General features: G+C 34.2%; 3 protein-coding genes, 1 long non-coding RNA gene, 1 other non-coding gene and 1 pseudogene across 7 annotated transcripts; 2 read left to right on the top strand and 4 right to left on the bottom strand.

The window, feature by feature from the left end:
• Nucleotides 1–60,203: 60,203 nt before the first annotated feature.
• Nucleotides 60,204–63,047, bottom strand: LOC107920129 (cytochrome P450 77A3-like; annotated as a pseudogene).
• A 2,225-nt stretch (nucleotides 63,048–65,272) lies between these two features.
• Nucleotides 65,273–69,445, top strand: LOC107938907 (GDSL esterase/lipase At5g03610). The gene is made up of 5 exons (XM_016872158.2): nucleotides 65,273–65,433; nucleotides 65,548–65,742; nucleotides 67,075–67,352; nucleotides 68,667–68,976; nucleotides 69,058–69,445. Exons 1-5 carry the CDS (start codon nucleotides 65,382–65,384, stop codon nucleotides 69,264–69,266), a joined length of 1,044 nt encoding a protein of 347 aa, XP_016727647.2. The 5' UTR covers nucleotides 65,273–65,381; the 3' UTR covers nucleotides 69,267–69,445.
• A 2,176-nt stretch (nucleotides 69,446–71,621) lies between these two features.
• Nucleotides 71,622–79,904, bottom strand: LOC107925831 (uncharacterized). Of its 3 annotated transcripts, none has more exons than XR_001692074.2 (7): nucleotides 79,633–79,904; nucleotides 79,165–79,304; nucleotides 76,458–76,518; nucleotides 76,296–76,377; nucleotides 75,846–75,941; nucleotides 74,545–74,624; nucleotides 71,622–71,867 (listed from the first exon to the last, which is right to left on the bottom strand). It is a non-coding gene; the product is annotated as an uncharacterized lncRNA (long non-coding RNA). The 3 variants fall into 3 exon arrangements; XR_001692071.2 differs by having other exon boundaries at nucleotides 75,821–75,941; XR_001692073.2 differs by having other exon boundaries at nucleotides 75,821–75,941; nucleotides 79,504–79,821.
• A 1,009-nt stretch (nucleotides 79,905–80,913) lies between these two features.
• LOC107920138 (mannosyl-oligosaccharide 1,2-alpha-mannosidase MNS1) lies at nucleotides 80,914–84,309 on the bottom strand. The gene is made up of 8 exons (XM_041084149.1): nucleotides 84,221–84,309; nucleotides 83,995–84,060; nucleotides 83,667–83,838; nucleotides 83,102–83,191; nucleotides 82,717–82,838; nucleotides 82,549–82,614; nucleotides 81,396–81,449; nucleotides 80,914–81,123 (listed from the first exon to the last, which is right to left on the bottom strand). Exons 1-8 carry the CDS (start codon nucleotides 84,307–84,309, stop codon nucleotides 81,114–81,116), a joined length of 669 nt encoding a protein of 222 aa, XP_040940083.1. The 3' UTR covers nucleotides 80,914–81,113.
• Nucleotides 84,310–89,296: 4,987 nt separating this feature from the next.
• Nucleotides 89,297–89,403, bottom strand: LOC121211926 (small nucleolar RNA R71). The gene has a single exon (XR_005907142.1). It is a non-coding gene; the product is annotated as a small nucleolar RNA R71 (small nucleolar RNA).
• Nucleotides 89,404–135,509: 46,106 nt separating this feature from the next.
• Nucleotides 135,510–136,369, top strand: LOC107934047 (uncharacterized). The gene is made up of 2 exons (XM_016866383.1): nucleotides 135,510–136,036; nucleotides 136,171–136,369. The coding sequence occupies exons 1-2, from the start codon at nucleotides 135,510–135,512 to the stop codon at nucleotides 136,367–136,369; spliced, it is 726 nt and encodes a 241-aa protein (XP_016721872.1).
• The last annotated feature ends 7,810 nt before the right edge of the window (nucleotides 136,370–144,179 follow it).

Here is a 144,179-nt window from a genome sequence, read left to right on the forward strand (position 1 = left end):
TAGTAGGTCCTCACACATTGACCTATCACATTTTAGAATTTTCTCACATAAGTCCTATTGACTAAATTCACATGAAATCAACCAAATTGAAGCTTGAAATTTTCACACATTCATAATTACATATTCTACACAATAAGTATCGCATTCAAACATTTCGGTGACTCGGTTTAGCGGTCCCGAAGCCACTTCCCGACTAGGGTCAACTTTGGGCTGTCACAACAACAATAATATGGTAAGATGATGAATGATGAATAGAAATGTGATACATGTTTTGGTGATATTATGCTAATGTTGGTTGGTATAATTGCTTTGTTAAGTTATTTGTTATTTGCATGTGGACTTACTAAGCATCTATGCTTACTCCCTCCTTTTCATTCTTTGTAGTTTTGACAAGTCAGTTTGGAGATCGAGACGGTCAGAGGCACGCTCACACTATCACTGGACAATCGCGGTATAATGACTTGAAATTTTTGGAAATATGGCATGTATAGCATTCCAATCATTTTGTGTGTATAATCTTACGATATGGCCCATGGATGGAATGGAAATGTTTGAGAATGATTAGCTATTGGAATGACTAATCAAGTTTATATATGATAACATGTATGCTTTATGTCTTAACTAAACCATGAAAATCCTTGGAAAGGTAAAATTGGCCACAAAACAAAATCAGACAGCAGCAGTGATGTGAATTTGAAAAATCACTAAAAATATTATAAATGGAATTAAATGATGAATAAGTTATGAAATTTAATCTTGATGAGTCTATTTTCATATGGAAGAAACGAAACAGGTAAATGAGTTATATTTTATGAGATATTTAAGTTTTGGTGAAATAGGGTCAGAGCAATCTTTGAATCCCCTGTTCTGAATTTATAAATTCACCATAAATTGTACCAAAACAATTAGGAGTTTTACCTTACATGTATGAAATCCTTATTGAGTCTGGTTTTATTAGAAACAAATGAAATAGTCATTGAAACTCTATACAGGGAGATATCTGATTCATAATACACAGGGGTCAGAGTAGCCGAACCCTGAAACAGGGGAAACTTTAACTAATAAACTGTACTAATTGGCCCAACCAAAATTTCTAGAAAAAATTTAGTCAGTAGGTATATGAGTCTAGTTTTAGGGAAAATTTTCGGAATTGGATTTTGAGTTTCATAACTCGAGATATGGATTTTTTAGCTACTGTGATGCAGTTAGCCAGCTTGTCTGGAAATTCTAAAATAAATTGTTTAAGCTGTTTAATTAATGAATTAAGTCCGTTAATACCTCGTGCTCGACTCCGGTGATGGTATTGGGTACGAGGGCGTTACAAGTGTCAATGTCATGTCCTAGAAAGGTCTTACACTGACACACAACAAGCTGACGCAATGTCCCAGACAGGTCTTACAGTAGCTTGTATATCGCGAGGCCGATGCATGTCCTAGACATGTCTTACACTAGCTCTCGTCTCAATGCCAATGCATGTCCCAGACATGTCTTACACTATCACACATATCACCCATACAAATATCCAAGTCTATTCCAAATATTCAACGAAAGTCTTTGCTACGTAAATTTCTTAACATGTATTCTCGCATTCAAAATCAAGACAAATTAGGCTATATCAATTCAATTACACATCATAAAGATATAGTTGTATTATTAACATACAACTTACCTTGGTATTCAAAATATGACGACTATTTCGGCTTATTTCGCTAGCTTTGCTTTTCCCCTGTCTTGGCCCGAATTTTGTAGTTCTTGATCTAAAATGATAAAAATTTACAAGTTTAAGTCACTTTATCGATCTAGGTACTCAACAATTTATAATTAGACAAAATGACCAATTTGCCCCTAGACTTTCACAAAATGACCATTTTACCCTAGACCCAAAAACCAATTTTTATTGAATTTCCTTATTAGTCAAGCCTAACCGACCATTTATCTCTTATGATAACCCTAAATTCCCAATATTTCACAACATTACTATCTATTTTACAAACTTTACAAAATGGTCCTATTAGGGTTTTCATAAGAGGTCCTAGCACAAAAATTGTTTATTTCACAACCATGTTTCATTTTCTTCCATAAAATTTCAGAAAGCAACATGAACACTCTCATGGTGAAACCCTAGACTTTCAACCATTTTGCAAAATAATCCCCTCATTTGAAAGCTCATGCTATAAGGGTTCTAAAAATACAAAAATCATCAAGAAAGACCATCAAAACCACTTACTTGAGAGGGTTACAAGATGCTGAAATTTTCAAGCTTTCAAACCCCTACAATGACTGAATTTTTGATGGAGAAGAAATGGTGAAAAGGGATGATATCATCTTTCTTTTATTTTATTTCTTTTTAGTCAAATAAGCCACCAAATTTTTACCTAACATTTGACTACCTTAATTCTTTGTCTCATGGCCGGCCAAGCTATAATCTAAGGGTCTATCTGCCCTTGAAAGACCCCCAATTTATGATACATGACAATTTAACCCCCTTAGCCATCAAATTAAGACTTTTGAACTTTATGTGATTTAGTCCTTTTTCGCTATTAAGCTCACAAACGCTAAAATTAATTCACCAAAATTTTCATGCATCATTATAAACATGCATCACACATAAAATAATATTAAAAATAATTTCCCCGACCTCAGGTTAGTGGTTCCAAAACCACTGTTCCAGCTAGGCCCAAAATCTAGTTGTTACATTACCTTAGCAGGATCTTTCGATCTTTTACTAACATAACGAGTCAAGAGGGACTACTTATCTTCCAACCTCACAGTCTGGATTGGCTTGGGGTAAAGGTGTTCACGAATGGACAATACCAATTTTGGGTTAATTCCCACCTTGATCACTTTCCGGGTTGTCAAGCCTAAGTTTTGTTTCATGTTCTTCCTTTCCCAAACAATTGATCCATTGAGTAACCCTACAAAATAGTTAAGAGATCATGCTTCCACTAGCTAATCCCCCATAGAAGGATCAATTCCTTATAGTTTTCATAAACAATATGGAATAGATGGAATAATTAATCATAAAGAATGGGTTGAAATAAATAGTTTAAGAAAAGCCTAATTCATATTGATAATAAGCACAAATCCACAATAGTTGATATCCTTTATAAATCAAAACTCTTGAAAGAAACAAAGAACTAATAAACTAAAACTATGAAAAACCTAAAGAAAACAAAAAACCAAAACTTAAACCTAAAGTAAAATCTAAGCTGATTGAATGGTGTTCATAATGTATGCCAAAGGAGCCTATTTATAGATTTCACATAGTTGTCGTCCTTAACCCTAAGTTAGCTGACGTTCCTAAGCTTTAGGTTTGATTGTGCAGACCAAAACACCCCTGCTTCGTGTTTTATTACTGTCACAGAGTCAATGTCGCGACACACTAGGACCTGTGTCATGACATAGCAGCTAATTTACTTATTTTCAATTGTCTTCAGGGGTATGTCGTGACACCCTCAGCCTATGTCGCAACATTAAAGGCAATTTCTCACTTTCTCTATTTTGCTCTTTGTGTTGCGACATTGGATCTCCTATATTGCAACATGACATCCAGTATTGAACTGAAATGCCTTCTAATGGTCTCTTGCACATTCACAAAGTATGTTAGCTCTCCCTTAGGCCCTTAAGGTTAATAAAAGACTCAATGTGCAAATTTTATTGAATGCAAATAAAACTAAAGAAAATTAAAACATAATGAAAATGCTTGTATTCAAGCTCCTTAAATGTGAAAACTAGTTTAATCTGCTGCACCGAATTACGGAAGACCACCGAGTCAATGTTAGTCATATAATAAAACAAACAACACATTTCATCAATACACAAAAAATTTCACATTCAATTGCTGATATATGCAACTTTTGCATTTTATTCAATTTAGCCGCTAAAATTGGGATTAACATAACTTCCACATTTAACCTTAAATTTTTATACCAATTTCTCTCTAAGCCAAATTTATCTCCCTATTTCTCATTTCTACTGTTAAATTCCAATTTTTTTTCAAGTTATTTCCTATTGCACAAAATCAACAATTAATTTTACAATTTAGTCCTTTTTCACTTCTAATTTTAAAATCTATCAAATTAGTCCTAAGACTTTAACTATTCAATAATGGTAACATGTTCAATCTTTAAAAGTGCCAAAAAAATAAGACATGGGTCAGATAGCTCAAATTCTGAAAACATAAAAATTACGAGAAAAATGACTAAATTGAACTAACCAAATTGAAGCTTAAAAAATTGAAGCCCTAGCTATGAGTTATTTTTATTCCCCCTTTAATGTTTAGGTCAAAAGAAAGAAAGATGGAAAATGCTTTTGATTTTCCACTAACTTGAGTTTAGAAATGTTTTATTACATTTCATTTTATAATTTAATTACTTATATTTTATAAAATGAGAACATACATATATATACTATAGCCGGCCACCTTTTAATATTAAGGTATATTTTCTTTTAAAGCCCTTAATCTAATTCTACATTTTAATTTAATATCAATTCATACTTTTATCACTTATGCAATTTAGTCCCTATACCTAAATTCAACACTAATTCAATGAAATTACCTGACTGAAATTCAATTCACTTCTAATATAGCTTCGTAAATATTTAAACATATACGAGTCTGATTTATGAAAATTGGGTCCTGAAACCACACTTTCTGACACCATTGACTTTTAGGTTGTTACAATGGTTTTATAGGTTCCCACAAAAAAACAACTTTTTAAGTCTCTTATAAGCATTCAAAAGGCTATAGAGAGATTAGATTCAAACCAATTAGGCCAACTTGAGATGGATGTGAGGGATGACTTAGAAAATGTTTTCAATTATGGATAGATGATGTGGAAGCAAAAATCTAGATGTGAGTGGCTAAATTTGGGAGACTGTTATGCAAAATTTGTTCATAGCCGTGCACGTCAAAGAAGAAAATTTAATCGTATTAATGATTTACCTTTGGATAACGGTGAGTGGAGTTCTTATCAAAATGTTCTTTGATTTGAGACCGTGAGTTTCTTCCAAAAGTTATATAGAGAGTGACCAATAAGCATGTTGGACCTACCACTTAGTGATTTTCCTAGGCTAAAATCATCAAATGTTGACTTCTTAGGGAAACCGATTTCGAATGAGGAAATTAATAAGGCTTTATTTGATATGTCCCCTCTAAAGGCCTTATAGTTCTGTTGTTTGTGAATGCGTCCATGAAGTTTTTGTAGGGAGGGACATTGAACCAGAATTGAACAATACATTGATCGTCCTTATTCCCAAAGTAGAGAACCTAAAGAGTTTCGCACAATTTCGATTAGTCTATGCTCTGTCTTGTACAAAATGGTAATGAAAGTTATAGCTAATCACTTCAAATTAGTTTTCCCTAACTTTATTTCACAGGAACAAGTTTGTTTCATTGTTAGGCGCATTATTTCAGATAATATAATTATAGTGTAGGAAGTAATCCATTTGATGAGAAGGAAATGAGTCGGTAAAGACTGGATGGAAATTAAAATTGACTTGGAAAAAGCCTACGATAGAGTAGGATGTGGTTATATTGATGCGTCTCTCTTGGTTGTTGGCATGTCAAAATTTCTTCGATGAGTGACTATGTCTGGCATCTCCTTTTCTACTATGTAGATTCTTTGGAATGGAATTCCTACTTAGAAGTTTAAGCCTACTAGACGGATTAGACAAGGGTGTCCTCTATCACCGTATCTTTTTGTTTTATGCATGCAGTGGCTTGGTTACTCTATTCGCATGACAATCAATTCGAGTAAATGGCATCCTATTCAACTGTCAAGGTTGGGGGTTGATTTATCACACCTTTTTTTTATGAACGACTTGGTCATTTTTAGTAAAGCATCCTTGGAAAAAGAAGGAGTTATGAAATATGTTTTACATCAATCCTGCAAGAATTCGAGACATCAAATTAGTGTTCGGAAAAGTAATATCTTTTCTCTAAGGGTACTGAAGAGAAACTTAACTTACAGATTAGCCAATTGCTTGGATTTTAGGAAGTTCAGAACTTATGGACTTATCTAGAAGTGCAACTTTTCCATAATAGGGTCCCTAATAGCACTGTAAATTTTGTGGTGAATAAGGTGCGATGTAAGTTACAAAGCTGGGAAGCAAGGAAGATGTCAATCACTGGTAGAGTCACTTTAGCACAATTCGTTCTTCTCTCGATTCCTAATTATTTCATGCAATCCATGTTAATACCTAAGGGTGTCTGTGTAGAAATTGAGTGAATAGTGCGTAAATTCATTTGGAGGAACCTCTGAAGGACATTTAAAGATGGCTTTAGTTGGATGGGATTCCGTATGTCGGCCCCAATCTCGTGGGGGACTTGGACTTCGTCACTTGAAAGACCAGAACATTTCATTTCTTATGAAGATATGATTCAATTTAGACTCTAGGGATTGTGTTTTATGGGTTAGAGTCATCCAAGTAAAGTATTTTATGAGAGAACAACTACCTAAATCCATTAATCAAATTCAATTCTTTCATCTATAGAAGTCCTTCTCAAAGGTTTGGCCCTTTATTCGTGAAAATCTTGCTTGGTCAGTAGGTAATGGCTCCTAAACCTGGGCTAGGCGTTATGGCTAGATTGAGAAGGCTACATTAGCCACTGAAATGGCTAAGCTAACTTATGTTACTTTTGAAAACCTTAAATAAACTCATTTTAGAGAAAACCATAGTTGCACTTTAAGTCAGCTTAAAAGCATTCATTCATTAGGTCGTGTATCCTTAGGATTCATTTTATTGTTGATAGTGTTGTTTTAGAAACATCTTTTTTTTTGTTACTCTTCTTCTAAAAAACACGATGTTAAACAAATGCAGCAAAAACAAAACCATTTTTCATGTCATTTGGAAACTTAGTTGCCTTACCGATTTGTTTTTCAAAAATGGTTCCTTTGCTGCAGCGAAAACTAGGGAACAGTATCAAATTTTACTTAAGTCCGATGTCATTCTTTATCCGATTATTATGCTTGAGTAATTCATGCATGAAAAAATCCCCAAATGAAAAGTTACCAAGCCATAGACCAAAAATAATTAAAAAAGAAACTAATAGAATTTTATTAATACTTATTAAAAATAGTCTGAGGTCCAAGGTGATTCTCTGAATGCTGAGTCTAGTCCTAATTTTGAGGTTTACTTGAAAAGTAAAACACTGTCGGGGGGTGAGCTTATGAAAAGCTCAGTCTGAGTCAAACAATTATTTGAACAGACAAAAATATCAAATACAGTGAAACATATTAGCATTAAAAGAAGAATATAGAACCATCACCGGAACTTCATATCATTACATAGCCATTATCAATATCGATGTCAAACGGTGTATGAGCATGGGTCATCATTCATTTGAGTAACAATCATTAATTCTGACACCATTCAATACAACAAAATACAATAGTAACATAAATTAATAATATTCAAAAATGTCATGCACATGATGCAATGCAAAAAGGTTCCTACCCATACCATTCACTACACACCACGAGTTCCCCAAAACCCATCATCTGAACTCCAAAATATTATGGGCTTAAGTCCGTTGTGGTTAAAACTATTGATAACAATATACAAAAAATTCTGCCAGTAAAAATGCAGACAACTTGCTAGTAAAAATGCGATAAATCGCCATTCCCCTCAGTACTACAGGTGCAGTGCACTGACTACAAATAATGCAGACTTAATATGCCACCGGTACTCCATAGAACTCCTCTGTCAACCACAAAATTCCAATCCAATGCATATGCAATATGTCACACAATCTCATACATGGGTTTAAAAGATTCATAAAATAGTTATAATCCCAATGGCTGGTTTGAACTCTTTTATGATCTTACCTATTTTATGATCTTACCTAAGCTAGTTGAGAGAAACAACAATGACACTTTATTGGCAATGTTCGGGATCGATATTGGAGTTCCAGAGTTTAGATTTAGGGATGATTTTACCGAGGAAAAATGATAACAATATGGTGGAGAATATGTTAACAAATCATGTGGCAAAAAGGAAAAGGAAAAGAAAAAGAAAAGAAAGAGATGGTAAAACTAGGTTTAGGTGACGACAACAATAGAGGAAAGGAAAAAAATTAAAATCAGAGAGAACGAGAGGAACGGCTAGGGCAATGAGGAGAAGGATTAAAGACTGATTATTAGTGAAAAATTAATATTTATACCTAGGTTAACTAGGCTTGGATGGCCCATGCATTAAAACAAGGGATTTTTGTAAAAAAATTAAATTATTTGCATGGGAAGGGAATTGAAGTTAGGACCTCAAGGATAAATTCACTAATGTGTAACCATCAAACCAATAACTCATTCTTAATATAATTTGAAATATTTATTTAAAAAGACAAGGCATGTCACATACTATGGTTTAAGGCAAAATTTGTAAACTAATAAAAATGATGCGAGAGAAAGGATTTGAACTTGGGTTTCAAGAAACATTACACTAACACTTAACCAACAAACCAGTAACTCATTTATTTCCTAAAAATGCATTGATAATTTAAAAAATTAAGGCATGAATGCTCTCTCTTGATTCACAAACCCGATTCTACTAACCCCTAATTTTTGGGATGTTACAAATGTTTGGATCCCAACAGTAGGTATTCTAATTTCTCTTATTCCTGCACATGCTAACCTTGATTTAAATTACTTTATCAAAGAACTAGTTGCACCTAATGGAGGATTGAACATTGATATTTTCAGCATCTGGTTGTCTGATGATGTCATCCAACAATTAATTAGAAGTCCACCTTCACACCCTTCTCTGGACCCAGATAAGTTTATTTGGAAGCACACCTCATCAAGATCCTTTTCATTTCGCAGTGCTTATTGGTCTTGGAAAGAAAATTCGTGGAATTATAGAGATCCATTCTGAAAGAGGAGTTGGAAGTATAAGGGTCCTCAAAGAGTTAGAATTTTCCTTTTGTTAGCATCTAAGCAGAAGTTGCTAACTAATGCAAAGTGTGTTCGACGGGGAATTGGTCAGAATAGCTCCTACTCTATTTGTGGCAAAGAAACAGAGAATAGTCTTCATGTCCTTAGAGATAACTTGATAGCAAAGGAAGTTTGGAGGCATATTATTCCAGATAATCAACATTCTAGGTTTTCTTCTAAAACTCTAGATGATTGGTTTAATATGAATCTTGATTGTCATGTGAGTCTATCTACAAGATGAGTAATCTGGTCCTGGATGTTCGGTCTTATTGTTTGAAGGATCTGGAAAAATAGGAATTTGTATATTTTCCAAGGAATAAATTTGTTGGCACTGGAGATCATCAAGGTTTCATGCAGTTGGGCTTAACAATGAGAATTAAGCCACTATGGCTATTAGCTTGCTTCTCACTGTTCTAACTCCTGTAACACCCCTAACTCATCTCCGTTGCCGAATTAGGGTTACGGAGCATTATAATACAATTCAAAACATTTAGCTTCAAATAGAAACTATTAATTAAATAAAACTAGTTTGGGAACATTCCAGGACCATTATGAAACAAAACAAAATATTTATAAAAATTTGGAAAATTTTGAAAACAAGGGTCACACGTTCGTGTGGTCAACTGTGTACAATTCGAAGTATGGGACACATGGCCGTGTCCCAACCCGTGTGTCAGCCTGTGTGGGTATTCGAAGTTGGGTAACACGGTCGTGTTACAGACCTGTGTGTATTTGATGTTAGGTCACACGACCGTGTTGCCAAGCTATGTAACTATCTTAGACTGTGTGTACTACCCTGCACCTAAAATTCAATGAGACATACCGTGTGACAGCCCATGTCCGAAGCCTGTGCAGCTAAAAGACTTCCTTTTCAAGCCAAAACAACTATTCTTCCTTGGACACCAAGCCATCCTATTTCCAACCAAAATGACCTATGCTAAAACAAATTTAACATACCTAAAACATACCAAATCCATACAATTTAAGTGCCAAACCAATGTGTCCTCATTGACACCACAATTTTTATACATATACCATTATCATAACACTTAAAGTTTACCATCATACATGTCCAGCATCGTAAAATACCTACCTAGTTGGCCATACCACATTTCTTACATCATTAAAGAGACCAAATCAAAGCAATGCCTAAAAAAAAGGTACAAGCATTCCATACTAAAATAGTATCAACAAAAAATAGTTTACCAATTCATAACCATATACGCTTAATTACAATTCAACTAATATGTTAACCTCAACCACATCAAACCCTATATACATGCCACAACCAAAATGACCCAAAGACAAAAGCTACTAAAAAGAGTCTAGATAGTGTGAGTGTTGAAGTTGATCCATTCGACCCGTTCTGCAAAATATTAACTACATAAAACAAAACAAAACAGGTAAGGTTATGAAGCTTAGTAAGTCTATAGTTAAAATCCAATTTAACTTACCTTAATTTATAACTGATCACTAATAAAACTTAAATCATTATAACCCTGACAATCACTTCCAAAGTCACATATCATTAGTACCAAAACATTCAATCATATAATTCAATATGCACAATGGCTCCAACATATCATTATACTTAGATCCAACTCAAAGAGTAATTTAACATTTAAACATAACATTTAATAGCCCATTGAACTATAGAAAATTGACTCAGATACTCAGGTTTTTCCAAAACGCACCAGAGAGCATCGAAATGCTAACAGAGGCACCAAAGTGCAAATAGAGGCACCAAAGTGCAATCCCGTACAAACGCACGTACTAACCCTATTGGCATGCCAACTGTATCCTAATTGTTTACTACGTTCAACTAAGAATTATACTTAAATTCAAGAAATTAACAATGAGAGGCACTTTACAATATCCGTACAAATTTTATAAAGACATAAAACTCATTTCAGTTGTAACAGCCTGTTTTTCAGTGGTGTTGGAAACAGTAGTTTTGGGGCCACCAAATTTGACGAGTAAGTTAGTAAATAGTATTATTTAATATTTACGGTTCAAATGTGATTTTAAAAAAGGTTTTTGATTCGATAATTAATGCTATTCAAGTGATTAATTAAGCTCAAGTGGTAAGACCCTAAGGTCAAGTGGTTTTAGAAAATGAAATATCGGGACCTCATTTCTATAAACCGAGTCGTAAATATTTTTATAAATATTTATAGGTTGCCATTAAGGTGGTATTAAAGTTTCGTTGAAAAATTTTAACATTTCGATAGTTAATTAATTAAAAGGGACTAAATCGTAAAAAATGTAAAATTTGATCACTACTTGATTTGAGTGATTAAATGGTTTATTGAATAAAGGAAAAGAGATTAAAATGGTAATTATACCATTTAAGAATTTAGTGGATGGTTTTGGGCAACTAAAAGCAGGAAATTTGGATGATTATTAAATGGATAAAATGGTAATTTCATAATTCAATTAAAATAAAAACAAAACAATTAAGCTATCATCTTTTTTATTGGTGTTTGTTGAATTTGGAGGAAGATGGAAGCATATAATGATAACTTAAGCATTCGGTCAAAGTCCCCTTTTGCATGTAAGTCTGATTTAGCCCCGTTTTTAATAATTTTTATGCTATTGAGATTGTTGCAATTAGGTTCAACTAGCCTATACCTTCAGTTTTGAAACTATTAAAGATTGTTAATGTTGCCATTGATGAATATAGTTATTTTTTATGTTAAATGATGAATTTGAAGTTTTAGTTAGTATTTAAAAGTATTTTGTTAAGTGTTTTTGATGAATTTACTAGTTAGAGACTAAATTGTTGAAATAATAAAAGTACAAGGATTTGATACGAAATTGTTGCAAAAATGGGCTGAAATGGAGGTATGAATATTCATATAGTGTGAAATTTCAATTAAAATGGTTAATTTGCATGTTTTAAGCTCAAGGACTAAATTGAATAAAAGTAAAACTTTAAGCGCAATTTTGTAAAAATTTCAAAATTACTAAATTGCATAAAATACATTATTTTACTATCTAAATTAATAGATTGAATGAAATTATTAATTTAGATCAAGATCGAGTAGATTCTGCAATTTTGCCAGGTAAGTTCGTATGAACTGAATTCTATATAATGTTGATTAAATTGAATGATATTGTGTGATTTTATTGTGATTGAATCAATATATATGTTATTGTGCAATCTATCATGTCATGAGGCGATGGAAATTCAACGACGTACGTCGACTATCAATGTAACGCCCTGATTTTTAGGCCTGGAAGTAATGGGCCTTAAGTCTGGGTTAGGGTAGAAGAAGGCCCGAATAAATTGGATGTTATTGTTATTATTATTATTATTTCGTAAGTTTAATGTAGCAATTAAATAAATTTTGAAGGGTTATGGTGTGGGAAAAAGGTTCAGGGCTCGGCCCATAGCTTTAGCAAAATTCTTAAATTTTGCTTCTTAAGGGAATCTGGGCAGTAGGCTTTATTAATAAATTGGGATGAGTTTTAGCACAAGCAGGCATCTGGCCCAGTGGCTAAGGACGCTAGGAGGGCATGAGAGGTGCCTGGGTTCAAGGCACGGCGTGCGCAAATAGTTGTTTTTTTTTACAACCAAGGATTGTCGCAAGGAGGCCTTATAAATATCTAGGGAGGAAAGGTGACACAAAAAAGGCATGTGGTCAAGTGGCAAGGAGGTGTTAAGAGTGTGCATGTGGTTAAGGGTTCGAGTTTGGTAAGTAGCAATATTTTGTTTTATTTTTACACGAACCAGGACTGCTGCAGATAAGTCCTAAAGTTAATTGTGAGTAGATTATATTATGAGAATAGCTTTAGTGTAGTAGCAGCAGCGTGCTAGGCCTGCCGGAAGGTTATCAGTTCGATTCCAGGGGAAGGCGAATTTTGTTTTACTTTTAAACGGGCTAGAACTGAAGCGGGTTAAAGGTTAAAATTAATTATGACCATATATTAGTAAAGGAAGAAGCGTGGTTTAGTGTCCAGCAGCTCGGGCGAAGGCGCATGGGCGCAATGCAGACAGAGGTCTGGGGTTCGAGACTCATCTCGCGCACGTAAGATTGGGATTTTTTACTGCACGCATAGGGAAAGAGTTGGGGTCTGATCAGGACTCTTGGCAGCAAGCTGAAGCGGTACAAGCGGTGGGCTGATCGGTTAAGAGTTTGAATGAAATTCAAACATTAAAGTTAGCCAAAAATCAAGGAGCAATTTGGGGAATTAGAATTTAGGAAGAATTCCTATGCCGATATACACTCATTCGGCCATAGCTAATAAGTGCCATATATCTTTGGCCTTTAGGATTTATTTTTTTCTTTTTTCTTTTTGGATAGGGGGCGTCGTTTCTGACAATTCTTTTCTCTTATTCTTTTCTCCTCTTTTCATCTATTTTCTCTTCTTCTTCTTTTCCTCTATAGCCGAATCTTTCTATCATTCTACTCAACTCCTCTTCCTTACCATTTGTTTCTAAGCCTTATAGCCGATTTCCATAAAAGCCGAAATCCCGAAAGCCTGTTTTTCTTCTGTGCCGATTTCTCCTAGCCAAACTCTTTGATTCTTCTTCATCTTTTTGGCCGATTCTCTCATCCTTTGAACCCCAAAGTCCTGTCGACAAAACCACTGCAAAATGCTAACATTTGAGGGGTTAGATCTACATCAGAATCAAATAGAAACTAAAGTGGAATCGTTCACTGAAGGAACCGGTGGTAAGTTTTCGAATCTATTCTTTATTTCGGGTTTTAAAAAAGCCGAAACCCATAAAGGCTTAGGGAGGCTGTCGATTGGGCCCTATGGCTCTTAGGGTTGTGACAATTGTTTTATGGTGATGATAGTGTGATCTAGAGGCTTGGACAAGTGGAACGACTGGATCTAAACCTAGTCGCTAGATTCGGGAAAAGGTAGGATCTCTAGTGCCTAAACTGTTGATGGCCGACTTTTGGGTAAGGATTTTTGTATACAAGTTGTTATGGATTCATAGTTAACGTATTGGTAGCTGACTGTAGGCAACTGGTGTGTGTGGAACTCTTCAGCGTTTCGTCACAAACAAATGTGTAAACGACACTCACTCATAGACTAGATTGGCAAAAGCCGAAAAGCCAAAATGTCGAAAAGCCGATATTTTGGGACTTGCGAGCGTGCGAGCGCTCGTGAGATGGTTTGAATTGCTATTCCTGGTAATCTTAAGTGATAGGATTGCAGAGTGTGCAATTTCCAACACTTCGGTATATTTGGGCTTAACGGGTCAAAAACGGGATAATGGGCCAACGGGCCCAATTCGGTAAGAACGCTCGATAAGTGTTTCTGTTGATGCGATAATGGCTGTAGTATGTATGTAAACCCTAAAATAGGTAAATTTACTAAAATACCCTAAGTATGAAAATTACCATTATACCCCTAGGTGCAAAATGACCATAATACCCTTAGGGTTGATTTTGACTGAAATGCATGATATTCTGATTCTGTTTGTTGTATGCCATGACATGTATATCTGTTGCATGGGATATGGGTTATAATGATGGAGGAAGCATTCTGGTGGCTTTGCCACAAATATCTGTTTCTGGTGGCCCTGCCACAATTATCTGTATCTGGTGACTCTATCACAATATTCGTTCTGGCAGCCATGCTACATACTTGTGACGTGTAGACGGATGGGTGGGTCAAGTGGTCTCCCCACATGGTGTAAGGTTGGCACGGGGGTGTATACGGATGGATATGGGTTGGGTTTTCTGCATACATGATATATGTTTTGTTTCTGTTATGGGCTTATGGGCTTCATTCTGAATTCTGTATAGGGCTAAGGCCCAACTTAATCTGTTTCTGTGGTTTGAACTGATCTGGACTATGGTTGGGTTAATTTACACACTGAGTTACCCAAACTCATCCCTTAATTTTATCCATGCAGGTAACCCCCAACCATAGTGGACTTGGAGCTGTGAGGGATTCGGAGTGGCCAAACGTACTGCAAAACTTGATTTTCTTCTTATAATTTAATTAGTTTTCATTTACTTTCATGATTTGGGTTTTAAGTTGTAATAAGGCCGCTTTAATGATTTTAAATGGTTTTAATATGTTTTACTAGAATAGGTATGACATTATCTTAATCACTGAAACTAATTAGTTTTAGGGCGCATTTTCAAAAACAGTAATTGATTTTAAAATATCACGACAACAAAGCAAAACTTCCGCAACGAAAATGTTTTCCAAAATTAATCATTTTTCCTTAAACTGGACTTAATTGAATTGGTTTCCTAAGAACATACACTAAGTTAAGGTGTGGCAATGGTGGTGTGCATGTCTAGGATTGGATTCAAAAGGAGCTTGGTACTTAAGCAGTCCGATGGACTCACCTCCTCTTTTTCAATATCCTACCTGGTGCACAGCTTCCATTCACTTTAACTTAAAATGAAAATACTCTTAACGCTAAGAAAGATTTTAGATAAAACATGAGTTTTTCAGTAACGCTTCAACGTGACACACTAGATTCGGCCATAACGTCTGGGTCGAGTTTGGGGTGTTACAATCAAGCCCCGTTTGAACCTTAGGAATTTGTAGGATACAAATGACTTGTCATTAGGGTTTACATGTTTCCGGTGTTGGTCTTGAATCTCCTACCAATGGCTGAGTTCCTGCATGTGTTGCGGATACTCCACAGCTCATGTGAGCAGTATCGTATAACTACGTTCTGACCCACAGCTCGTGTGAGCAAGCCAATTTCACAGCTCGTGTGAGCATATATGTACAGGAAAGGACAGACTACTGTCATATGTTTAGCACACTTTGTGTGAGCTATCCCGCGTATCCAACGATATTCTATTTGGTTCAACGAGCATGAAATTTACAAGGATATGGTAAGTGTTCTATATGAACCAAGACATGTATGTATGAAAGACTTTGAAATGGTGATCTATGTGGAAAATATGTTATGTTGAGATGGATGATAAATCCAATTGAATTATGCTCAAGTATAATGGTTATCCATGTTAAATTCATATGAATCATGTTTAAATGAACTAACATGTGTTGTTGATGTGCTTAGTTTTATGCCAAGCTTGTAGATATGACTGATGTTTATGATTATGCTTGTACTATGCATATGAAACGGGTAAGAAAAAGGAATGAAATGGTAAATACGTAATTAGGATGTAATATGATGTTATAAAAGGTTTAATGTGATAAACGATGTATTTATATGTGAGCAAATCGATTATGCTAAGAATGAATCTATCTGTGTCATGGATAAATACACTGAATTGAAAAGTAATAATGTTGCGTAGGCTTATGATAAGCATTTGGGAACGAAATGGAAAGTAAGTAAATAGAAAGATATATAATCATATAAAAAGGTTGATAATTATATATTATATCCCATGAAATCCTATCATGTTATGAATGATCAATATATATGCGACATTAATGGACTTACCCATTTGTGAATTGATGATTATGGTTTGATAAATCTTGAGACATTGGTATAGGTTTATATTTAACCTATAAATTTAATTATTGAAATGTAATATTATGCTTATGGTTTTTACGAGCTTACTAAGCATTCATTTCTTATGTGATTATCTTTCTCTTACTTTACAAATTATCAAAAGCTCGACCGGGTTGGAAGCTAGTTGGAGATCCATCACACTATCTATCAATTTTATCGGTATATTTTGATGCTTTGGTTGTAGTTATAATGCCATGTATAGGTGAACTTATGTCTAATTTTTAGTTGATGATATTGGCATGAAATGTTGCTTTGAATTTGTGAAACTTATGTTATCTTGATGCCTTGATGGTTGGTGTGCTTTTGGCACTTTGATGCTTAGTGGTTAGTGTTTATAAGATTAAATTGATGTATGGTTTCTGGCAAAAGTGGTAAGAGTTGGCATGGTTGCAAAATGATCATTTATGGCATGTTTTGATGTAGAATTTAATCAAATATGTTTGGTTGAATAATGACCATTTGGACATTAATTTAGTATGTATATATGTTGGTTGTTCAAACCATTTGGAGATGGCTAGATTGGTAACATTTATATGGTTTTGATGCATGTGAGAAGTGGTCCAATTCATAGCCATATACTCTTAATTACAATTCAACTAATATGTTAACCTTAACCACATCAAGCCCTATATACATGCCACAATCAAAATGACCCAAAGACAAAAGCTATGAAAAAGAGTTTGGATAGTGTGAGCGTTGAAGTTGATCTGTCTGACCCATTTTGCAAAATGTTAAGTACAGAAAACAAAACAAAATAGGTAAGCTTATGAAGCTTAGTAAGTCTATAGTTAAAATCCAATTCAACTTACCTTAATTTATAACTGATCACTAATAAAACTTAAATCATTATAACCCTGAAAACTATTTCCAAAGTCACCTATCATTAGGACCGAAACATTCAATAATATAATTCAATATACACAATGGATCAAACTAAAGCAATCCAGACTTCCATAAATATACATATATACGCTTACGTATCATTATACTTAGATCCAACTCAAAGAGTAATTTAACATTTAAACACAACATTTCATGGCCCATTGAACTATAAAAAATTGACTAAGATACTTGGGTTTCCCCAAAACACACCAGAGAACATCGGAATGCTAACAGAGGCACAGAAGTGCAATCCCGTACAAACGTGTGTACTAACCTTATTGGTATACCAATCGTATCCTATTTGTTTACTACATTCAACCGGGTATTATACTTAAATTAAAGACATTAACAATCAGAGGCACTTCACAATATTCATACACATTTTATAGATTCATAAAACTCATTTAAGTAACATATTATCATAATTTTCACCAATTATCGAATATTTTTCTCACTTGTACCAAATCACAGTATCTAAAGATTTTAACTTAATAACAAATTTTCATATTGATACAAATTAAATCAACACACATTAACACAATATATAAGTAATAACACATATATTTTATACTACGAACTTACCTATATTATGTTTTTGGTTGAGTCGTAGGGATTAATCTGCAATTTTCTCTTTTCCCAAGTTATTCTTCGTACGATTCAATTCTTGATCTATATAATGATTAAATTCAATATATCAATTTCAAATATACTATCAAACTTATTTTTATGCATATACCCTTAATTTTCATTATTTACACATTTTTCCTAAAGTTTTACATTTTTTCAATTTAGTCTCTAAATCCAAAATTCAAAATTTATCAAAATTTCACAATTTCCCATGCTAGCCGAATTTCTTCCAATTCTAGTACAGCCATATTCATTCAAAATTCACAATTATTTCACATCAATTTTAATATTTTATGAAATTAGTCCTTTAACTAAAAAATAACAAAAATCACTTCACAAACTAGTCTAAGTCAACAACCAAGACTACAAATTCATCATTTAACATCAAGAATAACTAAGGTTCATTAATGGTAAAATCCAAAATCTTTACCAGTTTCAAATACGAGTTAGCTGGACCTAGATACAACAATTTCAAAAATATAAAAATTACAAGAAACGTACCCAAAACATACTTACACGCAATAGCCAACAATGGTCGAACCTCCAAGCTTCAACAATGGAGTTCTTTCTCTTCCATGGTGGTTTAGCAATTAGGAAGATGACAATATTTCATTTTATTTTTACTTAATTTTTATTTCACTAATTAGGACTTTACCCTTTTGATTTAGCATGTATTTTTAACTAATTCAAGGTCCAAAACTATCCATCTAACCTTACTATGGTTTAATTATCAAATAATTCCTTGCTCATTTAATAAATAAGTCATCTAATCATTATTATTTAGTAAGATTAGATTTTGTGTCTTTTATAAATTAGTCGTTTTTTATTTAATTAACTAATTAAACAATAAAATTTTCGAACCGAACCTTCACATACCTAAATAATAACTCCGTAAATATTTAATAATAATATTTATTATCTTAGTTTGCAGAAACGAAGTCCCAATACCTCTTTTTCGAAACAACTCAACTTTCGGGACAACCACTTTTTCTATCCATTTAAACAATTAACTAAAACTCGTCAAATCAAAATATATTATAAATTATAATTGTCTCATATAAATTAAATATTAATTATTACAAATTTACTCGTCGGATTTATGGTATCGAAACCACTGTTTCTTACACTATTAAAAATGGGTTGTTATAACTCTTGTATAACTTTAGGGGACACGTGGATGCATCTATTCATGGATAGGGCAGTGGCGAATGACAATGGCATGCCTCTGCTGGTGGCATGTTGTGTGATCATCCATGGAATTGGATCTTTGGGTTTACTCGCTATCTAGGACAAAATACTATATTTGAGGTTGAATTATGGGCAATTTTAGATGGTCTTTGAATCCTACTTAGGAAAGGAATTAGAAGAGTAACAATCCAATCCGATAATATGGAGGTGGTGAGAGTCTTGAGGGATGAGGTTATAATGGATTCAGGAATCACATTACTTAGAAGGATTCAATAGATTATGAGAACTAAAAGGCAATGCTAGATTAGATACATTCTTAGAGAGAACAATTTAGTAGTTGATTACTTGGCTAAGCTCAGTTTAGCATGAAGGTCAAGTTTACAAATTTTTGATGATGCGCCAAATGAAGTTTTGAAGACTTTGCAACAAGACAAAGCCAGTGCAGCTTTTGCTCAATTTAATCTAATGTAATTGTTTTATCTTGTTTTTTTTTCACCAAAAAAAAAGAATAATAAAGAATTCTCTTAAATTATCTAAATTCATTTCTCTTTAAATCATATGCAAATTTGAATACTAATATTTGAATAATGTGTGGATACTAGACAATTTTAGATTTGACTTATGATGTTTAAAAGTTATAAATATCACATCGGTTATTAACTTATCATCTCTTTTTAAAATTATTTAATTAGTTGTTGTTTGATAAAATGAAATTTTAAGTTATAAATTTAAAATAAATTTAAGTTATAAAAAATAACATTTGTAAAAAATTGAAGTTATAAATTTTTTTTTGGTATATTATTTAAAATATTTGATAAATGTAAATTTTAAAATTTTAAAAATAAAGTATTAAAGGATGATATATTATTTAAAATATAAAATAATTATTTTTTTCACATTAAGTGATAAGTAGATCTTGATTTATTATTATTTGGATTATTTTGAGACAAAATCATTTCAGCTAAGGAAATAGAATAAACTAATTATGTATTAATTCTTTGTAGTTTTGCTAATACTAACCAATTAGGATGGCAATTGTAACAACTTTACTCAACCTGATCGTCGAGTCCAGTATGGAGTGTCACAACTGATTTGGGTTCGTGTACAAGATTAGAACTCTTTTTTTTTTAAATCAAACCGTATTACCTATTTATTTAAAATCAGACTCTAAGGGAACTATATAGTTACAATATATTTGACCCTAAGGTGAAGCCTCTAAAAGTAACCTCTTACTATGTGCATGACACTTTACTAATGGTGCTTATTCATCTAACACAGTTTAGCGTGGTCCCTCCTCGAGTTCCTTATCCCACTAATCTTGCAACCACAAGTCAAGACCTTTTGTAAGCTCGAATGAACATAGTGAGTTTCTTTACTATATTACACAAAAATAGACCCAACATTATAGGGAATTTCAAATAGAATGAACCAAACAAACTACTCCATGTTTCTTTTTAACGATCTCAATTTATCTGGGGTGTCAAACTCCTATTCAATGTTTGTCTATCTTTAATGGTGGAGTGATCGCTGATCGATCTTTACTTGGTTGGCTTATAACCTTTTGACTACCTAAGGTGGGTTCTAGTTGATTTATCTTCCTTGTGGATTCCCACCCTCTTTTTCACAGTTTGCCTATTGTATTTGTTTTCCTCTCAATTCCTTTCATGCATATCCTTTCGGAATTCATCCTGACCCATGAACACACCACAACTTTAGTGCATACACTAATATTCTGTCCATGGACCTCTTTACTCATAAGGCCTACTAAAAAAGACCACGCACATTGGTTTTCTTATTTGGGTTCATCCTTTCTGTTTCCACCCCTCTCTCAGGTTGCAATGTTGTTCAGATTGCTCCCTTGTATTCCACCCTAATTGTGATATCTTGCTTTTAAGGTAAAACATGCTCATCTACTGTTGACTGCTTTGGCCTACAGTACTCAGTACTCTGTCATCTGAATGACCATCCGAGTTCATGATTTTTCTTGCATACCGATTCCCTATGGAACTAGTCATTTGGCTGGTACTTTTACACTAGTTTCCCCTTAAAGAGGAATAGTCTTGACAAACATATCTGTCATTCAAAATTTTCCATTTTTGGCAAATCTCTCTATCATTGGGTTCTAACTAACCCCCTACTTTTCCTTATGGACTATCTAACATATTTTCAATCAATCATTAGCATACAAGGTTCCCTGAGCACTCTCTAGAGATTCTTAATGGTGGATCCTTATCTACGATACTCGAATAACATTCTTTCATTCGCCAGTACATAGGTACCACTAGCGTGTTCTCTTCGTGATTGTTTCTTGCTGGGTTACCACCTATATGACCTACTGGCTTTCATGACTACTATTTTAACCTCCTTTTGCGACTTCTATTACATTTTCCATTCATCAACGGATTCCTCCAACTTGCTAGCTAACTATTGCATGTCCATACTTTCATTTTCCTTCTAACCCTTTTATTCTTGTTTGTAGGATTTCCCACGATTAATGTCTAGCAAACTATTTCCCCTTTTCCACTACTTTAAACTGGTTTGGTAGATCCCTTAAATCCTCTTGCCAAGACTTGCATTGTTCTTTTAACTCTTTTCCCATATATGTGGTTTACCATTATTACCATCTAGGCAGTCTACCCCGTGTTTAATGCCTGGTAGACTTTGTTGATTCCATAGCTGAGCTATAGTCTTAAACCCTTTCACCCCATGTTTAATGTCCTGATGGATATCCCTGTGTTTATTATCTCTGTGGACTACCTTGTATTTACTTTTCTGGTGGATACCCCGTATTTACCATCCTGACAAACTACCTCATGTTTATTGTCCCGATGGATTATGCTGGTTGCCACAACTAAGCTATGGTTTTACATGTTAGACCTCTTTTGAGGTGTCGCCCCATAGAACCTTATCGCCATCACGGTGTCGTCCCATAGAGCTTGCTAACCACCATCGTGGTGTTCCTCTATGAAACCTAAGATCTATAGATATTGACCTATCTCATATCCACCTTAATGCTCGAACACCGAAGTGTTCCCCTCGTAAGGCTCGGAGCTTTGCACATCACGATTTACACTCAATAACACCGTATGGAGGTATCTAAAAGGAATTCCATTTTCCCTATTCCTCTATCCATTCCTCCATCTCGCCATTCCTAAACTTGATGCTCAAACACTGCAGTGTCCCTTCCCCAAGGTCCAAAGCTTCACATATCATGGTTTCCACTTAGCAATACCATATGGCGGTATCTAGCAGAATCACCATTTTTCCCATCCTAACTTCCTCTAGCCCTTATATAATTCCCTTCTGTATTCCACAATAAATGAACATACATTACATGAAATTTATAAACATCTTTTCATAACGACACATTGATGAATACTCATAAACCTACTCAACCTTATACAAACAAGTATTCTCAAGCAACAAAGATAATGCATTATCATGGAACTCATAAACTCATTATGGAATTAACACATGTTCGTACCAAACACATAGCATCCCAAAGACAGAGTATAGAAATTCACCTGATGCTTCTTTGCCTTATCAACTTAGCTTTTCCAAATGCCAAAGCTTCCATCCTCCTAGCAGCTAAACATAACAACCAAAATCATGAATTAAAATCAATATTCTCAGCTTAAAACTCAGTTTTCTAGAAACATGTAGAACCCCAAAAGTGGTTTCTGGAAATCCTTATATTCATTTTCTTAACCTTATGTATATAGAAGGACTAATAACCTTACTAGCTTATTGGATTCTCTACATTTCCAACTCAAACCTCATGATCACTACTCCATGTAGAGCTTCCCATAACTATCTCTTCTTTGAAGCAACCAAGGAAAAAGATGAAGAAGAGAGAAAAATGAAACAAAAGTGAGAAGAATTCTTATCGAGAAGTCCTTTCCCAACTATATATAGTCATTCTCGCTCGATTACCAACCCTATAGAAACCATTTGATGGTAATCATTGTGTCTCCCACTAAGGAACCAATTAGTTCCAATCTGACTGAGTCAGAATTGGATTTCAACCATGCTCAATTCAGTCACTAAGTTTTCTTATTTTTTTAGTAGAGGCTGCCAACCTACAGCTTCTTTTAATTTAACCTCCCAAATTGTTCATAATTTTCGTGTTTAAAGGAAACTAAGTGTGACATCAATAGAGTGGAGCGAGGTGGAGAAAATATTGCTAAATTCACCAACGTTTCACAGTTGATATGTTGTGCTTCATCACCCGCTCTGTTCCACTATGGATGTATAAATTTGGAAAAAACTACCACCTTTATGGATGTTGGATGTATCTATTCTCACTCCACTCCATTTCAATTTAATTTTTCCTACTTTTCTTTAATATTTTCAATATTTTTAATGTTAAATAAATATTCAAACATAAAATATATGAATTTTTTCTATATTACATAATTACAGTTCGGGTAAACTACATTATAGGTCACTCTAAAATAGCGTCGTTCCTATCTTGGTCACTCTAAATTTTTTTTTATCAATTTAGTCACTCTAATTAAGATAATTGCTCAAATTGATCACCACCGTTAAAAATTTAATTAATCCATTAACAAATTGCTAATGTGACATTTATTGACTTTTGACCAAAGCTAAGGACCTTTTTATAATAAGCCAAAAGCATTGTTTTTGGTTTATTTGCAACATAAGAACTACCAATCCTCATCGCTGCCAACACCACAATTAGAATCATCAATCCTCATCATTGTTCATCCTTTACTCCCCTATTTCTATCTCTCCTCACTCCACCACCCCCGTACCATAAGAACCACATTACACGACTGTTTCTCCAACATGGGTGATGTAGTTATCCAATGAATTTAAGAAATAAATGTCGGTATCGTTGTCATAATCTTTCCTTCAATTTTTCTTGGAATCCAAGTGTTTGTATACACTAGTTATTTATTTTTGTTAAATTCAACATATATGCGTCTACAACCATATGAAATTACTTTCTTTTGGAAGGCTCGTCTCTTCTTGATTTGGATTCTATAGCTTTCTTCTTTGCTTCTGGTGCCACCTAGATAAATGGTTTAAGATTATATGAGGGGAATAGTATATATGTCCTTTCATTATATCAAACATTCAAGTATTATATCAAGTATAGATTCCAACCATGAAAGTTGCAAAACAACGACTAAGTACAAAGAAAAAACCATGGGAATTGTATCACTTAAAGGCCACAACAAAAAGTCAAAGGAAGAAATAGCCTATCAATTCCATTTTTGTCAAAGGAAAGTAACCCATCTAAAATGAAAAAGTGACCCAAAACAAACCATTAAATAGAATAAAAGGTTCACCTCAAGGAGATCACTAATTGGTAATGTGATGTCCCTTGTTTCTCTAGCTTCCTCCAGATTTTTCATTTCCTTCTGCAAAATTACATGATAGAGACAAATATAGATAACTAATGTATATAGACATTTGGATTCCAAGAAAAATTGAAGAAGAGATACAACCAATGATACCTACATCCATTTCTTAAATTCATCGGATAACTGCATCACCCATGTTGGAAAAGCAGTCATATAAGGTGGTTCTTATGGTACAAGGGTGGTGGAGGGAGGAGCAATACTGACGGGTGTGCAGGAGATGGGCAACAATGAGGATTTGTGGTTCTTTAGGTGGGTGTAGGGTAGTAAAGAAGATTGGTAGTTCTTATGTTGCAAATAAACTAAAAAAAATGTTTTGACTAATTATAAAGAGATCCCTAACTTTAGTCAAAAGTAAAAGAAAATAAAAAATACCACATCAATAATCCATTGATGGATTAATGGAACTTTTAACGACAATGACCAATTTGAGCAATTATCTTAATTAGAATTACTAAATTGACAAAAATAATTTAACGTGACCAAAATAGGAACGACACTATTTTAGAGTGACCTAAGCTGTAGTTTAACCTTACATTTTTACCCTTTTAATAGTTTATATATACAATGATAAAATGGTAATTTCATATAGTGGAGTAGGACAGTATGGGGTTTAACGACCCAAAATTTATTGGTGTCGAAAAATGCGATTTTAGAGTATCATTTCTGTAAATCGAGTCCATAATTATAAAATAAAAATATTCATGGAGTTATTATAAAAATAGATTGAAATTCAGTTAAGTAATTTAGTCGAAAAATGGTTAATTAAGGCCCAATAACTAAATTTAGAAAAAGGCTTGGGGACATAAATAACAATTAAGTAAAGGACCAAAATAGTAAATAAACCAATTTGCAATATGAGATAGTGGATCTTGATGATGATTCCCATTAAAGATTAATTTATTATTAAACTAAGATTAATTAAAGTAAAAACATAATTAATGATGCTAATTAACATTTAATCTTTGTATATATAATAAAAATTAGTGGAAGATGACATCTAACGCCCTCAACCTAACCTTATTCACTGGTCCAAATCTCAAATATTACCATGTAAACCACTTAATCAAAATTTACAAAACATTAAATAATTACTCCTTTCGTAAAACATTTTTCTTACTATTTTACTTAAAGACTCCATATTAAAACAAAAGGAAAGTAATTCAATTTTAATATATTGTATAGGACTTGTTACAATTTATTACAACACATGGGTTTACTAAAGACAGACTCCCGAGATGTAGTCTAAGTAAACTATATGCATAATATCCACTTTGCTACAACTTTAGTGCATTCCTGGCGTAGTCCTTCCTGGTGAACTCAACAATCAATATAACCTGAAACATAAACATAACATTTATAAGTTACTCTAACTTAGTGAGCTTGAAATATACTTTACCCTTAATCAATTATATGTTGAACTCTTTATTCGGACTATCTAGATTTTCTCAAATCTACCTTTGACCAATACCATTATATTGTAGGGCAAGCTTATAGATATGCAAATCTATCACTTACAATACTTATCAAATCAACCATTTCTTAACTCAATGGCTTCCTTCAAATCAGACTAGACGATTCTACCTCTTCTTTTCTATTCAATTATCTTATAATGATTATCCCAGAACAATTGTTCCAAAAATACTATTCACAAGAGAATACCTTCTTTTCTTCTTCAGCCAATCCATGTACGAGAAATGAAACAGGTTGAAATTAGGTTGAAGATATACCTTCTTAACTGAAAAACGATAAAAGATGCTAGTGATTCGATGTTGATTCTAAGCCACAACGAAAACGTCCCGGCCTCTATGTGATCCACCCAGTCAAAGAATGAACATCAAAATTCTCTTAAACTTTTCAGAGAGAATTTTCAAGAACAATAGCTAGACCCTTTTCTTGTGCTTTCTTGGTAACCCTAACACACTAAGGGATTCATTTCCTTTTTATTTTCTTTGATATCATATCTCAGAAAATAAAAATGAGATTATTCCCTTATTATTAGAGAAACAAACGAAAAGTCAGGAAAAATATTATATCCTTTCCAAAAGAATATCACATTCCATGTCCTTTTATATTTTGACCGAAATTATTATAACTATTTATATTAATAATTTCAGTAAAATATTATAATTAATATTTTGTATGAATAAAATTCATATATTAATTTTATCTATGTTCTCTATTTATATGCAACAAGTTTGTACATATAATGTGTTTAATATTAAACTATCAAATTAAATTAATTCAACAATTAATTTAATTCATGTGATAGCTAAATACAATACCAACCTTACAGCAAAATAGGTTTTTAGCGGTGTTTTTTTGGCCCTATAGCAGCACTTATAAGCGTTGATAAAATAGTTTGCGGCCTTAGATAAGCATCATAAAAAATACCGCTTTAGATAGAGCCGCTAAAATTTACGGCGTTTATGTGGTAAAACGCCGCAAGAGAGTCGAGATGTTGTGGTGTTTGTAGCTAGAAGCGCTGCAAAAGATCATGTTCTTCAGTGGCATTTGTAGTAGAAGCGTCGCTAAAGCTCATGTTCTATAGCGGCGTTTGTGGAAAAACTCCACTAACATTAACAAATTTTACCAACCCATTTTATTTCATATAGAACCTAAATTTTCAACATATTTTCCTGTAACTTCAAATCCAACAACAAACTTCAAATCTAAATGATACTATCACGAAAGAAATATGCATATGATCTAAATTAATAATTGAAATAACAAAATATATTCAAAATTTATATTGTTAAGATATTCTCACAATAAGAAAACAAAAGTCTAAGATGGCGGATTCTGCGATTGATTCTGTTGAAACATCTTCATCATATTTTGAGGTTGTAGCTGGAGTTCATCATATTTTCTTTTAGCCTCTACTTCTCTTGATGTTGCCTTCTCTTTAAGTTGAGCAATGTGCTCAACTGTGCTCACTTGCGCCTGAGCCATCTGGTCCCTTAACCTCTGAACATCAGCTTGAGCCTGATTCACTGAAGGCATGTACTGCTGCGAGCTGGATCCAAAATATTGGGTTTGGTTAACGAAAGATCCTTGAAATTGAACCCAATCATACCTTTCTGGACCCAAAACTTCAGTAATAACTCAGTTATCAATGTCATCAAGATTAACAGAACTATTACTCGAAGCATCGCTTCATACTCTGCCCTTTTATCCTATAGCTTCTCCTAATGAATAAATTAAGGAGTTAGAAACGAAATATATAATCAAGAAAATGCAATATAACTTGGTATTATTTGCATTACAAATGAAGAATTAAAACATTATAATTAAACATGATAAATATTTAAAATAATTCAAAATTTATTAAGTAAATAGACCATAATATTTGCAGCTTTAGTAGTCATAGGAGATCCATCTTTCTTTCTATGTGTAATGTCAAAAAGTTGAAGGCGTCCAACTTTTTAACCAGATGACAGTTCCTACAATATAGGAGGAAAAATATTATTTAGTAGAAAGTAATTAATATTTGACACAATTAATAAATTTAAAATACCTCGTCATCAACTACATAAGATAAACTTTTCGACCCAGCTGTGTGCGTGAATTTTTGTTTTTACCTACTTGTAGTTCCAACTTGCTTACGATCCTACATTATGAAATTATTATTATGTATATAGTAAATACTATAAATCAAAATAATTATAAGAGTTTGGAAGTACGTAATACCTTTTATTTCTTTAAATTCCAAAATCTAACTGCATCTTCCCGTTGATACTTCAGCATTCCCGGTAGGACATTTCACAATTTCTCTTCGAGGTTTATATTTTTCTTAAAATATTATTTTTTTAAAGTACATTTATGGTCTCTCTATTTCTTTGCTAATGGTTTCTTCACATAATTATCTGAGACCTCTAAAGCAAATCTCTCTTGCAAATAACACAAGTTTAGAAAGTAAATATAAATGAAAAATCAAACCAAAGTATTATAAATTATGTGAAAAATAAAATAAAGAACACACAGATTTTAAATGGAAACCCTTTCGGGGAAAAACCACGAGCAAAAGAGAAGAAAATATGTGTGAAAAAAATAAAATAAAATAAAATAAAGAACACAGATTTTACGTGGAAACCCTTTAAGGAAAAAACCACGGGCAGAGGAGAAGAAAATTCACTATGTCGAATTCGAATAATTACAAGAGGAATAGACTATGTCTATTTATAGGCTTGTAAAGCCATATTCTAGTAAGACTGAAACACCTTATTCTAATCAATATCAAATAGATGGAATTTAATAAGGTTTAAAAAACCTTATTCTCAAATAAAATAAAAGAAGTGCAATTCTATATGGATTCTTCTTTTATTTTATTTTACCACTGTATTTTATTTAAATAAGGATCCAGGTCACTTAATTCTAACAATCTCTACCTTGACACGAATTCTCAATGAACAAGTTCTTGATTGCAAACTCTCAACGAACAAGTTCTCCACCTCTTCCATAAAACCCCTTAAGGGTTTAACTTCAACAATGAACACCAACCAAGTCTAAGCAATGCTCAAACTTGGTTATAAGAAGTGACTTAGTCATCATATCTGCAGGATTTTCATGAGTACTAATTTTGCTCACAACAATATCACCACAAGCAATAATATCACGAACAAAATGATACCAAACATTAATGTGTTTTGTTCTCTCATGAAACATTTGATCTTTAGTAAGAAAGACGGCACTCTGACTGTCACAAAATACTGTGCTGATTTGAAGGTCTTCATTGAGCTCACTAAAGAGTCCCTTCAACCAAATAGCTTCTTTACAAGCCTTAGTAATCGCCATGTACTCAGCTTCAGTGGTAGATAAAGTGACTATAGTTTACAAAGTGGCTTTCCAACTGATTGCACAACCTCCGATTATAAAGACATAACCTGTGAAAGATCTTCTTCTATCAAGGTCTCCAGCAAAATCTGCATCAACATACCCAATAACTCCATTCTTCCAAACTGTAAGAAAACATCAGTAGTACCTCGTAAGTATCTTAAAATCTACTGAACTACTTTCCAATGTTCTTTACCAGGATTCGCCATATATTTTCTAACTGCACTAACTGCATATGATAAATCTGGACGTGAACAAACCATAGCATACCTGAGAGATCCCGCTGCACTAGAGTATGGAACATGTGACATGTACTCAATCTCATCATCTGATTGTGGATACAAAGCCGATGAAAGTCTGAAATGGGCTGCTAAAGGAGTACTAACAGGCTTAGCACTCTGCATATTGAACCTGTAAAGAACTGTCTCAATGTACCCCTTCTGACTTAGGTACAATTTACTTGCTTTTCTATTTCTGAGAACCTCCATACCAAGTATCTTCTTTGCTGGTCCCAAATCTTTCATCTCAAATTCTTTATTTAGTTGGGCTTTGACCTTTCTTATCTCTCCTTTATCTTTTGCTGCTATCAATATGTCATCAACTTAAAGAAGTAGATACACAAAAGAACCATCACTGTTTTTCTTAAAGTAAACACAACTGTCAAAACTAATTCTTTTGAAATCATGAGAAGTCATAAAGGAATCAAACCTTTTGTACCACTACCTTGGTGACTGTTTCAAACCATAAAGAGACTTTTTCAGCAAGCAAACATAGTCCTCTTTTTCTAAGATTGTAAAACCCTCTGGTTGTTGCATGTAAATATCCTCTCAAGTTCCCATGCAAAAATGCAGTTTTTACATCTAACTGTTCAAGCTCCAAATCATGCATGGCCACAATACCAGACAAAGCTCGAATCGAATTGTGCTTCACAACTGGGGTGAACACATCTGTAAAGTCCACTCCTGGAATTTGACTGTAACCCTTTGCAACAAGCCTTGCTTTATATCTGGGTTTTTCAACTTCTGGAGTTCCTTCTTTCTTTTTAAACACCCATTTACAACAAACAGCCTTTTTACCTTTAGGAAGTTTCATAAGATCCCATGTTCTATTTTTGTGGAGTGATTCCATCTCCTCTTGCATAGCAAAATCCACTTTTCTGAGTCTTCACAGCTAATCGCCTTAGAATAATTAGATGGCTCTTGATTCGCATCTATATCTTCAACCACATTTAAAGCATAAGCAACTAGATCAGCGTCGACATACTTTTTTGGAGGTTTAATTTCTCTTCTAGTTCTATTGTTGGCGATAGAGTATTACGGTGAAGAAGCAACTCTATTCTCAATTTTTGTACTAGCTTGAAGAGTCGACTCTGTATTAATGTGATGCTCCACCTGCTTTTGGTTTTCTTTATTGGAAGAGTCTTTAACAGATAAGTTAGGTAGCATAGCAGTTTCATCAAAAACAGCATCCCTGCTAATCACAACTTTTCTATTTTCAGGACACCATAACTTATACCCTTTTACACCAGCTTTATAACCAAGAAAAACATATTTAATGGATCTCGGTTCCAATTTTCCATTATCAACATGAGCATACGCGGGATACCCAAAGATCTTTAAATCAGAATAATTAGTAGGATTACCAGACCATTCCTCTTGTAGAGTCTTTTTCTCAATGGAAATAGATGGGGATCGGTTGATCAAAAAAATGTAGTAAAAGCCGCTTCGACCTAAAACGAATTTGGTAAATTAGTATTTGACAACATACATCGAACTTTCTCCATGATCATTTTGTTCATTCATTCTGCAATGCCATTTTGCTGTGGAGTATGGAGAACTGTCAAGTGTCTCACAATCCCTTCTGACTTGCACAATCTATTAAACTCATCAGAAAAGAACTCTAAGCCATTGTCTGTACGGAGGTATTTTATTTTTTTCCCGTCCATTTTTCAATCATAATTTTCCAAGACTTAAATGCGAAAAACACATCCTCCAAATTTTTCTGGAAAAATCATCAATAAATGTTAGCATATAATTAACTCCACCTCTCGAAGGCACTCTAGATGGCCCCCACAGATCAGAATGAAAATACTCCAATGTTCCCTTCGTGTTTTAGATTCCTCTAGTGAGTCGAACTCTCTTTTGCTTCCCAAAAACACAGTGCTCATAGAAATTCAGTTTTCAAATTCATTGCCCATTAAGAAGACCTCTTTTGCTCAATTCTTTCATGCCATTCTCACTTATATGCCCTAGGCGCATATGCCAAAGTTTAGTAATGTCATCATCTGACAAGAAAGAGAAAGCGACAGCTGTATCACCAGTAATAGTTGAACCCTGCAAAGCATATAACTTGGCAGTCTTTCACTACCCTTTCATCACAACAAAGGAACCTTTGGAAATCTTTAAAACCCCACTTTCAGTTGTGTATCTATACCCTTTTGAATCAAGAGTACTCAATGAAATTAAATTTCTCTTTAATTCTAAAACATGTCGTATGTCACTAAGTGTTCTGACAACTCCATCAAACATCTTAACTTTAATTGTTCCAATACCTGTGATTTTACACGAAGCATTATTTACCATCAAAACAACACCTTCAGACATTGTTTCATAAGTTGTAAACCAATCCTGATTGGGACTCATGTAGAAGGTGTAGCCTGAATCAAGTATCCACTCCTCGCTCACTTTAGAATTGTTGACAGAAGCGACTAGAAGTTCACCATCGCTGTAGTCTTCTACAACATCAGCTTCACTAGAATTTTGCTAGTTGTTTTCCCTTTTGATTCGCAAACTCCCTTTTAATCTTGTTCTGTAGCTTATAGCACTCAGATTTAATATGTCCTATTCTGTAGCTTATAGCATTCAGATTTAATATGCCCTTTCTTCTTACAGAAGTTACAAGTTTTACCTTTGTTTGAAGACTTCGATCTACCCTTAGATTTACAGCGAGGATTTCATTCCTGTGTCCTTCCACGATCATCATCAGCATTCCGATCTTGTCTCCCATGAACAATGAGACTCTCTCTCTGAGAGTCGGGTTTAACCACAAGATGCTTCATCTTATCATACGAAGTCAAAGAATCATAAACCTCATCAAATTTTAGAAACTCACGGCTATATAAAATCGTGTCTCTAAAGGTTGAATAAAACGGGGGCAACGAACAAAGTAGAATCAACCCTAGATCTTCCTTATCATACTGAACCTCCTTGGCCTCCAAGTTTGAGAGAATTTCTTTAAACACTGCTAAGTGTTCGTGTATAGACGCACCTTCCTCCAAAGGATGAGCATAAAGATGCTGCTTCATATGCAACTTTCTTGTTAGAGTTTTCGACCTACATATTTGTTCCAACCTCTTCCATAATCAAGTGGCGGTCTTCTCCTTCATCACATCCTGTAAAAATTCGTTAAACAAATGCAGATGTAATGTGTTAACGCCTTTCGATCCTTACGTTTCTTCTCTTCATCCGTTAATGATGAATGCATCTTATCTATCACTAGAAGGGCTTCCTCTAGATCCATTTGCGCAAGAACTGCTTGCATCTTAATCTACCACAACATAAATCTAGTGTTACGATTCAACAGTGGAATTTCATACTTCAAAGACGCTATTACAATGATCGAGATGAACAACCCGGAAGCTCAGATACCAATATGTGAAGAAATAAAATAAAATAAAATAAAGAATACACAGATTTTATGTGGAAACCCTTTCAGGAAAAAACCACGAGCAAAAGAGAAGAAAATATGTGTGAAAAAATGAAATAAAATAAAATAAAGAACACACAGATTTTACGTGAAAACCCTTTCGGGAAAAAAACCACGGGCAGAGGAGAAGAAAATTCAATATGTCAAATTCGAATAATTACAAGAGGAATAGACTATGTCTATATATAGGCTTGTAAAGCCATATTCTAGTAAGACTGAAACACCTTATTCTAATCAATTTCAAATAGATGGAATTTAATAAGGTTTAAAAACCTTATTCTAAAATAAAATAAAAGAAGTGTAATTCTATATGGATTCATCTTTTATTTTATTTTACCACTGTATTTTATTTAAATAAGGATTCGAGTCACCTAATTCTAACAAATTACATTCACGTTATTACCTTAATATTATCCAGAGCATGAATTTTGTTACTATCAGACATTTGATGCAATGACTCATAGTTGATTGGCAACAGATAGGCATTTCGTGGTATAATGCCTGAGTATCCTACTAAAACTCGAGCTTCTGATCCAATAGGCTGACCATGATTGTTTCTAAATACTTTGACATACTCCACAAAATTTAGATTGTATAAATCCTTTAATAGCGTATGTCCTTTAGTTTTGTGTCTCGCACCATTTTCAGCTAAAAGAATTGAATATGATAATATAAGAATTTGAAACAAAAATCAATAATAAAAGTAAACATGCATATAAGCTAAAGTTAACATTACTTTGAATTTCTACAGGTTCGTCAACTGTATTCAGAACATTCGAAGATCCAATAACAGTCCGTTGATCACTATTTGTTTCTTCCGAATTTGGAAGAATTTGAATAATATTTAGATTTCACAATCTTTTTCCAGGCATATTATCTGCAATACACATAAAATAGTTGAAATATTAGTAACTAATTACAACAATAATAGTAATGGATTTATTTAACAACATCAAGATTTAAATTATAATATTACATATAATTAAAAAACGTAAAATCTTACTACATCATGATTCGTAAATATCTTCATCCACATCCTGGCAAACCTATTGAAATTGTGTACTAGTACTAGTACTAATTAGATAGAAGAGGAGATCTAATAACCAGGTTTCAATTTCTAAACCTCCATATGAGGTCAATACACGAGCTAAAATTATTAAAATTGTAACAGCCTGATTTAAAACTCTAGTCGGAACGGTAGTTTCGAGACCACGAATCTAAGTTAGAAAAATATTTAAATATTATTTTTTGTGTTTATTATATATGAATTTTCATGTGTGAAAGTTTCGTATGAAAATTTGATTGTTTGTGTGCTTAATTTAATAAAAGAACTTAATCGCGTAAATTGAAAACTTGATAGTTTAAAGCATAAGGGCTGAATTGTTAGTGGCTTTTTAATATGAGGTATTTATGTGGCAAATATACCATGGCTAATAATAATGGACGGCATTAACCTTGTTTTATAATGAATCCAAATTATTATATAAAGGTTATTTTGATAATTTAACAAAATAATATAAGTTATAATATAATAAAACATTAAAGAAACCATGCATGTGTTCATCTTTATTTGACCAAAACTAGTAAAGAAAAGAAAAAGAGAAAGCAAATGACATTCGGCCATTGTTGATTCAAATTCAAGGTTAGTTTGGTTTTAATTTTGATGATTTTTATGTTTTTGAGATCGTTGCTTCGAATACTATCCGACCCATGCTAGGATTTCTGATTTTGATGAATATTCTGAATTATGCCATTGATGACTATTTGTGTTTTATGATGTTTGGTGATGAATTATGAAATATAAGTTTTGGATTAATATGTTTTGTATTGGAATTTTTGATGAATTTGAGTAATTAGGGCTAAATTGCAAAAATAATAAATTGAAGAACTAAAATGCAAAATAAATGAAATGTGTGTATTTGTATGTACTAGAGGAACATTCGGCCTAAGCATTTTGCATGGTGATTTTGTATATTTTGTGTTTTATGCAACTAGGACTAATTTGTAAAAGTATGAAATATTAGGGGTAAAATGGTAATTTTCCCATTTATGTGTTGTTGGATTAAATTGAATGAAATTGTGTTTAAATGAGATTAATTTGAAATTGTATAGATCAAGAACAAAAGAAATCGGACTTGGATCGGGGAAAAGCAAAAAATAGTCGAATAGTCGATTTGCATTGTTCGTCGATACTTAAGGTAAGTCTATAAGCAATAAACGTCGTTAAATTTGAATGTATATGATCTTTATATGCTAAATTTAATTGTGTGAATTTCTATTAGTTATGGCTGAATGTATAAATGTTTATGAGATTTGGGAACAAGTTCGATTCAATTGAGATATGATGTTTTAAAAGCTTCGTATGAACCTTAAGGAATAATTAGGGTTTTCAAAATATGAACTATGTGTAAGATCGACTTTGTATCAGTGACATTCAGGCTTTATGTCGATGAATTATATCAGGCTTATTGCCTAGCAGGCTTATTGCCGATGTATTATTTCAAGCTTATTGCCTAGCAGGCTTTATGCCGGTGTATTATTTCAGGCCTATTGCATAGTAGGCTCTGTGCCGGTGTATTATACTAGGCTTTATGCCTAGTAAATTTTATGTGAGCAATGGAAAAAGTAATCAAATGTGTTAAATGAGCTTAAGTGATCAGGTATGTGAATGTGATTTACTTATTTGAAATGAAGATAAATTGACTGAAAGATATGTGATGAAAATGTTATATGATGCTATTGAAAATGTATATAATTATGGTAGTGTATTCGGTCTTATGATAAGTATAAGTATGTAATTCAAAAGCTCAATTTATGAGTATGTATATATGAATGCGTATGTATAATCAATTATATATAAAATTATGACTTTGAAATTGGAGACTATATTGATAATTGATATATGTGAACATTAGGCCATGGTATATTTTGAGTATAAATATATGTTTTATATGGTTTATTTATTTTTAGATTGGAAATGTCTATATATATATATATGAAATTGATAGTCTGATTCGGCTTTATTTTATTGATCTATCAAGATCATTAATTTGAGTAAATTGCTTATAATTTACTAAGCTAAGTTAGCTTACTTTGTGTGTATATATTTGTCTTTATTTTATAGATTTTGGAGATTGTTATATGCTCAGGGATCGTTAGTAAAGTCGATCGCACTATCGTTTATTCTCAATACTTTTGAAAGTTTTAAATTCAAACTTATGGCATGTATAGGCTATATTATCCTTTGGACATATTTGATTTTGATATGTATATATGTTAAAAAGCCATGCGAAAATGGCTTGTTTATTTTGTCAAGTATGTTTATATGGTTGAGTAAATGATGTGGTTGATATATATATTGGTTGTGGTTGACATATTCGGCTAGGAAGCATATTTGTCGGTGAATATGGTTTGAAGTGGTTGATTGCAAAGTGAATGATTTATAAATAGCTCATTTAGTAAGCTTCATATATATATTGATTTGCAAGTGTGATGAGTTGTGTTAATTCGGCACATGAATATTTGTTATATTAGCTATTTATTTTTGGTTAATTTATCCATGTAAAAATTGTCATAAAATGAAGTTGTATATTTAGTATATGAGGTTTGTGTATTCGGATGAAGTTGTATATTTAGTATATGAGGTTTGTGTATTCGGATTGGTAATGAAATATTAAGGACATTCGGATATGACTTTTAAATTATTTTTATTGTGTTTGTAATTTTGATTTGGTGTGTAAGTGAAATTGGGATATATGCTTAAATTTGCACTTAGCCGATTATATGGTTATTGAATTGGTTTGGTAAATTAAAGTGTTAGTTAAAATGGTTACTTTTTACATAGCAAGCTTATATGTGGATAAATGCTAAAAATTATGGTGTTATATAGTTTAAATTTTTAGTGGCATGCCATATCTTATTTCGATGCTATTATATTATTTAAGAAAAATTTTGGATAAGTTGTGATTATATATTTATATTTATATGTTTAACATTATTTACTTATAACCTTATATTGGACATATCTTAATTAAATGGTTATGATATAATTTATAAAGATGTTAAGTTGATTATTTATGTTACAATTGCTTGGTATTGAGTTTTATGCTTGAGTATAATTGTAATTGCCAGAAAGTTGTGTCTCGTTTGGTAATACCTCGTAACCCATTCTGGCTACGGATACGGGTTAAGGGTGTTACTAGAACTAAATAATGATAAGAACCAACTTATATGAAATTAATATATATGGATTGAATCCCAAAATTAACAAATTCATCTCAAGACTATAGATTTCCTAATCAATTTATTCTTAACCACTCTACTCTAAAACTATAAATCTCAATTTAATAATAAAACGAATCATTAACAGAAATTTTGATTTAAAAAACAGCAACGACTAAGGTATAATGATGGTACAACTTCCTCAAATCAGGATGACCACCATCTTTTGCTTTCTCCCAATCAGATAAAAAACAAGCAATGAGAAACAAGGGAACTCAATTATTTGTAAAATAATACCTAAAATTTTACAACCATATATAGAAGTCTGATATTTTAGTTTTGGTTTGTAGGCATGTTCCTAAATGTATGCATCTATGAAAAATGCCATTAAAAGAAGAAACTGGGCAATCCATAATAATCCACGGTAGAGCAGGCTTCAATCACGACTGGTCCACACAAAGATTAACTTTGTAATTTCGTCATCTTTTAGAGTAAAATGATTAGAGCAATTCCTTCCACGATAAACTTGATCTATTAAAGCTTAGAAAATGACTAGTTGGAATTTTCTGGACCATCTTAATTAACAACTTTGACTAATGGGATTCTAAGTTAACCATATCTTGTTATTATCACTACCCTATTAAGTTATATTAACATTAATTGCATGCATTTTTTTCAAAGTTGAATTTGCGTTTTATTTATTAATATCATGTATTTGGCATGCAAATGTAAATTCTGTAAGACATATGGGGGATGCATAAAATGATAAACATAACAATAGAGAGGAATATGATAATGCATGAACTAGCCTACACTAATTAGTGGCAATAATGAAAATGAAGAAAAAGTTTAGGCCAATTTTTAAAGCCATAAACATAAGAAATAGTTGCAATATTTAATTGATTTTTTAAAAATTTAAAACTATATAAAACAGACAACAAGTTTCTAACTTCAAAAGAAATTATTATCAATATATTTGTTGATGGAAGTTGAAATAGTGTTGTTATGATAAAATAATAGTTTGTGCAAGAATTTACGGAGTAATAATAGTTTAGGTTAATATGTTTATTGGAAAGTATGCCTTTTTCTACTATTAACTACAATTTGGTTCCATCTCCAAAGCAGATTAAAAAATTCATTAAATGAATAAAAGGAAAAATAAGAATAAAAGAAAGGCTACTAAATCTCTTACCAACCTCCCAAAGCCAAAAGGTCAAAAGCTTCCCTTAACTATTCTTCCATTAAGTAATACAATTAGCGTCACTTTTAATTCACTCTTTTGCTTTATATAATATATACTGACCTGATTTGTTGAAACCTGAACGGATTGAGCAGCGATGGACGTAGTAGAGGATTGTCAAGCTTTGAAACAAGACTCAGACAAGCAGAGGATTGTCGAGCAGTGATGGACAGAGCAGCATTGATGAAGGAGATGGAGATCGATGGCAAATGCACTGTTGACGGCAATGTAATAGACGAATGATCGGACAGATGACCAGCAAACGGATGGGAAAGAAAAAAAAATAAGTTAGGGATTTGGGGAAAAAACTAAGTTAGGGATTTGGGGAAAACGATTTGAAAGAATAAGGGTTGGGGGTGAGCTATCAAAATGATGTCAATTCAATAAAAATAAAAAAATATCCACGGCATTTATGGGAAAAACGCCGCTATTTCTTTACTTTTCGCCGCTTTTATGGGAAAAACACCATTAAAGCTTCTCCCATTCAGTGTACCTTTGTGGCACGTAGCATAAAATATCGCTAAATATGTACTATTTGTGGCGATATATCCACAAACAACACTATATATTACTTATTGCGGCATTTTCCAGTTAACGCCACTAATGGTATATATTTGTGGCATTTTTCAACACAAATACCGTTAAAAGTTCAACCTTTGCGGCATTTTCAATCCAAATCCCATTAAGAACGCCACTAAAAGCTTAATTTGCTGTAGTGCAAATGTGTTTCAATTTTGTTCATTTTAACCATAGGGTATGACCCTATAGGTCTTGTAACGTTAGTAGTAATACTAGCACATTTCTAATAATACAAGTAATGAGTGGCATATAGCAATGCATCATTGCTACCCAACTTACAAGAAGTCGTAATCCAACATAACATTTCTGTGATAATCTTTTCATGTGTTATATCATTTTATCCTTAATATCTAGATTGGACACAATTCATGAAATAGTCACACTTGCATAGTCCAATCTTATATTTCTTGATTTTCTAAGTAGACTAAAATAAACAAATAAGTGTTATATCTCATATCAACTTATTCGAGCATGGCCATGCATTTCTAGTCTCACTCCATCAAGAGGCCTAAGATATTGCTCCCATTATGTAGGAGGGATAAATCCTATCTTGATCAACCATATCCCACTACATGGATTGTGGTATATCCAACATCAGTTTTTATAGTACAACCTGTTATGGTAGACGTTTGACTATATCGAAATATATGACTCATGATATTGGGACAACGATGATCTCAAGTTTGAGGATCATATAATAGTTATCACTATGAGTAATATTGTGACTATTACATAATAATCCAAGAAACATACTCATGGCAGGTCAGTCCAGTATGTTGTTCTCTAACACATACTCATGTATTGATTTTGACATCCCTATGTCAATAACAACACTTTGTCATCAATCAACTACACATTAGTCTCAATGCATTATCATTGCCCATGGCCACAATAATACTCGACTAAGGACCTTTTCAAGAATAATCATATTATTCTTAGGACTTTATTATTAACCAGTTTATTTATACACATAGAAAAAGAAACTGAAATAATAATGGAAATGCCTTATATTAAGAAATAAGGTAAAATGAGTATGTGATTACAATCATCTCATGATTGGTCTTTGGGCATGCTCTAACAGTTATAGCAAAATCCAATGTTTGTTGCGGATCACCGGACATTGTTATAGGTTTAGCACGAATGAGTAACCTGATATGATGTGGTATAAGTTTAGCCCGGGCAAATAACCTAATGTAATTTAAGCTTAGACGAGAAACTTGGTGAAGTGTAGTTTACCCGCGTATTGGACTAGGGTTCTATCAGGTGAAATGTTATTAATGAAATTGGAAACTTGAAAATGTAACCAAAATAGATTGATGATAGAATATGGTAATGAAATGAATTATGTGAAATTGTTATGAGTTTATGAATTGATAAATGCATATGGAACTATATTTGTGATGTTATGTGATTCATGTTAAAGAGAGTAAACAAAAGAAATTATAAAAATGGTTGGAAATGAGCCCTGGGGACCGAAATGAGTATGAATATGTCAGTAGACTCTAGAAAGGGATTGAATGGTAAGTTAAAAGGTAAAGATATGGATTAATCATGAGATTTGGATGACTTAATGTCAATAGAAGGTGTGTATAGATGTTTAATTCATGTTTCAATATGAAAGCTAAGTGGTTAAATGATGTCTATGTTGGAAAATCGGGTTTGGAAAATGCAACGAAAAATAAATTTAGGGAAAAACCAGAGTTTTAATTTTTTTTCCAAAATAAGAACTTGGTTGTGGTATCTAAAGTAATAAACACTTAATCAAAATTGTACCTTTTCGATTCTTTTAGGATAGTGCTTCGACCGAGTAGTCTTCTCTTCTATCCTCAAGCTCACGTCTATCGAGTGTGGGCTCGCTTCGAATCAGAAAATTTTTCACAAAATACCAGCGGGGTAATTTAACAATTTCTCTAAACTTTTGGGCTAAGTTGTAAATAAGAAAAATATCTCTAGAAATTTCCTGAAATAATTTCTTCACAGAATTTTCTCTTTACAACTTTCTCTTGAATTCAAATTTGTATAAATAATGACCCAAGACTATTTTTATATAGGAGAGTTTAGAAAGTTCAACTATTATAAAACTTAATCACTTTATTATTAAATTAATATAATATTTATCAAGATAAATATTAGATTAAATTTAATACAAAATCTTATTAAATTAATAAAATATTTATCTACAAGAGAAGCATTAAATTAAATTTAATATTAAGATAATCACTTTAATATTAAATTAATAAATTACTATTAAGGTAAGTATTAATTAAATTTAACATTAAATCTATTAAAATAATATTATTTTTTGAATAGTTAATCTAAAATCAAATTCTCTAGTAGAGTCTCAGTATGAGTGTAATTCTTTCACTACTCAACCACTGAAGACCCACCGCCATCGACTATTTTCCAACCACTGGAATGTCGTCGTCGCAACCATCGACACTCTGAGCTGGTTTGGTTTTTATCGCTTTAGTTTGGGCTAGCGACTGCTCGATTGGTCCAGTCCAGCCACCGGTTGGACCAGTTTTTGGTTCTTGGTCTCAGTTTTGGGCTCTCGGCCCAATTTACAATCTCAGGTCCAATTTTCAAGTTTAATTACCCATTGGGCTAATTGTCTAATTTAAAAATTAATTTCTAAAAATATCATATTAATTTTAATTAATTTGATTAATTAATTTTACTTGATCAAAATTAATTTTTCCAAAAATCATTTAGATTTTTCAAATTAAATTTTCAAGAACATTATTTAATCAAATTCTCTAGTTGAAAATTTTAATTTCACATCGAATAAATCCACTCAATTAAATTGTTTTCAAAGACATAGAATTTTCTTCTAATTCGAATGCAGTCCAATCGAGCTTTTGTTGAGCTAGCGAAGGGACCAATCAAACATATACAGTCAGGCTCTAGTTATTGCAATTATGTCTAGAAACCCGTGGCCACTGTGTCTCATTGTTAATTAGGCTCTAGTGATTCCTTTGAGTTAAATCTGTTTACTCAGTACAATCCTATTTTATCTCATTGTCACCATTGTGTCTTCTTAATGATTAATATGACCACTGTCAACAAATGACTATGATAAATTTCTCATTCAAGAACAAGAAATTCGTGGCCACATTCCATATTTCTCAATCGACACAATGCCAATAAGAAAATATCATTAACTCTTTAATTGAGTTTTGAATTCCATTATTTCTAGTAAAGTCATGTCATACACAAGTCATGTACCCAACATATCGACTATCGACTCGATCATCTTTAGAGCATAAGCCTCCATTTATTTCAAAGCACATGAGCTACATGCGCATGGTCAGTGACTAACTTAGGATTTAGGTAAATCACACCATGAATGTCACAAGTAAATTAATTCACAAACGAACTCAGAATTAATTCATTTTGGGTCTAGTCTAATGTATCATTATGCCTATGAATACATCTATGTCTTTACCTGTGGAGTCAACTAATTTGATAGGCAAGACTAGTCATCTCCTCAATTGGAATTGTAGAGAACATAATAATACTTCTCAGTATTTGAATCAAATGCTCACTTTGATTCTTTTATGGGATTACGGACTCGTTTAGATTATCTATTGAAATAAGTTGTTTTTCTTACAATGTAAATATTCTTACAATGCCACTTATCATCAGTTTGAACTTAGACAATCAATGAGCTAATTTTTACCAGTCACAATTTCACTATGCATGCAAAATATGAAAGACAGAAATACAAAAGATATAACAGTGAAATGTGAAATTTATTTATTCATCGTTCAAATACATAGAAAACAATTACATGTTTACTACAATATGGGCACATTTCCCAATAGTTTATTGATCATAGAATTAGATGACTTATGTTAAAGGTATATATGATGGTTCATAAATGGTATGAAATGTTTAAATGATATAAAGTTTGGCATTTGACAACTATAATGAATTTGTAAATTCTATTGCAATGATGAATGGATTCATTTGCTAATTGCCTTATGTATACTCCTATATGTAATTGATCATGGCATTACTTGGCATGATAGGGATATAAATTGGGTAGATATTGTGTTTGTACTTATTATGATAAATTTCTTATGTTAACGTCATGTTTTCTTGAATCATGAAAGTACCATTGAGCATTATCGCTCAACGCATGGTTTGTTTATTTTGTGCGCAGATACAGGTATATTTCAAGGTTACGAGAAGTGATTCCATCATCTAGACAGTAATCCTCGACTCAGCAATATTTGTATATCTCGTTTTGTTAAATATATGACATGTACCTAGGTTGAATCAATTTTTGCATAATGCAATCATGTTGAATTTTAGCTAATAATGGTCAGCTAAATATGGCATAATGGTATTGTTCATGTTAAGTTTTGAGATTCTTGATATTTAAATGAAGTTGATATGCATAAATGATTTTAGGTGGATTAATTGAATTGGTATTATATAGCTAATAGTTGGTATGTGGAATATGTCATTAGTAATAAATAAAAGTGGTGTTTGATGTACTGTAGAAGTATAAGTGGTGTAAAATGCTTAGAAATGAGCATATGATTGGTATTTTTTCTTATTTGAATGAATAGAAGGATTGGTTTGTATGTTTGCATAAATTTGAATAGGTACCAAATTAGATCTTTTTGAAAACAAGTAGTCATGTCACGACGTCGGCTCCAGAACATTGCGATGAGACCAAGTTAGTGAGTTGTGTCATGACAAGGAACTCCTGAAGTCACTACGTCAACCTGATATTTTGCAAACTTTATAATTTAGTCTTAATTTGACTTCGAGTTAGCAAAAGAGCTTTCATAAGCTCGTATAAGACTCGAAAATGATGAAAATCATATTGAGGTTGAATAAATTTGTTACTAGCATATATAAAAGGGTAAATTGAATCATAGTTGTTTCGACAACAAATACAGAATCCTGTAGCTCGGATCTGGTAGTAAGGTTGGTATGGGATGTTACAGGGTTAAGCAATTACCATAATCGCTCCATACCCACTATCCAAAAGAAAAAATTCATCTCGCCCTACCCTTTATCCATTTTTCAAAAAATCTATTCCATTCAGAAAGGATTGGTTCAAAATCTATCGGGCGATTCAGGTTTTGGCATCCCTACTCAACATCAATAGTTGCCCCACATAAACAACAAGTGGATAATAAAGTAAATAATATTTTTCTATATCTAGTGATGATAAACATGAATGCTATGTTTGCTATGAGTTAGCAATAAAATAATTTTAATCGATAACTGTTAGCCACTCACATGACTTGCTTTGGGAAAAGATGAGAAATTTTTTTTCGATTTTTATTTTTTTTGCGAGAGTTTTTACTCATATTTCTAATTTCAAGTTTAAATTTGTATTAACTATTCCTTATTTATATATAACTATTATCATACGTATTGTAATAAGTAACTTTTTTTGCTTATGTTGTTTTTTTATACAATGCTTAAAACTATCCATAATCCCACATGAACTTTTAAATAAAGGATAAAAGTGCACAAGCATGCTCAAACCACAACCTCATACAGTAGTAACAATGACGATGCTAACCGAGATAAGACTCAGTCAATTCTTATGTTATTACACGAGTAACCAAACCACTCAAAATAACAATAATATACAACGCTATCAAATACATGTCTAGACCATAACTAAATACCTAATATGGTACACTTTAACATCTTTGTTTGATGATCTCTTATAAAATATAAGTACATATTAATATTTTATGATTTTGATTTCCTTTTTACCTAATTCCATCCATGGGCTTGATCTTTGCTTTAAAGGAATTACTCATCACGACAATAAATTCGACACTACAGCAAAATAGATTTTTAGCGGCGTTTTTTTTAGGCTTATAGCGGCACTTATAAGCACGCTAAAACTATTTGCGGCGTTTTTATTAGAGCCGCAAAAAACTCCACTATAAACAACATGCTAAATAGAACATGACCTTTAGATGCACTTCTACCATAAACGCAACTATAGAACATGACCTTTAGCGGCGATTCCCTACAAACGTCGCTATAGAACATGACCTTTAGCGGCGCTTTTACTAAAAATGCCGCTATAGAACATGACATTTAGTGGCGCTTTTACTAAAAACGCCGCTATAGAATTGAGCTTTAGTGGCATTTTTGCTGAAAACGCTACTAAATGTCATGTTCTTTAGCGGCGTTTTGGTGAAAGTGTCGCTAAATGTCTTGTTCTTTAGTGGCATTTGTGAAAAAAAGGCCACAAATTTAGCAGATTTCTAACATCTCATTTTCATTCATATACAACGCTTCCTGTAACAACCAAAAACAACAAATACAAATCCAACCAAAAATAGAAAATCTAAATAATACTCCAAATCCAATGAAAGATATATAATCTAAATTAATAAATGAAATAACAAAATATTCTTACAATAATGTTAAAAATTATAATGTTAAAAAAATTCTTACAATAAAAAAACAAACGTCTAAGATGGTGGATTCTACGACTACTGAAACATCTTCATCATATTCTGAAACTCTTGCTGGAGTTCGTCGTATTTTCTGTTTTGCTCTGCTTCCTTCGCTGCTGCCTCTACTTTAAGTTGAGCAATTTCCTCAACTGTGCTCGCGTCTGAGCCAACTAGTCTCTTAACCTCTGAACTTCAACTTGAGTCTGACTCCTTGAAGGCATGTATTCTTGCGAGCTAGATCCAAAATATTGGGTTGGGTTTACAAAAGATCCTTGAAATCGACCCGACCATACTTTTCTGGACCCAAAACTTCAGTAATAACTCTATTATCAATGTCGTCAAGATTAATAGAACTATCACTTGAAGTGACCACTTCATACTTCACCCTTTTATCCTTTAGTTTCTCCTAATAAATCAATTAAAGAGTTAGAAACAAAATATATAATCAAAACAAATGCAACATAACTTAACATTATCTGCATTACAAACGATGAATTAAATCATTATAATTAAACATGATAAATATTTAAAATAATTCAAAATTTATTAAGTAAATATACCATAATTTCTGAAGCTTCAATCAAAGGAGATCCATCTTTCTCTCTATGTGTAATGTCAAAAAGCTAAAGGCATCCAACTTTTTGACCAGACGATTGTTCCTACAATATAGTAGTAAAAATATTATTTAATAGAAATTAATTAATATTTAACACAATTAATAAATTCAAAATACCTCGTCCTTAGCTACACAAGCAAAACTTTTCGACCTAGCTGTGTGCGAGAATTTTTGTTTTTGCCTACTTGTAGTTCCAACGCGCTCACGATCCTACATTATGAAATTATTATTATGTATATAGTAAATACTATAGATCAAAATAATTATACGAGTTTGGAAGTACGTAATACCTCTCCTTTCTTTGAATTCCAAAATCTAACTGCATCTTGCCATTGGTACCTCAGCATTCCCGGCGGGACATTTCGCAATTTCTCTTCGAGACTTATATTTTTCTTAAAATATTCCTTCTTTAAAGCATTTTTATGGTCTCTCCATTTTTTTCCTAATGCCATCTTGACATAATTATCCGAGACCTCTAGAACAAATCTCTTCTACGAAAAACACAAGTTTAGAAAGTACATATAAATGAAAGTTAAACCAAAGTATTATAAATTATATTCACGTTATTACCTTAATATTGTCGAGAGCTTGATTTTGTTACTATCAAGCATATGATGCCATGACTCGTAGTTGATAGGCAACACATTTCCATTTCGTGCTATAATGCCCAAGTATCCTGCTAAAAGTCGAGCTTCTGATCCAATAGGTTGACCAAGACTGTTTCTAGCTACTTTGACACGCTCGATAGAATTTAACTTGTATAAATATTTTAGTAGCATACGTCCTCGAGTTCTGCGTGTGCCATCGCTTTCAGCTGAAAATGGTGTATTATAATATAAGAATTTGAAATAGAAATCAATAATAAAAATCAACACGCATGTAGATTAAAGTTTAACATTAATTTAAAGTTCTGCTGGTTTGTCAGTTGTATTCGGAACATTTGAAGATCCAATACAGTTTGTTGTTCACTATTTGTTTCTTCCAAATTTGGAGGATTTTGAACAATACTTAGATCTCACAATCTTCTTCTGGGCATTTTATCTGCATTACACATAAAATAGTTGAAATTTTAGTAACTAATTACAACAATAATAGTACATATAAAATAGTTGAAATATTTAACAAGATCAATATTTAAATTATAATATTACATATAATTAAAAAATCGTAAAATATTACTACATCATAATTCGTAAATATCTTCATCCATATCCTGGCGAACCCATTGAAATTGTGTACTAGTACTAGGGATATTTTCATTTAAGTTTTGTTCTGGAAAAGGCAAAGTTTCTGACTTTTCGTTGATGCCATCTCTACTTCCCTTGCCCATGTCAAACAAGTCTCTAAGGTTGTTACGGAGTACAATATACCAACCCTCATCAGTTGGATCTTTCGAGTAAAAAACTCGTTTCACTTGAGAAGAAAATACATAAGGATCGTCTATCAATTGTTGCCCAGTGTGAATTAATCGCGAGAAGTTCACCATTGTAAAACTAAATTGATCCTTTTTAATTCCGCAAGCAGTATTAACATCAGCCCAATCATATTGAAATAAGACAACATTTTGCTTGCCACGGTAATCCAACTTAATAATGTCAGTAAGAAGTTTGTAATACTCCACATTTCCCTCAATAGGATTACTGTCCCTAGCACTAGCATAACTTGTAATTGAAGAATTAACAACTATTCCAGAATTTTGAGTCCTCTCCAATCTTTCGTGAGATTTTGTATGAAACCTGAATCCATTGATGAGGGAGGCTGTAACACCTCATACCCATGTTCTAAGCCGGAACAAGGTACGGAATATTACAGATCACGAAAACATGAATTCACACATTTACCTGACCTTACGTAATTAATTCTTCTAGCTTGAACAAAAATAGATAACATTAACAGATATACATAAATACAAGTAAATTATCAAATTTTGAAAAGTAATATTTTAAACCAAATTAATTATAACATATAACAAAATGATTCAGCCCTCTATACATGCCAAAATTCCAAAATAGTGTTTACAAAGTACCAAAAAGTATTGATAGTGTGGATGGGTCTCCGACGATCTCCAAATCTCGAGCTGGCTTAGTAACTCTATAAGATAAGAAAAAGAAAAGAAGATAAGCATATAGCTTAGGAAGTAAGTACGAAATTGATATATACAATTTATCAAAGTAAAACAATCATACTAGTATATAATCACATATTCAGGACAGGCTGTTTTCTGGAGTCCCAGTTTTAAAAAAAATCATATCTTGAGCTACAAGACTCGAAATTCAATTCTGTAAATTTTCCCTGAAACTAGACTCATATGTATACTTACTAATTTTTTTCCAGAATTTTTGGTCTGGCCAATTAGTACAGTTTATTAGTTAAAGTCTCCCCTGTTTTAGGGTATGACTACTCTGACCCCTGTGCACTACGAACCAAATTTCTCCCTGTACAGAATTCCAACGACCATGACGTTTGTTTCTCTTAAAAATAGACTCAATAATGAATCCATGCATATAAATTATGACTCTTAATAAAATTTTTACAATTTATGGTGAATTTATAAAATCAGAATAGGGGATCTCAAATTCATTCAAACCCTGTTTCACAAGAATTCAAATATCACATAATATAGAATTCTTTTGCTTCCCCTGCTTCTTTTATGTGAAAATAGACTCATTAATATTTATTTTCATATATCATTTTTATTTTTATTCAACTTCCACGATTTTTGGTAAATTTTTAAAATCATGTAACTGCTGCTGTCCAACACTGTTTTATTTCTAACATTCACTCTTGCATAATTCCACCTAGTACTTTTTGTTATACTAGAATTCGCTCAATTATCGAGCACATAGCTCCTAACTTTTCATATATTACCACTTTATCGATTTTCCCTGTTGAACTCAACAGAAAAATAACAAATATACCATTGTTTACACATATTTCCCCCTTCCACACTTATAGTCGAAGCTATCTGATACGCATAATAGCCTGCACTTAGTACTACACATGTGACCAACAATCTGGTACACGTAGTAGCCTGCACTTAGTACTACACAGGTGACCTCACCATCTGATACACGTAGTAGCCTGCACTTAGTACTACACACGTGATCGAAGTCATTGAGTACGCATAGTAGCCTGCATTTAGTACTACACATGCGAGTAAACAGTATGGTACATGTAGTAGCCTGCACTTAGTACTACACACGTGTACTTACAATGGGTCATTCGTATTGTTCTTGTTCCGAAGGTTCAACCGGGAAAATCTTTCCTTTTTCACTGTTAACACTTATTCACAATCTAATTAAATTTGCAAATTTCCATCATTTAATCGTTCTATGGACAGCCACCAATTCATATGATAACAACATAAATAACATAAAAAAATCGATAAATTATTCATGTACGAACTTACCTCGGTGCAAACTTTAGAAATGTTATAATTTAGTCCGAAAGCTTTTCTTTTCCCCGATCACGATCAATTCCACGTCTTTCTTGATCTATAAAAACACATTTAGTTCTTTTAACACTCATACTATTTATTTCAATCCAAAAATCACATTATAGAAAAATTACGTTTTTGCCCCCTAACTTTTACAAAATTACAATTTTTCCCCTAGGCTCAGGAATTTAATTTCAGCCCTTATTCTTATGTTTTATAACATGCTGATCATTTTTTCCTTCTATGACAGCATCAAATTCACACTCTAACATGCACTTATGACTATTAAGTATTTCTACCGATTAAGCCCTTTTACTCGTTTTCACTTAAAACCGAGTAGCACAAGTTGTCTAACATAATTTAAAACCTCATATTCTAGCATAAAACACCAAAATACACAAGTTTCACCTATCGGTATTTTTCCAAATATGAACCCTAGGTCGAATTATTGCTAACATAAGCTAAATCGAGCTATCGGGATTCCAAAAATGTAAAGAACATTAAAAACGGGGCTTGGAATGACTTACTATGGAGCTTGAAAGCTTGAAACAAACCCTAGCTATGGAGAACCCTTTAAATTTCGGCCTAATGAAGATGATGGACAAAAATTGGCTTTTAATTTTGTTTTTAATTCATTTTAATAACTAAATGACCAAAATGCCCTTACTACTAAACTTTCCAAAAATTCCATCCATGTCCAATTTTTGTCCATAGACTTAGAAATTGGTCAAATTTCTATTTAAAACCTCCTCATTAATAATCCAAAGCAATTTCATACTAAAAACTTCTAGAATGTAAGTTTTGCAAATTATTCGATTTAGTCCCTAATCTCAACTTAAGCACTTTATGCATAGAATTTCATCACAAAATTTTCACACAATCATGTAATCATATCATAAACCTCAAAATAATTATAAAATAATTATTTCTATCTCAAATTTATGGTCACGAAACCACTATTCTGATTAGGCCCTAATTCGGGATGTTACAAAGGCACTATATCTTTTTACTATTTTATTTGGACCTTGGGAAAGCTATTTAACCTCATCATTGACGTCTTTTCCACTCCAAACCTATTGAATCAAAAGTAAATTAATTAATTATAAATGGTATGAGAAAACATTATTATTTGTCGATGAAAGCTTCAATTGCATACCATTTTCCCTAACCATTCATGAAAAGATTGTAACACCCCTAACCCGTAACCGTCACCGGAATAGGTTAAGAGGCATTACCGGACTTATAACTCAGTTCAGAATGATAAGTTATCAAATAAATTTCATTTTAGTAAATATCACTCATTCACTTTCATTATATACTTAAATCAAGCAGACAAAGCCTTAATCATGCATTCGGGACTAAATTGTTAACATATAAGAATTTCAAAAACTTATAGAATTTTCAACCTTTCAAATATCACACGCCCGTGTCTTAGACCGTGTGGAAACAGGGCATACATACTGACTTGTGTCACAAGGCTAAGGACACGCCCGTGTGCCAAGCAGTGTGAAAACTGGAGAGGATACTGACTAGGGTCACACGGCCAACCACACGCCCTTGTATCTAGCCTGTATGCCCTTCGAAATGGTCTCACACGCCCGTGTACTAGGCCGTGTGCCGTATAGGGGGTATACTGACTTATGTGACACGGTCAATCATACGCTCATATGTGAATCCGTGTGACACACACGACCAATAGACACGCCCGTGTGTGAATCCGTGTGACACACATGGCCAATAGACACACCCGTGTGTCTAAGCCGTGTCAAACCTGTAGGGTATACTGACTTAATTTTTAGCGTACCCCAGGGGACACACGGCTGTGTAGCTTAACCGTGTGTCGCACAAGACTGAGACACACGCTATGTCTCTATCCGTGTGAACAAAAATAAGCCATTTGCAAAGCCATATTGCCACCCTAAATGCACAAACAATTACAAGCATAATTAACCACATTTATGCAACCTAATTGACAACCAAAATAACCATTTCATTACACAATATTTAACATATCAAAACATAGTAAATTCATATCCAAATACCTATCCATTTTCATGTATAATCCATTCATCTATCAAATTCATATCAATACCTCACTTGCATATTTCCATTCAAACATTACCATACCAAAACATACCATCTTTAAGCACATATATGCAATCAAAACATGATACCAAAATGGCTTAACTTATATACAAAATCATTCTCAAATCATGATACCAAAACATAACTACTTCTATCAAACTAGCCTATACATGCCATATTTACATAAATTCACAAGTTCAAAAATACCAATCGAAAATTGGATAGTGTGATGTGCAACGCCGACTTGTCTGGAATGAGCGAGCTAACGAACCTCTATAAAACATAGAAAAAGAAATAGAGTAAGCTTTATACTTAGTAAGCCCGTATAATTTAGAATTAAACTTACCATTTATACAAAATAAAACAAGAAAGAAAATGCCAACAATTCAATTTATCCATCACCTATTCACACATAGTCATCACATGTTAGTCATTTAACATAAACATAAACCATCTGTTAGTACAATACTCTATATTATTCCAAATTTCACATATCATACATAACATTAATATCACTTATAACTCGTAAGTTATCCGTATAAATAGTATTTAAGCCCATTGAACCTATTAGAACTTCAAAGTATAGTCGAGTGAACAATGTCAGTAATCCGTCTAATCCGTCAATTCATCATCATACATGCTCTTTCGAGTCATGGTCGGTAAGCTCCTCTTGAGCTGATAAATAGTAAGCTCTATTGAGCAAAACAATAAGCTCTTTCGAGCTGAATCGGTAAGCTCCAATGAGCTAAAACAGTAAGCTCTTACGAGCTGTGGTGAGTTCACAACAAATGTAGAAGCTCAGCCAGTATGGTAATCTCAGTAACACGATACTCGTATCTAATGAATTTACATAGTTCAAACGGGGCTCAATAACGAATACAATCTATCATTAAGACATTTATATTTCAAGTATTTCAATTATATACATTCAATTCAACAATTACAAGTATAGAAAAGTTCGATTCTAATTTTACGAACTTACCTTGAGTTGCACGGATGAAAACTATCGTCTATTCGCCAACCTTTCTTTTTCCCTGATCTAGTTTCGAATTAACTCATTCAAACTTTCATTCAATTCAATTTAGCCTAAAACATTCATTTTGGTTAAATTACAAATTTACCCCTAGACTTTTGACTACTTTGCAATTTAGTCCTTTTTACATAAAATGGAAAATTTATGCAATTTACCCTTAACCCATGTATAGACGAATTTCACATAACCTCATAGCAGACCATATTTTCATTTTATTCACATTTTCAACCACAACATTTCTATCTTTCACAATTTAATCCCTAATTTTTTTTTGTCAAAAGTCACTTTATAAGAATTGTTCAACTATCATCAAGTTGAACTCAAGTATTCAACAATGACACATTTCAAAATCATGAAAAAATTCAAAAATTAAGGTACGAGCTAGCTAATATACGAAGCAACGATCTCAAAAACGTAAAAATCATTAAAAAACGAGTCAAATTACATACCTAATTGAAGAATTTATGCTTGCCTAATGTAAAACCTTATTTTTTTTCTTCTTCCTCAAATTTTCGGCTATTGATGCATGAAATAACATGATTTTTGGGTTTTGTTTTATTATTATTAACTTAATAACTAAATTACTAATATAACATTAATATAAAACATCAATATATCATGTAATTCATGGACATAAATGTCCACTAACCTTAATCATGGTCAAATAACTTTATAAGGACTTCCATATTAATAAACCATAACCATTTAATACCTTTAAACAATAGAACTCAACTTTTACGCGTTACGCGATTTAGTCCTTTTTACCGAATTAAGCATTTAAACGGTAAAATTTCTTAACGAAAATTTCATATAATCCATCTATCATGCTATAAACCTTATTAAAATAATAAAATAAATATTTTGACTTTGGATTTATGGTCCCAAAACCACAATTCTGGTTTGACCTAAAAAATGGGATGTTACGAAGATTCTGTGAATAACTTATGAATCTCTTGATGTTGTAATCTTCGGGAGCGTGAATGAGATCTCAAGACTTGTTTGTAGTCACTATGTTAAAAATTGGATTACTTGGTTAGAAGATAAACAAGTTAAAAATATGAATATTTATCAGATTCTAAAACTTACTTGCGTAATGGTTCAATTGAATCGTGGTGAAAAAGAACATATCGATGTGCTTGTACCCAAGATCTATCATCTAAGTGTGCAATTTCAACTTTACCGATTGGTTCTCCATAACTTCGAAATAAATAAGTTTCGGCTAAGTTATGATAAGTGAGCCCATCATTTCTACTTGGCCTATTCAGTCTTATTTCAACATCTTCTAAATCTAGAACAGAAAGTCATACACCCCTCTGCCAAGCTCTACCAAGTATCCTTCAGCTATTGATCCTTCTGGATAACGCCTATTACGACAATTAGACTTCAATTTGAATAGGAACCTAAACACGATATACAACATTATCAAAAGTTGTAACTAAATGTATATTCATGAATGCATAAAAAACTTTACAAATAAATTAGCACCTCTCTTAAGGATACATCCACCGATAGAAAACCAATCCACCAAATTTTGTATCATGAGAAAGATGGATTACCAAGTGCACCATAATAGTGAAGAAAGAAGGTGAAAAGATCTTCTCCAAATTTTATAAAGTCAAAGCGGCTTGATCTTGTACTTTCTCAAGTTCTTCAACATTCAAAACTTTGCCACAAATAGCTTTCATTATATTGGATAGTTCAATTATACAAGACGTTACCTTTTTTGACATACAACATCGTAAAGCAACTGGCAGTAAATCTTGCATCAAGATGTGATAATCATGTGATTTTAGGGAATATAGTATTTGATCTTTAAGACTCAAACATCAAGATATATTTGATGCATACGCATCTAGAACCTTTATGTCCTTCAACACCGTGCAGAACACTTTTTTTTGTTTTTTTGACATTACAAAAATATAAGGCGGCAACCTATATTTCCCATTCGAAATTACTTTGGGATGAAGTTCATGCAGAATTCCTATGTCAACTAGATCAAGTCGACTCTGAAGATTGTCCTTTGATTTTCTATCGACATTCAGAATTGTCCCGATGATGTTCTCGCAAACATTCTTTTCAGTATGCATGACATCAAGATTGTGTCGTAAAATGTGATGCTCGCAATAAGGCAACTCCAAAAAAATACTTCTTTGTTTTCACAAGTCCGCCTCATTAGGATCATCCTCTTCATCAGATTCATCATCAATCTGCCCGTCAACATCGCTAACATACGCCTCCCTTGGTCTTCTCTTTGTTTGCGTGTTGTGTGGTTGATTCATCTTCCCATAACTAAAATTGATATCTTTTAACATGAACAAGATTTCAGATCCAATGGTCTGCTCAGGAACTTCTCTAAACTCTTCAATACCATCAAATAGAGTCCTCTGAAATCTAAATATATGATTTCCATCTAACCACCGATGATGCCCCATATAAGAGAACTTCTTCCCACTATATAACCACTTCGAGCATGTTTGCGCCGCACAACAAGGACAAGCATAACATCCTTTTGTACTCCAACTAGATAAATTGGCATAAGCTTGGAAATCATTAATACTCCATAATAAAGTTGCACGTAAATAAAATTTCTCCTTTCTCAAGACATCATATGTTTCAACACCCGCCCATAATTGTTTCAACTCTTCAATAAGTGGCTGCATATAAATGTCAATATCATTTTTGAGACCTTTCTCTCCAGGAATAATCATAGATAAAATAAAAAAAGATTGCTTCATGCAAATCCACAAAGGCAAATTGTAAGGAACAAGCACTACAGGCCAAGTACCGTATGAAGTACTCATTATTTTATAAGGATTAAATCCATCCGATGCTAGCCCAAGCCTCACATTCTTAGGATCAATTGCAAAGCTTGGAAATTTACTATCAAATTATTTCCAAGCTAAAGAATCCGTAGGATGCCTTAATAATCCATCATCGGTTCGTTGATCATGATGCCACCTCATAGACTCGGATGTCTTTGACGACATGAAAAGCCTTTGAAGCCTTGGTATTAGTGGAAAATATCGTAAAATCTTTACTGGCTTCTTTCTTGACTGTGCCTCACCTTCATCCTCATTCACATCTTCTGTATTCATATTCATCCAACGATATTTACCACAAACATGACAAGACTGTTGGTTTTTCCGATCACCCCAATACAGCATACAGTCATTTGGGCAACTATGAATTTTGTTGTAACCAGGGCCTAAACCTTTTATCAGCTTCTTCATATCTTTGCATGAATGAGGGATTTTTGCAAACGGAAACATATCTCTCAAAAACTCTAACAGCATTGTAAAAGAGTTTCTGATCCACCCTCACAAACATTTTAAGTGAAGTAGAAGAATGCAAAAAGACATTTTTGAATATTTTGATCCCTTGTAAAGCTCTTCATTCATTTCATTAAGTAACTTGTAGAAGTTAGTCGCTTCTCTATTTGACTCTTCATCAGGTACACTTCTTCCCGTTTCGGTAAAAGCATTTCCACCAATATTACAATCATCAGATGCAATAAAGTCAAGTGGAAATGATTGCAAACCATGACTGTGCATATTAAATGCATCCCGTAACATACCTTCCATGTCATCTTCTCTAACAGACTAATGGTAAGCACTATGATGATAAGTCAGATTAATTGTTGAAAAGGTTCTACTAGGTGTATAGCCTCCATGGAAAATCCATTTTTTATACCTCCGAATAAAGCCATCAACAATTAGATGTTCGTAGACAACTTCACAAAAATGCCAATTGATGTTGCCACACATCTTACACGGGCAAAGAATCATATTCTCTTGGCTTGCATTTTGAAATGCAAAATTTAAAAAATTTTGTACTCCATTTCGATAGTCGTTGCTTACCCTTGGCAAATTCATCCAACTCTTATCTATTTCGTAGTTCTTGAAGTCTAAAGTTACAATAAATTACACGAGTAAGTTGTTTATTTATAAGTATAATTAAGTTATGTAAGTTATGTAAGTTATGTAAGTTATGATATGATATATATTTATATAAGTTATGTAAGTAATGACATTTATGATATGATTATATTCATGTATTATGTAAGTTATGTAAGTTATGATATGATATATATATATGTAAGTTATGTAAGTTATGTATGTTATGTGAGTTATGTAAGTTATGATAATTTATATATTTAAGTTATGTAAGTTATGTAATTTTAAAGAAATGAAAATGAATTCATCGTTTGATTTTAAAAGTTCATACTAGTTGAATTAAGATTACAATATTTGGACTATCAACATTTTGAATATTTTGTAATATGTGCTTTGCATAAAATAAACATATGCATAAAATAGCTTCCACAGGGAGAATTTTTATGAGAATGTTGTACTTTAATAACAATGAAAAATTAAAACAAGTTAAAATCAAAATATTTACCTAAATCGCAAAAGAAAATTTAAAAAGAATATTGCATATTTCTTTAAGTTGAGTAAAAGCAACAATTTTTTCTACATAAACCATATTAATAAGGTTATGACATTTATGATATGAGATATATGGGATCCCAGAAATAAATATTACCATATTTTTTTCATTTAAATTTCATAATATTATATTATTTTATAAAAAATAAATTTCTAGCTTTGTTTAATATTGTTTCAATAAAGAAAAGGTAAATTGGCAACAGTTCGATAAAGCTATTTGATTGCCCATTTTATAATTCTTCAAAACCATAAGCCTATCATTTTAACGAGAGAAAAATCTAAAACATAAGTTTAGTAGATTGATTGAATTTAAAAGAAAAAAAATTGGAAATTAGTTTTTCAAGATTTGGATTTAGATTTTTAAAATAATATAAATTGAGTAATATTTGTTTAACATTTTCCATGATAAAAAGTCACTATCGCTATCCTCACCTTGTTGCCTATCATAAAGGGAATTATTTAATAAGACATAAAATATTTTATATAATTTTAGTTGAAGCAATTATCAAACAATAAAAATTGCTAGCAAACTACTAAGCCAAAAAAACAAAAAAGGAAAAAGGTGGGTTCCTTGGAAATCTTTTGGTTAGACAGGAATCGGTTTCTCAACACAAAATAAGGAGAGGTGACAAAGAAAAAAAGAAGCAAAAATGAAAGGGGTGGAGAAAGAAGGCAAGGCAACAGCGGTAGCAACGTGGTTAGCATTTTCACTTAAGTTTGGTCTAGGTTAATAACAAATATAATTACCAAGTCTAATAATCAGCTCTATAAGGTAGCAACTCAATTTCGTAAATAAAATTTAATACAAAGCAACTGATTCATTCAAAACTGTCACTATAAACACTCAGATCGTGCAAACAAACAGACTCTCACAATTATAAGTTACACTAAATTACATTCAAAGGAAAGAATCATTCTTTAACTTTAAGGGAATAGATTGGAAAGGCGTAATTTCCATTAAAAGAAACAACAGAAAGCCTTAACAAAGGGATATAATAATCATTTAAATCAACCCAAAATAGCCATTCAAATGACTGTATCAAAATTGATAGTAAGCACAAAAATTGTAAACTAATATTAATTGTATCACTAATTCAAGACTAATTTCCAAGACAACACTAACCTTAATAAGCTTCCCAAAATAGTAGGTTCAACACCAAGCTTCAATCCACTAACTTCTCTTCTCATTTGATACTCATTTAACCCTTGTTCTCTTCTTTAGCTTCAAGCATATACCTAACATTTTCCATGATAAAAAGTTACTGTAAAACCAGCATTTATTAAAACCCAAAAGTTAAATCTAGCCATGTTAAATCTCAAAAAAGCGATGACAGAGGAGTGAAATTTATCGATTGGCTGCAGCAGAGGAGAGCGACGGCAACACAACAGAGGGGTTACTGGAGGGCGATGCAGCAGGTGGTCGGGTCGGCGTCTTTAGCGACAGATGGGTTGGGATTTTGATTTGGGGAAAATTTAGGGATTAGGGGAGAATTGAGGGAAATGGGGAAATTTTGTTAAGGGGAAAAATAGCAACTATCGGGAGTACTTGGGATAAAATGGATGAAAGCAAAACAACACAGTTTTGGTATAAACAAAATGACCGTTGTAGTGTTTTTTAAAAAGTGACGCTAGTGCTGATATATTGTGGCATTTATAAGCTAGCGCCGCTAATTCCACTAAAGGGTCATCTAAAACAACGACGTTTTGATTCAATTAAAAATTTTTTTGCGGTGTTTTTAAAAAAGTGCCACTAATACTGATCTATTGCGGTGTTTATAAGCTAGCACCGCTAATTCCACTAAAGAGCCACTTAAAACGACGACGTTTTCATTCAATTAAAACATTTTTTTGCAGCATTTTGCTAATTTTGATCTATTGAGGCGTTTATATGCTAGCGCCGCTAATTTCTCTAAAGCGACACCTAAAACGACGACGTTTAAATTCAATTAATTTTTTTTTGGCATTTTTAGCTAACGCCACTAATGCCACTGAAGACGACACTTAAAACAACAGCGTTTTGTTTAACTAAAAGCTTTTTAGCGGCATTTTATACATAGTGTCGCTAATGCACGATCTATTGCGGTGTTTTTTACCTAGCGCCGCTAATGCCAACCTAAAACAACGCCGTTTTATTTAAAGTAAAATGTTTTTTGAGGCATTTTTTACTAATGCCTTTGATAGTAATAAATTTTTATAGTTTAATTATTTCTAAAATTCCTTTAAATTAAGTTTGTTTTGTTTCAAACAATATATTTAATTTGTAAAATTTTATAATTGTCTACGAAAATAATTTTAAAAAATGAAACCAAACTACCTTACGAAGAGTTTGTATCCATGAGTTTAATTTTTTGTGCAGCTGATAGAATTTATCCAAATTGATTTTGATAAAATTTAACTTTGCAAATTTTATCCCTAAACCTTACACCTTAAACCCTAAACCCTAAACCATAAACATATACACCCTAAATATTCCTTAACCCTAAACCATATATATATATTACAAGGTACAAAAGTAATTAAAAAAGAATCTTATTGCTTACTTAAACCCTAAAATAACTTGATTTCTTGTCATTTTTATCAAAATCTCTAACCCTAAACCCCAACCCTAACCCTAACCCTTAAAACCATAAACACTAAGACCCTAACTATAAAACACTAAACCCCCAACCATAAAATAATAAACCATAACCCTTAAAACAGAAAACCCTAAACTCAAATTACTAAACATTAAGCCATAAACCATAAAGCCCTAAACCATAGACTTAACACCTTAAATTCTAAACCTTAAACCCTAAAATAAAATTTTTTTACGGTATTTTTATAACGCCGCTACTGCTTGACCTTTTGCGACGTTATCTTAAATGCCGCTACTGCTTGACCTTTTGCGGTGTTTTTATCATAAACGCTGCTAATGCTTAACCTTTTGCGGTGTTTATGACTGCTTGACCTTTTGCGGAATTTTTTTCATAAATGTCGCTATAGCTCTAACCTTTTGTGGCGTTTTCCTATTAGCGCCACTAATGTATAACTTTTGCGATGTTTTTGGTCCAAATGCCATTAAAAATACCGCTAAAAACTTGTTTTACTGTAGTGTGAATTTCCCACTAAAACCAATGTTAGAATTAGGGGGATAAGAAGTCTGTTCAATTTGCTAAACCATTCTTGCCAATATTAGGTGAATATGAACAGTGGCCATTGTTAATCCAAGACAAATCCTCCTCCCATCACCAAATGGTTTCATTTTCACCATTCTTACACTTGTTATATCTGGATCTTCTTTCCCTAAATAAAATCTATTAGGGCTGAACTTTTCTGGGTTAGACTAGGGGATCTTTAGTAATCCCAAGGAAGAAAATCTCGAGATTTGGATCAATGCGGATGTTGAATCCACCCACATTTGTTTCCTCAGTCGCTACATAAAATGGTAAAAAGTAGATTGGTAGGTGCTTTCGTAATTACTTCTTTCACTATCACTTGTAAATACTTCATTTCTTGAACAACATTCTCCTCCACTGTTCGATCACCAACTATACTTTTGATTTCGTCAAACAGTTTAGATTGAATATCTGGATTGTGAATCAGTTGAGCAATGCCCTGTTCAAGTACAATCACAGTGGTATTAGTTCCGATATTGATGAAATTGGAACAAAGTGAAACCAATTCTAAGTTGGATGGTGCTGAGTTTCTTCCTTAACTTTGAGATAAAATAGGGTGTAGAGATACGAAAATGGAATTACGGATTTATTTGATTCTGGATTCCTAAGAGCTACTCGATGCTGTTGGATAAACAAAATGATATTGTTCGGGTTATTAGGACATAGAACAAGGAAGCAAGATGCATGAAATATTTCTACTTTCTCACAATCGTGTAGTAAGGGAGCTTTTGGCTGATAGCTTATTTTGCTCATTTATTCAACTAGAAAAAACAATACATTTATAATCAAATACATCACTAAATACTGCCCACTATCACTAAGTAGCCTAGTAACTTGTAAAAAATTGTTTGTGCACATAAACAAGTCACCTAAACTAGCCATTCAATATCTAAACATTTCAAACTTTTATTAGCTTGTTGATTTTCAACTAATTTAATTACAGTGTAACTAAACAAAAAAAAACTTGTTAACGCAACATGCACAAGAGCTGCAAGCCTGCATGCACTTTAACAAAAACATAACAACAGCATGGTTGGCCACTTTTCAACAGATATTTTCCACTTGCTATTTACGAACTTGGAGTGCTCGCTTGCGTTGCTCGCCAATAAAGGGTCTTAAAATGGGAAGAAAATCGTTGATTCTTGTATCTAGTGTAATTAGAACATTTTTCGTTATTGGACCCATTTTCTCAATAGTTTCTTCATCCATTTCAATCCCAAAACACATCCCTAAGAGTATATAAAACACAACGAGACAAGAACTTTTTAACACTAAAACAATGCCACCATTGGCCTTAGTTTCAGCTCGAAGACGATCTTTGAGTTTATCCACAGCTTGACTTCTACTATTGTGAAAATCTTTAATCCTACTTGAACTTAGCATGTTTTGAACCAAGTTTCGTCTTAGAGACAGCCACTCAGGGTCGTAAACGACGCTATTTACGGTGAACTTGTTGCAACTAAATATGTTTTGAGAGGGATTTTCTTAGGGTCTGCTAGCGAATATAGAACCCTTTTAGATGAAAGCTTCATGGCAAAGCATGGCGTCACTGAGTATAATTATGATTCAAGTCCTGTAGAATGAAAGTAAAAAGAAATTGCTCAATGTATTTGATACAAAAGATACTGTTATATACAAGTGGAAATGAAAAAATAACAGAAATGCGATCTTCTTGTTTGAATGAATTGATTTCTTCTTGAAGATCAGAAATGCGGAAAACATCTCCCTGAGAAAAACGTTCCCGGAGATCGCGCCAAACATCAGAAGCAAAATCAAGCCAAAGAACACTGTTCATGATCGAAGGTGAGATGGAATGGTGCAACCAAGAAAGCACCATAGTATTACATCGTTCCCAAGCTGAGTAAAGAGGGTCTGTTCGAAGCGGAACTATGATGGTGCCATTAACAAACTGGAGCTTGTTCTTGGATAAAAGTGCCATTGTCATTGCTCGAGACCAAGAATGATAATTCGAGCTTGATAGGACGGGAGAAACAAGAACCAAAGCTGGGTTTTCATTTGGATGAAGATAGTATGGACTAGAAGGTAATGTATGATCATGGAGGGCCATCGTAGGAAAGGAAAATCAAGAAGAAAATTGTTTGGAAAACAAGAAAGGACAAGGAATTATAATAGAGAAATATCACATCTGATACCATGTAGAATGAAAGTAAAAAGAAATTGCTCAATGTATTTGATACAAAAGATACTGTTATATACAAGTGGAAATGAAAAAATAACAGAAAGAGGATAACAGAAAATATAACTGCTAACTGCTAACTAATTAACAAGATTTTAAATAAAGCTATATGACTAACAAGTCCCCATCCTAAGAGTGAAAATTGACCCATATTTACAGCGAAGATCGTCGACGTATTGAAAGAAAGGCTTGCCGGAGCGAGCAACCTGTAAAAGATTACCAACAATAGGCCAAATGGTAAGTCCCGGAGGGAGTTTGAGGTGTTTGGATTGAGATTTACGATAAAGAAAGAGAACCAGACATGAAAGAAATAACACGAAAAATGTGAAGAAGAGATGGCATAAGAAGGCAATGAATTGCAAGTAAAATAGTGAAAGAAAGTAGCTTTTGTTGATTAGTGAAAGATGATATTTGGGGTTAAGGGCGTATTAAAATGAGAAGAGCATGAAATTGTAAGGGGGTTCTATTAAAACTGCCTTAAGAAAGCTTTCCACCAACGGTTTTTAGGTAATTGGTATTAAAGGATGAAAATAACATTGAAATACCACTTATTAGAAAGTATACTTTTCTGCATTAACCTTAATTCAATTCGCATCAAAATTATTGTTAATGCAAGAAAACATAGATTTGAATATGTTAAGATTGTGAAGAAATTATATAACAATTTTAATTTCAGTAAGCTTGAAAAATTCAATTTTCAGACTAAATTCTTAAATTGATCTTTTTTGGGATTTGGTATGCAGGTGAATTAAAGATTAATTATGGGTATTTGTCATTAGATAAAATTATAGAGAGTTGATTTATGGAATTAGCAATTTAGAGTTAGGACTAAATTGTAAAGTTAGTAAAATTAGTGTGAATAATGTGGGGTTTTTCAAAAAGTATGAATTTAATCAAAGCAAATCCTTAAGTGGTAATTCGACCTCGGACGTTTTAGCAAATAAACCATTTTGTGAAACAAGGGGGAAAACAACCTCTCTTTTGTATTTTCACGCAAACTATCTAAAACCTTCTAAAAAAATTCTCTTTAAAATTATTTTACGGGTTTTCAACGATTCTCTGATTTTCTAACAAGGTTTCATAAAGTGCAAGTGATTTCTATCATCAAACTATGAATTTTGATCATTAAACACGTTTTTCTATTTATTCTCTATTTTCCCTTATTTTTGAGTAATTTTCGTTTTTGAAAATGAGAGCCTCGATTTTTTTTATTGTTTTTGGATTATATTTTTTATAAGAATAATTTTAGAATACATTGGGTTAATCGAAAATCAAGTTAGAACGGAGGTTTGGCTTGAATTGCGTGTTTCACTGTCGTTGAGCGAGCTAGAACTCGAAGAAGAAGAAGAAAATAACATTAGATTCAGAGTTTTTAGTGACTTTTGAATGAATTAAAGTCTCTAGGGTGTATTTCCACTAAGGAAATCGATTTTGATTAGGTAGGATTCAAGTTATGCAAATTTCGATTCATAAAGCCTTAAGGAATAGGGTTTTCGGTTAGGCCCATATCATGCTTAAATTTGGTGTTTTTGCTGTGCAATTGTTTGTACTGATTTAACGCATTGTTCAGATATTGATTGTGGCCAAGGAAATCATTGAATCGTCGAAAACAAGACGGAAGGAGAAAGTCATTGCTTTCGATTTGTGCTAACCAATCTCGCTTTTCTTGTTTTATGTTGTTTTATATTAATTTTAACCGTAAACCATTATGTTTCAAAGTTCTCGAATGTTTCATATGAGATAATGCTATTATGCAAGTCTCCTTGGAAGATATAATATCTCATTCCCGACCAGATTGTAAGATTCGAGACATGAGATATCACATTTGTTGTTAAAACAATTACAGTTTTATTTACATTTTAAATATCAATTTATTAAGTTCCAAATTCATTTATCTACATTACTTAATCAAATATGGGATATAAACAAGCTTATGAAATCTCTCATGCTAATCCGATGATGAATTAGGGACTTAAATATACCATAATCAAAGTAGGGATTTACTTGTTGAATATGGCCTAAATGTAATATATTCGTTTGTATACTTATATTTTTTCGATCAGATTGGTTTAATAAAATTACTCGTAAGTTACATTAATATGTATATTGCCTTCAATGATTTTTGCACGCAAAGTAAAATGAAAGTAAGTATTGGTTTGTAACACCCCATACTAGACCTAATCGTGAGGTTTGAGTTATGGAATGTGACAATCATTATTGGTGGAACTAACGTCACATAAACATCATACAATCATCCGCACATGCCGGTAAATATAAATCACATTCATTTTAAGCTACACAATTATTTTTGAGTCCCACATGAGCTTGTTAAAGCTCTTTTGCTAACCTGTACATGAATTAGGACAAAATTATAAAGTTTTAATAGTATCGGACTGACATCGCGGTTTCAAGATTTTCACCTTGCGAAATCATCAAGTCAGTGAGTCATGTTGCGACTTCAGGTATATCGACGTGGCGACGTGACTCATTGTCGGCCTTAAGCCGTGACCTCGGGGTTGAAGATCACAACCTTGTCCCTATTTTTGGCAAAATGTGTTGGAAAAATTCTACTTAAAAAACACTATTCTTACACAGGGAAAAATAAAAATTTAAAAATCGAGCCGATTTGTTATATAGGTGCGATTTCAGTCATAAGATCAGCTCACCCAATTTGGAACAGCTATACGAATTCACCTACTTTCTTTACCAAAACAAGGAAAGAAACATTCAGGAGTTGAACTAAATAGCAACTTCTCGTAATTAGAATTGTCCTTAAAACTTTCAATACTTACACTGGCATCGATATTTCTATAAAAATCCAACCTTTCATTAACCCCAAGAAAAAAGTTCAGTTAGCTTCCAGAATTCCTTCAATACCACCTTTGTCAATTCCTCTCCAACTTCAACAATGCCATTTTCTTTCTTTCATCTTCTTTGCTACATTACTATAATATTTGCAGGTGATATGCCTTTGTTTTATATCTTACATCTGCAGTTTCAAGTGCTTTAGTTGTAAGGAAATTAGATCCTTCACTTTACTAATATCTGGAATATTGGGGTTTGATGATTTGTAGAAGTTGATGCAGTAAATGAGGGCGCTTCGAAATCTAAATCTAAATTAAGGCTGTTTGTGTTTGGAGACTCATACGTTGATACGGGTAATTGGAGAAAATCCATTGGAAGTTCGTGGAAAGAGCCATACGGCATCACTTTTCCTGGCAAACCATCTGGTCGCTTTTCTGATGGTCGAGTCCTCACTGATTACATAGGTCACATAATTTTCACCATATCTTCTATATTGCTAAATTTAACGAATTTATTTATTGAAGGAAAATCTAATAAATTTATTAAAATATAATGAAATTATAATAATATTTCCTTACTTTGGCACCCACACAAAATCGATGAATTTTTTTGTTACTTTATTTATTTACATGAAAATGGATTGTAGATATTGAGCTCAAACCCACACCTATTAGATGCCATCTTTAGAGTGATTTTATGAATAACTAGACTTAGACCTTGCTTAATTGTGATATTTTTTTTTTGATACTTGTGTAAAAGTTTAAGGTCAAGTCCTCGTCTAGCTAATATTTTTGTGTCGTAATTTAGGAGTCAGTTTTAACAAAAGTAATAAGCATTCATATTCACCAATAAATATTGGATGTAGTGGTAAGGTGCATTATATTTTAAAAATGAGAACCTAAGTTCAAATTTTGAAAATAAATTTATTCAGTAAGTAACCAAGAATCTCGAATATGAATTATAAAATAGACGTGAAAAATACTAAAAAAAAATTCATATTCATTCGTCTCTCATAAAAATAAATAAAAGAAAATTATAATTCCCTTATTAGTAGTAAACTTTATAACGATCTTTATAAAGAAAAATCATAATGAAATCATCATAGGTAAGTTATAATTAAATCGTAAAATATCTAAAATATTTGAAAATTTATTTTATAATGATTAAATTTTGCTATTAGTCCTTATACTTTGTGAATGTATTGGATTTAATCCATATACTTTAATTTGGTCATTTTCAGCCCTTGTACTTTTCAAATTTTAAAATGTTCTCACCAAAGATAATGATTAAATTCTTTAAGTTTTACTATTTCCCCAATTTGATGGACCAAAAATATTATCATATGTGTAATGTCATGTTAGCTTATTATTTCCACATATTACTCACTAAAAATTTAATTAACGGATTAACTACTGTCATTTGCATCAAAACTAAAATTTCAAAATTAAAAAATTACAAGGACTTACAATGATTCAATTGGAGAATATGGACCAAATCTACAATTATACATATAGTACAGGACTAGTGGTTGAATTTTAACCGGTATTATTTAGGTGAAGACTAAATTTTCAAAATTTGAAAAGTATAAGGACTAAATTCTCAACTTTAACAAAGTACAATCACTAACAGTAGAATTTAACCAATTGATAAATAAAGGTTTTTTTAAGCAATAAATAAAGTTTACTTATAATTAAATCATAAAATGCTGTTTATGCATATATTTTATTTTTACAATTTTATAATCCCACTGCTAGCATGAAAATAGAACTGTGTGATTTATTTGAAAATGGTGGCAGCATCGTATTTGGGGATAAGAACTCCAATAGCATACAAATGGAGGAAAGAGGTGAAGAGATCAAATTTAGAATATGGTATGAATTTCGCGTATGGAGGGACGGGAGTGTTGGATACTTTGGCCAATCAACCCAACATGACTACCCAAATTGATTTTTTTCAACGTTTGGTTGAACAAAAAGTGTACGGTAAGCAGGATCTCGACAACTCCGTTGCCCTCGTCTCGGTCGCCGGCAATGACTACGCTACTTATCTTGCTAGGAACACACACGATCTCCAGGTGAGTTAATTTGGTATCCTAATTATCTGATCTAAAATTTTTCATGTTTTTGGAGAAATTTTGTATAATCCAAGTAATATTATCCAAATTTATATCTCATTTTGGATCATTGTCTAAATCCAACTTTTTTCTTCAAAATTGAAGATTTATAATTTAGCCAAATGAAACACCTTTCACCATAACAATACAAAAAATATAATATAAAATTTTAATCAATTACATAATATTAATATAACATGATAATGTAAAATATCCGCATTTTCATCTTGAAGAAAATCAAATTCAAATAAAAATCCTGAACTTCAAGATGAAATTACTAATGTGTCATTAAACTATTAGAAAAAGATAATATCCCTATTTCATACAATTCTTTTTCGGTAGTCTTTATCCTATCACTGAATGTATCATTTTTTTATTAATGTACGTACCAATACTAGTTTATTTTAGTGTTCCGTTTCATATTTATCAAATATCTTTTTAAAATAATAAGTAATACATTAATATTATATATAAATAAAATTTCCTTTATATTTTATAAAAAGTAAAATTTATTTGAACATACTTTTATCAAAATTATTTATCAATTTTAATTAATTTTAAGGGTAAACTACACCTAATATCACTAAACTATTAGTAAGTTTATGTTTTGTTCACTCAACTTCAAAATGTTACAAAATAGTAATTGAACTATTTAAAAGTTTTCATATAAGCCACTAAAGTGGCTGTAAAATTTATTGTTATATAGCCTTTTCATTTGCACTACTTGTACCAATCGAAAATTTTTATTACCCTTCTCTTCTACAATTCAGTTTTTTTATATGAATAGCTTCAAATGTCACGAATTTGCGAGTCTAAATTCAAATAGTTTTCTTCTCCAATCTCCAACATTGATCGTTAGGTCGACTTAGATTTAAGGTATGCTCTTCTATTTCTCGATGAATAATGATCCAGCGCACTAATCTTGAATCATTGTTTGGAGCTTGCTAGTCAAACTTTTAAAAAAACGTAACAATTCAATTACTTAAATAAAAACTTTCAAATAATTCAATCATCATTCTATAACTTCCAAAATATAAACTTACTAATAATATAGTGACATTGAGTGTAATTTACTCTAATTTTAATCTTCTAATAGTAAATTTAAAATATTTTAAACTTTTAGGAGTTAACTTGTATATTAAACAATAAAAAATAACATTCATATACATATAATTAATAATTAGTGGAAGAGATAATAGACGGTTGACGTGAATTCCAAACATGTTAGCATGTGATATGCTAAAAGAGATTATATATTTTGTTTTGATTTGACAGAAATTGGGTGACTTTACTAAAAAGATAATGGATCAGCTGGAAATAAACATAGACAGAATCCGAGGTTTAGGAGTGAAAAGAATAGCAGTAACATTGATTGAGCCAATGGGATGCATACCTCTACAAGCTGTCTCTTCCTCCTATTCAAATTGCACTCAAGCCTTGAACTTAGGATCTAAGTTCCACAACCAAATGTTGAACCAATCTCTCCAAAACTTGAATGCTAAGGACAACTCTACTGTTTTCATCACCCTTGATCTCTACGATGCATTTTTTTCAGCTCTAAACAAGTTTACAACGCATGCACCAGGTATCTTTATATATATATATATATGATACATTGGATTAATGGGGATAGGAATAATTAAATTGGGTTTGTATGAAATTGCAGCAGGAAGTTTGGGATTGAAGCCATGCTGTGAGGGAAAAGATATGGGGAAATATTACTGTGGAAGTGTGGATGAGAGTGGGGCAAAGCTGTACACTATTTGTGAGAATCCAAATTTGTCATTCTTTTGGGACACACTCCATCCTTCTCAGAATGGTTGGCATTCAATTTTCTCCTCTCTACGATCTTCCCTTCACAAGCTCACTATCTAGTCATCACTTTACTAAACCAAATACATATACTGAAGCTGGATGTAAACTTGGGAGAATTTAATTATTCAATGAGTAGATTTCATGTCTCTTCTGTTTTATTATGGGATTAACTTCATCCTTAAAACAAGTGTTATGTCATCAATTTTTACATACTCGTCTATATCCCATATCTTCATGTACTAAGAATAAAAGTTTTAAATAATTGTTCTTACAGAAAAAACACTGAAATTGTAAGATTGAAAACAAAAAATCCATAACTTCGATTACACTATTTAAAAATAAATAATTAAATTTAAAATGAAAGAACCAAAAAGGTCCAATAAGTTTAAACCAAAGACATTGAAATTCTATGTAAGATATTGTTGATACATGGTGTCAACAGAAGTGGAGAAGGAGGTGGTCAATATTTTGGTGAAGTAGAGAGGAAAAAGATAATCCTATCCTATCTGGAATTCCCTCAAATGGAGCATCTTGGGATTATTTAAACCATGGCTTATCCATGGGTTTTCGGGTCGGATTTGGGTCAGGTTATTACATATCTTATTATAATTGTGTAACAATTTGTGACCCACTTGGCCGAAGAAGAATTATAAAATGACTCTTCTCAGACAATCTGACATTTAAGAAGTGTGTGTAAGCTTACCATGTAAGTTTTAACTTGAAACTTTGTTGAGCAAGTTTTGTTGTTGGATAGTGTGATACAGGAATCAAAAATTGTATTGCAGAATATTATGTACTATATTTCTTGTAAGAAAGAATTTGTTTGTAAATTAACAAACTCAGAGAAAATTTAAATCAGCGAGCTATTTGGAAGTTGTGATCTTAAATCAGTTAAGTTAAAAGAACTTAGGTTGCGAGCGTAAATCAACTAACCTTTAATCATTAGATCAGAACATAGGTCAGTGAATTGTTTCGAAGTTGCGAGCTTAACTCGGTTAACTCAAATAACTGGAGGTTACGAGCTTAACTCAACCAACCTTTAATCATCAGTTGGGAACGTAGGTCTGTGAGCTATTTGGAAGTTGTGAGCTTAACTCGGCTAACTTAAATAACTGGAGGTTGCGAGCTTAACTCAGCTAACCTTTAATCATCAACTGGGAACGTAGGTCCACGAGCTATTTCGGAGTTGTGAGCTTAACTCAGTTAACTCAAATAACTGGAGGTTGCAAATTTAACTCAACTAACCTTTAATCATCAATTGGGAACGTAGGTCCACAAGCTATTTCGGAGTTGCGGGCTTAACTCAGCTAACTCAAAATAATTGGAGGTTACAAGCTTAACTTATCTAACCCTTAATCATCAGTTGGGAACGTAGGTGTAATGCCCCGAATTTTTGAACTATTGTTGTTAGTTTATGTTAATAATTCAATCTGTATCTGTGGCTAAGTGTTCTGTTGTGTGATTGAGGTTAGGGGTTCAAGTCTCGCTTTTAAGAAATTTCGTTATTTTTGGTTCAACTATTATGATTGAACTGTCGACTTAAGTTTATTTATGTGTTAATTTGTGTCAAGAATGAGCTTGTTGGTTCAATGGTTAAGTTTCTATGTATCCTTTGGTCTTGTGTTTGAGTCTTTTTGTAACGACCCTGTAACACCCCTAACCTGTATCCGTCGCCGGAATAGGGCTACGAGGCATTACCGATCAATTACAGCATACAACATACATTTCTCATACATGAATCCATTACCACATAAAAATTAATCAAACATAATCATATTGTCCCTTATAAGGCTCTACGAGACGTTAAAACATGCTTGGAAGAGGTTCGAGACTAAATCGATAACATTTGAAAACTTTGGAAAACTTAAAAAATTTTCATGCATACAAGGTTCACATGCCCATGTGAACAGGCCGTGTGCCTCACACAGCTACCAGACATGCCCGTGCGTCTAAGCCGTATAACTTTCTGACTTGTTTAACTAAGATTCAGGGATCACACGGTCGAGTCACACACCCATGTGCTCAACCGTATGGCACGAAAATAGGCTTGATTTAAGCCATTATTCCTACCTATCATTCATGTACCTAAAAGCATTCATTTGGCGTTATTTTCACATACAATAGGCAACCAAAAATAACCATTTCATGCACATTTCATACCATTTAAATTCCATCCATTTTACTACTCAAATCCATAACCAAAATCATGCCAAAACAATATGCCATAACCTTAACTTCTATATGCATTTTCTCACCATCTTATTAACTATTTCATGTCTCGAAACATATCAATTCATCATCTTAAAACCAATTCACAACATGTCATTTCTCAACCATGACACATCATTAATAATTAGCCAAATCAATTAACCATATAGCAAACACATGAATCCATACTAAACTTGCCAAAAGATAAGACATTATATGCATCTTATATTACTTATCAAACTTATGAATTAAGCCAACTTATATGGCCAAATACATACCAACATTTACAAGCCAAATCTCATGGCTAATATCATAACTCAAAACATATCATCACATCACTAGCCTATACATGCCATATACCATATTTACGAAGCATCTAAAAGTACCAACAAGTAGTCGATAGTGTGATGACGGTTCCTGATGATCCCCAATGTCCGAGCTAGCTTCTATAATCTATGAAATAAAGAAAGAACACACAAAGTAATCTTTAAAAGCTTAGTAAGCCATGTACAAATAAAATTATACATGAATCAATATCATTTCCATCAACATGAGTAAACAAATATAAGCTTACAAACCTTCCCAAATGTATACATATTCGATTTCATAAGTGAATTCATCAAATATCTCACTTTTCAATACTTGTATGAATCTCATACATACCTGAGTCACTTAACTCATTTACACATTCTTTCTCGACTTGACTTTTCCCATTAAACCTTTCAGAATCGTTAAGGATACTCAGAAATCATATATAGCTCATACTATGCCATGTCCCAGATATGATCTTACATGTTATCACATATCGGTGCCAATGTCCCAGCCATGGTCTTACACGAAATCATATAACAATGCCAATGTCCCAACCATGGTCTTACATGTAATCACAATACAATGCCAATGTCCTAGACATGGTCTTACATGTAATCACATCTCGGTAATTCTAATGTCATGACATTTGTATCCTATACTATTCCTAAGGTTCGTACAGGACTTTCGAATATCACAACTTCGTCAATTCTTGCTCGTATTTGCTTGTTCAACATTCATAGTAATTCAATGACCATTAAACATTTATAAATCAATTTAAAGGTATTTATTTGCATATGAATTTACCTCGTATATACGATGAACGGATCGGAATGACTACTTACAACTTTCAATTTCCCCTATCTAAATCTGATTTCTTTCTTTCTTGATCTATATGAATTCAAATTTAACTCATTTAATCACCTATTCATTCAATTTCATCAAAAAATACTTATTTGGGCATTTTTACACTTTAACCCCTAAAGTTTTACATTTATTCAATTTAGTCCTTATTTCATAAAAACACAAATTACACCAAATTTGACAAAACTCATGCTTGGCCGAATTACCATAGTGCCACTAGCAGCCCATATTTCACATTTATTTCACATTTCAACCACATAATTTACACTTTTCACAATTTAATCCCTAAAACGCATTTTTTTCCAAAATCACTTAGCAAAACATATTAATCTAACATTTATCTTCCCTTTTTCATCGTAAAACCATTCAAAAGCTCAAGCATTCATCAAAGGAAATTCACAAAATCACCAAAAAACTAAAAAAATTATGGCACGGGCTAGCTAGTACTCAAAGCAACGATCACAAAAACGCAGAAATCATCACAAACGGATCAAAAACCGTACCTTAATCAAGCTTAATATGTGTCGAAACTTAAAACACCATAAATGGCTTTCTTCTACCTTAATATTAGGCCAAGATGAAATAAAGATGGACAAAAATTAAATTTTTTTTATTAATAATAACTTTATTTACCAAATACCAAAATTAACCTTAATGAAACCATTATAAAATCACCTAATACATGGCCATTTATGACCATTCCCATTATCAATGGTCTAATATCATCATAAGGACCTTTGGTTTAATGAATCATAGCAATTAAACACTTTTAACAAATAGAATACAACTTTTGCATTTTACGCGATTTAGTCATTTTTCTCAAATTGAGCTATTAAACGATAAAATTAGCTCACGAAATTTTCACACATACATGCTGTCATGCTGTAAACACATAAAATAATATTAAAATAATTTTCTAACATTGAATTTGTGGTTCCAAAACCAATGTTCCGGTTTAACTAAAACCAGGTTGTTACAACTCTCCCCCCTTAGGGATTTTCGTCCCCGAAAATCTTACTAGTGAATAGGTTTGGATATTGCTTTATCATAGAATTCTCTGGTTCCCATGTAGCTTCTTCAACCCCGTGTCGATGCCATAATACTTTCACTAATGCAATTTTCTTATTTCTCAGCTCTTTGATCTCACGAGCTAAAATTCTAATCTGTTCTTTAACATATGACATATCTGATTGAATTTCAACTCGATTGGGGAAATGACATGTGAAGGGTTGGATCTATGTCATCGTAGCATTGATACATGAAACACATTATGAATTTTTTCTAAATCAGACGGCAATGCTAGCCGATAAGCCACTAGCCCAATTCGCTCAATAATCTCATATGGTCCGATGAACCGTTGACTCAATTTCTTTTCCGACCGAACGTAATATCTTTTTCCTTGGTGACACTTTTAAAAACACTTTATCCCCGATCTGAAACTCAATGTCTTTCTATTTCAAATCTGCGTGAGATTTCTGTCGGTTCGAAGCTACTTTCAAACTATCGCAAATTACTTTCACTTTTTCTTCTGTTTCTTTGATCAGATCAACTTCGTGAATCTTATTTTCACTAAGCTCAGTCTAGTACAATAGTGTTCTACATTTACGACCGTATAGAGCTTCATATGGTGCCATCTTTATACTTGATTGGAAGCTATTATTATAGGCAAATTCAATCAACAGAAACTACTTTTCTCACGTACCTTCGAACTCAAGAATACAACATCACAACATATCCTAAAGTATCTGAATAACTCTCTCAGATTGACCATCCATCTATTGCTGAAAAATGGTACTGAAATGTAGCTTTGTACCTAATGCCTCTTGTAGTTTCTTCCAAAATTGTGAAGTGAATCTTGGATCTCTATCCGAAACAATAGATAGTGGCATTCTGTGTAACCGAACAATCTCAAAAATGTACAATTCTCTAATCTAACAAGTGAGTAATTTGTACTTACCGGTACGAAATGAATAGACTTCGTTAGTCGATCAACGACAACCCAGATACCATCTTTCTTTTTCAAAGTTAGGGGAAAACCTGAAACAAAATCCATAGTTACTCTATCTCATTTCCACTCAGGAATCATAATAGACTATAATAAACCTGACGACACTTGATGCTCAGCTTTGACTTGCTGACAAATCAAACATTTCAAAACAAATTTTGAAATATCCCAGTTCATACACTACAGCAAAACAGGCTTTTAGCGGCTTTTTTTGGGCTATAGCAGTGCTTATAAGCGCTGTTAAAACTATTTGAGACGCTTTTACAAGCGCCGTAAAAAATGCCGCTAAAGACAACGCCGCTAATATTTTGTGGCGTTTATGTAAAAAAACGTCGTTAAAGAACATGACCGTTAGCGACGCTTTTACCACAAACGCTGCTAAAGAACATGGCCTTTAGCGGCAGTTTTCCCACAAACGCCGCTAAAGAACATGATATTTAGCGGCGCTTTCCCACAAACGCCGCTAAAGAACTTGACCTTTAGTGGCGCTTTTCCCACAAACGCCGCTATAGAACAGACCTGGAAAAAACGCCGCTAAAGAACATGACCTTTAAAAAAATATATTTTAATTAAATAATATTTATTTTTATGATAAATATTATATTATGTTTTATTTTTGAAACTTGAACTTTAAACTATATATTTTTAAGGATAAATAAAAAATATTAATGAAATTAAATTTTCTATTAAAATAATAAATTAATAACACAATTAAAATCCAAAAGTTAGAACTCATGTTGTCTTAAATATTAAAATAAAAATAAAAATTTAGAATCAAAACTAAAATAAATAATAAAAATTAGATTAAATATAAAGATATCAATAAAATAAGATATTATAATGAAGTTACTTAAATGAAATAAGAACTTAAATCATAACCATGTAAAATATAATATTTGAATATCTATTCCCATGTGAAATATCAACATTGATTATTTAAATTCATTAACTAAGTCAAAATTGCAATTCGTGTTTTTCTTCTTTCAACTCAAATAAAAATAAAATGTTGAAAACAAAACAATTAAATAAAAAATAGAATAATTATTTGACACGAGATTATTATTAAGTATATGCAAATATGCAAGCAGGCGATTACAAAACAGGGTGTAGTTTTTGATCAACTAATTAGTTGATCCTACTGTATGTTCTATCTATAATCTGCTCAACTAACATACAAACATAAGGCATTCTAATACTGTTTTGCACATAAAATATCTAAAAGTCACACCTGAACTCGGATTCAGAGCACATACGGTGTCAATTGCATGTTGATCAATATCATCCTTATTCGCTGCTGCAATGCCTCCCACAAGCATTCGTAGAGGTAGGAGCTAGTCATTATGTGCCTTCTGCAAATTAACAATAATGATTATGACAAAGAGCTCATTCAATTAATTTGATATAATTTAATCAATTAATTCAATAGTCAATTAACAATATTAACTATTATGGTTAAAATGCTAAAATTTATATTTTTAAAAATATATAAATTCTAATAATAAAATTCAAATCAGCATTTTGATAGATTCAACAATACTAACTGATTGAACTAACAGATAACGATTAAATTAAATTATGTCAAATCAAAGTACAATGATTAAATATTAAATTTTAGCATGATAGAGGGACAAAACTATTTTCAAATTTTACTTATAATTCAAAAAACAATTTCATTAGGAAGCAATTGAAATAAACTTACATACCTCCATTTCAACTTCTAACGGTGCTTCAATAACCTCAAACTCTGCTCCCTTATAACTCAGGGTACGACATACATACATTCCCCTGAAATTTGGAAGAAGATTGTGTAAGAAACAAAAAATTTATCCAGTAACTACTTTACAGAGACATTCTAACCATTTTACCTTGCTTTCATGTCCATTGCAACAAGTTCCAATGCCCCAACACCTCCTTTGTCTAAAGCAACTGTGAAAATATTCATTTTACAGAAAGTTTCAACCAAAATTCTAACTAGTGGGAAACAATTTAAGAAGTGCATAACCAAAAGATACTAGATCTCAAGCAGGCACATATGACATGAAAAGTCATAAACGAGATTGGAGAATACTAGATATTTACAATTATTAAGTAGTACATCTCAGTATTGACTTGTGATTCGATTGCTGCTTATTAATAACAATGCCAAAAACTTATTTCTACATGTAAATAAGCTAGTATTTTCACAGTATGGGCTTCTTTGAAGGTTACATGGAGCAAAAATGACTTTAAATTGCAGAAGGCAATTTTTTTCTTCTTTCATAAATAAATTGATAACTTTGCGAAAAAAAATGTGCCTAAAATAATCTCAATTTTAGAACGCAAAATAGAAATAATATACAGAGTCATTAATACAATCATTAAAAGAATTTGAACATTAAGGATAAAAACGTAAAATTTTTAATTTGACAAGGAATTCAGAAATAGGGAAAAAATGTGTGATGGTAAATATTCAAAATAATACTTGCGAACCCTACAGAGAAAAAGAGAAAGGGCAGAGATTGGAAATCCAATTAATCATATGCAAAAACAAGGACAAAAGTGAAATACATAGAGAGTGAAAAATTTATCATTATTGTTGCACCATGCTAATAGAATTGTAGCAAAGCAACTAGCATAACAAAGTTTTTTTTCATTATTTTGTCTAATTGCAATGTTAGATATGGTATTTATTAAGTGATTTCTAGTGCTTAAAATTCAATGTTCAGCAATGTTACATGGACTCTTGACTTCAATATCATGTATAATGTACTTGTGGCAAAGACTCTTGAGCACTTCAATATCATACAGCTGTGACATTGATCAACAAAATTAAGGGTGAAAACCAGAAACCCCCCCTCTCAATAACCCTAAAAGACACTAACCACCTGGTTGGTTCTGAATGTTCACTTTTCCCCCCTGACTTTTTTTTATATTAACTAAAATGCCCCCTTCTCACTAACCCACTGAAGAAAAAAACCAGAGTCATATAATATTAAGAATGAAAATGACAAACAATAATTTAGAAACAACAATTTAGTTTAAATATGTTCATGATATCTTTTTCCATATATTTTACACTTTCATCTTCCATTCAAAGTCACACCTATCCACTTCAGCTATTTAAATCTGATCTTGCATTACATTTTTCAAACTTTCCTAGGGAAAATAAAATACTAGATAGCAATTCTAGAATAATGAATTCAAGTAAAAACCAAATCTGATTATAGAAAAAAAAAATCTAAAACATGAAAAAGACAACTAGGGAAAATGAGAGATATTGTTGTAGATTTAGCACTTAGTAGGAGATACTTAAAAGGGATTTTTAAAAAATTATGGAGAGAGAGAGAAAAGCTAATGTGTACTAAAAGAATGAAAGAGAAAACAGGGAATTTGAAAAAGACTATAGCTAAATAAAATTAATGAAATGTCAATCTTAAGACAAGAATTCAATGGTGCACAAATTCACATTTTCCAACAACAAACATGCTTTTAAAAAAAAAACTTTAATTTGCACTAAAAACAAATTTCAATGCAGTAATAAGCAAAATTTTTCAAAATATTAATGAATTAGTTTTCTGGCTGTAAATAAAGAAAACCCCTTCTTAACAAGTATATATGGAATAAAACATCTGTACTTTTTCTTGTTTCACATCTTTGTTTTCAGCAGCAAAGAAAGAATCTGCTAAATACATTCATAACCAATTTTTATCTATGGACTACAAATGCAAAACCGAGATGAAAGAACAACAATAGAAAAAAATAACATCTTAGATAAGAAAACCACCTATAAAAGTAAGGATTTGAAGACCACCATTCATACAAAAATCTAAGAGCCAATAATACAACATCTAAAAGTTTCTAACCAATATAAGACAATTTTCACCGCAGGACAATCCTGTAAATGGTCGATGAATCATCATGCTTCCTCACACAGAAAATAATGCCAAAGACAAACTAAAATCAATTCAGACATAATAAAAAACCACAGGGATAATTGATTCAAATATAAAGAATCAATTTACCAAGTCCAAAGACACAGTAGCACAAGAATCATCAGGCATTTGCATAGCTCAGTTAAAATCCATAATTTCTCTTGCTAAATGATGCTACTTGATATTGCATCATATCATTGGCAGGTGGTGAGTAGAGTTTCCAACCGAAAGTATTTGATGTGCTAAGGTTCAGTAGTTTAATATTTGACATGCCCTCGAGGTTTAAAATCAACAAATTCACTTAAAATGTAAAGAATTATGAATATCTACTTCTGATTTTGTTTGAGGGGGGATGGGGGTTATAAGTATTTTGAAACTACATATGAAATATCATGAAAACAGAATAAGAGATAAATTAATTCCCAGTCAGCAGATAACCTAAATGTAATGTGAGCAAAAAACAATCTAGTTATCACTGTACTTTCTTCCTCACCATAACCCTTAATTTTATTCTTTTTTTCCCCTTGCTGACAAACCATAACCTTAATTAATTGTACTAATTTTATTGGTTGTACAAAATATTTGACTGGAATATGACAAGGTATAAAAAAATGGAATATGGAACGAAAAAAACTGTCATTAGAGGGTATAAAGATTAAACCTAAAAAACTCTGGAAATCGGGGAAACCCAGCTCCTCCCCAAAGACCAAGCCTAATCATATAACCCATATTGTCTGGTTCAGATGCCCCAGTTGCAGAGTAATAAATAACCCGTGCTTCAGGAAGTCGAGCCTATAATTTCTGCAAATGCAAAGCACTAGTTAAGGAATTTCTAGGAAGACAATTTTCCATTATTGGAAGCTCATGCATATGTGTATGGTCCAGCATGAGGGTATATGAACACTTTTTCCAGATGATTATATCAACCAAAGTAAATTAAAGAGAAGGAAAATATATTTTTTTTTATTTTAAAAAGAGGATTAGGAAAACGGAAAAAAACCTTGAAACTAAACAACAGCCCCTCGAAACAATAAGATGTTCCGCCAAAAGAGGCGAATGAGAACCGAGAAGAAGATGGCAAAAAGAGCTGAGTGAGGGTTTTGGGTTAATCTCACTATGTCTTGCTTACCGATTGGTTACAGCAGAGGACTGTGATGGCGACGCAGTAGATGCTCGAGTCGACGGCCATGTAGTAGATGGTCGGGTCCGATGATGTAGAGATGGGTTGGGATTTTGATTTGGTGAAATTTTAGGGTTTGAGGGAAAATTTTTAGGGGAAAAAATTAAGAGCACGTTTGGTTCGCTGTATTGGATTAGAGATGTATTGGATTAGAGGTGTAATGGAATAGAGGTGTAATAGCCAATCAACTGTTTGGTTGAATGTAATGGAATAGAGGCGTAATAGTAAAATTGTGTTTGGTTGAATGTAATAGAGGTGTAATAGCATAATGGAGAAAACTAAAATGACCAGAATACCCTTAGCATAAATTTGTTTTGGTAAATGATTATTGTTATTGTTATTTAAATTTTAATAAGATTATTTATTATCAAAAATAAATAATTTAATCATATTTAAACATAATTATTATTTAATATATTTTAATTAAAATATATATTTTAATAAAATTCTTAATAATTAGCAGAAATTTGTTTTGGTAAATTATTTTATTTAAATTTTAATAAGATTATTAATATCAATAATAAATAATTTAATCATATTTAAACATAATTATTATTAAATATATTTTAATTAAAATATATATTTTAATAAAATTCTTAATAATTAATATTCTTATATGAATTTACTCAAACCATAATATATGATACTGTAAAATATAAAATAACATAATTATTATTAAATATAATCTAATTAAAATATATAATTTAATAAAATTCTTAATAATTAATATTCTTATATGAATTTACTCAAATCATAATATATGATACTATAAAATAAAATTTTAAATAATTAATATTAAATATATTTTAATTTAAATATATGATTTAATAAAATTTAAAATAATTATAACTAATAAATTATATTTTATGAATTTGTATAATTTAAAATAATAATTATTACATATAATTTAATAATAATATAAAATTTCATAAAATTCTTGATAATAAATTTTCTTATATGAATTTATACAATTTAAAATAATTAATATTAAATATAATTTAATAGTGATATATAATTTCATGAAATTGTTAATAATAAAATGTTCTTATATGAATTTACTAAAATCAATATATAACTTGAACATAATTAACTTATATTAAGAAAAGGTTAGATGAAAATGAAATTGTACATTATAATCCATATGTTATATAGTTTTACAACATCAAAAAGTTTGAACATTGATATTTAATGGTAAGAAAGAAATCTTCTAACCCATTCCAATCGGGCAACTGAAGGTAAACTAAAGAAAACGATCATTTGAGTTGGATGGTCGGGAATTTTACTCAATGCATCATACCGCTGATCGTCGGTTAAACCTTCAATTGACCATAAGACTGAATATAAGTTTGAAGCTCTCTCTTCCATATTTTGATGTTCTTCTGACCACTGCTGAACTACCACCTCGGAGGCAATACTCCTACTGATTTGCTTCATAATGCTCTTTAAAAAAAATGTTACCTATTAGTAAAAACATATAACCTATTTTAAATTCAAAAAAGAACAATAATTATGCAGCAATAACCATAACCATAATTCAACAAGCTTTAATGAGCATTACAAAAATACAAACAACAGAAGCTGCTACAGAAGCTGCTAAAGAAATTAACCATAACCATATTCATTTGGGAAACACCAGAAGCTGCTACAGCAATACAGCCATGGAATCAGGGAAAACATACAAACAAAACCATGAATACCAATAGAAAACTAACCTGTAATGAGCAAATGGGGGACGAATGCGATGTGGAAGTGTTGGAACAAAGAACCTGTAATGCAAAAAGTGCTCGGATCAACCTTTTTTTTTTTGGAAAAATATTTATGCTATAGCTAAATATAGTATATCAAAGCACAACACAACCATACACCAATCATCATCCATGAGCCCTATCAAACCTCTCACTATTCCCTCAAAAACATAAACACGTAAGATGTCACAGTTGGATGATCGGAAACATGCTTCTAATAGTAACTTTCATATTTTATTGTAGCAGTATAATTTAAAAGCAAAGCAGCAATTAAGAACGCAAAAAGAGGGAACTATGAAACTATTAAATCCAATTGCCAAGCTTTCAAAGGATTCATGACTTTTCTTTGTTCTGTATGATACCAGGCGACAAACCGTTAAACCCAATTCCAAGTTCAATAACCTACACTGAACTGCCTCTTCATTTCCCTCATTATCTGAAATTAGTTCTCACCTCAATAATTCTTCCTAATAAAAGACCCCCAACCAGCAAGTGTCCTCTTTTCATTACAATATGAGAAGCTTAAACCCTTTGCATTTTGTTTTTCAAGAATGCTGGAAGCAGTCATGGCACAACCATAAAACCAACCATATTAAGTAAATTCAGTGCCTAACATCATACATGTAGTAAGTTGCACTCAGTTAATACATAACAAACCACTGGCCTCTAATTCCCCCATATTCATCCCCATTAGCAAACAACACAATGCAGTCATATGTATCATCAGAAAATCATAGGCATGAACTCAATTTCTTAATTTTATGAAGCAAAGAATGCAAAGGCAAAAACCGTTCCAACAAAGAGCTTTTTGGACAAATGAAGAAACTTGAGATCATAAATAACAAAAATGGAATAAAAAAACCAAGCCCCCATACTGTACAGAAAAAGAAAAGCAAAATCTGCAAACAGTTTCCTGTTTATTCTTGATCAAACTTCCATAAAGGGAGAAGTATTAGGAAAAGAGATAGTAAGTACTTTCCATGTCCGTACATTAAAATAACTCCAAAATCTTCACTTTCAAACAAAAAAGATCTTATCATCCAATGAATGACCGTAAGCAATTACCAATGGCAGCAATTCAAAAACAAAATGGAGAGGTGAGAGATGATGGGATTCTCACCTATAAGGTTTTACAGATGATGTTTTGTTTCCTTGAATCCAGGCTTTAAGCAGATATTCATAGAAGCTGCAATAAACTGATTTATTTTATGCAAAACATTGAATAAAAAATTTGATGAAATATGAAGCCAGAAAAAAAAAAGGACGAGGAAGTTTCAAATGGGAAGACCTATCACCCATAGCACCAAAGGTTATAGTTCCGTAAGCAGTGCCATCGTTAGGATTAACATAGATGGGAACCAAACCATCAGCAGGAAAAGTTTTATTAAGCGCAACAATAGCTTTCTCCACCTTATACATCAAAGCACAAGCAAGTTAATCAACCACCTCAGCAACCAATACACACTTAAAAGTTAAAATATCCTTTTTCCTGTTAAAGGCCAGCACTTAAGACCTTTCAGCTATCTTTAGTTAATATAATTTAACCCAACTTCTAAGAAATAAGATTAGCAATTGGCTTGATGCGGACATAACCTATGAACTAAGCAATCCTAGCATGAAAATTATAAAAACATGAGGTAACATAAGCATGAATAAACATGAGAAGCATTTACCTTCTCCTGATACTTGGGATCTCCTGTTCTTTGTGAAAGAGCAATAAACTCCAGTTGCTCTGTCCCTGAATCTGCAAGAATACTATCACCCTAGGGAATAAAGGGTGAAAAAAATCAAACTCAATGAATAATGTATATGTAAAAAATAAATATCAAGTACCAGCCCCCAAGTCACATAGTAGTGCTTACTGCTTAGAAGGTAATTTTTCTACTGATGGAATGACATAAACTACCATATAAAGGATAATGAAAGGCCTAACAATGATTTGTCAAATACAGACACAGAATAATCTCTAGTGTGCCTGATTGTATTTGTTGGATAACCAAATAACAGTTTTCAAGTCAATGCAGTTGAGCATCAATCTCAAGTATAGGAATCAGATAAATAAATGCTTCTACATAAGTCCACTCTAACCAAAATATGATCCATCATGTCTTCAAAATGTTGTTGAAGACAAAGAACAAGGACCCAGCCACATTGCTTATTCATAGAACTTAAAATAACTTTTTACTGCTATAGCATCAAAGATACTAAAGACTAACAGCAGCAATGCAAAAAACATACCCCAGTCCAGCCAGGGTTATGTGCATTTCCACGAGCCAAGTTGATAATGTTATACGGGATCCCAGAAGGAGTATCCCATGCAGGTAGCAATCTATCTGCAATATCTCTAGCCTTTTCAAGGAAAATATTGTCGCCTGAAAGATCATATGTGCTCAGAAGTCCACCTACAACTCTAAATATTCAATTAGAATAGACAAGACAAATTAGTACAATATGAGTGTCAATTAAAAGGTAAAAAAAAAACTATTCAGAAGGGGGAAAAGGATCATGACTCATAAAATTTTCCTGATAAAACAATTAATACATATATAAACCTGTTAAATGCAACCTTATGGTTGTCTCAAAAACACTGGCATCATAGGTTTTATTAAAATCCAATGTGTTTGCAACCCACCTGCAAATATCAGCACAACTTACCTATCAGTATTAATTTAATCATAAGCCTTCCAGGAAAACAGTATACATATTGTGTGTGCTTAGAAAATGATGACAAGATAGAAGAAATTGGTGGAGCAACCAAATGCTTCCTTGCTCCACAAAGCACCACTGATCACAAGACAGAATTGTTCAAATGGCCAGGATACAACATCCTAGCTATCGTCAACAGTAGAGCATGTGCCACAATCAAATGCTTGACAAACATATAAGAAAAAAAGGAGACAGTAGGTTGAGGAAAGGAAGAGAGAGAGAAATGAAGAAACATAATTGCATCACATGATAAAAATTTGCCCCTATCTATTATTAATAATCTCAAATTGTTCATGATAAGAGAAATAAGATGATCAAAGAGTTTCTTACGCAAATTAAAAGGTCATCTAGTAAATGAAACTTACGTAAAGCTTTAACAAGGAAGCGATGACGACAGAATAATCAACGGAAGCAGTGGGAAATGGGAGGAGAAACTGATTAGGACGGAAGAGGAGAGGGTCGGGTAGGGAGGGAGGGTAAAACAGAGAGATGGGGAGGGAGGCCGGACGTAATAGCTAATACAGCGATTTGGGAAGGGATTGGAAAACACGGGAATTTAGGGATTAGGGGCGTATTGTAATATGCGCGTAATACCTATTACAGCGAACCAAACGCCGGAATAGGGGCGTAATGTAATACGCGCGTAATCGAGGCGTAATGGATTGGGTAATACGGCGAACCAAACACAGTGTAAGGTTTTTTGGGTATATAGGTTAGGGATAAAATTGAGGATAGCAAAATTACGTTGTTTTGTCTAAAATAAAATAACCTTTTGTCGTGTCTTTTTCCTAACGTCGCTAAAGCCCGACCTATTGCCGCGTTTTACCAAAAACGTCACTAAAAAGTCAATAAAACGGCACCGTTTTGATTAGAACAAAATAATTTTTTGCGGCGTTTATTACTTACCTTTTGCGGTGTTTATGAAAAAACGCCGCTAATGCCTTTAAAATTTAAAATTATTTAATATATAAATTAACAAACAATCAGTCATATACTCAAAATATTTTAAAATTATTTTAAATAATAGTATTTTAATTTTTTTCATTTAAATAAATAATATTTTAAAATTTAACTAATATTTAAAAGAATTAGATAAAATTTGAAATCTTTAAAATATGAAATTATTTAATATATAACTTAAAAAACAATCAGTCATATACCCCCCAAAAAATTTAAAATTATTTTAAATAATAGCATTTCAAATTTTTAACGTATATTTTTTACACTAATTAATCTAAACCCTTAACCCTTAACCCTTAACCTCTATCCCCTAAACCATAAAACATAACACTTAACCCCTTAATCCCTAAACTCTTAACCCGTATCCCTTAACTACTAATCACTAACCCCTAAACCTTAAACCCCAACCCTTAAACCGTAAACCATAAACCATAATCCCTAAACTCATAATCCATAAACCTTAAAATAGCAACTCCTAAACCTTAAACCCTAAACCATATACCCTAAACCATAAACAGAAAACGATAATGATAATTAATTCAATATTTTAAAATTAATATTATCTCTTTTACGATTATATAAGAATTTATTTAATATATAAATTGACAAACAATCAGTTATATACCCAAAAAACTTTAAAATTATTTTAAAAAATAGTATTTTAATTTTTTCATTTTTAAGATATATTTTTCTATATTTTTACTTTCAAAATTTTTCTACGTGTCATTATTTTTTCTGAAGAATTTAAATATTCAATTAAAAATAAATTGTATTTTAATTAATATAAATAAACCATTTAAATAATAAATAGACAGATAAAATGGTTTTTGCGGCGTTTTTGACAAAGTGCCACTAAAGCTCGATTTATAGCGACGTTTTTCAGAAAGCGCCATTAATGCTCGATCTATAGTGGAATTTTTCAAAAAGCGCCGCTAATGACACTAAAGCTCAACATAAAACGACAGCGTTGTGCTTAATTTTTTTGTGACGTTTTTTAAAAAGCGACGGTAATGGTCGACCTACAGCGGCTTTTTTAAAAAAGCGCCGCTAATGCTCAATCTATAGCGGCGTTTTTCAGAAAGCACCGCTAATGCTCGATCTATAGAAAAACGCCGCTAATGCTCAATCTATAGTGGCATTTTTTGTCCAAGCGCCGCTAAAAACTTCGCTAAAAACCTGTTTTGATGTAGTGATACCATGCCACCAATAAAACTGGCTCAAATCATTATACGTTTTCGTGCTTCCCAGGTGTACTGATAAACAACTACTATGTGCTTCGTTCAAAATCATCTGAATCAACTCTGAATTTCTAGGAATACAAATTCGATCTCTGAATCTTAAACAATTATTAGAATCAACTTGGAACTCTTAATCAGAAATTGACTCACACTGAACCTGTTTTACTTGCAGTTCATTGTTAAACTTTTGAGCCTCACAAATATGCTGTATAAACAAAGGTCTCGCTTTCAGCTTGACTACTAACGAACCATCGTCAAACAAAGCCAAATGTGTATTCAAAGTGCGCAAAGCAAACAAGGACTTTAGGCTCAAAGCATCAGCAACTACGTTCGCTTTCCCCGGATGATAGTCAATTACTAAGTCATAGTATTTTAACAATACTAACCATCTCCGCTATTGCAAATTCAAATCTCTTTGAGTCATCAGATATTTTAAGATTTTGCAATCGGTATAAATATGACATTTCTCACCAAACAAATAGTGACGCCAAATTTTCAACACGAACACAATCGCAGCTAATTCTAGATCGTGCGTTGGATAGTTCTTTTCATGCAGCTTCAATTTTCTCGAGGCATAAGCTACAACTTTTCCTTCCTGAATGAAAACACAACCCAGGCCATTTAATGATGCATCACTGAAAATTACGAACTCTTTACCCGATTCAGGCTGAACTAACACTGGTGCCTCTGTCAATAAAGCTTTCAATTGATCGAAACTTTTCTAGCATTTATCTGACCACTCGAACTTAACATCTTTTTGAAGCAATCTTGTCATCGGAGTTGCAATCATCGAAAAGCCTTCTACAAACTGTCTGTAATATCCTACTAGTCCTAGAAAACTGCGGACCCCAGAAACATTTCTCAGATGCTTCCAATCTATAATGGCAGATATCTTACTTGGATCTACTCGGATACCATTGATAAGTCATAATTTATACATATTTTTATCCAATGCTTAGCATATTTTTGGATGAATTATCATCAGATTTGTGGAATTCGATGCTCCTAACCCTTTAATTTCATGTTTTATACTTAGGTGAGAATAGGAGAGTAAAAAGAGCGAGAAACGGGCAAAAAACGGAGAAAATGGGTTGACATGGGAAATCAATATGGCCTGGACTTCCTCACACAGGTAGTTCACATGCCCGTGTCTATTTAATAGATTGCAACACGGCCTAAGCCACCTCACACGAGTGTGTCACACAAGCGTGTCCCTGTCGAGCCCAAGTCTAGTCCTATTCAGAAAAGGCTACTCTTGAGGGTTTTGAAGCATTCTAAAGCCTATATAAACACCCCAAGAGGTACTTAGAGAGGGCACAGGGAGTAAGAGGCAAGGAATTACTCGAAGAAAGCCAATTGATCCATCTCAGAAGCCGGATTCTTCTTTAAGACTGAAGATTTCCCTTCTATTTCCTTAAGGATTTTGGGTTTCTTTATGTTTTGTTATCATTGTTCTTCTGAGATGTTTTCTTTTACACATATGAACTAAATCCCCTAAATACCTAAAGGGAATAAAACCTAATACGGATCTTGTTATTATTTTCTGAATTATATGATAAATATTTGACTTGTTCTTAATTATGAGTACTTAATTCTTGCTTTAATATTCCAGGATATTGATTCTAGTATTGATGTGCTTATTCAAAGAAGCAAAAGTCCCTGTCTAAGAGTAGATCTAGCATAATTAAGCGGAGTTGACTGCACTCCTAGACATAGGGCGACATAATTTTGCCGGATTAGGATGAAACCTAATAAGGAAATCCATAGATCGAGTAATGCAACACTAGGGTTTTAAATAGAAAGAGATTTCAATTAATCAACCTAGAGTTAGACGTTGTTAGTCTCGAGAGAGATAATAATATAACTTAGGGATTTCTACATATCAAGTCAAGTGAATAAACCGTCTGATTTAGAGTCAAATAACAAGTGAAGTCTAGGTGGATTTTCCCTTGGGTATTGTCCAAATCAATCAGTTTTTCCCAAAAGTATTTTCCCAATTTTCCTCCTATGCATTCTTAGTTTAGTTAATTAATTTAGATAAAAAAACCTTTATTTTTAGGCTAGATAATAAAAAGAGAGTTAATACTAGTACTTTTAGTTCTTGTGGGTTCGACATTCCGGTCTTGCTATAAACTATACTACTGTTTGATAGGTGCGCTTGCCTTCATCGTGATAATAGTTAGTTTTCAAGTACGATCATTCATAAATTTAAAACTTATCGTGATTTGTTCACATCAAGTTTTTGGCGCCGTTGCCGGGGAACTAAGATATTAGGAACACTTAATTTTTATTACTTTAGCCATTTATTTTATTGCAATCTAAATTTTATTTTGATTTTTGTTACTAAATTTTCTTTTTCCTTTTGGCAGGTTTTTATAGTTTATGAATAGAAGAAACCCGTCGGGACCATTACTTTTTGATAGTGAGATCGATCGCACAGCTCACAGAAACCGAAGAGAAATAAGGCGAAGCCTAAGATACACAGAAGAAGAGCAAGAGGAAGATATTTCCACCAAAACTGAGGAGATGACTGAAAATCAGGAAAACCCACTACCTCCTCCAATTGTTGCTGATCCAATAAATTAGAATCCTGCTCCGTGTACTATGTATGATTATGCTAAACCTACTTTAACAGGAGCCGAATCGAGTATAGTTAAACTTGCTATTGCTGCAAATAATTTTGAAGTGAAACCTAACACCATTCAAATGATACAACAGTTTGTTTTGTTTGATGGTTTGCAGGATGAGGATCCAAATACTCATTTGTCAAATTTTCTGGAGTTTTGCGACACATTTAAGATCAATGGCATTTCTGATGATGCTATTCGCCTTTGGTTATCTCCCTTTTCATTGAGGAATAAGGCTAAACAGTGGTTGAACTCGTTACCACTAGGGTCAATCACTACTTGGGAACAAATGACCAAAAAAGTTTTACTTAAATATTTTCCGCCTTTTAAAATGGCTAAGTTGAGGAATGATATCTCTTCTTTTGTGCAGATGGATCTAGAAATACTCTATGATGCATGGGAGAGATACAAGGATCTATTGAGAAGGTGCCCTCACCATGGTTTACCTCTATGGCTACAAGTTCAGACATTTTACAACGGTGTGAACCCCTCAACAAGGCAACTTATCGACGCAGCCACCGGTGGAACTTTGAATAACAAAACAGCTGAAGAGGCTTATGAATTTTTTAAAGAGATGTCACTGAATAACTATCAGTGGCAAGTCATTAGAACAAAGCCGACAAAAGCAGTCGGTGTTTTCAACCTCGATGCGGTTACTATGCTGTCTAACTAGGTAGAACTTTTAAATAAAAAGATTGATAGTTTGTGTGGTTCTACTGAGGTACATCCCGTGATGAGGTACGATTCAAATGGAGGAGTACACACAGAATATCAATCCTTCAACCCTAGTATCGAGGAGGAACAAGTTAAATATATGGGTAACAATAATTCCAGACCTCAAAATAACCCATATAGTAACACTTATAATGCAGGTTAGAGGAACCATCCCAATTTCTCGCGAGGTGGTCAAGAAAATCAAAGGCCACAACATCCCCAGGCTTTCAACAACCACCTTACTAGCAGGAAAAGAAACCGAACCTTGAGTGATTCCTACTATTTTTAGTGATTTTTCAAATCCACACCACTGCTGCTGTCAGCATCTGTTTTTAAGGTAAACTTTACCTATGTCATGGTTTTCCATGAATCAACTAGAGGTTGTCATACATAGCACCAAAATGATCATGATTAACCATTCCAATGGCTAATCATTACAAAACATTTCCATACCTCTCAACGAACAACATACAAAACGATTATAATGTTATGATCAAAGTATATTTAAGCCATTTTCGCATGGCTATCCAAATTTATACAAAACCCAAGGGTACATGACCAACAACAAAAAGGGTAGTCCTATACATGCCATTACAAAGTTCAACCAAAAGTGTACCAAAAGGGGCTTTGATAGTGTGGGCGACTTCGACTTCAATAATCCCGAGTCCGATAGCTAACGAACCAAAATCTATAAAACAGAGATTCAAAGAAGTGGAGTAAGCATTTAATGCTTAGTAAGTTTTGAGCCATAAAATTAGACACAACTAAAATGTAGCATTCATATGGCTAAACGGATAATTTCATATGCACAAATTCTCAATATCATACTTACTTCACATTACCAACCCTTATATTCACACACAAAAGATCAACTTAGCCAAAGGCCGGAAGTTCATTAATCGACTGAGCGAATACTACTTAAAAGGAATCAATTAATCCAATGCATGTACAAAACATACCTCATTGTTGGGATTTTACGAGCGTATTAATTGAAATTATTATAGCAATATCGCTCTTTCCCAACCCAAGTATCTTCGGGATTTAGCCGGATATAATCACTCGCACAAGGCCTGCGGGTCTTAGCCCGGATATGGTCACTAGCATAAATGCCTTCGGGACTTAGCCCGGATATAGATGCTAGCACAAATGCCTTCGGGTTTTGGCCCGGCTATAGTAACTCGTACAAATGCCTTCGGATCTTAGTCCGGATATAGTCACTTAGCACAAAAGCCTTCGGGACTTAGCCCGGATATCATTCGAATAACCATGCACATATATCAATAAATCATGACACATCCATATTTCATTTTCATTACCAAAGCTCAAACACAAGACACTTATCACACTTACAAATTTCGGCTTAATAGCCACATACAAAGAGCATGATTTTGATTTGCTTGTGACATAATCTAATCGAATCATAATCTAGGTTTCATTACTCGAAAACTTACCTCGGAGGTGGACGAACAATTTCGGCGGCTATTCGATCACTTTTTCCTTTCCCTTATCCAACTGTGGTCCTCTAAGCTCTTGAGCTAATCCAAACAAATTTAACTTATTAAAGTCTCATTATGCTTGCTTATGGCCGAATATGACAAGGAGTTTGATAGGTCATATGGCCACCTTTAGCTCAAATACAAAATGGTCATAGGCATTTTTAATCACATTGAGCAATTTAGTACAATTGATCAAACATTTCCTCATGTGCACCTTTATGACCAAATACACACATCATTAACCTAATATCAATTAACTAAGCACTTAACAAATTCTCCTTGAGCCGATTGTCTAAGTCAAGATAGGATCATCATTATGCTTACCTATAGCCGAATGTACAACATCAATCTATGCATTCATTCGTGTGGCCGAACATGCATGTCTATGTTGAGGCCGATTGCATACTTAATACATTCTACAAGTATGGTCACTTGTATTGACCAAATACCATTTTGGTTCAAGTTCAAAACTTGGCTAATACACATATATGCACTATTAAAACATCCTCTCCATTCCATCAATTCAACACATGCATTACTCATTAATATACAAAATTATATTCGGCCTTAGCACACCTCTTGCTGGCCGAATTTTTTTCTCCATCTAGCAACATTTTATGTACTATGCCGAACCAAAAAGATCAAACACCTAGCTTAATCATTTCCAAAACACTTAACCGGCCTTTGACCAAGACTTTAAACAAAGTCTATGTTCGGCTATCACACATATGGGCATTATTAGTTCAAAGTTTTAACAAGATTAATTTCTTTGATCTTAACCTAAATGACAACCCCCATTGTTCATCTAGATTTAGCATGAAACAAACACCAACCAAGAAAACAACACCCATGGCCGAGTATCATCTTCATCACATAGCAAGATTTAAACCATGGGCTAGGTAGAACTCAAACTAACATAAAAAATATGCATGAATCTCATGGAACAACATCAAACTTACCTTAACCTAGCTACAAGCATGGCCGAATCTCTTCAACATTTCCTCCTTTCTTTCCTTTTGAATTTCGGTCAAGAAGAATGAAAAAGGATGGACATTTTTTTCTTTGTTTTCATCATTTTCCTTTTTCCATTTCTTTATTACTAGCTTTTTATTTTATTGTTTCCTACATACCACATTAGCACACCATGCTTAAAATATGCTATGCCCCATAGCATGGCCGGCCACTAGCTCAAATATTGGGCAATTTGACATGCAAACCCACCATTTCTATAACATGCATTAATAGGCCACTTTACATTTGCCTAGCACATTTCTAAATTTTCTCACATAAGTCCTATTTACTAAAATTCACCTACAATTAAACAAAATTCAAATATAAAATTTTCACACATGCATATATACATATAATAAGCATCAAATATGACAGCTAATTATTTTTATGACTCGATTTTGTGGCCCTGAAACCACTTCCCGACTAGGGTCACATTAGGGCTGTCACAACTCTCCCCCACTTAAGAAATTTTCGTCCCCGAAAATCTTACCGGTAAATAGGTTTGGGTATCGTTCTTTCATAGAGTTCTCGGTCTCCCAAGTAGCTTCTTCCATTCCGTGTTTGAGCCATAACACTTTTACTAAAGGAACCCTTTTGTTTCGTAACTCTTTCACTTCACGAGCCAGGATACGAATTGGTTCTTCTTCATAACTCATATCAGGTTGAATTTCAACCTCTAATGGATTAATTATGTGCGATGGATCGGATCTATAACGTCGAAGCATCGAAACATGAAAGACGTCGTGAATCTTTTCAAGTTCAGGGGGCAAAATCAATCTATACGCAACTGGACCAACTCGTTCGGAGATTTCATACGGCCCAATGAATCTCGGACTCAATTTGCCCTTACGGCCAAATCTGAGTATCTTTTTCCAAGGTGAAACTTTAAGAAACACTTTGTCTCCCACCTGATACTCAATGCCTTTTCGTTTCAAATCCGCCTACGACTTCTGGCGATCTGTGGCTGCCTTCAGACTTTCACGGATTACTTTTACTTTCTGTTCAGCATCTTTAATCAAATCAACTCCCGAAAATTTTACTTTCACCGAGCACGGTCCAAAACAATGGTGTACGTCATTTACGACCGTACAAAGCCTGGTAAGGTGCCATCTTAATACTTGATTGAAAACTGTTTGTAACAGCCCAAAATTTACCCTAGTCGGGAAGTGGTTTCGGGACCACAAAACCGAGTTACAAGAAAATTTATTTTTTTTAATTTTAATTGCATAGATTAAATGTGGTAGTGTATGTGTGGAAATAACAAAGGCCTAAAATTAGCCTTAGGAATGTGGATTTTCATGAAAGGACTTAGTTGAGAAATTTAGAAAAGATGATAGATAAATTGAAAGGATTAAATAATAACAAGGTGAGAAAGTTTGGGTTTGCATGTCAAGGTGCCCAATTCTTGATAGGTGGCCGGCCAAGCATGGTTCCATTCCTCCAAGTTTATGTTGCTTATTATTTAATATTGGTAAGTGGATTGGATAATAAAAGAAGTAAATTAAAAAGAAAAAAAAGAAGATGAAAGATGAATAAAATAAGGGAGGAAGAAGGAGTGTTCATCCTTTTCCTTACCATAATAGCCGTACCTAAAGAAAGAAAAAAAGAAGAAAGTGAAGCTAAGGCATTTGGTCATCTTCAAGTTGATTAAGAAGCTCTTGAATATTCGGTGCCTAGGGGAAAAGTTTCTAAGAGGTTTGGCCATGCATGCAACTAGAATGAGCTCAAGGAGCTAAAGGAGGTGAATCGAGCAAAGGCAAAGAAAAGGTTATCGAGTAGCCGAGTTGGAACCGTCTTACCCAACACGAGGTAAGTCATTAAGCATGTAGTGGGTAGTATTTCAAATGGTCATAATGTGTATGTATTGATGCTGATTGGAATGAATAAATATACATATATATATGCATGTACGTATGTGATGATGAAATTGTTGAATGAATGAAAAGAGGTAAGATGTACTGAGTTGTTGATCTCGGCACTAAACGTGCGGGATAACCATTTATGACCATGAGATGGGCGCTAAGTGCGCGGGATTAAATTGTACAGCACTAAGGGTGCGATTTGACTATGTTGCACTCAGTGTGCGAAATGTATATGATGCACTAAGTGTGCGAATTGACCATGCGGCACTAAGTGTGCGAGTCTGACTATGTAGCACTAAGTGTGCGATTTGATTACGTGGCACTAAGTGTGCGAGTTGATTATATAGCACTGAGTGTGCGGGCTCAATATACATTCGTGAATTATTATGGACACTATGTGTGCGACACTATTGAGTCGATCGCGGACAGCGGGTCGGGTAAGTGTCTTGAGTACGTGGCTAATAGGTGCTATGCTTATACTTGGTGTTGAGCTCGGTAAGTTCGAACCTATGTGACAAATATACTTGAAGTCACATACATAAGTTTTATCGTAGGATGGGTGAAAGGCCGTATAGTCGTTTAATTGTAACGAAAATAAATCGATTTATGAAATTGCTTCAATGTCCTATTGATGAGTATATAGAATGTGAATGCATGAATTGATATGAAATTGAATTGATAAGTTGGAGGAACTATGGTATGGTTCGGTATGGATGGAGTAAATTGTCTCGTTCCATTTTGTTTCCTCTTGTGATAATGTTGTTGATAGATGGTAGTGCATTGCTTATGACTTACTGAGTTATAAACTCACTCGATGTTTCCTTGTCACCCACTATAGGTTGCTTGGACTCATCTATTTTTGCGGGGTCGGGCCGTCATTGAAGTCATCACACCGGACAGCAAGTTTTGGTACTTTCTTCTTAGTGTGTTTAGGAGATCATTTTGGCATGTATAAGCTAGTACGTTGTGTTTGAATTATGGCATGTAAATTTTAAGCCATGCGAAAATGGCACGAATGTTCGATTGAATTGGATCAAGGGTAGGCATGAAATGGACCTAGTTACTTTCGTAACAGATGCTGGCAGCAGCAGTGTCATGAGATTGAAAAATCACTAAAAATAGTGGGAGTGGAATTAATTGATGAATAAATTATGTAATCGAAGCTCGATGAGTCTGCTTTCATGAGGAAGTAACGAAAAGATCATATGGGCAGTATATTAAGAGATAATCAGATTTTAGTGGGACAGGGCCAGAACGGTTTCTGGATTCCCTGCTCCGACTTTGGAAACTCATTATAAATTAACCAGAGATAATTAGGGGTCGTACCATATATGTGCAGATTCCTCTCTGAGTCTAGTTTTCATAGAAACAAACGGCAACAGTATTGAAGCCCCGTGCAGGGAGATATCCCAGTCGTAATGGGCAAAGGTCAGTGTAGTCGACCCCTGCAACTTGGGGGACTTTGACTAATAAACTGTACTAATTGGCCCAACCAAAAATTCTAGAAAAAAATACATAGATGGGCACATGAGTCTAGTTTCTGGGAAAATTACGAAACTGATTTTCGAGTTACGAAACTCAAGATATGATTTTTAAAGCGGCTAGTACACAGATTGGGCAGTGTCTGGAAAATAAATTTTGTAAGGGGTTAAAGCCAGTTAACACCTCGTGTTCGACTCCGGTGTCGGTTTCGGGTTTGGGGTGTTACACTGTTGTTGTAAGCGAATTCAATCAAAGGTAAATACCGCTCCCATGAACCACTAAACTCGAGGATGCAACATCTCAACATATCCTCAAGTATCTGAATTATCCGCTCGGATTGACCATCGGTTTGGGGGTGAAAAGCGGTGCTAAAATGCAACTTGGTACCCAAAGCTTCTTGCAATTTCTTCCAAAATCGTGAGGTGAATCTCGGATCTCTATCCGACACAATAGAAGTAGGTACCCTATGTAATCTCACAATCTGAGAAACATACAATTCAGCTAGTTTATCCATTGAAAAAGCCGTGCGTACAGGGATAAAGTGATCCGACTTAGTCAGTCTATCAACAACAACTCAAATCGCATCTTTCTTACTTGCTGACAATGGCAACCCAGATACAAAATCCATCGTGACTCGATCCCATTTCCATTCAGGTATCATGATCGGCTGAAGTAAACCCGTAGGCACTTGATGTTCCGCCTTCACTTGCTGACATATTAAACACTTCGAAACAAAATCGGAAATGTCTCGTTTCATACCATGGCACCAAAACTGACGTCTCAGATCGTTGTACATTTTCGTACTTCCCGGGTGAATTGACATTCGGCTACAATGAGCTTCGTTCAGAATCATCGAACTGAGTCCTGAATTTCTTGGAACACACAACCGACTTCTGAACCTCAAACAATCGTCATCATCAATTTGAAACTCTAATTCCATATTCGGAACACATTCAGCCCGTTTTGCAGCCAATTCATCATCGACTTTCTGGGCTTCACGAATTTGATGAATCAATAATGGTTTGGCCTTTAATTCTGCCACTAACACATTGTCAGATAGAACAGACAAGTGTACATTCATCGCTCGTAAAGCAAACAGTGATTTACGACTTAAGGCATCCGCAACCATATTAGCCTTTCCCGGGTGATAGTCAATGACAAGCTCATAATCTTTTAACAACTTGAGCCAACGTCTTTGTCGCAGGCTCTTTGAGTCATCAAATATTTGAGACTTTTGTGATCCGAATATACATGGCACTTTTCACCAAATAAGTAGTGTCGCCATATTTTCAACGCGAATACGATGGCAGCTAGTTCGAGATCATGGGTCGGATAATTTTTCTCATGTGGCTTTAATTGTCTCGACGCATAGGCCACAACTCGACCTTCTTGCATCAATACGCAACCCAACCCAAGTAGGGATGCATCACTATAAATGATGCTCCTTGCCTAATTCGGGCTGCACTAGTACTGGAGCTTCCGTCAAGTGAGTTTTCAATTGTTCGAAACTTTTCTGACACTTTTCTGTCCATTCAAACTTAACATCCTTCTGAAGTAGTTTCGTCATTGGTGTGGCTATCATCGAGAAACCTTTCACAAACCGTCAGTAGTAACCGGCAAGTCCCAAAAAGCTCCGAACCTCAGTAATATTTCTCGGAGTCTTCCAGTTAAGTATGGCTGAAATTTTGCTCAGGTCAACTCGAATACCCTATGCGGTACCACATGACCCAAGAAGCTAACCTCTCTTAACCAGAACTCACACTTACTGAACTTAGCATATAACTGCTTATCCCGTAAAATTTGCAACACTAATCCCAGGTGTTCAGCATGATCGATTTCATTTCTCGAATAAACCAAAATATCATCGATAAACACGACTACAAACCGATCCAAATACGGTCTGAAGATCCGATTCATCAAATCCATAAATACCGCAGGGGCATTAGTGAGCCCAAACGGCATCAATAAGAACTCATAGTGACCGTATCTCGTTCTGAAAGCAGTTTTGGGTATATCCGAATCTCGAATTCGCAACTGGTAATAACCCGATCTCAAATCTATCTTTGAAAACACAGAGGCTCCCTTTAGTTGATCAAACAAATCGTCAATACGTGGCATCGGATATTTATTCTTTATTGTCACCTTATTCAGCTGACGATAGTCGATGCACAACCTCATGGTTCCGTCCTTCTTTTTCACAAACAATACTGGTGCACCCCAAGGTGAGAAACTTGGTTGAGCGAAACCTCTATCCGTCAATTCTTGCAACTGAGCTTTCAACTCTATTAACTCGGTTGGTGCCATACGATACAGAGCTATCGAAATCGGCATTGTCCCAGGTACAAGCTCAATACCAAACTCTACCTCCCGAAAAGGTGGTAAACCTGGTAATTCCTCGGGAAAAACATCCGGGTATTCACAAACCACCGGCACAGATTCGGGTTTCTTTTCTAACTATTTGTCATCAAGTACATATGCAAGGTATGCTTCGCACCCCTTTCTTACATATTTCTGGGCCAACATTGATGATATTACAACTGGCAACCCCTTTAAGTCCGTAGACTCAACTCGGATTATCTCGTTATTTGCACACCTCAAATCAGTAGTCTTGCTTTTGCAATTCACAACCGCATCATGCACGATCAACCAATCTAAACCGAGGATAACATCAAATTCATCAAACGGCAAAAGCATCAAGTCCGCCGAAAAACAGGAACCTTGAATTACTAGGGGACATTTCTTACACACTTTGTCGACAAGCACGTAACGACCCAAGGGATTTGACACCCGAATTACGAACTCAGTAGACTCAATAGGTAAAGTCTTACTGGATGCTAAGGTTTCACATATATAAGAATGAGTAGAACCAGGGTCAATCAAAGCAATCACATTAGTATCAAAGAGAGTAAAAGTACCGGTAATAACATCTGGCGAGGAAGCATCCTCGCGTGCGCGTATAGCATAAGCCCTAGCAGGAGCACGAGCCTCAGATCTGGTCGTAGCATCTCTAGATCCTCTCTGACCACCACTAGCATTGCCCGTATTTCTAGATGGTCTACCTCGAGTAGTGGTAGCACCCGGTTTCCCACTCTGATTTACATTCTGTTCAGACAACCTCGGGCAATCTTTAATGAAGTGGTCAACTGATCCGCAGTTGTAACAGGAGCAGTCATGGAATCTACAACTCCCCGAGTGCCATTTACCACAATACTGACACTCCGTTCTATCTCGACGGTCATTCCCAACACTGGCGACCGAAGTGACTCGTGCACTCATAAGGGGTCGATCACGGTCTCGTCTAGAAAAACCCGAAGTGTCCTTAGACCAGCCTAAGTCATCTCTAAATTTCTTCGATGACTGTTGAAAGGGCTTTCCTGAAGATCTCTTACGAAACTCCTTTGCTCCCACATCGGCTTTCCTTTTCTCCTTACTGAGCTCTTCGGCTTTGCAAGCTCGCTCGACAAGTACCACAAATTCTCGGATTTCTAAAATGCCAACATACAGCTTTATATCATCATTCAGTCCATCTTCGAAACGTTTACACATCACAGCTTCTGAAGAAATGCATTCTCGCGCGTACCGGCTAAGCCTCACAAATTTTCGTTCATAGTCGGTAACCGACATGGAACCTTGTTTGAGTTCAAGAAATTCCTTTCATTTTGGTCAATGAATCTCTGACTGATATACTTATTTCGAAACTTGGTTTGGAAGAACTCCCAAGTTACTTGCTCTCTGGGCACAACAGAAGTCAACGTATTCCACCAATAGTAGGCAGAATCACGTAGCAAGGAGATAGTACACTTTAGGCACTCATCGGGCGTGCAAGATAGCTCGTCGAGTACCCGAATAGTGTTGTCCAACCAAAATTCAGCTTGCTCGGCATCATCGCTGTCCGTAGCTTTAAATTCAGTAGCCCCATGCTTTCGAATTCTGTCAACTGGGGGCTTATTTGACCTTATTTGGTCAGCTACCAGAGGTATCGTAGGTGCGGGGGTTGTGTTTTTCGGGAATGGAGGTTGTGGAACAGCTGTATTAGTTCGAATGTATTGGTTGAACCAATCATTCATCACGCTATAAAAAGCTTGTCTAGCTTCATCACTCGGATTACTAGCATTAGGTTGAGAGTCCGCCGGTGCTGTCCCTTGTGCGGGAGCAGGCGCTACACTCTCGAGATCATCAGCTACCGCTCGGTCAGGATCAGGATCCATTACTATAAATACACACATTTGCAAATGTCAGAAATCACCACACTATCAAATAATCACATAATGGCATGTATAGCTAGACCCAAATGTAGTACGGTAGTCCTAGAATCGACTAAACCGTGGCTCTGATACCAATGAAATTGTAACACCCCGTACCCGAGCCCGTTGCTAGAGTCGAACACGAGGTGCTAACAGACATAATACATTTATTTCCACAGTCCATTTAAAAATTTCCAGACAAAAGGGTTACTGCGTCACTGTCGCCTTAAAAATCATATCTTGAGTTTCAAAACTCAAAAACCAGTTTTGTAAATTTTTCCTGAAACTAGACTCATATATAAATCACCAAATTTTTTTCTAGAATTTTTGGTCGGGCCAATTAGTATAGTTTATTAGTTAAAGTCTCCCCTGTTTCAGGGTTTGACTACTCTGACCTTCACACATTACGACTTGGATATCTCCTTGTACAGGGCTTCAATACTGATGCCGTTTGTTTCTATAGAAACTAGACTCGAAAAGGAATCTATAAATATATAGCATGACTTCTAATTATCTCTGGTTAATTTGTAATGAATTTCCGAAGTCAGAATAGGGAATCCAGAAACTGTTCTATCCCTGTTTCACGAAAACTTAAATATCTCTTAACATACGACTCATATGATCGTTTCATTTCTTCCATTTGAAAATAGATTCATCAAGGTTCGATTACATAATTTATTCACTATTTAATTCGATTCCTACTATTTTTAGTGATTTTTCAAATCCACACCACTGCTGCTGTCAGCATCTGTTTTTAAGGTAAACTTTACCTATGTCATGGTTTTCCATGAATCAACTAGAGGTTGTCATACATAGCACCAAAATGATCATGATTAACCATTCCAATGGCTAATCGTTACCAAACATTTCCATACCTCTCAACGAACAACATACAAAACGATTATAATGTTATGATCAAAGTATATTTAAGCCATTTTCGCATGGCTATCCAAATTTATACAAAACCCAAGGGTACATGACCAACAACAAAAAGGGTAGTCCTATACATGCCATTACAAAGTTCAACCAAAAGTGTACCAAAAGGGGCTTTGATAGTGTGGGCGACTTCGACTTCAATAATCCCGAGTTCGATAGCTGACGAACCAAAATCTATAAAACAGAGATTCAAAGAAGCGGAGTAAGCATTTAATGCTTAGTAAGTTTTGAGCCATAAAATTAGACACAACTAAAATGTAGCATTCATATGGCTAAACGGATAATTTCATATGCACAAATTCTCAATATCATACTTACTTCACATTACCAACCCTTATATTCACACACAAAAGATCAACTTAGCCAAAGGCCGGAAGTTCATTAATCGACTGAGCGAATACTACTTAAAAGGAATCAATTAATCCAATGCATGTACAAAACATACCTCATTGTTGGGATTTTACGAGCGTATTAATTGAAATTATTACAGCAAGATCGCTCATTCCCAACCCAAGTATCTTCGGGATTTAGCCGGATATAACCACTCGCACAAGGCCTTCGGGTCTTAGCCTGAATATGGTCACTAGCATAAATGCCTTCGGGACTTAGCCCGGATATAGTCGCTAGCACAAATGCCTTCGGGTTTTGGCCCGGATATAGTAACTCGCACAAATGCCTTCGGATCTTAGTCCGGATATAGTCACTTAGCACAAAAGCCTTCGGGACTTAGCCCGGATATCATTCGAATAACCATGCACATATATCAATAAATCATGACACATCCATATTTCATTTTCATTACCAAAGCTCAAACACAAGACACTTATCACACTTACAAATTTCGGCTTAATAGCCACATACAAAGAGCATGATTTTGATTTGCTTGTGACATAATCTAATCGAATCATAATCTAAGTTTCATTACTCGAAAACTTACCTCGGAGGTGGTCGAACAATTTCTGCGGCTATTCGATCACTTTTTCCTTTCCCTTATCCAACTGTGGTCCTCTAAGCTCTTGAGCTAATCCAAACAAATTTAACTTATTAAAGTCTCATTATGCTTGCTTATGGCCGAATATGACAAGGAGTTTGATAGGTCATATGGCCACCTTTAGCTCAAATACAAAATGGTCATAGGCATTTTTAATCACATTGAGCAATTTAGTACAATTAATCAAACATTTCCTCATGTGCACCTTTATGACCAAATACACACATCATTAACCTAATATCAATTAACTAAGCACTTAACAAATTCTCCTTGAGCCGATTGTCTAAGTCAAGATAGGATCATCATTATGCTTACCTATAGCCGAATGTACAACATCAATCTATGCATTCATTCGTGTGGCCGAACATGCATGTCTATGTTGAGGCCGATTGCATACTTAATACATTCTACAAGTATGGTCACTTGTATTGACCAAATACCATTTTGTTTCAAGTTCAAAACTTGGCTAATACACATATATGCACTATTAAAACATCCTCTCCATTCCATCAATTCAACACATGCATTACTCATTAATATACAAAATTATATTCGGCCTTAGCACACCTCTTGCTGGCCGAATTTTTTTCTCCATCTAGCAACATTTTATGTACTATGCCGAACCGAAAAGATCAAACACCTAGCTTAATCATTTCCAAAACACTTAACCGGCCTTTGACCAAGACTTTAAACAAAGTCTATGTTCGGCTATCACACATATGGGCATTATTAGTTCAAAGTTTTAACAAGATTAATTTCTTTGATCTTAACCTAAATGACAACCCCCATTGTTCATCTAGATTTAGCATGAAACAAACACCAACCAAGAAAACAACACCCATGGCCGAGTATCATCTTCATCACATAGCAAGATTTAAACCATGGGCTAGGTAGAACTCAAACTAACATCAAAAATATGCATGAATCTCATGGAACAACATCAAACTTACCTTAACCTAGCTACAAGCATGGCCGAATCTCTTCAACATTTCCTCCTTTCTTTCCTTTTGAATTTCGGTCAAGAAGAATGAAAAAGGATGGACATTTTTTTTCTTTGTTTTCATCATTTTCCTTTTTCCATTTCTTTATTACTAGCTTTTTATTTTATTGTTTCCTACATACCACATTAGCACACCATGCTTAAAATATGCTATGCCCCATAGCATGGCCGGCCACTAGCTCAAATATTGGGCAATTTGACATGCAAACCCACCATTTCTATAACATGCATTAATAGGCCACTTTACATTTGCCTAGAACATTTCTAAATTTTCTCACATAAGTCCTATTTACTAAAATTCACCTACAATTAAACAAAATTCAAATATAAAATTTTCACACATGCATATATACATATAATAAGCATCAAATATGACAGCTAATTATTTTTATGACTCGATTTTGTGGCCCCGAAACCACTTCCCGACTAGGGTCACATTAGGGCTGTCACATTTACGATTCCTTGTTTAATTGGTAGCTTGGACGTTAATAATGCATTGGCTGATTTAGGGGCTAGTATTAATGTCATGCCTTATAAAATGTTTAAACAACTAGGTCTTGGGAAACCCAAACAAACTAGGATGAGCATTCAGTTAGCCGATAAAACCATTAGATTTCTAGGGGTATCATTGAAGATGTACTTGTCAAAATCGATAAATTTATATTACCAATTAATTTAATTGTTCTAGACATGGAAGAGGATAGTGACGTACCTTTGATTTTAGGACAGCTCTTTTTAGCAACTGCTAGAACTATTATTGATGTTGGTACAGGTGAACTCACACTTCATGTGGGGGATGAAACAATCACTCTTCAAGCTCGAAATTTTACTAATACTGATCATGTAGTGCAACCTTCTTTGCAGGAAACACGTTCGAAGAGTACACATGAACCTTGTTCAAGTAACAACAAAGGACCCATCTATGAAGAACGAAGGCTACAAATCGAGGAACTAGATAAATAGCGGACACAAAAATCGAGAATACACAATAAACCAAAACCACACCATGACAGGCTCAATGTTTCACCAAATCAACTTAAAGTTGGAGACAAAGTACTATTAGATGCAGCAGACCCTCTTATTGCCACTTCTGAACCTAATGGACCAATCCCTCTTACGGTACTTAGCATTTTTCCATATGGTACAGTCGAGGTAATTCATCCCAAATTTAGCACTTTTAAGGTAAATAGTAGTCATCTAAAACCTTATTTTGATGAAATTGATAGCAGGAAGGAGGAGTGTAAACTCCTCGCACCACCATGACTATGCAATAAGAGAGGAAAGTCGAGCTTAGACTCTAAATAAGCGCTTCTCGGGAGGCAACCCGAGCACTAACAATGTTGATTTCATTACATTTTAGTTTTTAACATCTAAATCATTAACTGATTCCTTAAACGTAGGTTTTCCAAATCCACACGGCAAGGCACATGGGCGTGCCTTCGGCCATGTGCATACCATAGGAGGCAACACGACCGTGCGATACGGTCGTGGGAGAACAAAGTAAAATTTTTCCTCAACACGGGATTCGATACATTGCCACAGTAGTGCAACGTGGCCGTGGGCAATTCTGTCAAATCAACACTGGCGTGCGATACGCCCGTGCCCACCAGCCGTGGTCGATACTGTCAAATTAACATGGGCGTGCGCATATATAAACAAGCTTGGGAGAAGCAAAAACGGCCGTGTGTACCAACACGCCCAAAGAACACGGGCGTCGGCCAAATTTCAGACGCGTCTAATTTTGAAAATCATGAAACACACGAGCTGAAATAAGGGCACACGGGCTTGCCCCACGACCGTGTGCCCCAATATCTATATAAGCCCCCCACTATTCATCATCCCCTTCCCCAAAACCCTAACCCTCGCTGCCGAAATCTCTCCTCTCCCACTGACCGGCCACCCTTAAACTCTCCATTCTTTTTCCATTTTCTCCCCTCTCTTTCTCCTTTCCGCTCTTCTTACCCTTGCCAGAATCACATGGCCTCAATACCCACGCCCATGGCTGACCCCAACCACACCCTACAATCACAGTGTCGCTCCTCCGGCCACCGGTCCTCCACTAACGGTTTTCTCATCTCTTTTCATTTCTTTTGATGCTTACTATCATGATAATCTTGATTTTTACCCTATTATTTATATTTTGCTACTAATTGCTTACCATATCATCCTCATTCTTAAGATTTATTTCACGTATTTTATACCATTTTCTTACCATTATTAGCTACTTTAATCTCTTTCGTGTTGAATCTAGTTATGCTATCACTATGCCATTTTCCATAACATCTCTGCCATCAAGTTTGGTTGCCTTTGGTTGAGTCTTGCTAGTGTTAGTAGGCTTTGGTTGAATTTGTTAGTTTAATTCATGGTTAATTTCTTGTCAAATTTGTTAGTATATGTTATCTTTTCTATTCATTAAGATATAATAGTAGTTTTTCTTGCAGGTATATCATGTCAAATCCATGAGGCAAGAAGACTTCCATCCCCGCCTCGAAGAAGCACAAAGGAGAAGCATCCTCCTCGGATCCTACCACTGAAATCTGGCACCCATTCCTATGGTTTCCCCTGGGACCTCAGGAGGAACTCTTTCAGATACCACGGGCCTGACCCCTAGGTGTGGGCCATTGTATTGATTAGGCTGCACTCGAGCAGATCCAAATCGCTGACGCTGTCCGGGCCCTCCTGACTACTGACCCGTGGGGGCTTTTCTTCGAGATTGTCAAGCCGACGTACCTCGAGCTCACACTTGAACTCTGTTCAACCTTCCATCTTCAATTCATTATGACAGAGTTCGTTGATCCCGAAATGGTCCAGTTCCGTCTCGGCGGTTTAGTTCGCCAGTTGAGTGTGCCTGAGTTCGGAGTCACGTTAGGACTATACATGGAGGAGTTCATGGACGACGACGACTTTTCCAGCCTCCATCGCCACATCCACTACCCTCCGTCAAACTGCTGGATGGCCCTTGTCCCTACTTCGGCCACCTATGACCCTAGTCGCTCCAAGGCATCGGCTCTCGCCCCATGCCTGAGATATTTACACGCCATCCTAGCCCATACCCTGACAGGGCGAAGAGAGAGCACCGACTTCGTCAACACCAATGACACCTACTTTTTATAGGGCATGGCGCATGGGCACGTATTCCACCTCACCTATTTCATTACCTTCACCATTTGCCATCAGACGGAGCAGCACAAAAAGGGAGTCATTTCCATAGGCCCTTATGTGACTCGTCTGGCACGATACTTCAGTCTCCACAACACGGCGAGGTAAGCATCCTCCCTCACTCTCATTGGTCAGATGTCCCCATAGGGCATCTCGAGTATGCTGCATATAAGGATGATCGAGCGACGACGTGGATTTGATCCTCCTCAGTACCACCTAGTCCAGTCAGCCGAGCAGGAGCACCCAAAGGACATTACTGATGATGTCCCTCCACTTCACAAGGATCCAGCCTCTCATCCACCACCTATTCATCATCTAGTTCATGCGGCGGCTTCACTCTCTAACATCTCTGAGTGCCTCACTCGATTCGAACAACAATATTTTCAGCGCTTTGATCACATTGATGCAACTCTACATCAAATTTGTCAGCACTTTCACATCTCATCGCCACCCCTACCTAGCGAACCATCTGGCGATAAAGATTTTTAAAGACTTTACTTTATTTTTATTTGTTTACTTTTATCTTTATTTACATTTTTAAATTACTTTTTATTTTATTTTTAAAACTATTTTTACTTCATCTTTAGGTTTTATAATTTATATCAAGTAATTTATATTTTCGGCCATTTCTTTACGAGTAATCATGTTACTTTATATTTCCTAAAGAGTTAATGATTCTATCGTAGTTATATAGAGATCCAAAGCTCACTATTACTTAGGAATTTGCAACTCCACTAGAAAAGGTTCTCCACCATTGCCATGTCCTGCTCGACCACGACCATAGCTACCACCAGATATAATATTCTTTTGGCACAGGACTTGTGGACTAACGAACCTCTACCACCATCAGAGTATCCTCCTCCAATCTCACACTTGCCTTAGCCGACCACTCTCCATGAATCCAATTCAAGGATTCCATTTAACATTCAGGAAGTTTCACTTCTGTCCCTCTCTCTTTTGATAATATCTTTATATTACTATTATACATCATTGTACATTGAGGGCAATGTACATCTTAAGTGTGGGGGGTTATCTATATCATTATAAAAAAAATCCCTAAATTTTATCTTATTCTCACGTGAATCAATCATATCATTTTTAGAATGGATTTTGATTAATTTATGATTTTTATTGATAAATCTTGAATTAAAACATAGACATTTATGCATTGATTGTTTAAACTTTAAGGAATTAGAGAATCAAGCATGATAAGTTGATTTTTGAGAATTAAAAATTTTTTTAGGTTGTTTCCCCAAGTTTAGGCATTATCTTGAGTTGAAATTCATAGGTTTAACATCAAAAAGCCATAATGTTTGTGAGATCTTGAGCCTTTAGAGCATATATTATTTCTTTCATGCTCACTTTTATTGTTGCTATGAGTGCGTCAATATTGATTTGTTATTCTAGAATTTGCTTTGATTATGCATGTCAAAACCACACCATTTGAGTTGATATGTCGAGATGATAAAGGCACTAAGGGTTTAACCCACTTACTCCATAAAAGCCTACCTTCATAATTAACCCTTAGTGAACCCCCTTGAGCCTAACAAGCCATTCATTGAGGTTATTGAGCAGCCGGATTCGTTCGAACGAACTCCATGAATCACTTACTCATCATATGGAAAAAGGCTTGTTTAGCCTCTCCTTCGTGGCTAATCATCAGGGGTCTAGATTCAATAGGCGCTGTCCCTTGAGCGGGAGCTGGCGCATTACTTTCCACATCGTTAACTAAAGCTCGTTCGGAATCCATTTACTATATAAAAACACACTTTACACTATTAGGAATCATCACACTATCGCAATAGATATATATGACATGTATAGCTAGACTCTCACATACTACGTTAGTCCTAGAATTAACTAAACCGTAGCTCTGATACTAATAAATGTAACATCCCTAACCCGTATCGGTCGTCGGAATAGGGCTACTAGGCATTACCGATCAATTATAGTATACAACATACATTTCTCATACATGAATCCATTATCACATAAACACTAATCAAGCATAATCATACTGTCCCTTATAAGGCTCTACGAGACATTAAAACATGCTTGGAAGAGGTTCGGGACTAAACCGATAACATTTAAAAACTTTAAGAAACTTAGACAATTTTCATGCATACAAGGTTCACACGCCCGAGTGAATAGCCTTATGCCTCACACGGCTACCAGACAAGCCGGTGTCATAGGCCGTGTGGAAACAGGCAATACATATGTATCACACGACCGGAGACATGCCTGTGTGCTATAACCATGTGAAATCTGGAGGGTATATTGACTTGACCACACGCTCATGTACCAGCTCGTGTACCACACATGGCCAATAGACACGCCCGTGCGTCTAAGCCGTGTAACTCTTTGACTTGTTTAACTAAGATCAGGGATTACACGGTTGAGTCACACACCCTTGTGCTCAACTGTGTGGCACGAAAATAGGCTTGATTTAAGCCATTACTCCCACCTAACATTCATGTACCTAAAAGCATTCATTTGGAATTATTTTCACATACAATAGGCAACCAAAAATGACCATTTCATGCACATTTCATACCATTTAAATTCCATCCATTTCACTACTCAAATCTATAACCAAAATCATGCCAAAACAATATGCCATAACCTTAACTTCTATATGCATTTTCTCACCATCTTATTAACTATTTCATGTCTCGAAACATATCAATTCATTATCTTAAAACCAATTTACAACATGCCATTTCTCAACCATGACACATCATTGATAATTAGTCAAATCAATTAGCCATCTAGCAAACACATGAATCCATGCTAAACTTGCCAAAACATAAGACATTATATGCATATTATATTACTTATCAAACTTATGAATTAAGCCAACTTATATGGCCAAACACACACCAACATTTACAAGCCAAATCTCATGGTTAATATTATAACTCAAAACATATCATCACATCACTAGCTTAAACATGCCATATACCATATTTACAAAGCATCCAAAAGAACCAACAAGTAGTCGATAGTGTGATGACGGTTCCTGATGATCCCCGATATCCGAGCTAGCTTCTATAATTTATAAAACAGGGGAAGAACACACAAAGTAAGCTTTAAAAGCTTAGTAAGCCATATACAAATAAAATTACACATGAATCAATATCATTTCCATCAAAATGAGCAAACACATATAAGCTTACAAACCTTCCCAAATGTATACATATTGAATTTCATAAGTGAATTCATCAAATATCTCACTTTTCAATACTTGTATGAATCTCATACATACCTGAGTCGCTTAAGTTATTTACACATTCTTTCTCAACTTGACTTTTCCCATTGAACCTTTCGAAATCGTTAAGGATACTTAGAAATCATATATAGCTCGTACAATGCCATATCCCAGATATGGTCTTACATGTTATCACATATTGATGCCAATGTCTCAGACATGATCTTACACGAAATCATATAACGATGCCAATGTCCCAGACATGGTCTTACACGTAATCACAATACAATTCCAATGTCCCAGACATGATCTTACATGTAATCACATCTCGGTAATTATAATGTCATGACATTTGTATCCTATACTATTCCTAAGGTTCGTACGAGACTTTTGTATATCATAACTTCGTCGATTCTTTCTTGTATCTGCTCATTCAACATTCATAGCAATTTAATGACCATTAAACATTTATAAATCAATTTAAAGGTATTTATTTGCATATGAACTTACCCCGTATATACAATGAATGGATCGGATCGACTACTCGACAACTTTCGATTTACCCCGGTCTAAATCCGATTTCTATCTTTCTTTATCTATATGAATTCAAATTTAGCTCATTTAATCACCTATTCATTCAATTTCATCCAAAAATGCTTATTTGGGCATTTTTATACTTTAACCCCTAGAGTTTCACATTTATTCAATTTAGTCCTTATTCCACAAAAACACAAATTACACCAAATTTGACAAAACTCATGCTTGGCCAAATTACCATAGTGCCCCTAGCAGTCCAGATTTCACATTTATTTCACATTTCAACCACATAATTTATACTTTTCACAATTTAATCCCTAAAATGCATTTTTAGCCAAAATCACTTAACAAAACTTATTAATCTGACATTTATCTTCCATTTCAATCATAAACCATTAAAAAATCAAGCATTCATCAATGAAAATTTAGAAAATCAACAACAAACTCAAAAATTATGGCACAGGCTAGCTAGTACTCAAAGCAATGATCACAAAAATGTAGAAATCATCAAAAACGGATTAAAAACTGTACCTTAATCAAGCTTAATATGTGCCGAAACCTAAAACACCATCAATGGATTTCTTCTCCCTTAATATTCAGCCAAGATGAAATAAATATGGACCAAAATTAAATTTGTTTTTATTAATAACAACTTTATTTACCAAATACCAAAATTAACCTTAATGAAACCATTATAAAATCACCTAATACATGCCCATTTATGACCATTCCCACTATCAATGGTCTAATATCATCATAAGGACCTTTGGTTTAATGAATCATAGCAACTAAACACTTTTAACAAATAGAATGCAACTTTTGCATTTTACGCGATTTAGTCTTTTTTTTCTCAAATTGAGCTATTAAATGATAAAATTAGCTCACAAAATTTTCACACATACATGCTGCCATACTGTAAACACATAAAATAATATTAAAATAATTTTCCAACATCAGATTTGTGGTTCCAAAACTACTATTCCGATTTAACTAAAATCGGGTTGTTACAGACACTATAGTTAGGGGTGTCAAAAAGTGCATTCCCGGGACTCTGTTCTCATAAATTGGACTTGTAAACATTTTTTTAATAAATATTTACGAAGCTAGTTGCGTAGTTAATTAGGTTCCGGTTAGGTGAATTTGCTTTAATAAAGAGTTATTATAGTATAAGGACTAAATCACGCATAAGGTGAAAGTTGAATCATAGATTAAAAACTAATAGAGGGACTACAGTAGTAATTATCCAAAATTTTAATGTGGTAGATAGCATTAATGTTGTATTATATATATAATAGTTAATATATATATGTTATATTTTATAATTAATTAAATGAAATTGATATGTATATATGTATTATTTAATAATAATAATAATTAGTATAATAAAAAAAATGGGAAATAAAAGAAAGAGAACATGCAAATTAAAAAGAAAAGAAAGAAAAAGAACAAAGAGAAAGAAGAGAGGAGAAAGACGCACAGCCTAAGGGCTCATAAGTTTCAAACTTCAATTGGTTAGTTAATTTAGTCCATTTTTTTATAATTTTTATATTTTTGGAATCCCAGCGTTTAGTACTACCTGACCCATGTTGAAAATTTAACAATTATTAAGACTTTAAATGTTGTTAATATTGAATAGTTTTAGTATTAGGGATTAAATTGATAGATTTTTAAGCTAGAAATGGAAAATGATTAAATTGTAGAACAAATTGTAAATTTTGTGCAATAGGGACTAAATTGTGAAAATTTTGAAATTTAGGGGTTTAATTGAAAATATGGAGCTAAAGTTAGCTTAAAGTAAAATTAGTATAAAAATATAGGATTAAATTGAAGAATAAAAATTAGTCTCGATTTAGGAACTAAATTGGAATTTAGACAAATATTGAGTAAAAATTGAAATAGTCAATGTGAAATTGAATTGTGTTCTATTAATGTATTTTAATTGTTTTAATTCCATATCTAATGTCATACTGAAATTCTCGATTAAAAAGGGGAAGGATAAAATCGACTTTAAATATCTCAAAATCCACAGTTTGTGTTTTTATAATCTAAACTAAGTTATAAATTATTGCATTTGAAATTATTGCATATGGTAAGCATTGGAGGTGAGACTTAATGTGCTTTACAATTAAATTCAATTCATAGTTGATTGAATTGGATTGATTTGGCATATGTTATGAATGTATTGAGTAATTGGAAATTTGAAATGAATATATGTGTAATTGTGATAATGTGCAAATATGAGAATTCAATATTGGTTGTATTTGAAAAGTCAAATGAAACCCTATTAACTGTATTGGACTAAGTTAGATATAGATGGCATACCATAGGATAGGAAGAGTTCAGGGATTTCTTCGATTTCGAGTTGATGATGCACTGGATGCCAATTTGTTTCGGTTTAACTGATGAAACAGTAGGTGTCAATTTATATAGTGTTGGGCATAATTATTACTTTGGATTTATACGATGATGCACTGGGTGTCAATTGGTGTATTGGTTAGATCCGTGTATCCGTTCAAGTTCGAGTCGTGTTAATAGGGGTAAATAAACAATAAAGTTCTATATTTGATATTAAAATGACATAATATGTGGAATGAAAATGAGATAATAGATTGAAAAATGAAATGTAAAATTGTTGTATAAATGCAATGTTGATTAATATATGGAAGCTATTTATATAGCAAGTGATGGGAATTGAAATAATTGTTAAAGCCAAATCAAGTATGAAATTATGTGAAAAATTGAATACGATATAGAATGATGCGTTAATATGTATGAATTTGAAAGGACGATATCTTGTAATGGTATGCTTAGTTATAATAATGATTGAATAATTTAGTTTTAGCATTCAAATATTATTATGTCTTTAATTGTTCTAATTATAGAAATAACACTGAGTTTTACTCAGCGTACGGTTTTGTTTTCCATGCGGAGGTTAGGTACTTCTCTTTGATTACCGATTCAGCATCCAGCAGCAATCTCGATCTCAAATGTGGTGATGTTTATCTTTTTTAATGGCATGTACCTAGGATGTATTTGGGTTTTTATTGAATTTGGTATATGTTATGTAGTTGAGTTTAAGGATAATGTTGGTTTGGTATGTATATAAACATATGTTATGTTTGATGCCATAATTTGGGTATGTTATTTTGAACCTATGATTGTTAAGTGCTTGTGAATTTACTAATGATGTTTAGGTGGTTATGAACTAGCCTAATGGAGTGATCTTGATATGTTTGTAACTTTGATTTGAATAATGTATTGATGATATGTATTGATGATATAAATGTGGTACCAATGAGGGTACATTGGTTAGGAACCTAGTATGATTATTTTGGCATATTTTGAGTGTGTTTAATCATGTTTTGAATAGGTTAAACAAATGGTTTTTGAGTTTCTTAATGCCTAAGCAAGTAAGAAATGTCAAACTTGTTTTTAAGACATATCTTAGGTCCACAGCCAGACACACAAGTGTGTGACTTGGCTATGTGAGACACACGACTAGCACACAGGCATACGAGGCCATTTCAAGAGTTTACACGGCCTGACACACGAGCGTGTGGCTTGGCCGTGTTACCCAAGTCATAGAGTTATATGAGCACAGACATGGGCTAGGACACGGTCGTGTGTCCCTACTTTGAATGTCCACACAGCCTGTATAACAGCCCACTTTTAGTGAAGTTGGAACAGTGGTTTCGAGACCACAAATTCGAGCAGAAAAAATTTATTTTATTATTATTGCAAGATCTGCATTGTGATAGGAATGTCATATGAAAATTCTGATAAGAAAATTTTATCGATTATGTGCTTAATTGTGGAAAGGACCAAATTGCATAAAATGCAAAAGTTGAATTCTAGTAGCTAGAAGGGTTAAATAGCTATGGAATTCAAAATTTGAGGTCCTTATATGGTAATTAGACCTTTAAAGAAAAGTTAGTAGATATTTTTGATGATTCATCCACGAAAAAATTAGAAAAGGACAATGACTAAAATGGAAAAGAAAATAATTAAAAACGATAAATTAAATAAATGTTTAATATTATCATTTTATATCATCTTCATCCCCAACTACATGGAAACCCTAGGAAAGAGAAAACAAACTTTCTTGGCTTGATTAGGTATGTTTTCTTGTCTCGTTTTTAGTAAATTTTATATTTTTGAGATCGGAATAACTTACTTTATCTATTTTAGGGATTAATTTGAAAAGTTATCAAAGTAACCAAGTTTTTCCATGGATGAATATGTTGAAAATTTGAAATTTATGGTAGAAAATAAAAGGTTGTTGATAGATAAACAATTTTTACAAAGAGAATTTTGATGAAATCGTGATTTAGGGACTAAATTGACAAGTGGTAAAACCCATGAAAAAATTTTGATTTTTGTGAAATTCATGGGATGTTATTGTAACATGTAAAATTCGGTTAGGCTTGGAATAAGGATTAAATTACATGAATTTCATTTTCCGAGATTTGTGACGAAATTGAAATTTATGGATAGTTTAGAGGCAAAATGGTAATTTTTCCTAGGGTGTAAATTGAATTCAATTAAGTATGAAATGGATTAAATTGATGATTAAATTCATTTATATAGATCCAGAAAACTCAAATTCGAAGCTAGATCGAGGAAAGGAAAAGGTTTGGACAAACAAGTGCCGAGGTAAGTTCATGTAACTTATTTATGTATATTAATATGGTTGAATTCAATGCTAGATTTGAGTGAATTATATAAATGTTTAAAATATGAAATAAATCATATGCTCGATATTGCTTGATAAATGAAAAGTTCCATTTGAATAATAAAATTTGATGAATATATGATTTCCCGTATTGAATGTGGTTCTATATATGTTACGGACAAAATATAGCTGGGACAAGCAATCCTGTTATAGCCTTCTCGAGCATCCTATTATATAGTTCCTATGAGCAAACTGATCGCTAGTGATTTTACATGTGTAACACATTACCACAGCTCTGTGTGAGCATCCTGTTACATGATTCGATCGGTTGTGATCCAACATATAATGTAAACACAAATGCAGCTCTACGTAAGTTTCCTGATATAGGCTTTTATGCGCTTCCTAACATAGCTCACTTGAACTCCCTGTTACGTTATTTGGTGCTCCCTGATATTAACTCTTCGGAGTTATCTGTTAAGCTCTATGAGCTCCCTGATTAAAACTCTTATGAGTTTTCTTGTTTAGCCCGAATAAGTGTCCTGTTATGTAGCTTAATTAAGCATCTTGATATGTGGCTCGAGAGTGTGCTCCCTGATTAAGTGCCCTAATGGGTACCCTGATTATGAGTTGACGGTTTACAGTTTGTACACCTTGTGTGTACTACATGAGTATCCATCGATATTTCAATAATTCAATGGACAACATTTCTAACATGAGAAATTATAAGATTAAAAGAGTTATGTACCGAATACTTCTAAATACCTGAAAAGTGTAGCAGGATGAGCTTATCCATGTTTATGTGATGTACATGTGAATTATGTGGCTAACTTGCTTATTTGAGTATATGTGATTAGGCAAATTGCAAATTTGTTGGGAATCATGTTAATGTATGCTTATTTGAATGAATATAATTATTAAGTTTAATTCTTGTTATACGAACTTACTAAGCATTAAATGCTTACTAGGTTTTATTTTTCTTCTCTTTTATAGTGCTCGAAAGCTCGAAAGGGTTGGAAATTGGTCGGAGTATCATCACACTATCCTACAACTTGTTTTGGTATAAATAGCAAAATTTTTATGGTATAATAGCATGTATAAGCTAGTTAGGAAAAATGATGAAATATTTTGGTTGTAACTAGCCATTAGAATGGCTGGTGTAAAGTTTATTTTGATATAATTATATATGGCTTAGTCATTTTTTTTATGAATGAATGGTTTTAAATTGGTATATACGATAACATAAAGCTATAGTTATAATAATGTCATTGGTAAGTTTAATCACATAAATAAATGAATTAATAAGTCATGCAAAAGACTTATTTTTGGCTAATTATTATGTCTTGAATTGGTTGATATAAATATGTAAGTGCTGATGTAGGTTGTTGGCAAATTTGGGTAAGAAATAAAGCTAGAAAATAACTTTATTTTGTCCACACGAGTAGACATACGGGCGTGTGTCTTGACCGTGTGTGACACACGGCCTGGAACACGGGCATGTGGTTTGGCCATGTGTCCCTTGCATCTTAAATTTGAGAAACAAAATGCTCAGAATTTGGATCACGGGCAGAGACACGGGCGTGTGTCTCAGCTGTGTGTGATATACGGTCTAGAACACGGGCGTATGTCTTGACCATATGAACCCTGCACCTAATTTTTTAAAATTAAATTGATCACACAGCCTACTCACACGGACATGTGGCTGACTGTGTGGCACAATTCAGAGAGTTACACGAGGTTGGACACGGCTTATAACACGGGTGTGTCCCTTGACCACACACGTGTGTGAGCCCTACATCTAAGAAAAATTTTCTGAGTTTCCAATTCAGTCCTGATTCGATTCAAATGTTTAAATTGGGCTTCATGGGTCCATATAAGGGACAATATGATTAATTTCATATATGAATAGTAAATGTCATGAATTACATGAATTATTATGTAAACTCTAATGATGCTCTGTAACCTTGTTTCGGCGACGGATGCAGGTTAGGGGTGTTACATTTATTTGTATCAGAGCTATGGTTTAGTCGATTCTTGAACTAGTGTAGCGAGTAAGATTTTAGCGATACATGCCAATATTATATAATTTTTGATAGTGTGATATCTCTTGACCATTTTAAATGTGTTTTTCATATAGTAATGTCATCCAACCAAGCTAAAGCTGAATCCGAGGAAGTTGAGAGCAATACTCCAGCTTCAGTTCAAAGAGTTGCATCTAGTAGCAGAAGGCCTGAATCTAAGGGCCGTAGTGAGGAGGCAAAAGAAGCCTTCTTCCAAATGATGAATGAGTGGTTTACTGAATTTATAAGAACAAATTCTGCTGTACAACAACCTCCCCCCCGTTCCTCAACCGGTACCAGAGATGCCACAGGGTGCTGAACATGTTAGAACTGGTAAGCCTCCGATAGATAAAATCCGTAAATATGGGGCAGAGGAATTTAGAGCTAGTGTTGTTGATGATTCAAAAAGGGCTGAGTTTTGGTTGGAAAATACCATCCGGCTTTTAGATGAATTATCTTGCACATCAGCTGAATGTTTGAAATGTGTAGTTTCTTTACTGAAAGACACAACTTATCATTGGTGGAACACCATAACTTCTTTGGTACCGAGAGAAAATGTTAATGAGAATTTTTCCAAACTGAATTTAGAAAGAAGTACATCAGTCAAAGATTTCTAGATCAGAAAAAGAAAGAATTTTTAGAGCTTAAACAGGGAAATATGATTGTATCTGAATACGAGCAGGAATTTGTTCGGTTAGGCAAATATGCCAGAGAATGGGTTCCAACCAAGGTTGATATGTGTAAATGATTTGAAGAAGGCTTAAACGAAGATATCAAACTATTGATTGGAATCCTTGAATTGACAAAATTTGTAGTGTTAGCCGATCAAGCACATAAAGTTGAGGAATTAAGTAAAGAAAAGAAGCAAGCAGAGAGGGAAGCTCGGATTTCTGGTAAAAGATTTATGGGTAAATCATAATCATCTACTTTAAAGAAATCAAAGAAGTACCATGATCGTTCTACCACCTTTACGGGATATTTTGGAAAAGATCGAGGCTCTCAATGCTCTAACCCGAGATCTTCGTGTCTATCAGTAAACAGTGTTGGAAGTGTCGATAATCTCGAACTGAAATGTAAATATTGCAACAAATTTTATTTTGGGGAATGTCGTTTGTGAAGTGGAGCATGTTATTGATGTGGTTCTCTTGATCATTTTCTCAAAGACTACCCGAAAAGGATTGAAAAATATATTGATCAAACTTCAAAGCCGAATAATCCTGCCTCGAGAGGCAGACCACCCTGTCACCCTGGCAATGTTAGTGGTAGCCGAGGTACTACAAGGGATACAATAGTTAAATTTAAGGCATGAGCACCGGTAAGGACATATGCTATTCGTGCTAGACAATATGCTTCTGCACCAGACGTCATTATTGGTATATTTTCTCTACTTGATACTGGTATTACTTCTTTGATTGATCCTGATTCAACGCATTTATACATATGCACAAATTTAGTGTTTGTTAAAAATTTACTTGTTGAATTCACTGAATTTATGGTCAAAGTTTCAAACCCCATGGGCTAGTATGTTATGGTGGATAAAATTTGTAAAAACTGTCCATTGATGGTAAAGAGTTATTGCGTTCTGGCTGATCTAATGTTGTTACCCTTTGATGATTTGATGTGATTTTGGGAATGGACTGGCTAACTTAGCATGAGGCAGTGGTAAATTGTAAGCAAAAAAATATTGTGTTATAATGTCAGAATGGTGAGTTATTTCATATTGAATCTGATAAACCGGATGGATTATCTAATGTGATTTCAGACATGTCATCTATCAGTCTAGCATTAAAATGGCACCATATGAAGCTTTGTATGGCCAGAAATGTAGAAGTCCATTGTATTGGACAGAGCTCAGTGAGAAAAAGATACACGGAGTTGATTTAGTCTGTGAAACTGAAGAAAAGGTGAAAGTGATTTAGGGCAGTTTGAAAGCAGCGTCTGATCATCCAAAGTCTTATGCTGATCTTAGAAGAAAAGAGATAGAATTTCAGGTCAGGGACAAGGTATTCTTGAAAGTATCACCTTAGAAGAAAGTTCTTCGTTTTAGACGTAAAGGAAAACTAAGTCCACAGTTCATCGTGCCATATAAAATATCTAAAAGAATTGGACCTGTAGTATATCGGTTAGCATTACCACCAGAACTTAACAGAATTCATAATATTTTTCATGTGTCTATGTTGCGATGGTATCAATCGAATCCTTCACATGTTATGTAACAACCAAATTTCGGTGAGGTCGGAACAGTGGTTTCGGGACCACAAATTCGAGTTAAAAATAAAATTATTTTATTTTATTTAATTTTATGGTTGACATCATGATAGGAAGGTCACATGAAAATTTTGGTATGACAATTTTCTCGATTGTATGGTTAATTAGGTAAAGGACTAAATTGCATAAAATGCAAAAGTTTGATTCTAGTAGCTATAGGTATCAAATAGCTATAGGATTCAAAACTTAAGGTCCTTATATGGTAATTAGACGATTGAAGGGTAGTTGGTAGATATTTTAATGACTCATCCATAGAAAATTTAGAAAAGGCAAGGGACTAAATTGAAAATCACTAAAATTAAAATATGGTAATTAAATAAAAAACTATCCATCTAATTTCATATCATCTTCCCCAACATTTCCATGGAAACCCTAGGAGAGAGGAAGACAACTTACCAAGCGTGAAAAGGTATGAAGTCAAGTCCCGTTTTTAATGATTTTTATATTTTTAAAACCGGGATAGTCTAATCTCTCTATTTAGGAGATTAATTTGAAAGTTATCAAGGTATGAAATTTGGGTCATGGATGAATATGCTAAAAATTAGAAATTTATGGTAGAAAATGAAAGTTTGTTCATAGATAAACAACTTTTACAAAGTAATTTTTGATGAAAACTTGATTTAGGGACTAAAATGAAAAATGGTAAAAAAAATGGAAAATTACATGAATATGCTAAAAATTAGAAATTTATGGTAGAAAATGTGTGCTGTAAATGTTGTTTATAAATTTTGGCTAGGCTTGGAAAGAGGGTTAAATTACATGAATTTCATTTTCCGAGCCTATGGATGAAATCGAAATTTTTGAAAAGGATAGGGGCAAAATGGTAATTTTGCCTAGGTTGTAATAGAATGCAAATGTATATGAAATGTGATAGATTAATAGTCAAATTTATCCATATAGATCCGAAAAGACCAACTACAAAACTAGATCGAAGAAAGCAAAAGGTTTCGGATTAGTTAAAATTCAAAAACGAACCATTTTCCAGGTAAGTTCGTGTAACTTAACTACGTATGTTAAATGCTTGGATTTAATTGTATGATTGTGTTGAGGGGAATGAGATAACGTACATTATGAAGAAATCATAAATTGTGAAATGTGGACAAAGTGCCATGTTTTTGTTGAACGTTGAAATTCGATGGAGTAAGGTGATATGCTTGAATGAGAATAATACTCCACATGTTGTAAAAAGGATTTAACCTGGATGGGTAATCCTGATATAAGCTGCTCGAGCCTATGCTATAGATTGGATTTAGCCTGGACGGGCAATCCAAATCAAGCTCTTTAGAGCATATTTCCTAAACAGGATTTAGCCTGGATTGGTAATCCTATAACATAATATGTGTCTCGAGAGTGCGCTTGTAAGTTTGTGCCCAAAGGGGTACTTTTGAGCATACTAACCGAATGTCCATCGGCATTTCAATAGTTCACTGGAAAAAGGAATCTTGAAACAAGGAAAGGTGAAAATTTTATGGAACTTGTAATGTGATGAGCTTATGTGATTATGTTTACTTGATATTCATATGAGATTATGTGACTAACTTGTTTGAATAAGTGTATGTGTTTAGGTAACTTACCCAAAATTGATGGAATATATATTTATGTGTGCTTGTGTTGATAAATAAGACCGATAAGTCTATTTTCTGTTATACGAATTACTAAGCATAAAATGCTTACTCCGTTTATTTTTCCCTGTCTTATAGTGCTCAAAGCTCGCGAAGGTTGGTAGTCGGTCGGAGCAGTCATCACACTATCCACTATCTCATTTTGGTATAAATAGAAATCTCATTTTGGTATAATGGCATGTATAAGCTTAATTGGCCAATTATGGCTTGATGATAATGTTTGTCATCTAGCCGTTGGAATGGCTAGTAATGGTTGTTTGATATACTTGTAATGTCATGCTATGCTAGCTTTATATATATATATTAAGTGGTTGTTTTTAGTAAGTCTAACATATGGATTAAACCAAGGTAAAATTATGAACATGTATGTATGTAGTGGTATGCCATGTAAATGATGAAATTTGCTTGAGATGGATGCTTGAAGTGGTTGGATTATATTTGGTATGTCTTAGTGCAGGAACATGGTAAATTTGGGTGACAAATGAGGCTAGGAAATGGCTTGTCTTTGTCCACATAGGCAGGCACATGGGCGTGTATGACACACGGCCTGTCTCATGGGCATGTGGTCTGGCCGTGTGTCCCCTGCATCTTAAAAATGAGAAATAGAATGCTCAAAAATTTGGAACACGGGCAGAGACATGGCCATGTGTCTCAGTTGTGTAGTTGACACAGCCTTGAACATGGGCGTGTTACACGGCTGTGTGAAAACTGCACCTAAATTTCAAAAATAAAAATTTGACACACGGCTTAGCACACGAGCATGTGACTTGGCCGTGTGACTTCAATTTCCTCATGCTTTAAAAGTCAGAGAGTTACACGGGTTAGGGACACGGGCGTGTGTAGTACACGGCCTGACCACACGGGCATGTGAGCCCTACGCCTAGGAAAAATTTTAGAATTTTGCGAAAAATCCTCTGAGTTCCCGATTTAGTCCTATTTTAATTCTTACACTCGTTTTGGGCCTCGAGGGTCCATATATGGGACGATATGTATGATCTTGGAAAATGAATAGTAATTTATGTAAATTAATTGAAAAATGTTCTGAATGTTCTAGTAATACTCTGAAACCCTATTCTAATGAAAAATTCGGGTTAAGGGTGTTACATTTAGTGGTATCAGAGCTACGATTTAGCTGATTTTTAGACTAACGTAACAAGTATGAGTCTAGCTATATATGCTATTATATAAATTATGATAGTGTGATATCTCTTGACCCCTTTTAAATGTATTTTCATATAGTAATGTCTTTCAACCAAGCTAGAGCCGAGACTGAGGAAGCTGAGAGCACTGCTCAAGCTTCCGTTCAGCAAGCTGCATCTAGTGGTAGTAGAAGGTCCGTATCTGAGGGCCGAAGTGAGGTGGCAAAAGCAGCCTTCTTTTAATTGATGGCTGAATGATTTAGTGAATATATGAGAATAAATCTCGCTGTTCAACAACCTCCCTCACCTACTTCGCAAAATGATGAAATGCTACAGGATGCTAGATTTGTTAAAATTGGTAAGGCTTCTTTAGACAAAATTAGAAAACACAGGGCTGAATAATTTAGGGCTACGGCCGATGACGATCTAGACAGGGTCGAGTTCTGGCTAGAAAATACTATTCGGGTTCTAGATTAATTATCATGTACACCAGCCGAATGTCTAAAATGTGCAGTACCTTTGTTGAAAGATACGACCTTTCATTGGTGGAAAACCATATCTTCTGTGGTATCTAGGGAAACTATTACATAGGAATTTTTCCAAACAGAGTTTAAAAAGAAGCATATTAGTCAGAGATTCTTGGACCAGAAAAAGAAGGAATTTCTAGAGCTCAAACAGGGGAATATGACAGTGTCTGAGTATGAACGGGAATTTGTAGATTGAGCAAGAATGCTAGTGAATGGGTTCAGATTGAAGCTGAAATGTGCAAACGATTTGAAGAAGGGCTAAACAAAGTTATCAAGCTGTTAATTTGTAATTCTAGAATTAAGAGAATTTGCAGTGTTGGCTGAATGGGCATACAACGCCGAATAATTAAGCAAAGAAAAGAAGCGAGCGAAAAGGGAGGCTCGGGTTTCAGGTAAAAGATTTGTAAGCAAGGTGCAATCATCTGCTTCAAAGAAATCAAATAATTATCATGAGCGTTTTGCTACCTCAAGGGAGTATTCAAGAAAAGAACGAAGCTCTAAACGCACCAACCCGAGGTCTTCATCTCCCTTAACCACTAGTGTTGGGAGTGTTGGCAACCCTAAACCACGATGCAATGTCTGTAATAAATTACATTTTGGAGAGTGCTGGATAAGAAGCGGGGCTTGCTTCAAGTGTGGTTCTCTCGACCATTTTCTTAAAGATTGCCCGGAAAGGGTTAAGAAAGACATTGAATAAACCTCGAAATGGAGTAATCCTGCCTTGAGGGGTAGACCACCACAGTATTCTGGAAATGTTAGCGGTAGTTATAGTACTGCAAAGGATTTAGCAGCTAAATCTGAGGCCTAAGCTCCGACAAGAACCTATGCAATATGTACAAGGGAAGACGTTTTGGCACCAGATGTCATCATTGGTACATTCTCTCTACTTGATAGTGATATTATTGCTTTAATTGATCCTGGTTCCACGTACTCATATAAATGCGCAAAATTTGTATCTAATAAAAATATGGTTGTTGAATTCACTGAATTTATGGTTAAAGTTTCAAACCCCTAGGGTCAGTATGTTATGGTGGATAAAGTTTGTAAAAATTACCCATTGATGATAGAGGGTTATTATTTTTTGACTAATTTGATGTTGTTACCCTTTGATGAATTTGATGCAGTGGGAAATTGTAAGCATAAATACATTGTATTGAAGTGTCAAAATAGTGAGTTACTTCGGGTTGAATATGAGAAACTGGATGGACTGTCTAACTTGATTTCAGCAATATTAGCACAGAGATATATTAAAAAGGGTTATGAGGCTTACCTTGTTGTTGTACTAGACACCAAAGTGTCAAAGTTGAAAATCCAGTCAGTGCCAGTTGTTTGTGAGTTTCCTAAGGTATTTCCAGAAGAACTACCTGGTTTACCTCCAGCTAGAAAGGTGAAAATTTTCATACACCTTGTGCCAGGGACGACGCCGATATTTATAACACCTTATAAAATGACTCCTGCTGAATTGAAAAGTTGAAGGTACAGTTGCAAGAGTTGATTGATAGAAAATTTGCCCGACCCAGTTTTTCACCATGGGGTGCACCAGTATTGTTTGTAAAGAAGAAAGATGGGACATTGAGATTATGCATCGATTATAGATAGCTTAATAAAGTCACAATCAAGAATAAATACATGTTGCCTCGTATAGATGACTTGTTTGATCAATTAAGAGGAGCCATTGTATTTTCAAAAACTGATTTACGATCTGGTTATTATCAGTTGTGAGTAAAAGATTCAAATGTGTTGAAGACGACTTTCAAAACCAGATATTGGTATTATGAGTTTTTGGTGATGCCATTCGGATTAACAAATGCCCCAGCGATATTTATGGATTTAATGAATAGAATTTTCCAACCATACCTGGATAGGTTCATGGTTGTTTTTATTGATGATATTTTGGTTTACTCTCGGGATGTGAATGAGCATGCTGAATATCTGAGAATTGTTTTGCAAACTCTGCATGAGAAAAAACTGTATGCTAAATTCATTAAATGTGAATTTTGGCTACGAGATGTTAGTTTCCTTGGACATGTTGTATTTGTATAAGGTGTTCAGGTAAACCCGAACAAAATTTTAGCTATCGTAAGCTGGAAGCCTCCAAAGAATGTTTCAGAAGTCAGAAGTTTTCTGGGACTAGCAGGATACTATCGGAGATTTGTTAAAGGGTTCTCAATGATAGCTTATCGATGAATCGGTTGTTGCAAAAAGAGGTGAAATTCAAGTGGACTGATAAATGCCAGCAGAGTTTTGACAGATTGAAAGCTTTACTGATGGAAGCGCCCGTATTAGTCCAACCTAAATTGGGTAAGGAATTTACAGTTTATAGCGATGCCTCGTTGAATGGTTTAGGATGTGTGTTGATGTAAGATGGTAAAGTAGTGACCTATGCATCTAGGCAGTTAAAACCGCATGAAAGAAACTACCTAGTACATGATCTTGAATTAGCAGCTATTGTTTTTGCATTAAAAATATGGCGGCATTATCTTTTTCATGAAAAATGTCACATCTTTACGGATCATAAAAGTCTGAAGTATTTAATTGTAACAACCCTAACCCATACCTGTCACCGGATTAGGGTTACGAGGCATTACCGAACAAAACATAGCTCAAAATAGTCTTTCAATTTTAAACATTTACAAAATTATAATGCATGTACCTTACCAAGCATAGTTCGAACCACATGTGTTTCACATCCATATATCGAGTATACTCCAAGTCATCCGTATGTATGCATTTGATTCATATATAAATTACTAATCAAATCACATATAAAACACATAACTAATAAAATCATTCAAGTTTTATTAGTAAAAAAAAATCATATACGAACCATGCTTCATCAATTCAAATACGTCAATATTATTGATCAATTCCAATTATTAGAACTAAGTTGTTATACAACAAAACCAATTTACACATTCCAAATTACACATGTTTCGTATTTATAGGATTTAAACCGTCTAAGCCATTTCAATCCATGTCTTTAACTAAATAACAAACGTAACATTTAATAAACATTATACATGCGCCTGTTAAACTAATTTGGCCATATCACACAGTTCAATAATCATTTACACGTAAAATGTTAGGTAACTTTATACATGACCAACTATATTTTTTATTTTATTTTTTTCACTACCAACTTATATACATTACACCATAGTCACGTCAACAATTTTAAACATAAACAACCATTTTTAAGTACATCTAATTTGTATGCTAAATATCATATAAACATAACAAATCCATTATCCCTATTTTCGTCATCAACTTAGCCTCCAATTATCAAATCCAACCATCATAAAACATGAACATCATTTGCCCTTTTTTTAAATATATTTGCCGAATCAAAACATGTCAATTGCACATGCTATGCTTCATGCCAAAATGTCATGTAGTCCACCAAATCATTTCTCACTTATTCAACTATCAAATTTTGAAATATAACACATTATAAAATAACCATATGACCACAAATCATAATCATCAATAGCCATTACTTATGCACTAAAGTAACTAACAAATTAGCAATTAAAAACACATACATTCCTTATCAAGACTTTAATCTACATATATGACACATATCAAATTCGAGCATTAAACCAACCACCATAGTCTTTAAAATATCTATCCATGAATCAATAACATATGCATATAATTAAAATACATATATATACCTAGCACAAAGCCGAATGCATATACACATTATAAACCTAGTTTGTCTCATAATATGACCAAATCAAATTTATCAATTATAGTATTTTCCAATTCAATTCACATAGCAAATTATACATAAAAAATTTGGTCATTATTAAACCACACCAAATAGCCAAATTCACAAGGCATAGTAATATCATCTCATAACTTATCTTATAAGAACATATACAATGAAGCAAAAACACATTCATCAACTAAGATATACCACATATCATAGTTCCAAAATGAACTACTTATAACTGAAAGTAATTAGCCATTAACAACATTATTAAGCTATTTTCGCATGGCTAAATATATATACAAATCAAAAAGAACCAAATTGAAACTAGCCTATACATGCCACATAACCAAATCTCAAAACATTATTTACCAAAATGATAACTGGATAGTGTGATGACATCTCTAACAACTTTCAACCCGAGCTGTCCCTGAAATTCTATAGACATAGGAAAAACACACAGAGTAAGCTTTGAAAGCTTAGAAAGTCATAAGAAAATAAATCATTTCAATGATATTTATAAACCAATATCACTAAACCGAATTTAACAAATCTAAATCATATATAAACATTCATTGTACTCGTAAATTCATATAACTACATTAAATAACTCCACCTATCTTATTTATCAATGAACATATAATCATGCTATCAAATTCAGTTAACAACTGTTAGCTCAATCATATAAATCAAACTCGCACAAACCAAATTCACATAAACCAAATTCGCATACTTGAATCATATAGTTAACCAAGATCAACTTTATTTTACTAAATATATATTACATATAAAGCATACATGTAACGCCCCGTACCCAAGACCGTCGCCGGAGTCGAACACGAGGTGTTAACAGACTTAATTCATTACTCAAACAGCTCAAACAATTTATTTTTAAAATTTCCAATCAAGCTAGCAATCTGCGTCACAGTCGCTTAAAAATTCATATCTCGAGTTTCGAAACTCAAAATCCAATTCCATAAATTTTCCCTGAAACTAGACTAATATATATATTTTCTATTTTTTTCTAGATTTTTTTTTCAAGCCAATTAGTACAGTTTATTAGTTAAAGTCTCCCCTGTTTCAGGGTTCGACTGCTCTGACCTCTGTATATTACGAATCCGATATCTCTCTGTACAGAATTTCAATGACCATGATGTTTGTTTCTATTAAAACTAGACTCAACAAGGAATCTTTACATATTAAGAATGGCTTCTAATTATTTTTTTACAATTTATGATAAATTGTTAAAGTCAGAACAGGGGATCTAGAAATCACTCTGGCCCTATTTCACAAAAATTAAAATATCTCATAAAATATAATTTATATACCTGTTTTGTTCAATCCATATGAAAATAGACTAATTAAGCTTCAATTTCATAACTTACTCATCATTTAATTCCATTTATACTATTTGTAGTGATTTTTCAAATTTACATCACTACTGCTGTCAGATTCTGTTTTATGGCAAATTTCACTTTACTAAGGATTTTCATGGACTAAATAGCATTTTAAACATACATAACATCAAATATGACTTAGATTGGCCATTCAAATGGCTAATTATTTACAAACCCTTTTCTTACCAAACCATAGCCATATCATAAGATCAATTACACAAAGTGAGTGTTTTGCCATACATGCCACATTCAAAATACACAAGCCATTTTACCAATTTAAGCCTTCGGATAGTGTGAACGAGTCGTCGACCTATCTCGATTCTCAAGCCGGCTTGTCAAAACTACAATGAAAGAAAAGAAGGGAGTAAGCACAAATGCTTAGTAAGTTCACATGCAAATAGCAAGTAACATAATCACACAATCTCACATAAAACATCATTTGCATAAACAAGACCAAGACATTCATGTTTCATTTGCATTTAATATCTTTCTACGATTTCATCATACCAAGTTTTCAACCTGAGGGTTTAAGCACATACCTGTCAAATTTTCTCATTTACCACACTTACCAACATGTCACCTTCGTTTTAGGCCTTCTTCTTATTCACGTAAGATTCACCTGTTGAACACATCAGAATATAATTCGAATACGCGGATCTCATGAACATAAGAGCCATACCCGCAGCTAGACAAACTCAATAGCCTACGGAACTTATGTAGCCAAGCTACCATGTAACCCGCCCATAAGTGAACTCGGACTCAACTCCACGAGCTCGGGTGTTCGCATCCATAAGTGAACTCAGACTCAACTCAGCGAGCTTGGATGCCTAGTTACATCTCACGAACTCGGACTCAACTCAACGAGTTCGGAACTCAACCATCCTAGTGACATGTCACTTGTATTATAATCTATTCCCAAGGTTAAAACGGGCTTTTTCCTCGATTACACATCTTTGCCGTCTTCCACGGATTATCGAAATCGATACTTCGGTGATAGTTCATACTTATCAAGTAATTCACATAATTACATACTATTCAACAATAACCACAAAACATAACATTTCATGATAATAATAAGCATCATATCACATAAACAACATTAAATTGCTCAAAATGACAATTATGTTACTACATTTACACATGAACTTACCTCGGTACAAAATTATTAGCAATCGAGCCTATTCTTCGTAAACTTTGTTTTTCCCTCGATTGCGACTTGAATCTCGTTTCTCTTGATCTATAATGCCAAATTAATCTTATTTAATACATACATTCATCAAAACAGCATTCAATACGAACTTTGGAAAAATTACATTTTTGCCCCTAAACTTTTGCATAATTACACTTTTTCCCCTAGGCTCGGGAATTAAACTTCATCCCTTATTCTTATGTTTTATGACATGCTGATCATTTTTCCCTTCTATGGCAACATCAAATTCACACTCTAACATGTACTTATGACTATTAGGTATTTTTACCGATTAAGCCCTTTTACTCGTTTTCGCTTAAAACCGAGTAGTACATGTTGTCTAACATAATTTAAAACCTCATATTCTATCATAAAACACCAAAATACACAAATTTCACCTATGGGTATTTTTCCAAATATGAACCCTAGGTTGAATTATTGCTAGCATAACCTTAATTGAGCTACCAGGATTCCAAAAACGTAAAGAACATTAAAAACGGGGCTTGGAATCACTTACTATGGAGCTTGGAAGCTTGAAACAAACCCTAACTATGGAGAACCCTTGAAATTTCGGCCTAATGAAGAATATGGACAAAAATTGGCTTTTAATTTTGTTTTTAATTCATTTTAATAACTAAATGACCAAAATGCCCTTACTACTAAACTTTCCAAAAATTCCATCCATGTCCAATTTTTGTCCATAGACTTAAAAAATTGGTCAAATTTATATTTAAGACCTCCTCACTAATATGCCAAAACAATTTCATACTAAAAACTCCTAGAATGCAAGTTTTGCAAATTATTCGATTTAGTCCCTAATTTCAATTTAAGCACTTTAGGCATAGGATTTCATCACGAAATTTTCACACAATCATGCAATCATATCATAAACATCAAAATAATTATAAAATAATTATTTCTTTCTCGAATTTGTGGTTATGAAACCACTATTCCGATTAGGCCCTAATTCGGGATATTACAATACACCAACTCAACCATTTTAATTTCATTATCTATTCAAGTTTTCGAAACAGAAATCATATAGCAAAGACATATTTCTTATTTCATAATTCTCATGCTTGAAACATAGAACCATAATTTCATATAACGAACATATATATAACACATCATTTATTTATATACACTCATACTATTCTTTGTCATGTATTTTACATATAGTCATATGATACATACTTACCTTTCGTTTTTGAATTTCGTAACAAGTCACACGTACCTGAATCGAATACAATTTCACATTTTTATTCATTTCTCGGAATGCTCGTTGAACCATTCAGAATTGGATAGGATACTCGGATAATCACACATATCACACAATGCCAACGTCCTAGACGTGGTCTTACATGTAATCACATATCGATGCCATTGTCCCAGACAGGGTCTTATACGAAACAAATATGATGCCGATGTCCCAGACATGGTCTTACTCGTAACCACATATATTGATGCCAACGTACTAGACGTGGTCTTACTCGCACACATATATCGAAATCACATATCGATGCCAACGTATTAAACGTGGTCTTACTCGCAGACATATATCGATGCCATGGTATTACTCGCACATCACATATCAGAATCCTATGTCATGGCATATGTATCCTAGCTATTCCTAAGGTTCATACGGGGCTTTCAAATGTCGTAACTCGATAGGTTCAAGCTCGTAATTAATTCTTCAATGCTTAAATCATTTCGATATATACACATATATTTATTATAATTCAATTCAGCACATATAATACATATACAATCGAATTTAACAACATTTATTTATTTATGAACTTACCTCGTACGGACACGAACGGACCGGAACGACTATTCGATAATTTTCAACTTTCTCCGATCCAAATATGATTTTTCTCATTTCTTGATCTAATTCAATGCAAAATCAACTTTTTAATCATTTATTCAATCAAATTAATCCAAAAACACATAAATGAGCAAATTACACTTTTTCCCCTGACATTTCGTATTTTTTCAATTTAGTCCCTATTTCAAAACAACTCAAAATATTCAAAATTTCAACATACTCTAGTTAGGACGAATTTACCTTATGTCCCTAGCAGCCCATTAATTTTATTTCTTTCACATTTTGACCCCTCAATTTTCAAATTTCACAATTTAGTCCTTAATAAGCATTTTTATCAAAAATTACTTAATAAAACATGATAATCTAACATCAAATATTTATTTTTCATCATCAAACAACAAAAACAACAAGCTGTCATCAATGACAAATCACAAAATACACAACCAATTCAAAAATTCAAGCATGGGCTAGCTAGTATTCGAAGCAACGATCTCAAAAACATAAAAATTATCAAAAATCGAACAAAATCCATACCTTAATTTGGTCTCCAAAGTGTCGAACCCTGAAACAAAGAAAATGTCTTTTTTTCTCACTTACATTCGGCTATATGGATGAAAAATCCACTAACTTTATGATTTGTTTCATTTATTTACAAATTAATATACCATTTAAAAAATTATCCTTTGTAATTTAATTAAGAAACCATATAATGGTTGTCATTAACTGTCCATACCACTATTAAATGGCCTAATTTAATTTTAAGGCCTCCATATTAAAAAGAACATAGCAATATAGCTCATTAACAATTAGCATGCCACTTTTACGTTTTATGCGATTAAGTCCTTTTTGTAAATTAAGCACACAAATAATAAAATTTCCATACGAAGCTTTCACACATATCAATTCACATATTATAAACACGGAAATAATATTAAAATATTTTTTTAACTCAGATTTGTGGTCCCGAAATCACAATTCTGACTAGGGTCTAAGCCGGGCTATTACAACTCTCCCCCCTTTGGGATTTTTGTCCCCGAAAATCTTACCAGAAAGTAGAGTAAATGATTTTCTTCCACATAGTACATTACTAATTCACACATGATTTCGAATTTCATATTTCTTTAATCTCTCAAGTAAGATTTTGATCTGTCTTTCGCTATACATCATATCAAATTGAACTGTTTATAACCGTATTGAATTACCTTCATTTTCTGCTCAATTTCTCTGATAACGTTAATCCCACAGATCATTACCTCATAAAACTCGATCCTGAAACAACAGAGTTCGATAACTGCAACCATACGATACCTCATATTATGTCATTAATATAATCACATGATAGCTTATCGAACAACAATAATCTTTCTTTTTTGCTGTAACGCCCAAAAATCCTGAAATCCTAAACTTTCTTTGTTTTCGATGTTGATAAAAATTGTGTTTTATATTCCTAGCCAAGTGATAATTATAGTGGGTCTTAATTAAGATTTGAGTTCAAACCTAGGGGTAAATGAAATTAGAGTTTAATAATTAAAAAGACCTTGTTGGCAAGTAGTTGGGCTTTTAAATAAAGAAAGGGAAAAATGACATCAAAAAGCCTTGTGGAAGAGTGGCTAAGTGACGCCACTTAGAGTGTAGGGAGGTGGTGTTAGTGGCTAGCAAGGAGATCCAAGGTTCAAATCCTAGTTTAGTATTTTTAGAAGTTTAATTTTGGCCTTCTAGAAGGATGGAAGTGGCGTGAAGATGGACTCCAAGGGGAGTGATCAGAAGAGAAATTTGAGGAAAGGATCAAGGGGTTATCAGGGAGAAAAACAAGGAGATGAGAAGTGAGGAGCAAGTGAAGCTGAAATGGGAACTTGGGCTTGAGGAATTCAGCCATAAGGGTTATAAATAGGTGCCGAATGTAAGGGTATCAGGCTAATGCCAAATTTTTTTTAACATTGCTACTAGAAACCCTATTCTCTTCAAGATCCAAAAAGCCGAAAACCATTGCTTCCTTCTTTCTTTTCTTGTGCTGATTCTCTATTCTTCCTTTGCTCAAGTCTTTGATCCATTGTTAGTTAGCCGATTTCTTCTTGATTCCCTTGGTGCCAGATAAACCTTATTCATCATACCAAGTTTAAAAGTCGAAAAGCTGAATCTTTCAAGGGCCGAATACTCTTTGACCTAATCTAGCGTAAGTGTTTGCTCTTCCAATCAGTTTTTGCTAAGGTATCGATTATTGTTTCTCACTTCTTCTAATCAGTTTTTGGGTAGGAATAGGTATCAAATTTTAGTTTTGGATCCCTTCCGATTTGCTTTTCAAGCAAGAGACTTTGGTAAGTACTCTTAATCTTGGTTGGCCGAATGGTCATAATTAAGGTAAGGGGACTTGTGTTGGATACCAGTCACCTATTAATCTGGTTTTAATAGTTAAGATTGATGCAGATCTAGGAGTTGATCATGGTTAGTGATTAAAGAAGGGGTTATTATACTTGTCACGCAAGGTAGGGTGAAAGGTGAGGTTTCAGTTTTAGTAAAAATATGTATTAAGCATGCGATTAATTGTAGGATGATATTGTTTGTAGGTCGGTGACTAAGGGAATCATAGCACGCTTGCTTACCAGGTGTGTACATACACTGCACACACAAGTAGATCACAAAAAGTTGAAAAGCCGGAAAGTCGAAAAGTCGAAATGCCGAAAAGTCAAAAGTTTGGCTGCGATAATCTTACGAGTGCACGAACACTAGTGAGGAGGAAACTGATAGGTTGTCTGAGGCCATGGGCGATTCCATAGACTTGGGCTGCAATCTGTCCAACCAGGCCAGAATGGGCTTAATGGGCTCGATGGGCTATTGGGCCCATAATAGGCAAAAATTGACATTTGATGCTATCTGATGGAATATTGTATGCGAGCATGAATATGCATGTGATTTGTGTCTAATGGGCCATATGAATATGAATTGGGCCTAATGGGCTATATGAATGTGAATTGGGCCTGATGGGCCATATGAATGAGATTGGGCCAAGTGGGCCATATGCACATATGTAGGGGTTTTAGGCCTAGTATATGATAACTACATAAAACTTAATTAATACATTGCGACCGTGGACAAGTCATAGGGTTAAGGTGTGGCAACGGGTATATGCATGTCTAGGATTGGATCTAGGGAGAGCTTGGTACTTAAGCGGTCTTAATGACTCACCTTCTCTTCTCTAGAATCCTACCTGGTGCATAGTATTCGTTCATCTTAGCTCACGAGATTTGTTAACGGGCCAAGTTTAGTGAAAACCATAATAAAGGGAAAATTACCAAAATGCCCCTAAGGGCAAAAATGACCAAAATACCCTAGGGGTTGAATGTAGGTTTTATTGATGTGACATGCATACATATGATATTCTGCTTAGGTTGCATATGGGTTGGGAATTATGGAACGTAGGAAGTATATGAGGATTGCATGGTTGCTTGACAATCGTGGATCTGCCGACAACTTTTAAAGCCCAATATGTAAATGAAGGTAGTTCCGCATCCGGGCTACCATTGATGTATCGGTTGGGAAGGCCGATATTTATATCCTCACATAGTGTGATGGGGGACAGAGCTGGTATGTAGCGGATGGATTACTGGGATGGGATCGCATTGCATGTTTGTTGTTGTATGATGATTTTTCGAATGCTTATTTTTCGAGGAGGGTTGTACACACTGAGTTTACGAAAACTCACCCCCTCTTTTATTTTATTTTCAACTGATGCTCAGTAGAAGGTTCGATGTTCGGAGGGACTCTGGGTGACCAGCTAGCAAGATAATTTGGACTTGTTTTTTTAAAAAAAAGCATATAAGTTTCTATTTTATTAAGTACTATTCAAATGAGATTTTAACAGGGCTTCCATTTTGTTATTATTTGGATTATTATTTCTATGTGATGTAACTATAAGAAGTTGAACATGGTTTCTTAAACTATAGTATGCCTTTTCTACGTTTTCACAACTAAATTTTTAAGTGACTTGTTTTCATCAAATCTTATGTTCAAACAAGTGATTGAAAGGAGCTTCTTTTTTAATTAAGATTTTCTTTTGTTTTAAGAAAGGTTTTCAAAGAAAATAAGTTTTTCGCTAAAACACTTCAATGTGACACGTCGAATTCGGCCATAACGTCCGGGCCGGGTTTGGGGTGTTACATTTAATGGTATCAGAGCCCAGGTTGCAAAACTCGGGCTATGAAGTGGGCCTTATTACTTGATTTCTTATTTCTTTTTGTATTTTAAAATAAAAATTTACAATGATTTGGAAAAGAGGAAGTCTTGCTGAGCGGCATACCGAGTCTCCGACGTCGAACCAAGTAAGTACTTTTATTCTTAAATTTGTTTAAATTGTTATGCAGTAGATAGTTAAAGGGCTATTTTAGATGATTTTGTTAGAGTGGAACTGAAGCCCGTAGGATCCTGAAACTGTAGAGGATTTTTGAAAATAATATTCTGTTTAAATACTTTCATAAAACATTGGGTTAAATATTGAAACTAACTAAAACTTCATAAAAATTTCTAATTCAGATAATACGTGAATCGACGATGAGTGCTAAAAGAGGTGCAAGAGGCCGTGGCCGAGGCCATGGAAGTGTTAGGGCTGAATCATTGGCATCGAGCCATATGCGCGATGTTAGAGTAGAAGAGGTTCCGGGAGAAGATGCATTGTCACAGGCAATGCTGAAGATTTTGGAAAGTGTCGTTAGGCCCAACAATGGCACTGGAAATCGGGGGTCCATTCTGGAGTGACTTCGATCGAATGGGGCTGAGATCTTTAAGGGCGTGGCTAGCGTGGCTCCTAACGTGGCGAAATATTAGTTGGAGGCCAGTGAAAAGATAATGGAGGACTTGGAATGCTCACCTGAACAAAAGCTGAAAGGGGCAGTGTCACTGCTTAGGGAAGAAGCCTACCAGTGGTGGTTGATTGTGAAAGAGGGCAGCCAACCGAAGCGGGTCACTTGGGAGTTTTTCAAAGCTGCATTCCAAGGGTATTATGTGGGCGCAAGCTATGTGGATGCTAGAAGGAAGGAGTTCCTAAACTTGACCCAAGGAAACAAATCAGTGGCGGAGTATGAAGTAGAGTTTCTATGCCTTAGTAGGTATGCAAGAGTAATGGCGACAACGAAGTATGAGCATTGCATTAGGTTTGAGGATGGACTTAGAAATAGCCTCAAGGTACTGATAACTCCACAAAAGGAACGAGTTTTCTCAGAATTGGTAAAGGAAGTAAAGATAGTGGAGGAGGTAAAGCGCACTGAGCGCCTAAACCGGAAGAAAGAAAGGGTGAGAATAAGAGGGAGGCTGAGACTCCTGGTGTGGGACAGAGGCCTAGGGCTAGGGCCAGAAATAATGGGCCAGTTAGAGTAGGGCCCTCTGCTGCTAAACCAGGGGTGCCACCTTGTGTTGATTGCGGGAGAAGACATGGAGGCGAATGTTGGAAGAATGGGAGCTTGTTTCGCTTATGGGTCTATGGAGAATAGGATCAAGGATTGCCCCTGAATGCTAGGACGAGAGCCAGTAGTGGGCCAAGGTGGTGTTCAGCCACCAAGGGGTGGTCAGCTGTCGCTAAGGGGTCGTGGGCAGGCCAGGGGCGGTAACGGTAATGGTCGTGGACATGGAGCACTAGGCGGAAATACGGGCAATGCTGAGGCGAGACAGCCAACCTTGGTCTATGCTGCTCGTCGCCGAGAAGACGGGGATGCCCCAGATGTGATAACGGGTATATTCTTTATATATGGGTTACCTTACACAGCCTTAATTGATAGTGGATCGACGCATTCATATATTGCATGCAATAAGACTGAGTCTTTGGGTGATATGTTTGAGATTATTGGGAATGAGATAATTGTGATTAGTTCGTTAGGGCAATCGGTAGGAGTGAATAAGTTGTTTGGGAAGCTACCCTTAGTAGTCCAAGGGGTTACCTTTTTAGCGGATTTGATGGAGTTGTCGTTTAGTGAGTTTGACTTAATCTTGGGTATGGATTGGCTGGTGAAGCACCGAGCCACCTTGGATTGCGCTGCAAAGTGAATAATGTTAAGAACGGCGGAGGATAAGGAAGTAGTGGTGATTGGTGAATGCCAGAACTATTTTTCGAACGTGATTTCAGCGTTCAGGGCTGAGAACGAAAGGGATGCAAAGCCATTTTGGCTTATATTAGTGATACGGAGGCTAAGAGCCCTACTGTTAAAGAGTTGAGAATAGTTAGGGAATTTTCGGATGTTTTCCCCGAGGAGCTGCCTGGGTTGTCACCCAGTAGAGAGGTAGAATTTGGAATCGAGTTCTTACCTAGAATGGCTCTAATGTCTATCGCTCCTTACCAGATGGCACCAAAGGAGTTGGCAGAACATAAGGCATAGATTCAGGAATTGCTGGATCGAGGATTCATATGAGCAAGTGTGTCTCCATGGGGAGCACCAGTGTTATTCGTGAAGAAGAAGGATGGAACCTTGTGAATGTGCATCGACTATCGACAGTTAAACAAGTTAATTGTTAAAAACAAGTACCCTCTACCGAAAATCGATGATCTTTTCGATCAGTTTAGGGGAGCTCAGTTTAGGTAGTTTTGGGCCCTGAGTTAGTAGCCGATACTGAGGATAAGGTAAAATTGATTCGGGATCGTTTGAAGGAGGCCTCAGATAGGCAGAAGTCGTATGCTGACCTTAAGCGTCTAGAGATATAGTATGCAGTGGGGGACTTAGTTTTTCTTAAGGTCTCTCCTTGGAAGAAAGTATTAAGATTGGACGGAAGGGGAAGCTAAGCCCAAGGTTCATTGGGCCATATCGGGTTGTAAGGAGGATTGCGCCAGTCGCTTATCAGCTGGAGTTACCTCCTAAACTAAGCCAGATCCACGATGTGTTTTATGTTACCATGCTGAGACGGTATCGCTTAGATCCTTCGCATGTCGTGGCGGTTGAAGAAATCGAGGTCAGGCCAAACGTAACTTTCGAGGAAGAGCCCATACAAATAATTGATTGAGATGTCAAAGAACTGAGAAGGAAGTCCGTTCCATTAGTCAAAGTGCTTTGGCAGAATCACTAGGCTGAGGAGGCTACTTGGGAACCTGAGGAAGCGATGTGATGCCAATATTCTCAATTGTTTGAATCAGGTAAAATTTTGAGGACAAAATTTCTTTTAGGGGGTAGAGTTGTAACGCCCCAAAAATTCTGAAACCCAAAAATCCCGAAATCCCAAACTTTCTTTGTTTTTGGTGTTGATAAAAATTGTGTTTTATATTCCTAGCCAAGTGATAATTATAGTAGGTTTTAGTTAAGGTTTGAGTTCGAACCTAGGGGTAAATGAAATTATAGTTTAATAATTAAAATGACCTTGTTGGCAAGTAGTTGGGCTTTTAAATAAAGATAGTGAAAAATGGCATCAAAAAGCCTTGTGGAAGAGTGGCTAAGTAACGCCACTTAGAGTGTAGGGAGGTGGCGTTAGTGGCTAGCAAGGAGATCCAAGGTTCAAATCCTAGTTTAGTATTTTTAGAAGTTTAATTTTGGCCCTCTAGAAGGATGGAAGTGGCATGAAGATGGACTCCAAGGGGAGTGATCAGAAGAGAAATTTGAGGAAAGGATCAAGGGGTTATTAGGGAGAAAAACAAGGAGATGAAAAGTGAGAAGCAAGTAGAGCCGAAATGGGAGCTTGGGCTTGAGGAATTCGGCCATAAGGGTTATAAATAGGTGCCGAATGCAAGGGTATCAGGCTAATACCGAAATTTTTTTTCACCTTGCTACCAGAAACCCTATTCTCTTCAAGATCCAAAAAGTCGAAAACCATTGCTTCCTTCTTTCTTTTCTTGTGCCGATTCTCTATCCTTCCTTTGCTCAAGTCTTTGATCCATTGTTAGTTAGCTGATTTCTTCTTGATTCCCTTGGTGCTAGATAAACCTTATTCATCATACCAAGTTTAAAAGTCAAAAAGCTGAATCTTCCAAGGGTCGAATACTCTTTGACCTAATCTAGTATAAGTGTTTGCTCTTCCAATCAGTTTTTGCTAAGGTATTGATTATTGTTCCTCACTTCTTCTAATCGATTTTTGGGTAGGAGTATGTATCGAATTTTAGTTTTGGATCCCTTCCGATTTGCTCTTCAAGTAAGAGACTTTGGTATGTACTCTTAATCTTGGTTGGCCGAATGGTCATAATTAAGGTAAGGGGACTTGTGTTGGATACTAGTCACCTATTAATCTGGTTTTAATAGTTAAGATTGATGTAGACCTAGGAGTTGATTATGGTTAGTGATTAAAGAAGGGGTTGTTATACTTGTTGCGCAAGGTTGGGTGAAAGGTGAGGTTTCAGTTTTAGTAAAAGTATGTATTAAGCATGCGATTAACTGTAGGATGATATTGTTTGTATGTTGGTGACTAAGGGAATCGCAGCACGCTTTCTTACCAGGTGTGTACATACACTACACACACAAGTAGATCGGAAAAAGTTGAAAAGCCAAAATGCCGAAAAGCCGAAAGTTTGGCTGCAGCAGTCTTACGAGTGCGTGAACACTCGTGAGGAGGAAACTGATAGGTTGTCTGAGGTCCATGGGCGATTCCATAGACTTGGGCTGTGATCTGGCCAACCGGGCTAGAATGGGCTTAATGGGCCTGATGGGCTGTTGGGCCTATAATAGGCAAAAATTGACATTTGATGCTATGTGATGGAAATCTGTATGCGAGCATGAATATGCATGTGATTTGGGTGTAATGGGCCATATGAATATGAATTGGGCTTGATGGGCTATATGAATGTGAATTGGGCCTGATGGGCGATATGAATGAGATTGGACCAAGTGGGCCATATACACGTATGTAGGGGTTTTGGGCCTTGTATATGATAACTACATAAAAATTCATTAATACATTGCGACCGTGAACAAGTCATAGGGTTAAGGTGTGGCAACAGGTATATGCATGTCTAGGATTGGATCTAGGGAGAGCTTGGTACTTAAGCGGTCTTAATGACTCACCTTCTCTTCTCTGGAATCCTACCTGGTGCATAGTAATCATTCATTTTAGGTCACAGGATTTGTTAACGGGCCAAGTTAAGTGAAAACCGTAATAAAAGGAAAATTACTAAAATACCCTTAAGGGCGAAAATGACCAAAATACCGTAGGGGTTGAATGTAGGTTTTATGGATGTGACATGCATACATATGATATTCTGCTTAGGTTGCATATGGGTTGGGAATTATGGAACGGAGGAAGTATATGAGGATCACATGGTTGCTTGACAATCGTGGACTGCCGACGGCTTTTAAAGCCCAATATATAAATGAAGGTAGTTCCGCAACCGGGCTACCATTGATGTGTCGGTTGGGTCGGTTGATACTTATATCCCCACATGGTGTGACGGGGGACGAAACTGGTGTGTAGCGGATGGATTACTGGGATGGGATCGCATTGCATGTTTGTTGTTGTATGATGATTTTTCGAATGCTTGTTTTTCGACGAGGGTTGTACGCACTGAGTTTGCGAAAACTCACCCCCTCTTTTATTTTATTTTCAGGTGATGCTCAGTAGAAGGTTCGATGGTTGGAAGGACTCTGGGTGGCCAGCTAGTAAGATAATTTGGACTTGTTTTTTTAAAAAAAAAAAGCATATAAGTTTCTATTTTATTAAGTACTATTCAAATCAGATTGTAATAGGGCTTCCATTTTGTTATTATTTGGATTATTATTTCTATGTGATGTAACTATAAGAAGTTGAACATGGTTTTTTAAACTATAGTATGTGTTTTCTACGTTTCCGCAACTAAATTTTTAAGTGACTTGTTTTCATCAAATCTTATGTTCAAACAAGTGATTGAAAGGAGTTTCTTTTTTAATTAAGATTTTCTTTTATTTTAAGAAGGGTTTTCAAAGTAAATACGATTTTTTCTAAAACACTTCAATGTGTCACTCCGAATTCGACCATAACTTCTGGGCCAGGTTTGGGGTGTTACAGTTGCCTTCAAACTCTTACTGTGACAACCCAAATTAGACCCTGGTCGGAATGTGGTTTCGAGACCACATTACCGAGCCAAAAATTTATTTTCGTGTTTTAATTGCATAAATTGTTGTGTGACAGTGAATGTATGAGAAATTAAATGCTTAATATTAGCATTAGGATTGTGAATTCATTCAAAAAGGACCTAGTTGACGAAGTTAGGAAAGATGATAGATGAATTATAAGGATTAATTAATAATAGGTTGAGGAAGCATGGCTTTGCATGTCAATTTGCCCATAAAATTCATGGTGGCCGGCCAAGGAGTGATAATGCTCCACTCATTCTAATTTAATATGTTTCTTTGGTGAACAAATGATGGGGATAATAATAGAAAAGGGAACAAAAAAAAATGGGTGTCATACTTGCCATCTCCTAGCCGAAAAACCAAGAAAAAGAAGGGGAGAAAAGAACTTGGAAGGAATTCGGCCATTGCTTGTGCCTAGGGAGAGTGTTTGATGTTGTGGCATGAAAAATTAGGGAGTTTGAATGCTTAATAAGGAGGGAAGAAGGAGTGTTCATATTTTCTTTCTTTTGCAATTGTTCTAACTAGAGGAAGAAGAGGAAGCAAGATTCGGCCAAGGTGGTCCTTTAGACCAAGGTATGTTCAATGATATTTTTGGAAGCTTACCCTACCTTTGGGGTGATGAGTCTAGATTCTATCTATTCCATGGTTGGATTTGGGGTTGTTGGAGAGTTAGGATTCGGCTAAGGAGTTTAAAAATAAAAGCTAGTTGATACCTTGATGCTATTAGCATGCTAGTTATATGGATGTGTTAAGTTGCTTGTTATGTTAGCATGAAAGTTGAAAATTGTTAAGCTATTTTGTTGGAGGTGCCGAACTTAGGACTAGGAAGAGAATGAGTATTCGGCTAACATAGTGGAAAGGTGGTGTTGCCGATTGCTAGATTTAGACTAGGGGAGTGGCTATAATGGGCATTAAGATGTGGGACTTAAGAAATGTAGTTATATGTGGACTTACATGATGTTATAAATAGATGTGAAAATATGCTAGATTAGGAAAACTCGATTAAGTGTTCATGAGATGAAATTAGGTGTTTAAATGATGTTATAGTTGACATTGTACATGTATACATGCATTTCGGCCATGGTCTTTGCTTGAATTTGAGATTTGTAATGTGATTTTCCTAAATTGTCTATGAATTTTTGGTTGTTGATTCCATGGTAATGGTATATTGAATCCATGAAAATTTAGTAAGGTTGCATTCGGCAACTTGCTTGGAATTAAAAATTGATGTCTAAGCTTAGGTGATTTCGATGATGATATATATATATTCATAAGTATATTTAGTTGATTCGGCTTTGGTAGTTGCATGAGGCTATTGGCCGAATATACTAACATACATATACATGTGAAATTGGATTGTAAATATTTAGCAAGGTGGTTAAACTAGTTAAATTATTGATTTAGCTCAAGGAGTTAAAGGAGGTGAATCGAGCAAAGGCAAAGAAAAGGTTATCGAGTAGCCGAGTTGGAACCGTCTTACCCAACACGAGGTAAGTCATTAAGCATGTAGTTGGTATTATTTCAAATGGTCATAATGTGTATGTATTGATGCTGAATGGAATGAATAAATATACATATATATATATATATATGCATGTACGTATGTGATGATGAAATTGTTGAATGAAAGAAAAGAGGTAAGATGTACTGAGTTGTTGATCTCGGCACTAAACGTGCGGGATAACCATTTATGACCATGAGATTGGCGCTAAGTGCGCGGGATTAAATTGTACAGCACTAAGTGTGCGATTCGACTATGTTGCACTAAGTGCGCGAAATGAATATGATGCACTAAGTGTGCGGATTGACCATGCGGCACTAAGTGTGCGAGTTTGACTATGTAGCACTAAGTGTGCGATTTGATTACGTAGCACTAAGTGTGCGAGTTGATTATATAGCACTGAGTGTGCGGGCTCAACATACATTCGTGAATCATTATGGACACTATGTGTGCGACACTATTGAGTCGATCGCGGACAGCGGATCGGGTAAGTGTCTTGAGTACATGGCTAATAGGTGCTATGCTTATACTTGGTGTTGAGCTCGGTAAGTTGAACCTATGTGACAAATATACTTGAAGTCACGTACATAAAATTTATCATAGAGTGGGTGAAAGGCCGTTTAGTTGTATGTTTGTAACGAAAATAAAATGATTTATGAAAATGCCTCGAATATCCTATTGATGAGTAGGTGGATTGTGAATACATAAATTGGTATGAAATTGAATCGATAGGTTGGAGGAACTATGGTATGGTTCGGTATGGATGGAGTAAATTGTCTCATTCCATTTTGTTTCCTCTTGTGATAATGTTATTGATGTATAGTAGTGCATTGCTTATGACTTACTGAGTTATAAACTCACCCGGTGTTTCCTTGTCACCCATTATAGGCTGCTTGGACTCATCTATTTTTGCGGGGTCGGGCCGTCATCGAAGTCATCACACCGGATAGCAAGTTTTGGTACTTTCTTCTTAGTGTGCTTAGAAGATCATTTTGGCATGTATAAGCTAGTACGTTGTGTTTGAATTATGGCATGTAAACTTTAAGCCATGCGAAAATGGCACGAATATTCGATTGAGTTGGATCAAGGGTAGGCATGAAATGGACCTAGTTACTTTCGTAACAGATGCTGGCAGCAGCAGTGTCATGAGATTGAAAAATCACTAAAAATAGTAGGAGTGGAATTAATTGATGAATAAATTATGTAATCGAAGCTCGATGAGTCTGCTTTCATGAGGAAGTAACGAAAAGATCATATGGGCAGTATATTAAGAGATAATCAGATTTTTGTGGGACAGGGCCAGAACGGTTTCTGGATTCCCTGCTCCGACTTGGGAATTTCATTAAAAATTAACCAGAGATAATTAGGGGTCGTACCATACATGTACAGATTCCTCTCTGAGTCTAGTTTTTGTAGAAACAAACGGAATCAGTATTGGAGCCCCGTGCAGGGAGATATCCAAGTCGTAATGGGCAAAGGTCAGTGTAGTCGACCCCTGCAACTTGGGAGACTTTGACTAATAAACTGTATTAATTGGCCCGACCAAAAATTCTAGAAAAAAATACATAGATGGGAACATGAGTCTAGTTTCGGGGAAAAATTACAAAACTGATTTTCGAGTTACGAAACTCAAGATATGATTTTTAAAACGACTAGTACACAGATTGGGCAGTGTCTGGAAAATAAATTTTGTGAGGGGTTAAAGCCAGTTAACACCTCGTGTTCGACTCCGGTGTCGGTTTCGGGTTCGGGGTGTTACATTTTATTGGTATCAGAGCTATGGTTTAGTCGGTTCTAGGACTACCATAGCACGTATGAGTCTAGCTATACATGCCATAATGTTAATGTTTAAAAGGGTGATGACTTCTGACGGTTGAAATGTTTTGTTTTGATTAGTAAATGGACCCCGGTGAAGAAAGAACCCTAGCGGATGACGTTGAGAGCGTAGCGGCTGCTCCTGCACAAGGGACGCCGCCTGTTGAACCTCAGTCATCTGCGAATAATCAAGGTGAGGGGGCTAAACAAGCCTTCTTTACCATGATGAATGAGTGGGTCGCGCAATATGCCCGAACCAACCCGGCTGTCCAACAATTCCCAAATTTGAATAATCCACCCCAAGAGCCTGTAAGGCCATCAGTCGCTGATCCTGTGAGGCTGAGTAAGCCACCTGTAGACTTGATTAGGAAGCGTGGGGCCGAGGAGTTCAAGGCCATAGTAACTGATGATGCCGAAAGGGCCGAGTTCTGGCTTGATAATACCATTCGGGTGTTCGATGAATTGTCATGCACACCCGATGAATGTCTAAAATGTGCCGTATCTTTGTTGCGAGACTCAGCCTACTATTGGTGGAGGACCTTGATTTCCATAGTCCCGAACGAGCAAGTAACTTGGGACTTCTTTCAAACGGAATTCCGGAAGAAATTTATTAGCCAACGGTTCATTGACCAGAAGCGTAAGGAGTTCTTGGAACTCAAGCAAGGCCGTATGACTGTATCTGAATACGAACATGAATTCGTAAGACTTAGTAGGTATGCCCGGGAGTGTGTAGCTGATGAGGTTGCTATGTGCAAAAGATTCGAGGAAGGATTGAATGAAGATTTAAAGCTACTAATGGGTATTTTGGAAATAAAAGAATTCGTAACACTAGTCGAACGAGCCTGCAAG

This window comes from Gossypium hirsutum, chromosome A12 (assembly GCF_007990345.1).
Source record: "Gossypium hirsutum isolate 1008001.06 chromosome A12, Gossypium_hirsutum_v2.1, whole genome shotgun sequence".
Lineage (NCBI taxonomy): Eukaryota > Viridiplantae > Streptophyta > Magnoliopsida > Malvales > Malvaceae > Gossypium > Gossypium hirsutum.

Excerpts from the sequence above, each read along its gene's own strand:
- LOC107938907 (XM_016872158.2), top strand. The coding sequence starts at position 65,382 with ATGCCATTTTCTTTCTTTCATCTTCTTTGCTACATTACTATAATATTT. Across the intron at positions 65,434-65,547 it reads CATTACTATAATATTTGCAG|AAGTTGATGCAGTAAATGAG; the intron begins GTGATATGCCTT and ends GATGATTTGTAG. Across the intron at positions 65,743-67,074 it reads AGTCCTCACTGATTACATAG|CATCGTATTTGGGGATAAGA; the intron begins GTCACATAATTT and ends AAATGGTGGCAG.
- LOC107934047 (XM_016866383.1), top strand. The coding sequence starts at position 135,510 with ATGCTAGGACGAGAGCCAGTAGTGGGCCAAGGTGGTGTTCAGCCACCA. Across the intron at positions 136,037-136,170 it reads ACCTTGGATTGCGCTGCAAA|TGATACGGAGGCTAAGAGCC; the intron begins GTGAATAATGTT and ends GGCTTATATTAG.
- LOC107920138 (XM_041084149.1), bottom strand. The coding sequence starts at position 84,309 with ATGTTTGTCAAGCATTTGATTGTGGCACATGCTCTACTGTTGACGATA. Across the intron at positions 82,839-83,101 it reads ATCCCAAGTATCAGGAGAAG|GTGGAGAAAGCTATTGTTGC; the intron begins GTAAATGCTTCT and ends TTGATGTATAAG. Across the intron at positions 82,615-82,716 it reads TTTGGTGCTATGGGTGATAG|CTTCTATGAATATCTGCTTA; the intron begins GTCTTCCCATTT and ends AGTTTATTGCAG.